The sequence below is a fragment of the Dipodomys merriami genome, unplaced genomic scaffold, assembly GCF_024711535.1.
Source record: "Dipodomys merriami isolate MVZ:Mamm:240054 unplaced genomic scaffold, mDipMer1.0.p SCAF_7, whole genome shotgun sequence".
In the NCBI taxonomy this organism is placed as follows: domain Eukaryota; kingdom Metazoa; phylum Chordata; class Mammalia; order Rodentia; family Heteromyidae; genus Dipodomys; species Dipodomys merriami.
In genome coordinates, this window is record NW_027206290.1 from 59,180,173 (window position 1) to 59,324,351 (window position 144,179).

At 38.5% G+C, this 144,179-nt stretch overlaps 3 protein-coding genes and 1 pseudogene across 12 annotated transcripts in view; 3 read left to right on the top strand and 1 right to left on the bottom strand.

Moving 5' to 3' along the window:
• Positions 1–16,529: 16,529 nt before the first annotated feature.
• Positions 16,530–37,757, bottom strand: Ndufaf5 (NADH:ubiquinone oxidoreductase complex assembly factor 5). 6 transcript variants are annotated; one of them, XM_070006724.1, is made up of 11 exons: positions 37,521–37,757; positions 35,015–35,055; positions 33,241–33,304; positions 32,533–32,580; positions 30,323–30,426; positions 28,359–28,398; positions 24,919–25,116; positions 21,183–21,243; positions 17,213–17,296; positions 16,803–16,885; positions 16,530–16,641 (listed from the first exon to the last, which is right to left on the bottom strand). In XM_070006724.1, the coding sequence occupies exons 1-11, from the start codon at positions 37,740–37,742 to the stop codon at positions 16,549–16,551; spliced, it is 1,038 nt and encodes a 345-aa protein (XP_069862825.1). In that variant the 5' UTR covers positions 37,743–37,757; the 3' UTR covers positions 16,530–16,548. The 6 variants fall into 6 exon arrangements, 4 of the variants coding, with proteins under 4 accessions (XP_069862825.1, XP_069862828.1, XP_069862826.1 ...); XM_070006727.1 differs by lacking the exon at positions 37,521–37,757 and having other exon boundaries at positions 24,919–25,094; positions 35,015–35,057; XM_070006725.1 differs by lacking the exon at positions 16,530–16,641 and having other exon boundaries at positions 16,835–16,911.
• LOC138816770 (large ribosomal subunit protein eL8 pseudogene) lies at positions 30,474–32,245 on the top strand (annotated as a pseudogene).
• A 101-nt stretch (positions 37,758–37,858) lies between the features above and the next one.
• Positions 37,859–98,874, top strand: Esf1 (ESF1 nucleolar pre-rRNA processing protein homolog). Of its 3 annotated transcripts, none has more exons than XR_011368720.1 (15): positions 37,859–37,947; positions 40,708–41,372; positions 41,818–42,149; positions 43,365–43,478; positions 46,214–46,314; positions 47,604–47,756; positions 49,537–49,651; positions 51,956–52,100; positions 58,166–58,321; positions 78,403–78,524; positions 80,433–80,520; positions 90,432–90,508; positions 91,092–91,238; positions 92,015–93,097; positions 97,068–98,874. XR_011368720.1 is itself a non-coding variant. In XM_070006729.1 (14 exons), the coding sequence occupies exons 2-14, from the start codon at positions 40,736–40,738 to the stop codon at positions 92,306–92,308; spliced, it is 2,481 nt and encodes an 826-aa protein (XP_069862830.1). In that variant the 5' UTR covers positions 37,859–37,947; positions 40,708–40,735; the 3' UTR covers positions 92,309–96,305. The 3 variants fall into 3 exon arrangements, 1 of the variants encoding a protein (XP_069862830.1); XR_011368721.1 differs by having other exon boundaries at positions 92,015–92,493; XM_070006729.1 differs by lacking the exon at positions 97,068–98,874 and having other exon boundaries at positions 92,015–96,305.
• A 42,282-nt stretch (positions 98,875–141,156) lies between these two features.
• Tasp1 (taspase 1) overlaps positions 141,157–144,179 on the top strand; it is a 199,189-nt gene continuing 196,166 nt past the window's right edge. For all 3 annotated transcript variants that reach the window (XM_070006733.1, XM_070006734.1, XM_070006735.1), the window contains exon 1: positions 141,157–141,204. The gene's annotated coding sequence lies outside the window, so the exon portion shown is untranslated. The remainder of the gene's footprint in view (positions 141,205–144,179) is intronic.

Consider the following 144,179-nt stretch of genomic DNA (forward strand, 5'->3'; position numbering starts at 1 on the left):
CATGTGGGAGAGGATGTGAACTGGTTACCCAAGACGTGGGTACAGACTTGTCCTAGTCAGGACTTGGAGATAAAGACCACTATTTCTATATTATACAAGGTGGCATCCTCAGAAAAGTGCCCTCTCCTTTCAAGAAAGCAGCTGGGTTTCTTGTCTCCTACAGATATACCAAGGTGAAAAAAGGAATGAGTTTGGAGAAGGTAGGAATATAGATACCTCAGAAGTTATTAAGACAAAGGTTTCAGACCTTGCACAAACAGACCTTCAGCAATGATCCTGTGAGCCACTGAAATGCTAATGAACAAACAGCACCTTATAACAAGCAGTGCCTAGAAAAGAAGGAGTTGGAGCCATTGAAGGAGATGACATCATCTTTCTAGGCAAAAGTGAAAAGGTCAGATTCTATGGCCAGGCTTGGGGGGAAAAGTAGGATGGGTGGGTAAGGAGAGTATGAGGCTGTGACTCGTGAAGGTCAGGCTTAAATCCCAGCACCCCAACTTTCTAGCTATTAGACCTCTCTAGTCTCAAGTTTCTGACCTGCCACATGCAAAGAATAATACCTATTTTAGAAAGCAAGTCCTGACATCTAGAAGAAGACTCTTAAATAGTTGCTTTTACTATCTTTTAAAAACTCAGTGGCTCAAGTCTATAATCCTGGCTACTTGGAGGTGCAGATCAGATATAGATCAGAGCTTGAGATCATCCCAGGCATAAAAGTTCACGAGAGCCCATCTTAACCAATGACACATGTGCAAGCCCTTTATCCCAATGTATAAGGGAAGCACAATGGTCAGGTGCACTAATGAAGGGACACACAAACAGGAGGGCTGCAGTCTAAACCAGCCAGGTCATAAAGCAAGGTTTTATTCTGAAAATAACCAATGGAAAAAAGTGAGACTGGTAGGATGGTTCAACTGGTAGAGCACCTGCTTAAGGCCTTTGAATTCAAACCTCAGTACTACAGAAAAGAAAAATAAATTTAAAAAATCAGAAATCAATCTATGTCCTGTATCTATTCTCTAGCCAAAACATGGAATGCTTTGATAGCAAAGCAATTCTCTTTGCCTACTTAAAAAAAAAATCCAACTTAGGGACAAGAAGAGTTCATTTGTAAATAATGGGGTGTAGTACAAGATGGTCAGAGAACTTGGAAGAACAGGAAGAACAGGTTTTGAAAAAAGGAGTAGTTTAGTCACTAAAACATCCATTTCTAGGCCTCTTCTTCAATGCGACCACTGAAGCACTTCCTCCCACCCTGGGGACAGCTTCAAGATGACTAACAAGAGTGTTAAGAGCTTCTGCCTGTAAGCCACCTTATTTTCCAGTTATGGCAAAATACCATCTTGTACTGTTCTCCATGTCATTGAACGAACAGAGCACACTGACCCAATGCAAATATACAGAGAATCTTCCAGAATTCATTCCTGAAAGAACTAAAGGAAAAGTTAACATCATTCAGTTGTAATCTTCCCACTAGTCTGCAAATCAAACTAGGATAATGATTCCTTAGCAAGAAAACATGAAGGATTTCTGCTCCTGTAGTTATGGCTAGGTCTAGAAACAGCCCACTAAAGGAGATGGCAGGCAGCACAGAGGCAGCTGTGGCTTGGCAGAGTTCAGAATGAAAGTGAATTAGGCCAAATAATTTACAGATTACATGAAGATCTGAAACCAATCAGGAAGAGGGATGAATACTATGAGAAAAGGGCCTTGCTTTAGAGAGCTTCACATGTCACTTACAAATCTGAGCCAGGAAATTCTCTTACTATAGGTTTCCCTAGAATCTAACTATGAGTTAGGGATTTGTGTGTAAGTAGTTTAGGAGCTGGGTGTGGTGGCACGTTCCAGTAATCTCAGCTACTCTGGAGGCAGAGGTAGGAGACCAGCCTGGGCAAAATCATACATCTCTAGCCAAAAACAAACAAACAAAAAAAGGAGCAAAAGAAGTAGAGGCATGACTCAAGTGGTAAAGTTTTAGAAAGCTCAAGGCCCTGTGCTCAATCCCCAGTACTGCCAAAATATACATCTATTCATCCCCTCATCCACCTGTCCACCCATTCAGCATCCATCTGTATGTATAAACATGCATGCGTGTGTGTGTGTGTGTGTGTGTGTGTGTGTGTGTGTGTTTGTGTGGTAAGAAAGCCAATAAAGGGTCTAGGAAGGTGGCTCAGTGGTAGAGTGCTTGCCTTGCATGCATGAGGCCCTGAGTTCGATGCTTCAGCACCACATAAGCAGAAAAAAATGCAAGTGGAGCTGTGGCTCAAGTGGTAGAGCGCTAACCTTGAACTGAAAAGCTAAGGAACAGTGCCCAGGCCCAGAGTTCAGGCCCCACGACCAACAAAAAAAAAAAAAAAAAAGAAAGAAAGAAAAAAGAAAATAAAAGCCAGTAAAGGACTGTTATCAAGGTATCAAGAAAATTATCACTGTTGAGTCACTAGAGCTAGCCACCTTGGGCAGAACACATACTTCATAATTATCCTATCCAAGGGCGACAAAGCCAGATATTTAGTCACAACTCCCAGCATTCATTGGTGACGGGTGCTTTCAGGAGGCCCTAATTCTCTGCACTCCAATTTAGAGAAAGCACATGGGTAAACAGATGCAGGTGCTGGCATTTAGCAGCTTTGCTTGCCAACAATGGAAAGTCCTGATGGGGCAGCATCACCTAAAATGATGGAGGGTGGTATTCTAGAACCTCTCCACTCTTCCAGTCAGTAGTCCACTGAGTGCCTACTGTGTCCCAAGCACTCTGCTAATATCTGGGGGAATAAAATTGAGCACTCTGTCATCCCTGTCCTCAGGAAGCTTGCAGTAGAGGAGCCCATTGTTGGGTCATCCACCAGTTATCAGGAAATTTTCTTGAGATAGCTTGCTTCATTCTGCAAAGATATTGTGAAGTAGGATTCTATTTTATAGACATGTAAGTCAATGATCAATTACTTCTTCAGAGAGTATTATCACTAGCAGTACTTAAAAGCATAATTAAAGTACCATGATGCCAATTAATGAACAAATTTGCCTCTAAGTGACTAGAACAAATGTGTTGACAATTTTAAGTATTGTGTCTAAAGGAATGAAGGCAGTTTCCCTGCTTAAAACTAGAACCCTGATAAAAGAGGATGAAAATGTAGTAAATTGTTCTGTCCTGCTTCTTCTTGTTTTCCCATCTTATTTGCCCTTGACTCTTCCATGGTTGAAGTGGGTAATGGTTGGGAAGGTGTTTAAAGAACAGGAGGTACTCTGCTAAATTGGCACAGAAGCCATACTATGAACGTGCCTTTGAGCTTGGACATTTGCCATGTTGACCCCTATACAGCATATGTGGCTTTCCCAAGGATACTCTGCTGGGAACCTTCTGTCTTTGTTTAGCATTTCCCAAAAGTAGAGACTGACAAAAAGCTACCAACCCCCCCCCAAAAAAAACCATGTCTATCATTGAAATCACTGCTGTAGGCAACATGGTGCGGGGGGTGGAGTGGGGTAGACTTGAAAAGTTAACAAAATACCCCCCTGGATTGTTTGACCAAAAGAAGAGAGGCTCAGGCCTCCATTCTATTCTGCACTGAGATTATTCCTACAGTGTACGTATCATCCCTTGTACCTTTTCTAGGCTGCTTATGAGAAGGTTTAAGGAAAGTCTCCCAAGCAGAGGGGAAAAAAAAATGTCTTCTCTTGGTGTTAGGCACAGCTAGTAGGACACTGAATTTTCAGGGAAGGAGCCATTACAAGTGTAGCTAAAACTCAGAGGTGAGATGTGTGTCTGCTTCTTTAGGGAGATTTCCTGAGTTCCAAGGCTCTGATCATTCATTCATTCATCCAACAGACTTTCTCTGCTGTAGCTGTCAAAAGGAGTTATTCAGGATTTTAAAGATGAGGAAATTGTCTTGGATTGTCTGGGTTGGGCTTCCATGTAATAAAAAAGTGTTGTTATAAGAGGCAGAGAGATATCTGACAGAGACAAACAGAAGCCAGGTGACCATAAAGGTAGAGAGAGAAGCAAAGTAGCCCAAACCAAAGAACACCAGCAGCCACCAGAAGCTGGATGAGGCAATGGACATTTTGTTTTTCAAACAATAACATCCTAATTAGTGACAAAGAAAGAACAGGGATTATAAAAGAGGTCTATAAACTAAGGAAAATAAATTCTGTTTTCCTTTACTCTCACAGAACACTCCTGACAGAAAATGTGTGGGAGGTTTTCCCATAGCAACAAATTCCTCACCTCTCACTAACCAGGTGTCCTGTGATTCAGTTCAATTCTGACACTAGCTGAAGTTAACTTTAAATTCTATAAGGCAAAGAGCTCAGTTCTACCAGCTTGCCCCTCATTTCTGATGCCAGTCACATCAATTAATCCTCATATTACTGATATCTCTGCCCAAATTGGCTATAAATCAGGGGTATGCATAAGCCCTTCTAAAGTATATCATTAAATGATTGTCCAAAAGAAGGGGTACACAGAACTTCTGCCTCCACAAACTTAGTTTGCTACCCTCCCTCTTGTAAGGAAACTCAGTCATGACAGAGAAGCCATCAGTTAAGAGGCCAAATTGTGAGTCTTTATTGGAGAACCATAAGATTTTTGTTTCAAAGACCCAGCATGAGCAGGTGTTGAAAAGATCTTTGAACCCAGACTGGTGCTGGTGGCTCATACCTATAATCTTAGCTACCTAGGAGGCTGAGATCTGAGGATTGTGGTTCAGACAGTATGGGCAGGAAAGTCCATGAGATTCTTGTCTCCAGTTAACCACCAGAAAACTGCAAGTGGTGCTCTGGCTCAAAGAGGTAGAGGGCTAGCCTTGAGCAAAAGAGTTTAGTGATAGTTCCCAGCCCCATGACCAAATGAATAAATACATAAATCTGTGTGTGTGTGCGCGCGCGCACGCATGTGCGCATGTGTACGCACTGGTGCGCGTGTATGCATCAGAGCCTGGGTGCTGCCCTTGTATTTTTTTTCTCAAGGCTAGCTCTCTACTACTTGAGTCACATCTACTTCCAGCTTTTTGCTGGTTCATTCAAGTTAAGAATCACAGACTTTCTTGACTGGGCTGGCTTTGAACTGTGATCCTCAGACCTCAACCTCCTGAGTAGTTAGACATGAGCCACAGGGCCAACTTCTTTTTTTATTAAAAGAAAATTTTAGTGGGAGATTCACCACATTAGTGTGCTGATTATTATCTCAACCTCTAGTCCTTTCTTTCCTGGAAGATGGAGGAGGGGATAAAAGTTCCCAGTTCATTATTATGTCCTGGGCTTTCAGGTGACCACCCTAAAAGCTACCCAGAACTACAGCAGGCATCATCTCACTGGGGGTGGGGTACAAGACACTCCCTCCTGTAATTTTCTTTCAGGAAATTCCAAGGAATTTAAAGCCCTCATGTCAGGAACCAAAACTAAGCTCAAAGACCAAATATTTAAGAAAAGATGCTTCTTGCCCCATAACCACTTAGGACATTACACAGGTTTTAGGAGTCAAAGGTTTAAATGTAGCCAAATGATCCTCTACTCTTCAGACGACCCAGCCTCAGGTATTTTTTTATATCAACAAGAAATGGACTAGGAAAACATTCTTAATAAAAAATACCAATGATAGCTCTAAAATGGTGCGACAGAAGCACACTCTAGACTCAGAAGTAAGAGCAGCTAGAAAACAACTTCTCATCAGAAAGAACAACACTGCCCAATTTGTTAGGAAATGGAAAGACTTGGAAAAGGTCATATTAAGTGAAGTTGCCCAGTCTCAAAGAAATTTAGGTCCCATGGTTTCCCTTATTTACAATAATTAGTATCCATATAGGATAATCTTATCAGATGAGCTATAAAGCTCAAAAACCATATACAAATGACCATATAAGTGCATGCTAAGTGAAATGAACCCCAAGATATGGACACAAGAGGTCTGTCTTTATTGTTACTGTTTTAAATGTACCATGTGATTTTATTTTTGTTGTTGTTGTTTCCTTTGTCTGTTCCTTCCCCTACGGCGTATCCCCCGTTATCACTGTACTCGATTTTGGTACCCTGCATCTTGTATATACATATGTCTAAGCTGGGGAGAGGAAGGGGAATAACAAAACACTGAAACAAGGACACAGGATGACCCATTGCAATAAAGAGACCTCCTGGACAGTATATTGGAAACGAACTTTACAACTTCAGGCAGTGTGGGGAAGGGGGTATAGAAGTATGGGAACTGGGGGAGGGAAGGGATAGTGAGACAACAAGGAAGGGAAGGGGTGACAATGATCGACAAGTAATGTACTCATTGCCTTACTCATGTAACTGTAACCCCTCGGTACAACATCTTAATAAAATAAAAAAAAATTAAAAAGAACAAGAAAACAGCTTCTCAGAGAGGTTTGTAAGTTCCAAAGCAGAGAGCTGGGCTGCACAGGAAAGGACTAGCACAAATTACCATGATCCTCCAGGTCTCCAGGTGCCCAAGATCCAATCTGAAGGAAGCCAATCTGGGAAGAGCCAGGAAAAAGACCAACAGAGGAACTCTGGGTGTCAAAAGACAGAACCTTGATGGCTGGAGCATCTTAGCATGGGTTGGATGAACAACTATTAAAAAAAAATTTTTTAAGCCGGGTGTCAGTGGCTCATACCTGTAATTCTAGCTACACAGGAGACTGAGATCTGAGGATGGCGGTTCAAAGCCAGCCCGGGCAGGAAAGTCCGTAAGTCTCTTATCTCCAATAAACCACTCAGAAAACTGGAAGTGGCAACTGCTCAAGTGGTAGAGCACTTGCCTTGAGCTGAAGAGCTGAAGGACAGCACACAGGCCCAAAGTGCAAGCCCCACAGCCGACAAAAAGTTTTTAAAGAGATTGACAGAAAAGTGTCCACAATATGTGAAAAAGACAGTATGACAACAGTAAACATGATTTGGCTTTTATTATCTAGGTAGGTGCTAGTAAAATACTGAAGACATACTGAGATTTAATAGAGATGGGACAGGATTGCAGGGTTTATATCCAATAAAATACTGTAACAATGGGCTTTGAAGGTGGGGGGGGGGGGTTAGGAAACTTCTTTTAAAAAAGTCTTAGTCATCTTCCATGAGATAACCTACTGGAAAAGCCCTCGTAGGACATTAATTTCTCACTAAACACATTCTCCCTAGATAGTTTCATTCAGCATTTCTCACCTGCTCTCCAACCTTCAAACCAATTAATGATGGAATTGTAACACCCTCCAATTCAATCCACACCCTCTCTCCTCATCTCCATCCAGCTACCTCCACTTCTCACCTGGGATCTTGTTAGCCTAAATATTCTATCTCCTCTGTTTCATTTTTCACACTGTATCCAGAGTGATTTGGGGGGGGGGGTCCAGTCGTGAGGCTTGAACTCTGGGCCTGGGCGCTGTCCCTCAGCTTTTCTGCTCAAGGCTAGCGCTCTACCACTTGAGCCACAGCGCCACTTCCGGCTTTTTGATTTTTGCTTATGTGGTGCTGAGGATTTGAACCCACAGCCTCATGCATGCAAGGCAAGCACTCTTCCACTGAGCCACCTTCCCAGCCCCCCAGAGTGATCTTTTAAAAATAGAAATTGCATGCCACTCAATTAAAATTTCTTAGTGATTGTATATGGACTTCAAAATAAAGCTCAAGTTCTCTGCATTCGTTTCCCCTGCTAAAGCAGACCCTGGGACAAGTTGGATGTAGGGCATTTACTTGGGAAGTGATGTTAGCACAAAGCATCAGTGAGCTCTGGAGGGACTGTAGCACGACCAATAAAGCAATGTAGGCAAGGTCTTAGTCCTCAAATCCCGTGCTTGCTTGTCTTCCCAAGGTTTATGTGCTGTAAAAAGGAGTCTTCCTTTTCAGAGAAATTACCCAAATTTACTGTAGGCAAGAGTCACTGAGAGGTTTTTTTTTTTCCTTAACAAATGTTAAAACAAAAATTCACAAGCTACCTCTGTTCAATCCCCTTAAGTCCTTACTCCAGTCAGTCTGTGGAATTGACTCCCTTTTCCTCACTCCAAATGAGGAAATGAAGCCACTGTAAGAATACACTCACATGATAAAGGCAGGTGAACTGTGTGGACATTTAATGTTTAACTAAAAATCTGCATTTTCTGGGTTCTGAGTGGTTGCTTCATTAGTCAAGTTGTAAAAAACAAAAATCCCTGGGTCTTCAAAGTAGAAGCCCCCAAGACCACAGAAGAGTGCTTTGAGGATATTGTTTGCATCAAAATCACCCATATTCTGGCCCTCCTCACTCAGGTCCTATGTGCTGTCATACCTAGTCATTTTCTTCTGATCAGGGAGGAAGCTTAAGTCTTTTTGGCTTCCTTGGACTTTCTTCCTCCTCCTCCTGAAGTTGGGCATTGGCTCTACTATGCCAAGCTCAATGGTGCAGAAATGCTTCTGATATTTATTACTTTTTTTTTTTTTTTTTGTCAGTTATGTGTCTTGAACTCTGGGCTTGGGAACTGTCCCTGAGCTCTTCAGCTCAAGGCTAATTTCTACCACTTGAATCACAGCGCTACTTCTGGTTTTCTGGTAGTTAATTGGAGATAAGAGTCTCATGGACATTCCTGCCCCAGCTGGCTTTGAACCACAATCCTCAGATCTCAGTCTCCTGAGTAGCTAGGATTACAGGCCTGAGCCACCAGTGCCCGGCTCTGACATTTATTTTTTAATCCCATCCTCAGCAGCATTCTTGTCTACCCACAGAATCTGGTGGTAGTCTTTACTCTTACTCTTCTTCAGTTCTATGTGTACATTTTGTTTTAGGAGCTGTTGATACTGTCTTCTCTGATACTTTTTCATAGTTCATAGTCCCACATTGCTTCATATTGCTCTGTGTCTATGTAACACTAAGCTCTTCTCAGGTAGGCTTAAAAAAATTGTGCCAGCAGCCAGGTGCCTGTGGCTCATACCTGTAATCCTAGCTACTCAGTAGGCTGACATCTGAGAACTGAGGTTCAAAGCCAGACCAGGCAGGAAAGTCCATGAGACTCTTATCTCCAATTAACCACCAGAAGACCTGAAGTGGCACTGTGGCTCAAGTTCTTGAGCTGAAGAGCTCAGGGACAGTGGTCAGGGCCAGAATTCAAGTCCCATGATCAACAAAGAAAAAAAAAAAAAAGAAAGAAAAAAGAAAAAAATTGTGCCAATATTAAGCTTGAATTCAGTTTGACTTTTCCCCTCAAAGATGGCACTGTATCACTTGAGCCACAACTCTACTTCCCACAGATTCTACTTGTATTTCCTAGGGTCAGGCCCTAATCTATCTCCCAGTCACAGCAACTGTATTTGTGCCTAATTGTCCATCTCCAACCGTTTCCCTTCGTACTCAGATTCCCAATCCCAGATGACCCTTGATATTTGCTGACTCTCTTGCTCATCTCTTATTTGCTGGTCCCACTTTCCTCCATGTGGGATTTCTCTGTGGTTATTGGAATTCTGGTTGCAGCAGCACTCACGCTCAAGGAGCCAAACTTTAAGTCGAAGAGCCAGAACTTACTGACAGGAAACGTGATGGTATGGTACAAGGAAAATAAAGCTGATATATCTGGATGACTGAACTTCAGTGGAAGGTACCCAGAATATGGAAAGCAAGTAGGTATGAAGAGATGACAGTGGTTCTGGAACAAGGTTGAGCATGTGTGAGACACAATGATGGAATTAACTCACTGGTTCTCATGTTGGTGGTTGGGGGTGTACAATTGTATGTTAGCTGCTAAAACAAAAAACTGGAGAGAACTAACAAGGAAGATTTTGGCTCACAACTGGGGCCAGTTGATGGCTTCACTGTTCTATTACCCTTGGGCCAGTGGAAAGGAGGTACCATATGACAAGAGAAAGTGGTCAAGGAAATAATGGTTGGAAAGCAGAGAAAGGCAGGAAGGGACTGAGGGCCCACGTATACTTTTTAAAAATTGTATGCCCGATAATCTAACTTCCTTTCAAGAGGCCTCAGCTTCTGAAGACACTACCATTTCCCAAAAGCACAATGGACCATGACCAAATATCAATGTATACTACCTTTGGGGGTTCATTCAAAATGCAAATTATAGCAGATGAAGACATGAGAAAGCTGGAAGCTCACAGGTTTTCTCTTCTGAAAGTAGGCAAGATAATCAAATTGTTTTTTCTCTCCAGTGGTGGTATTCCAACCCCAGGCACTAACTCACACCTGGCAGGCAAGTAGTGTTCTACCCTTGAGCTATACCCCTATTCCTTAATGTGTGATTTGTTTTAGCTTTGTTACAGAATGAAATACTGGTTCTGTCATTTATAGACCCTGGAGAGTCACAACCTGTGTAAATTTGGTCCATCATTTGAAATATAGGCCAATGGTACTAGTATCGAATCCAAAGAAAACTGTGAAGATAAAAACTGTGATGAAGGTCAAAGGTTTAACATACTGTATGTTAAGAATGCTGAATACAGAATTTTAAACCCAGGACTTTTTAAGCCTAGCGCAGCCTTGTAAAAGTTAAATGAAGCTACATTTGTTAAGATATGTGAATACTGATCTGACTTACCATGAAATCATGCAACCTGCCTTGATTGGAGATCAGTGTAGTTACTTCTCTAAAGTGCTGTCACTTGAAGCCTAAGCACTTTGTGTTCTAGAGTGTGACCTGGCACTAACCACTTCACCATTTGGATAAGTGAGGGAACTGTTTGTAAAGTTTGGGGCCACTTCCTGTATGCTGAGTATATATGGTTCCAGAAGGGAGGATTCCTTCCTTTGTGGCTCAGATAGTTAAAAATGCATTCTCCAGACTAGACAATCTAAAGTAAATCACAATGTATTTTCTTTTCACTCAGTTAACTTTAAAGGGAAAAATGCCAAGTCAATAGGTTCATTTGAGACACTGTAAAGTTGGGAAGGTAATCCTCGTCATTCTCTTGGGACCTATCAGATCACACTGTTCAGCGCCCCTCCCACTCCCCCTCTACCCCCGCCCCCCAGCCCATTTTCCAACTACAGTGATAGGGAAGTCCCTGAAGCCATGATTCTCAACCAAGGGGAGAAAGATGAAAAGGCTTGAAAAAGTCACTCAAGAACTTGAAAGGCCAGCAGCCCCTTCTGAGACTGGTACCAAAGCTGTAGTTTTATAGATGAAAATTCTGAGGTCAGATAGATGAAATTCAAGTTTAAGAAATAAACAGGGCTAGGATTGAATCTAGGCCTGACTGAATCCTGAACCTAACTCCCAGGTCTGCTTTCTCCTGCTTCTAGTCTAGTAAAGGCTAGTTGTAAACACTTCTATTGTAAAGACTAGCAAGTTCTGGGGCTGGGAAGGTGGCTCAGTGGTAGAGCGCTTGCCTTGAATGCCTGCGGCCCTGGGTTCGATTCCTCAGCACCACATAAGCAAAAACAAAAAAGCTGGAAGTGGCGCTGTGGCTCAAGTGGTAGAGCACTAGCCTTGAGCTGAAGAACTGAGGGACAGCGCCCAGGCCCAGAGTTCAGGCCCCACGACTGGACCCCCCCCCCAAAAAAAAAGACTAGCAAGTTCTCTTGGGGAATTTTCCTGTTTGTAATCCCCCATTCTTAAGTAGTCCTAATGATTCTGCCAGGATGGCTCTGAGAAACTAGCAAGTGGCAACCAAACACAGGTGTGAAATTCCTATACTACTAGTACCCTGGCTATGTTGAAAGGACAGTTAACCTTCACTAGCAATGGCTGAGAAGACTGTTGGCTTTTAAAAAGACATGTGATTTCAATAGCGCTGTGCTCATTTAAGAGCCTGAAAACAAGTACACAGTCTCAACAGGCCATCCAAATAAATAAGCTGTCAGCAACTTAACAGCTAATGCAGAAGGGAACCAACTGTGGAATTCACATATAGCTACATATCTCAGTGAATTCTCAAGGTCTGTCTTTCCAAATTCTCCAGCATCATTTTGGAATTAGTTCCATCACACTTAAAAAACTGATCTTAAGGGGCTGGGAAGGTGGCTAAGTAGTAGAGTGCTTGCCTTGCATGCATGAGGCCCTGGGTTCGATTCCTCAGCACCACATAAGCAAAAAGAAAAAAGCCGGAAGTGGTGCTGTGGCTCAAGTGGTAGAGCGCTAGCCTTGAGCTGAAGAGCTGAGGGACAGCGCCCAGGCCCAGAGTTCAGGCCCCATGACTGGACCCCAAAAACAAACAAACATCTTAAATAGTCCTGGGAAATAAAATGAGTCCTAATAAATGTAACTGAGGAGGATAGTTCTTTTTTGAGATGCCAGGGAATTGAACATCTGGGAAAGAATACCTCAGGCCTGGTATTATTCACTAAGCTAACAGGCTAGTTAATTTCCTTCATTCTAAATAAGCAGGGTGTTTAATCATAAAGTAAAAACTCAGCATATTCTGAGCACTCAACTTTTCCCAGTGTATTAGTTATCCACTGCTATGGAACAATGACAATAAAGCATACATAGTGGCTTAAACAACTGTAAAAATCTTTTTGGCAGTACTGGGGCTTGAACTCAGAGCCTCATATTTGCACATTACTATGTGAACCACTGTGCTAGCCTCTTGTTAGTGTGAAGTTGGTTATTTTAGTAGCACTAGGTTTGAACTCAGGGCCCTATGCTTGCTCTGCTTGGTTGGCTGGTTTACACTATACCACTTGAGCCATGTCTCTAGCCAGTGGTTCCCCCACCTCTCTCTTTCTGATTTTAGAAATGGGTATCTGCAGACTGATTTCTGCTAGGCTGTCTGTGAACTGAAGATACTTCAATCATGTCAGCCTCAAGTAGTTACAATTACAGGGATGAGCCCTTGGTAGCCAGCTTTAATATTGTGTGTGTGTGTGTGTGTGTGTGTGTGTGTGTGTGTGTGTGTGTGTGTGTGTGTGTGTGTGTGTGTGTGTGTGTGTGTGTGTGTGTGTGTGTGTGTGTGTGTGTACACACATGCACATATGCATGCAAATGCTGGGGTTGATCACAGGGCTTGATCTCTGCCCCTCAGCTTCTATTACTCAAGGCTGGCACAGCTACCAATGTAAGCCACAACTCCATTTCCAGCTTTTTGGTGGTTAGCTGAAGACAATCACATGGGTTTTCCTGCCCAGTTGGCTCTGAACTGTGATCCTCAGATCTCAGCCTCTTGAGTACCTAGGATTATAGGCTTGAAACACCATATTCAGCAAACAACAAATCTTTGACTTGTTTCTGTGGTTAAGAAATTTGAGTGTAGTTTTGCTGGGTGGTTATCTCAGAGGCTCTCATGAGGTTGGGGTAAAGATATTAGTTGGGACTATAGTCATCTAAAATGTCCTTTGGACTGAAGGATTTGCTTCAAAGATTGCTCCTTCAGGTGGCACTTGGCAGAAGCCTTCTGCTCCTCACCCTAGAACCTCTACACTGAGCTGTTTGGATGGCTTTACAATATGGCAGCTAAACAGAAAGGGACTTGCTCTCCAAAGTGAGTGATCCAAGAGACAGCTGGGGGAAGCAATGACTTTTACTACCAGGACTTGGAAGAAGCACACATTAGTTCTGCTTGTTAGATGGAGTCACTAGATTCTCTGTACTAAGGAGAGCAAAGTTCCACGTTTGAAAAACAAAAAACTTCTCAAAGTGTGGATAAAAACCACCAGATAGTAAAGTATTACTACCTTATCTGTTGATATCTATTCTACCTATTCTCAAATTAGTGGGTTTTTATTTAAACCAGCAAGATATCTGTCAAGTATCCATGTAGATGATTACAATATTACCAGTATCTGAAACTATACTTTTTATTAGCAACAAAAATCACTCCTTGCTCCTTCAAAAAAGTTCAGAAAATTTCTTCATAAGACAGGCTGCTGATCATTAATGAAAAATTAAAATGATAATACTACATCAACTATCTTTTCTCTAGATATCTTTCAAAAGAGCCCATGCTGTAGTTATGTGGATGAAAATGTTACAAAAGCGTTTGAAATACAAAACAAAAAACAGGGCTGGGAATGTGGCTTAGTGGTAGAGTGCTTGCCTAGCATGCATGAAGCCCTGAGTTCGATTCCTCAGTACCACATAAACAGAGAAAGCTAGAAATGATGCTGTGGCTTAAGTGGTAAGAGTACTAGCCTTGAGCAAAAGAAGTTCAGGGACAGTGCCCAGGTCCTGAGTTCAAGCCCCAGGACTGGCAAAAAACAAAAAACTTGTTACTTCTGTAACTATTTTTTTGATTGAAATTACTTTAATAATTTTTCTTCAGATATTCATCCATTTGCTGTTTTTTTTACAATTATTTCTTTCATTGGTACTATGGTTTAAACTCAGGGCTTCAGGCTGGCTTGGTAGGTACTCTTACCTATGCTTAACATATAGCTAGGATGACATATTTAAACTACCCTCCAGTTTGTTTGTTGAGATAAAGTCTCAATAACTTTTTGCCCAGGCTGGCCTCAAACTTTTGATCTTCCTGATTTCCACCTCCGGAGAAGTTGGGACTGAAGGTATGAAACAACACACCTGGGCCCAACAATCTCTTATAATCAAATCACATACTTTATACTAGCTATCTGAAGATCTGTATTTTAAGTCAACCTGGGTATACAAACCCTCATGTTATCTCCAATTAGACATCAAACAAACCAGAAGAGGAGACATGGCTCAAGTGGTAGCATGCCATCTGTGAACAAAAATGCTGAATGAGAAGTCAATGCTTCCAGTACAAAAGTGTGGAAAAGAAAGACTATAGAATTCTCAGCATTCTTGGAGCCAGTCAATAGGAAACAAGCAATACAATATAAATGGAGTTGATGAGTTAACCATGGTTATCAATAAGAAGTTACTTTCCACATGCCATTTATATATTAACAACTTTTAGAAAAAATTTTGATCAGATATTTTTTGAAGTTTTTTGCTTGACAGGATAAACTCTTAATCATTTGGAAAACATGGCTATTCAGAAAAAAACAATTTTCTGAGTATTCAAAACAATTAAAGCTTGATAAGAATACACTTCAAGTAGACATTAATTAAAAAATAATTTACCAGTGTCACTCATACTAAAATAATTTTCATCACTGTCACATTAATCGAGGGTCATCCTCATTAGGCCTATTCATTTTTCAGATTTTTTTTTAAACCAATGAAGCTTATTTTGAGATGATTCCAGTTTCATGTCATTACCAAGTACGCTTTATGTAGGATTAAGACAAAGCCCTTACTGATAAGACTGGTGTTTTTTGGTAAAGAAGAGTAGGGAAGTAGAAGAGAAAGAGATGTTGTAATATTTTACCTTAGGCTGAGGAGGAGACCAGAGCTATGTCAAGGTTAAATGAAACAGCAACTATCTTATCACTGACTAGAGAAAATACATATGAAGTTGAACTCTTCCTTGCTTCCCACCTGCTTCCTTACTTTCTATCACCAACTTCTTCCCATTGATTCTAAGCTGTCTGAGCTTGACTGCTTCCAAATAAATGAGCCCTGGATGAAAATGGAACAATGAACTTGGATTAGGGTGATAGTAACAGTCTGAAAGTAACAAAGGAAAACCTGCTAATGCAAATAACATGGTTAATTGCTGTGTGGACTTTTACATGTGATTTTGTCTCTGTAATTCTTTAAAATGTTTTCTTCTCTTCTACAGTAGGATGGAATATAAAACTATGATGGTTCCATCTGGGTATGGTGGTACATATCTGTAATGCTAGCATATGAGAAGTGGCAATTGGAATGTTTTAGGCCAGTCTGGTATATGGACAAGATCTTGTCTTAGCCAGGTATGTGACAGCTCACACCTATAACCCTACCTTTTCAGAAGGCTGAGATCCAGAGGATCCACATTTGAAGCCAGCCACAGCAGAAAAGTCCATGAGATTCCATTTCTAAAAAAGCCAGGCTGAATGCATGACTAAAGTGGTAGAGTGCCAGATGAGAAAGCAACAAGAGAATATGAGGTCCTGAGTTCAAACCCTGGCACTGGGAAAAACAAACAAAAACCAAAATTCTATCTCAAAAAAGAGGGGCAGAAAAAGAGGACAAGAAGGGGATTCAATGAAGATTCATATGCTTTCAAAGTCTAAAACTACAGAGGAGCTTTGGAGAAAGAGTCCTCTGCTCCTCTTCAAGACAAAGACAACAACACTGAGATAAATAATTTTGGCTTACGTGCCTTACTACAGTTATTCTAAATGAGTCAGAACTCTAAGGAACCTATCAATTTGTTTCTCTCCTAATGTGCACGGCTGTGCTCCTCCCACAGAAATAACAAAAGACCAGAACAGGGAAAAAGTACAAAATGTCAGCATAAGCACTGTTTTTCTATCTACATGGGAACATATATTTGTGAGCCTTCAGGAAAATATTTTCTTTGCTTTTAGGCTGGATTTGCAAAAAAATAAAGACATCCACATCATTAGATAGCAGCATCCTTATGAAAATAAAAATAACATGAATGTGAAATGGTTACTAAATATAAATGTAGTACTAGGTTATTCTAATCACTTAAAAGTTTGCTACTTATTTTCACAATAAGAAAAAAGTTTGCTACTAAATAACTTACAGATAGCTTCAGGCTCTAATATTTCATTTGTGAGAGCTACTCTTTTCTGATGAAAATTCTGGAATACATAAACATTGCATAAAATATTTATTGTGACTTTTTCCCCTGTGACATGAGATTATTTAGTTTTCCTAGCTCTCCAAACGACACAGTTGCAGAACCTCTTTCAGCTGGTCTTGCCTGGAAATAACAATAAAGATGAAAATTATTAGAAAATAGATTATTACAGCTCTGTTTAACTCTATTTAGTCTTGTTGAATATAATAAAAATCTTAAGTAAACAATGAAAAATAAACAAAAACGTAAACTCATAAAGAAAAGTGATGCCTTAATAATGTTACCTGAGAGTCATGGTATTTCCATCCTATCATGTGATAGATCTGGTATGTGGCAGGTACCGAGCCATCCTCATTTCCGTACATTTCTATAGAGGCAAATAATGATTCAAGTCTGAAAAAATCCATGAGGAAAAAAATCATCTACTCAATCTACTTCTTCCAAGAGAAATGGGTTACTTGGATAACTTTAAGATTCTGAGAATACCTCACATGAAAAATTCTTAATACTGATATGCTGAACAGTAAGGAAATAAAGTGTGCATGTAAAAAAGATAAAAACCTATAGGAAGGACATGATATCTGATGGCACATAAACAGGCAAAGAAAAAGCACTGGTAATGTTAAGGGAGTTAACATGGCAGAGCCTGAGGTCCTCAGTGATGCCTGGATGGAAGGAGGGGCAGTCTCCTTACCTCTGTAAACGGCTGCAGCTGCCAGCATTGTGTCTCGATGCAGCAAGGCTTTTCTATTCCAAGAACAGTTACTTTCACCCATACCTAAAAATACACTACAGGCAATTTGAGAGAATACAACAAATGCCCCAAGGAGCTCAATAACAGAGTTAATAGATCTCAATATATCCATCTACAGTATCTTCATGTAACCTAAGAAATCTCATTCAGCTAGCATTGTTAGTGATTCTGAAACAAAACTACTTGAAGCATCTCAAAGGGAATTACGACAGGCAAAGAAGTCACATTTTAGAAGGGAAGCTGCATCATGTTTTGCTTGGTAGCATCAATTTAAAGCAAGCCAGGTTGGGGCTGGGAAGGTGGATCCGTGGTAGAGTGCTTGCCTTGCATGCCTGAGGCCCAGGGTTCGATTCCTCAGCACCACATAAACAAAAAGAAAAAAGCTGGAAGTGGCGCTGTGGCTCAAGTGGTAGAGCGCTAACCTTGAGCTGAAGAGCTGAGGGACAGCGCCTAGGCCCAGAGTTCAGGCCCCACGACCGGACCCCAAAAAATAAATAAATAAAAGCAAGCCAGGTAGTCAAATGCAATATGACTGATCCCTAGGTGAGTCATCAGTATTGACAGTGCCTTTTTATATACATAGGTGCCACATTTAATACCTTTTAGTTGTAGGTTTTTATTATTATTACGCGTGTGTGTGTGTGTGTGTGTGTGTGTGTGTGTGTGTGTGTGTGTGTGTGTGTGTGTGTGTGTGTGTGTGTGTGTGTGTGTGTGTGTGTGTGTGTAAGAATACTGGGGCTTGAGCTAAGGGTTTTCTGTTCTTGCTCAGCTTCTTTTTGCTCACAGCTGGCACTACCAGTCTGGCATTTTATTGTTTAGAGATAAAGTCTCATGGACTTTTCTGGCTGAGTTGGCTTTGAATCATGATGCTTAGATCTTAGGCTCCTGAGTAGGTTAAGAGTATAGCGATGAGCCACTGGTACCCAGCTTAGTTATGTTCTTTAAGGGATGACAGGACAGTGACAAAGTGCCTAACTCCTAAGCCATAAATGTAATACATAAAGCCATGAATGTATACATGTGAAATTTGGAAGACTCATTAGACAGTATTCTTTATATTAAACTTTATTACAGGATTGCCATTTTCTTCCTTTGTATTTCTACTTTCACAATCAAGAATAAACTCTACAGTATCCATTCAATGGGTTAAAAATAATACTCTACCAAGTTTTTAATAGTTTTATAAAGTCAATGAATTAGCTTCAACAACTCACCCTGTTCCTTTTCTCCAACTTGAAAGATTCTTATTATTCTCTAAAATAGTACATCTCTAATTTTGAACTCAATTTTCTGTACCTTGTGAGTTTAATATCTGAATTAATAACATATACATGAAGAAAATTGTGGAGTTTATTCTTTATATCATGAATAAATTGGTCAACTCGATCAAGCACTTTGGATCTTGAAGGTGTCCAAAATTAAATGACTCCTAAAGGTTTCTGGTGCTAATACTTCAGACCATCCTATAATTTACTTTTTAAACATTCTCCTTTATAGCATAAATTTCATAATGCCTCAAAGTAAACAGGGACTAACACTGGAAGAGTCTACTGTTGATGATGGATGTGATGTTTTAGTTTCTGCTCAACTTCTTACTGCTTGGGCCCACTTACTCATTAGATAAACATCACTGATAAAAACCAGACTGGAAAGGTGGCTCAGTGGTAGAGCACTTGCCTTGCATGCATGAGGCCCTGGGTTCAATTCCCCAGCACCACATAAGCAAAAAAAAAAAAAAAGAGAAAAAAACAGACTTAATTTTTTAAAAAATGTACAAGTTGGGTATCAGTGGCTCATGCCTGTAATCCTAGATACTCAACAGGATGAGTTCTGAGGACCATGGCTGAAAAACAGCTCAGGCAAAGAAGTCCATGACACTTTGATCTCCAATTAGTTACCCAGCCACAAGTAGAGCTGTGGCTGGAATGGTAGAACACTAGCCTTGTGCAAAAAAACAAGAAACAAAAAATTCTTGGACAGCACCTAGGCCTTGAGTTCAAGCTTGCACGTGCGCACGCGCCCATACACACACACACACACACACACACACACACACACACACACACACACACAAATATACACACACAAATATACACACACACACAGAGTGAATATGTGATAAAGAAGAGACTTTAAAATTCCTTTAAAGCATCAGTATTTAGACAGACATGTTAATTAGGGTAGTTACACATACACTATCTGCAGGTATAACTCTCAGCTCATAGAGAAATTCAAGAGCATGGCTATAAGCACAGGCAGTAACTGCTTCTAGAGTCTACTCTTCTAGTGAAAAGAATCTAGACTTTGGGATTACAATCTTATGTAGCCTGGGACAAAGTGATTTAATCCCCATTAACCTGTTACCTGTTTTTCCATCTTTAAAATGGAATCAAACTTCATAGTATATCATGGTGAAACCTCATTGAGAATGACTTACAAAAAAAAAAATTGTAAAGCCTGTAATCCTAGCTATTCAGAAGGGTGAGATCTGAGGACTTTTGTTCAAAGCCAGCTCTAAATTCCATGAGACTGTTAATCACAGAAAAAACCAGAAGTGGTGCCATAGCTCAAGAAGTAGAATGCTAGCCTTGAGCAAAAGCAGCTTAGGGACAGTGCCCAGGCCCAGAGGTCAAGGCTCAGGACCAGGGGGAAAAAAAAATTTGTGATTTCTGGTTCAACCTGGGCTTGGGATAACAGAAAAATCCAGCCAGCAGGTAACAAGACTGTCACAGTGGTTTTAAGGTAAAGTTCAATGGCTTATTAAAAACAAAATCAAGAGCTTATTAGGGTTTACTAGTGGAACAATACTGAGTATTGCCTTAAAAAAATGTAACTGAACTTACCTTAAAACTACTGTGAAAGCCTCGAAAATTTCTCATGCATTCATCAGATGATATGTAACTTGTTTTGTAAAATTAGGTCAACATTCTGGACTTTTTTATTCTGCGAATTAATAATAATGGCAACTTAAATGAGACATACTACAAACAGGGAGAGAAAAGGTATTACTCAAATGTAAAATACCAAAAATCAATCAGAAGTGATATCATTTTCCAGTCAGCAAAGCAACCCACCTGAAAGTCTCCCAAACTCTGACTTTCTCTATTAGAGATTTCAGGACATGAATTAGGTTGCTTGCCCAGATTAACATTTTGGCTATATCAATTCCATAATCTTAGGTAGGTTACTTCTGTTTGTTCTGAAGGCTAATTACTCCCTGCTCTGTAGAGGTTTTAGCATCTGGCTTATGCTACTTTTGCATTTCAAGTCCTCCTCTGGCTCTGAAACTTCTTTTTCTCTTGGTTCAGGTAATTCGACACTTCCCTAGTGTTTCTGCTAAACACCTTGCTAAAATGCTCTTCTTTCCAATCTTGCCGTGTTCTTTCTTATTAAGGGTCTTTGCATAGGCTGCTTTTGCATAGGGCTCACTTCCCTGCCTTTTCTGCACAGGTAACTTATCTTTGTTTCTTTAGAACACAGCTTAGTCCCAACTTCTTCAAACAAGATTTCTTTGGAAAGGTTTCTTAGATCAGAATCTATCCTATTGACTAAACTTACCCAACTATTTTTTTATGCCTCAAAGTGAGATGTCAAGCATTGCTAGATGAAGTTATTGCTAGATGAAGTTACCAAAGTGTTCTTCCATCTTCAACTGTATCCTTTAGGAAAGTCCTGCCAACCTTTGAGAAACTTTTATAAATATGTGCCTATACTTCATGGCCTGACCACAATTCTAAGTTAATAGTTCGTGATAGCTGCCTAATGTTCTGCCTTCTCTACTGTATATCATAAGCTTTGTGAAGACAGTCTCCTTTCTCATGAATGGGTCCCCAGTGCTCACCCTGGTGCTCACCAGAGTGGACTCAAATGTCCCTTAAATGGAATTTAAAAATCCTTTAAAATGCCTTACCTTGTAAGTCTTCCATTAATTCATACATTCCAGGATAATTAACTTGAATTTCATCAGTGTCCTATTTAAAAAGAAAGATAATATTCATTTGACATTCATCACAAAAATTCAAATTTAAAAAGGGCCTGGATTGGCAATCTCCCATGAAAACCAAGAAATTTTTGTTTTGTTTTCCTTCCCTCCTGTCTGTCTTCTTCCCCTAACTCTCTAGCCCCTCTTTTCCAGTTAAGTAGGGCCTTTCATTTTCTAGGCAAGCAATCTAAAACTGAACTATACTTCAAGCTCTAGAATTTTTGAAAAACAATTTTTTGTGCCCATTCTGGGCTTGAACTCAGGGTCCTTAGCATTCTTGGTCAAGGCTGGCACTCTACCACTTGAGTCACGTCTCTAAGTCCAGCTTTTAGGGTGGTTAATTGAAGATAACAGTGTCACAAACTTAACGTATAGTGCTGGCTTCAAACCTCAACACTCAGATTTCAGCCTCCTGAGTAGCTAGCTGGTGAGCGACCAGTAGCTGGCAGTTTTTTGTTTTTAAATTATATTCTTCATAATCTCCATACTGGGAGAAAAATCTCCCTAAAATTCTATCAACTGGCTCAAGTTCTACCCATGGAACAACACAGTATACCTCTATTCTGTATCCTATGAACTATCACCCTCTTGGTCAAATCTTTGAAAATTCTGATCTTTACATGTCATAACTACATTTCCCTGGACACAGTGATTTGATAAAATTTTACGGGCTACATGCTAAGATATAAAAATTTGTCTATATTGGAGATTGGTCCTAAATAAATCTAAATGTCATTATTAAAAGGTTGATTGAACAAAGAACATCTATTTGGCCTGGTGCCAGTGGCTCATGTGTATAACCCTAGCTACTCAGTAAACAGATCTGAAGGATTGCAGAACAGTCTTTGAAATTCCATCTCCAAAATATCCAGCATAATGCTTGGCTAGAGATATGGCTCAAGTAGTAAAGCATCAGCTGAGACAACAACAACCAAAAAAAGTGTCTAGTCAAGAAAAAATCATATATTTATTTAAAAAAATTTTTTTCAAGAATGAGGTAGCTAGAAGTGGCGCTGGGGCTCAAGTGGTAGAGCGCTCGCCTTCAGCTGAAGAGCTCAGGACAGCACCCACAACCAACCAAAAAAAAATAGTAGTTCAAGGGGTAGAGTGTCAGGCTTGAAATCTAAAAGAATGAGGGAGCTATGTCTACAGATCTCTATGATACATATGAAAAAAGAAAACACACATTTAGAAACTGTCATATTATTATGTTTCAATAACATTACTGTATGCTGGTCTATTGGGACTATTTTGAATAAAAATATAAAATAATAAACACTGTGAGAGAAGGACAAAGTGTCAGAAGTCAGGAAGAGGTTTCTTTTTACTTTAGACCTTGCTCTATCTCATTCTTTCTCTATACAGACAGTTTACAGCATTCTTTTCTTGTCTTGGTCATACACATAGGCCAGGTTATATATATGCTTTTTAATGAAAACCATTTCTCAGCTAGGTACCAGTAGCTCATGTCTATCATCACTGCTCCTCAGAAGGCTAAGATCTGATGATCATGGTTCAAAGCCAGCCCAGTCAGGAAAACCTGTGAGAATCTTATTTTCAATTAACACTAAAAAGCCCAAAGTAGAGCTGTAGATCAAGTGGTAGAGCACAGGCTTTGCTCAAATAAGCTCACAGACAGCACCAAGGCCTTGAGTCCAAGCCCTAGGTCTGATACATATACACAAAATAAAAATAAATAATTTCTCTAGTAATGGACATTTCTTAAAATGGACCTTAACCAAGACCATTTCATTTATACGCTATACACTATTATACATTAACAAACTGTTTTCAAAAGTTCTTGGTAAGGAACACACACAGACACACACAGACACACACACACACAGACACAGACACAGACACAGACACACACACACACAGACACACACACACACACACACACACACACACACACACACACACACGAGAAATCTTAAGATTAAAAATAAAATCTCTTCTAGAAATTAGCAAGATATTTTAGATACAGTTCTTCAAAAAAATATCACCATCTCCACCAAAAATTATCACAATAAATTTGTCAAAAGCCTTATTTAAATTAAGATGAACCACCTCCACAGCTTTCTATTAATGTAATAGTCTGGAAGTTTTATTCTAAAAGAAAATGAACTTAATTTAGACCACCAGCTAATTAAGAGGGTCACATTAGTATAAAACCAACTATACATTAATTTAGTTTGCTTCACTTCAAAAAATTGCAGTGTAAACAACACATACAACATAAACCTATATGCTTAATTAAATGTAAGTTTTGGGATAATTTTTATTTTATTTTTTAAATTCGTTAGTTGTAAAAGAGGGGTTCTCTCTCTCTCTCTTTTTTTGTCATCAGCCCTAAGGCTTGAACTCAGTCAGGGCCTGGGTGCTGTCCCTGAGTTCTTTTGCTCAAGGCTAGTGGTCTACCACTTTGAGCCATAGTGCTACTTCCAGTTTTTGAGTGGTTAACTGGAGATAAGAGCCTCACAGGGACTTTTCTGCCCAGGCTGGCTTAGAACCATGATCCCACCTCCTGAGTTGCTAAGATTACAGGTGTGAGCCACGGGAGCACAGCAAGATGGATTCATTTAACAAGTCCATTTATGTGTAAAATACATCTTAATCATAATCACCTCCATCATTATGGAAAGGAATTTTTAGAAAATAAATTAGGACACATTAATATAGTACTTCAGAAAAAGTATATATATTTCACAGAATAAATTTAATGGTCAAGGACTGGGAATGTGGTTTAGTGGTAGAGTGCTTGCTGGCACGGATTCCTCAGTACTACATAAACAGAAAGAGCCAGAAGTGGCACTGTGGCTCAAGTGGTACAGCAATAGACTTGAGCACAGAGAGGTTTAGGGACAGAGCCCAGGCCCTGAGTTCAAGCCCCAGGACCACCCCCCCCACCAAAAAAAAAAAAAAAGAATGGGGAAAAGAAAGAAACAGAAGCTATTATGACGGAACATATACCATAGTCCAGGTACTTTGTACTCTTTATCGCACTTAACATAAACAGCCACCTGAGGTTAGATATATTTGCATTTTAAAAAGAAACATGCTTAGGAAGGTGAAGTATACCAAATGAATTCCTTTAGTTGGTCAAAGGGCAGGAAGAGGATTCAAGCTTTACCCACAGCACACCTATCCCATCACTGTACCAAATGCTTCTTTTGCACTATGTCCTGACAATATTCTTTTTGGAACCTTCTTGTCCTAGTGAAGTACAAAACTACCACTAGGCACAGAGAATGCATGTGGTACTACTTCAGCTTAGGGGTGCTGGTGGTGGGAAGTAGTACTATAAATGCCCTTGTAGATAACCAGTTTTTACCATCATCTGCAATGCTCTAGCTATATTATACTAACCCTTATTTTGGAAAACAGTATCCAATTATAATACTTTTTTTTTTGAGCTGCTTACTCTAGTACCGAATAATAAAAATTTTACATTCCTGTCTGAAGTCAATCGAGTTGTATTTATGTATACTAAACCTGGTCAATAAAAGCTTGTCTGGAATAAGAAAAAAAAAAAAAAAAAGGAGAGCACTAGCAAGAGAAAATGCCCCACATGTCTAATATGTATAGTTTTCTACCTTTAAAATGAAAAGTTGCTTCTGAACAGTGTGATTAAAATGGATTACTTGATTCTCTTGATAGTTACCACAGTTAGCGTATTGAAGCCAGCTCTCCCAAGCAGATGTCCTAGGTCATTAACAGCAGTGAAAGGAGAAATATGTGGAGAAAACCCTCCTTCCCTCTCGGTCTCTGCCAACTGTAGTGAACACCGAAGTTCATAGAGCGTGTCGCCTCCAAACATTGCACCAACAAACACTCCATCTGGTTTTAAAACATAATGAATCTGCAATAAATACAAAATAGTACTATTCAAAATTTTATATATTAAAAATATCAAAAGAACATAATCATACCTAAGTTGATACTTTGACTATCAATCTTATTTTGCCAAAATAATCAGATAACCTAATATGTAATATCTCAAAGTCATTGCTGTAGGATGTAGTTGTAATAGACAGGCAATACACTCACCAGTAGCAGCTATAAGAATGTTACATTATGTTTTTTTTTTTTAATGGTGAATGGTAACCACTTTGTATAACCACATAAAGACAATGAAAAAAATATATATATATATATTTAAAAAGATTTAAAAAGACAAAAATTAACGTGTGACAGACTGTAAAACCCCCAATCTGATCCTTGTTTCTGACCTGTGAAATGTCATTATCATTTTGTTACAACTCTTACCAAGTGATGGGAGTTTATTTCCCTTCTCCTCGGAGTTTGGAACAGTCTCATGATTGACTTTGGCCCAAAGAGTAAGTACAAGTGAGAGTATCAGTTTCAATCTAATTTTCAAATGGCCTTGCATGCTTTCACCTGCTCTCTTAGAGCCCTGCTCAGCTACCATGCTGTGCAGAAGCCTAAGCTAGCTGGCAGAGGTTATCAGGCACATGAAGCAATTTCAGAAATTGGCCAGTTGTCTCAGCTGAAGCCAAGGTAAACCAGCCAGCACCCAATCTGGCAATTGACAACAGACTTAGGAGTGAGCCAAGCCAGATCCAAAAGAATTTCCTAATTCCAGCCCACAAAATTGTGAGCTTAACAAGTATTGTGTTAAACCATTACACTTGCTTGTCTTGTGCAAAAAAGAATCCACAGAGAAACCATTATGAGTCCCAGCATTTACTTAGTAACACATAAATTTTCTTTAAGAAAAATGTTTTCCAGCTTTGAAACAAACAAAAACCTAAATAACTTGGCAAACTTGTGGCCAGATTAAATTCCAGAATCACAAATTTTTACTCAGCAATATTCTTAGACTACAATGTATAACTAGTGAAGATGAAGGTGGAATTGTAAAGTTAATCAGAACTCAAATCAAGTTTTATTTTTTTAACTTGGGGGTGGTTTTAGGGGACCTTTTTTTGGTTGCTGGTACCAAGACTTAAACTCAGGCCCTTGAGCTTGCTCAGCTTTACTTGGCACTCTAACCATTTGACCAGCATTTCTAAGAAAGCACTGTCTTCAATTTGTATTTAATATATTCTAAAGCAATTACAAAGCAAACCACTAAAATCTTTGGCTTCTTCCCTTATGCCTCTTTAGTTTTATTTCCTTCTCTGGTCATCAAACTCTATTTTTATTATTATACCAAGTGCCTAAGATTTAGCTTTCTGGTGATTAAATTGGAGATAAGAGTCTCACTCTTTTTCCTGCTAGGGCTGGCTTTGAAATGCAATTCTCAATATACAAATCTCCTGAGTAGCTAGGATTACAGGTGTAAGCCACTACAGCATGCAGGGAATTAAGCTTTTTAATCTTATCACTTTATCTTGAAGTTCTCCAACAGCTCTGAATGGCATCAAGAATAAATTTCTTGATCTGGTAACCAAGCCCTCCTATACATGTTTCCAATAAATCTTGACTTCTAACTTAATGAAGCCCCTCAATAGATTTCCTCTTTTTATCTTTATGCTACTGAGGCTCTTGAACTCTTCCTCACCTATGCTGTAAATTTTTCTTCCTAGAATGCCTTTTCCCCAATCCAGGCTTGGTTTAAGTAATTCCTTCATCTTAAAAAAGTTTTCCTAAGCAACTCCAAGCCACAGTCATCTTTGCTTTTTTTGACCACATGTGTTCAGTGATAAATGTCAATTAACAAACATTTATCTACTATTGGAAATGAGTATACTGAGTACAATGTAAATTATCCTATTATAAATTAGTTACCTAACACTAAATTGTTGTAAATATAAAGAATGGGGAAGATATAAATATAAATAGCTTCCAAGCCAGGCACAGGTGGTTCATGCTTAAAATTCTAAGCAACTCAGGAGGCTGAGATCTGAGGATCATAGTTCAAAGCCAGTCCCGGCAGGAAAGCCTATGAGACTCTTACCTCCAGTGAAGTATCAAAAAATTCAGAAACAGAGCTGTAGCTCAAGTAGTAGACCACTAGTCTTGAGCAACAAAGCTCAGGAACAGCACCCAGCCTTGAGTCCATGCCCCAGGACTGACACATACAAAAAAAGCTTCCAGTTAGTTACTGGTGGCTCATACCTGTAATGTTCATTAACTTGTAGACTGAGAATAGGACTGAAGTTTAGGCCAGTTCTTGCAGAAAAGCTGAGAAAAAACTCTCTTAACTGATAGCTGGGCACAGTGGTAAGAGACTAATTCTAAGCTGTATGGGAGGCTGAGGATCATGGTTCAGGGTTAGCCAGGGCAGAAAAGTGATCAAGATGTTATCTTCACAGAGCGAAGTTGGACAAGGCAATCTGAGTCTATGATCTAAGCAAAGACATGATCACAGCAAAAGACAGGGAGCCTAGGTAGGTGGATCATGGCTCAGGCGTGTGCTAATGCAGGAAGTAAGAATCTATCCTGGAAATAACCAGTGGAAAAGTAGTGTTGGAGGCATGGCTTGCGGGCCTATAAAGTGAAAGCCCCTAAATTCAAAGCTAAGTAGTACCTAAAAACAAAACAAGTATAGACAATTTATAGGCAATTATGATTCAAAATAATCCATATAGAACATGCCTTATATCAGTATTATTTGGCACATGAATTAAATTTTCTCATAAATACATTCAAAAATCATAAATACATTTAAAAATTCTTTTTTTTTTTGCCAGTCCTGGGGCTTGAACTCAGGGCCTGGGTACTGTCCCTGAGCTTCTTTTGCTCAAGGCTAGTACTTTACCACTCAGCCACATTCCCAACCCCCAAACTTACTTCTTTTAAGAGATTTCTTAAGATTCTTAAGAGGAGAGTCTCACCCAATGTACATCTTTGCATGTTAAAGGTTGGCAAGTATATCCAACCTATAAAAAATAATATTTAATCTTTCTCGAATTGTCAGTCTTTTAAGTAAATAGTTCCTTATTTTTTTTTTTAGACAAGGTCTTACTATGTATCTGAGGCTGGCCAATAACTGTCCATGTACCATAGGCTGGCCTTGAATTCATAATCTTATTGCTTCAGCCTCCTGCCTGCTGGGATTACAGGGTATGTATTACCACACTCAGCTGTCGGCTTATAATAATAATAGAACAGTAGAATCAAAAGATGAATTCTCACCTGCTCAAGTGCTCTTGGAAGGTCATTTACCCAGTGCAAACTAAAATACAGAAACATGTATTTGCTTTAGATTAGAATTAACTAGTATGAAAATCTACAAAACTGAAAGTAATAGAATTAGCTACTTGCAAATAGAAAACAGATAAATTTACAGTTGAAACTCAAGTTCTGATTCTCTGCCCAGAGGTCTTTCCCTTAGATCAAGATTCTGTGTTTTCAGCCAGGCATGGTGGTGCATAGCTATAACCTCAACACTAAGTAGGCTGGGGATGATGACTGCAAATCCAAAGATAGCCTGGGCTGCATAGTGAGAACCTGACCCAAAGCAACCAACCAAACAAAAAAGAACCATGTTTTCCATTTTACAATAGAATGTTGACTACTTTTCTAAACTTTATCAGAAGTATACAAATTAGGGAAGAAATTACAAACTCAAAAAAGAAATTATAAACAAGGAAAGAGAGTAACCCATTCTTTTAAGTTTGTCTAGGACTGAAGAATTTTCTGAAACACTGGATTTTTCAGTGCTAAAACCAGCAAAGCTCAGGGTTATTGTGATGTTTGGCCATCCCAAATTAAATATCCAAAGGATTGGGACAGCTGGGAGTGGTGACTCAAGACTATAATCCTAGCTACCTGGAGGTGACTAGGGGATAGAGGTCTAGGCCATCTGGGGCTTAAAAGTTTATGAGATCCCATCTCAATCATTGGCTGGGTTGCAGTACATGCACCTGTCATACCAACTATAGTAGAAGCACAATGGCTGAGCACAGTGGCACATGCCCATTACCTCAGCAACAAGTGGAAACACAAGTAGAAAGATCACAGTACCAAGTCCAGCCTGTACATAAAGTAAGATCATACCCCAAAAAGTGACTGGAGGTCTACCAGGTGCTTAGCAAGCCCTAAAAGGTTTTTGGAGGGAGGTCTCAGTAGCAGCAAAAACTAGCCAACCAAACAACAAAAAAAAAAAAAAAAAGAAAAAAAAACAGGTTATGAAGGACATGGAGAGCATGAAGTACCTTTGGAAGAAAATCTACTTGACTGTAAGAAGGCAAGAGAAATAAGATAGTAAAGAATGTCTTCTCTATTAGATTAAGAGTTCTCTGAGGACAGGATCCCTGTCTGAATTCATGTTTGTATTTTTCCAAGTCTTCTTGCTCTGTTTCTCCTATATTTGCCCCCTACTCAATAGATCCATAGCACATGTTCACATAATAAACGTAAAAGAACATAGAAACAAAATACAAAAGTTAAAAATAGCTTTGCAAAACAGGCCATGGTGGCTCACACCTGTAATCCTAGCTACTCAGAAGGCTGATCGTGGTTTGGAGCCAGGAAACTCCATGAGACTCTTATCTCCAATAAACTACTCAAAAAAGCCAGTAGTGGCACTGTGGCTCACATAGTAGAGTGCAGGCCTTGAGCAACAGAAGCTCAGAGACAGTGCTCAGGCCCAGAGTTCAAGCCTAGGACTGGCAAAAGAAGAAGAAGAAAAAAAAGTAACTTTGAGGACAATGTTTTTATGTAGAAGAATAAAGAAAAAGGAAATACAAGCTTTTCCTTACCTACCAAATGGCTTTAGATGAGGAGGCTAACATTTGAATGGTAGAGTCAGAATACTATTTCAAACTCCTGCCCCCATCAAGATCAATTCCAAAATGCTAAGTTATACAGGGGGAAAAAATCTTCTATCACCAATGAGTTTTAGCAAGTGGTAGAAAGTTGAAGATGAAAAAAAGTTGAGGTAGCACATCATATTATCTCTACTAGGATCTTTAATTCTTCACCAGAGAAATCTTAACAGTTTATAAACTAAAAGTAACTGTAATTTTTTAAAACGCTTAAAAAGTTACTCAAAAAATATTTACTGTATTATCTATTTTCTCTATCTGATGAGATTTTATACCATAAATTTCCTATTTATAATATATAATTTTTAAAAGTACAAATAGATTACCAACCTTAAACTGCTAACCACCAGGTCAAATGTATTTTCTTGAAAGGGAAGGAATTCTTCATCAGCTAGAACACTGACAGTAGGAATATCTGTTCCTAAGGAATTTTTCTAATGACAAAGAAATTAAATATCAAAAACTTGCCTAAGTAGACTCAATGGCTATTAAACTGAAATTAATGGTCTACTTATTTGTCAGTTTGTATACAGAAAATATAAGGTACTCAAAAAATCTTACATAATACAGAAGATCAGTCAGAAAACACTGGCCAGATATTTGTACAAAACAAAACAGAATATCCATCAAAACTGAGAACTTCAGTAGAATAATTAAAACTACAAGTATTAGATGAAAATGTGGGTGAATACTTTTATACTTAGATTTTTAAAAGCCTAGATAAAACAACTCAAAGATATAAATAATAAAAAGATAAGATATATTTTAAGATAAAATAAAAATTTCCAAAAGGCACTGATATAAACACAAATTGTGGGAAATATTTACAATGTATATGATGAAGGACTGATATCGCTAAAACACAAGTTGAAGGCAAAAGACATAGAAGGATATAGTACAGGCTTGTTACAAAACAGCTTACAAAACTCAGAAGAAATACCAATGGCCAAAAACCAATAGTGAAAAGACATTAACAGATATTTGATCTAATAATGAAAGAAACTTGCACAAAATGAAGCTATTTCTAATTTTTGCCTAGTAAATTGACAAACACAGAAGTGATTTATCCAGCGTTACAAAAAACAAGGAGAAAAAGACAAACCACTTTCAAATAATTCAATTTTTCTACAGACTATCCAAAGATGTATATTGGAAGTATAATATACTTGAATCCACAAATCCTATAACAAGAATTCATTCCCAAGTAGAAAAAAGATCACACATAGTTGCATCACAAAGAAATTTTCATCCTGTTGTTTTTTAAGAAAATTATACATATATAGTCAAATATAATTCAGCTAAATAATTCATGGGATATCCACATACTAGAAGATATTGTAACCATCTGAAAAGTCACTGTGTACATTCATACACAGTGTTCACTAACAGAAAAGTATGAAATTTTCTGCAATACAAGGAACATTAGCACAATATTATTTTTTTTAATGGGAGATAAGCTTGTTCCAGACACCCAAGATGCCAAAAGAAGGTCAAGGGGAAGAAGGTGGTCCCGGCCCCTGCTGTCATGAAAAAGCAGGAGGCCAAGAAGGTAGTAAATCCTGTTTGAAAAAAGGCCTAAGAACTTTGGCATTGGACAGGACTTCCAGCCTAAAAGGGACCTTTTGTCAAATGGCCCCGCTACATCTAGCTGCAGTGGCAAAGGGCAATCCTCTACAAGTGGCTGAAAGTGCCTCCGCAATTAACCAGTTTTCCCAGGCCTTGAACCGCCAGACAACCAGCTACACAGCTACTTAAGCTGGCCCATTAAGTACAGGCCAGAGATGGAGCAGCAGACTGTTGGCCTGAGTTGAAAAGAAAGCTGCTGGCAAGGGAGACATCCCCACTAAAAGACCTCCAGTCCTTTGAGCAGGGGCTAAGACTGTTACTACCTTAGTAGAGAACAAGAAGGCTCAGCTTGTGGTGATTGCACATGACATGGACCCCATCAAGCTGGTTGTATTCCTGCCTGCCCTGTGCCGCAAGATGGGTGCTCCCTACTACATCAAGGGGAAGGCCAGGCTGGGGTGCTTCATCCACAGGAAAACATACACCACCGTTGCTTTCACTCAGGTTAACTTGGAAGACAAAGGACCTCTGGCAAAGCTGGTGGAGGTTATCAGGACCAATTATAATGACAGATATGATGGGATCCTTTGTCACTGGGGAGGCAATGTCCTGGGTCCAAAATCTGTGGCCTGAATGGCCAAGTTGGAAAAGGTGAAGGCTAAGGAGCTGGCCACTAAGCTAGGCTAAGCGTACAATGTTGATTTCTCTGTACATGAAGATAATAAAACTGTCCTTCTGGGAGAGAGAGGGTTGGGAGAAAAAGATAAAGATGTCTGCAAAGATGTAAACCAAATGTCACTAGTAGCTGCCTCTGAGTGGTAGGTCTAGAGGTATTTTTCTTTTTGATCATTCTGTTTAATTTTTCATGTGTATTATATTTATAATCAGACTGAAAATAAAACTATGTTCATTTTGAAGAAATAGAAAACAAACTGGGAGATCAGAAACCAATGGTGTGTTAAAAAGCTACCTACCAACGCATTTTCTGCAATGTCTGTTTGGAAAAACCTTCCAACAGTTTCCTGCAATGGAATAATTAAAGCTGATCAGATTGTACAAAGACAAAGAAACCTATAAATGCAGCAACAAATGAAACAATTACTAAAATTTCTAAAGGAAAAGGTGTTAATCATAGATTGATTTTCCAGCTTTGTAATAGTGCTTTCTGGCATAATACTGATATGGTACACAAATATCTTACCTATATGTAAAATACAACTAAGCATGATAACCTTTACAGTGCTCAATGCATTAACATACAAACTGACTAAAGGAGAGTACACTTGGGGGAGGAATCCAAAGGCTGAACTAGGCAACTAAACAAGGCTTACCTATACAACTAAAGTACACTTTATCAAAATGAATACCATGAAGTAGAAACATCTTTTGCCTTTTTCTTGGGGGAAGGGGGTAAGTAGGGCAAAGGAATGGAGAAAGGTGAACAAATGCAGTCATTATATTCAATGTACACCATTTAAAAAATAAATTGTGTAACTTGTGGGAAGGATGGGAGGCAGAAATAGGGGAGAATGAAGAAAGAGGTGACATTGTCAAGAAGCATTGTACTCAGAAATTGATTTATGGATCTGCAACCCCTTACTATGACTATTTAATAATTAACAATAAAAAAAGGAGCTAATTTTATGTCACAAAGTAAAAATTAAGTCACTGAGTAAATATACCTTATTCAAATGCTGTGCTATATAACCTCTTCCACAACCAACATCCAAAGCAAGGGGGAAATTTCTAAAAAAAAAAAAAAAAAAAAAGAAAATCAAAGAATTTACTGTTTTTCTGTAATACAGCTTATTAAACAATTAAGAGATGATTTTTCTTAGATTAAAAATAATTTAAGTCAAGACATTGTTCAGAAAGTTACACCATCTGCCTTTGCTGCCTGGTCTAATAAGCTACACCTATCAGAAGTCTATAGTGATCTGTTTGATCCATTCAAATAGCACCTTATATAGAACAAGCTTTAGTGTTCATGTTGTACCACAGTGAGGCCCCTAGTACTGCAAACAAAACAAAACAGTTTATACAAAGTGGCTCATGATATAGATTTAAAGGACAGACTTAATGAGGTTATTTTAATTCAATAAAACATGTAAATTAATCTGAGAAAACTGGCATACTTATCAAAACTTAGTAATTATCCCTATTTCTTAAATTAGTTGAGTCAGAACACTTAGATATGTTCACCTGAAATATGTTAAATTTGAACTCTCAAAGACTCAGTGACAGAGCACTTGCCTAACCATATAATGTCTTGGATTTGGTCCTCTGTGTCAAGGGGGAATAAAAGGTTAAAACTTACAAAACAAAACAAAAACCAACAAGCCAAACACCAAAATAACAGATAAATTTTACTAAAAACTGAGTGTTCAATATGTCAACTCAAGTATTTCAACCAACAGGAAACAATTAATATGATAAATTGAGTCAGAACAATTATCTTCCATATTATACTATCTCCTCTAAATATATCACTCCATACTAAATCAGTATAGAAATGTAGTTTTAGGCCATAGGTATAAAGTCATTTATGACAGAAAAGTTAACAGTTTATCTACTAGTAAAATTTTTCTCCTAAAAAACTGGAAGAAAAAGTCTGTTCAACTCTTTTTAAAAATGTACATCAAAATTACAGAACACCAACAGATAGATGGAAGAAACTTGGTCACAGCCATTTTTTTAAACCTAATGCCCCATACTGATTATAAACATACACAGTATAGTACTGTTATAAGTACTATAAGTATATAAGGTTTTGGAATGAGAAAGGCATGAGTTCAAATTTTAGGCCTACAAGTTATTAGTCCTATGACCTTATGTAGGTGATTTAAACTTGTTGGTTCTTCAGTGTCCTTATATACAAAATGGAAAAGCTAACTATGTCTCTCAGAGTTGGTGATAATTACATGAAATAGTACATGTAAAATATTTAGCACAGGATAACTGTTCAATAAAGTTAGTTGCTATTATCACTGACTATAATATTAAGTGGGCCTCAAATCTCACAAATAAGACATTTCAAAATCAGTTTTTAAAGCTAACAGTGTTGACAAAGTAAACGACTCTTTTTTTCTGTTTGTGTCTCCTTACAATCAAGAGATGAAGACATGCATATTCTAGGCAAGTGTTGTATTGTTGGCTGGGTTTTATCTCCAGGTCTATAACTTTCTAATAGGACATTAATGCAAGGATATTTTAAACTGGCATCTCTAATAGTTTAATCTCAAACACTTCATGTTTATAACATCCTTTTAGCCACTATCACGGAAACTTGACTGCATTCTGCCCAGAGATATAGCAAAAAAAGTTCATAAAATTAAAACTAATTTGCAAAATTTAATGTTTCTTTTATTAAAGCACACATGATATATGTTTTTAATTGTAAACCATATGTCATTGTTTTTGGATCTTGCATGTCTTTATTGTGATACCAATATTTACCTGGCTATGTCATATATACGGTCTGCAATCCGACTTCCAACCTGAAAGATTACAAAAAGCAATGGCATCAATAAACTGAGAAGAACAAGAAGTAACACTTTTTTTCCCCAGTATGCAACAAAGATTTAATATAAGTATTTCCTTTTATCCCTTTTTCTATTTTCCACAGCAACTTACTTTATAAATAAATATAAACATAATAAAATATACCAGAAAATAATCTGAAGCAAATTACTTAATTAAGCAGTTAATTAATGAAGCAAATTATTTAATAAAGACTGGATAAGTATATACATATGCCTATACACATATACAAATTTCACCTAGATAAGTTTATGTGATATAAGATCATAAATATGGAAAAAAAAAAAACAGTGTCTCACACTTGTAACCCTAGCTACTCAGGTGGCTGTGATTTGAGGATCTAATTTCGAAGCTAGCAGGGGCAGGAAAAGTCCATGAGACTTTTATCACTGATTAACCACAAAAAAGCTAGAAGTGGACCTGTGATAGAGGGCTAGCTATGAGCAAAAGAAGCTCAGGGACAGAGCTAAGGCCCTGAGTTCAAGCCCCAGGACCTGCACAAAAGCGAAAGAACGAATGAAAGAGGAAAAGAGAGAAAGAAAGAGAAAGAGAGAAGAAGAAGGAAGGGAGTGAGGAAGAAAGAGAGAGAAAAGAGGAGAGAGGGAGAGGGAGAGGAAGGAAGGAAAGAAGGGAAAGAAAAGTTAACAGGAACATAATAAGTACATTAGTGCTCACATATATTAATTTAAGACATGTTAAAGGAAAAACATCTTAGTTAGCTAAGGTTTACTACAGATCAATACAAAAATGGTCAGTTAATAAAAATTCACTCACAAATTTTGTGAAACTCCTATTTTTCCTAAAATACAAATCAGATCACCTTACAACTTACAGCCACTCAAAAGTCTCTCATATTTTTCTAGGTACTCATGGTGCTTGCTATCCAAAATCAGTGAACACTATGAGAAATTTTTTTAATTTAATACAATATTTTTAGAGGAAAACAGGGAAATTAATCTTAAAATATATTCATTTTTCTTTTTCTTTTTTGAGAAAATGTTTCACTGTGTACTTAGCTGGTCTCAAATTCACAATCCTGCTCCTGTCTCCTGAGAGCTAGGAGCACAGGCAGGTGCCACTACAAGTGGCCTGAATGAACAGCTTTTTCGAGTGGTACTTGCAAATTAGAAGAAACTAAACCCAAGTCCACCATTACCCAAATTCTATCCCAGTCTAAAAGAGATCACAATGCAAAACCTCCTTTTACTGGACTAGCTTCATCAACAAAGATGTGGGCATCTAATATCCCCCATATTCTACTCATTCTACTCATCACAGAGTTGCCACTGGGACCTGTCAGTTCAGAACTCTGCCTTTACTTCTGGTAAGAAAGGAGGTAAAATAGTACTTTCTCAGAGGTGATGGTCACTCTGCAATCATTCCTATACCAGTAACTTTTGTTTATTAAAAGAAGATCGCACAGAATCGTATCTCATCTATCATAATTCTGCACATTGGCAAGGCTTCAGTCAAGTTGTAATCCGAATGTTTTTTTTGTGGGGTGGGAGAAGAGTGGCGCCAGGAAGGAAATCTCCTTAAGTAGGTGACATCATGAACTTTGCAGAAGGAAACCAGCAACTGGTAGGATCAGAATAGTGTGTACAGTGTGTTGCCGATGGGATACCCACAATGTATAAAGTTGACTTTCTATCTTTGCCATAGACTTTATCAGCTTCTTAGTTGTTTGAAGGTAAGGATTCCTGAGGTCTGACACACTGTCAGTTGTCATCAGGCTACTGACTTGTTCAAAGTAGCAGCTCAAAAACATTAGCTCCATTAGCTCGGAAAATGTTATTATACTTGACTTCAGTTTTGCTGTTCCCCTGAAGAAATATCCACCGGGATTTGAGTTCTGCACTGCAGTTTCGCTCAGGCCCCTACAAACAAGGTCCTCTGGGTCTCTGGGACTTTGTCCTGGTCTTTCCTTGTTCTTAGGAAGGCTCCCGCCACCTTTCATCTCGGCTTGGCTAGTTGTCTCACCACGCCGCCCGGGCATCACCGTCACTAATAATATCCCTTCATTTCCCCTCACCTTCCTATGCTTGAGCTGAAATGACATTTCCCTGATTATGTCAGTCTCCTATGTCCTCCTCCGACTTCCTGAAAGCCTTTAAGGGTAAGGGTCAAGCGAGAACCCGGCTATACCATGAACTCAAGCTATGTTTGCTAAGTTGGATGAATGAATGAATGAATGAATGAATGAATGAATGAATAGCATGTCAGCCTTCCAGCGATAACTGTCGAAGGCCACGGAGGCAAAGCTTCAGCTCCAGGCCACGCAGACAGGTGAAGCCGGCGGGGCGCCGCAGGAGCTCCCGGGCCGGAAGTGGGGTCCCGGCGCCCGCCCCGCCGGAGGCCCCCGCCCCGCCGGAGACCCCCGCCCCAGGCCCCCGCCCCGCCCCAGGCCCCCGCCCCGCCTCACCTCCTCCTTCAAGTAGTCAAACTTCATCGGCTCGGGCAGCCGGGCCGCCCAGTTCTTCTGCTTCCTCTTCAGGTCCCGGTCGAAGATATTGAGGGCTCTAAACACGGTCCCACCGGAGGGAGGGACACCAGAAGTGACCTGCCGACGGCCGCCATCCCCAGAGGAGATCTCAGGCGTCCCAAGCAGCCGCCAGAAGCGGCGAATCCCAACTCTCCTCAACATCTCCCGCCGCCGAGCAAGCCGCGCAAGCGCGCGGTCGTGCGCAGGCGCCGGAACGCGTACGGCAAGCGCAAGGCTACGAAGAGCATTCTGCGAGAGGGAGGACGCTGGAGGTCGTTTGGCCCCGTTCGCGTGCCGTTCTGGCGAAGCGTCTCGCGGAGGATTGTGGGTGCGTGTCCACGTGAGTCTGCGCGAGGAGTCGGCTGGGGTGAGTAGCGGGGAAGAGAGCTCAGGGAGGGGAGCTCGGGGGCGAGTTCGCCTCTGAGAAAGGCTCTCCGAGACTGCTGAGGGGGTGGCCCTCCTTCTCCTTCGCTTTGTTGGCCTTATTCAGACTTCCTCAGGGCTTTCCCAGGGTCCGAAGTGGGTGGATTTCCGGGGGGAGGGAACGCGTGCTGCGGCGTCTCCGCTGCTCTCAGTCACAGCTTTACCTCTGATCAGTACGTCGTGAGGCTTTGACTGTGTGTGTGTGTGTGTGTGTGTGTGTGTGCTCTCAGTCACAGCTTTACCTCTGATCAGTACGTCGTGAGGCTTTGACTCTGGTGTGTGTGTGTGTGTGTGTGTGTGTGTGTGTGTGTGCGCGCGCGCTCTCAGTCACAGCTATACCTCTGATCAGTACGTCGTGAGGCTTTGACTGTGTGTGTGTGTGTGTGCGTGCGTGTGCGTGTGTGTTCTCACAGTCACAGCTTTACCTCTGATCAGTACGTCGTGAGGCTTTGACTCTGGTGTGTGTGTGTGTGTGTGTGTGTTCGTGTGTTCTCACAGTCACAGCTTTACCTCTGATCAGTACGTCGTGAGGCTTTGACTCTGGTGTGTGTGTGTGTGTGTGTTCATGTGTTCTCACAGTCACAGCTTTACCTCTGATCAGTACGTCGTGAGGCTTTGACTGTGTGTGTGTGTGTGTGTGTGTGTGTGTGTGTGCTCACAGTCACAGCTTTACCTCTGATCAGTACATCAGTGAGGCTTTGACTCTGGTGACTGTGTGTGTGTGTGTGTGTGTGTGTGTGTGGTGTTCTCACAGTCACAGCTTTACCTCTGATCAGTACATCAGTGAAGCATTTGACTCTGGTGACTGTGTGTGTGTGTGTGTGTGTATTCTCAGTCACAGGCTTTACCTCTGCGTTCTGATCAGTACATCAGTGAAGCATTTGACTCTGGTGACTCTGTGTGTCCGTGTGTCCGTGTGTGTGTGTGTGTGTGTGTGTGTGTCATAGTCACAGCTTTACCTCTGATCAGTACATCAGTGAGGCATTTGACTCTGGTGACTGTGTGTGTGTGTGTGTGTGTGTGTGTGTGTGTGTGTGTCTGTCTTCTCTCACAGTTACAGGTTTTACCTCTGCGTGCTGATCAGTACATCAGTGAGGCTTTGACTCTGGTGTGTGTGTGTGTGTGTGTGTGTGTGTGTGTGTGTGTGTGTGTGTGTGTGTGTGCGCGCGCGCGGGCACGCGCCAATGTACGAACCTTGGCCACTGGGCTACGTGGTGAGGCTGGCTCCCCTCCCCCTCCACATAAATAAAGCAGTTCTGTCCAGCTGGGTCAGTCTCTTTGGGGCTTGCTTTATTTTATTTTTGTTTTAGTTTGTTTTTATTCTCGAGTTTGCTAGGCAAGCTCTTTTACCTCTGATCCACTATGATGCCAGCCCTGTTTTTGTTTTTGTTTGTGTTTTTTTTCTCTAAAAAAAAATCTTGGCTAATCGTTTTTGACATAGGGGGAAGGAGAGGAGGTGTTCCCCTTTTTTGTGCTCCAGGTATCTGCTATCATCCGGTGTTAGATTGTCTGCTGTCGTGAGGTTAACACGCGGGTTGGCTTTTAAAATCAGATTTTAGGCTTTTGGCAACATTCAAATCCCATGGAAGCCAAACCATCAGAGACTCTTTAGAAGGGCATGATATTAATACACATAAACCTATATAGTTTTGTAGGATCGGGTCTTTGATGCCTTATTACTTATAGAATAGCTAATTCTTTAAAAGGGGGAAGGGCGATATGTGTTAAGTGGAATGAGTCTTTAGTTAGTTCTTGACCGATCGGAAGATTTAAAGAAGGAACTTTTTGAAATAAGTCTGGTTTGATTTTGGTCTCTGGTTAGGAGACTAACTTTGTAGGACTTGTGTTAGGAGTAGTAGGAGGTAAAGAGCATTCCGAAACAAATTATATAAACTGAGGTTTGGTGTATTTTTCTTTTCTTCTTTTTTTTCTTTTTTTTTTTTTGGTCAGTCGTGGGGCTTGAACTCTGCGCCTGAGCTCTGACCCTCAGCTCTTCAGCTCAAGGCTAGCACTCTTACCACTTGAGCCACCAGGCCACTTCCGGTTTTCTGAGTGGTTTATTGGAGATAAGAGTCTCATGGACTTTCCTGGACTTTCCTGCTTGGGCTGGCTTTGAACCATGATCCTCAGATCTCAGCCTCCTGAGTAGCTACAATTACAGGTGTGAGCCACCAGTGCCTGGCTTTTTTTTTTTTTTTTTTTTTTTTTGGCAGAGTGTTGAGGCAGGGTATCACTAAATAGTCCAGGCTAACCTGTGATTCATTCTATCTGTTGCCTACACTGGTGTGCAACTCACTATCCTGCTTTTGTATTATGAATGCTAGGATTGCATGCGTGGACCTCCATCCTTGGTTTTTGGTAGTGCTTTTAAAATGCATTTGCTTTTAACTTACAGCACTACAGAAATATAGATAGGCATATAGAAATTCTAAGAGAGTTTAATAGGCTACTAAGCCATATCCATAAAACCCTGGGGTTCTGCTTGATATGCCTTAAATTTATTTCTCCAAACAGAAGAGAGGACAGTTTGCTGTTTTTGCTTTTTTGCATGTGACCCAGAATAAGTTGGGGAGATGAAGTTGAACTTCACTTCCCTTTATTTTACATACATTTTACACATAATGTATTGTGAGTTAATATACTTTTAAAATCACCTAATTATGTTACTAATTGTTCATTGTCCTAACATTGTTTTATTTTTTAGTATTTGGTTACTTCAGTAAGATTTCAAAATGTCATCCAAACAAGAAATAATGAATGACCAGCGCTTTAGGCGGGTTTCAAAGGATCCTAGATTTTGGGAAATGCCTGAAAAGGATCGAAAAGTCAAGATTGACAAGAGATTTCGAGCCATGTTTCATGACAAAAAATTTAAATTGAACTATGCTGTTGACAAAAGAGGGCGGCCCATCAACCATAGCACTACAGAAGACTTAAAACGTTTCTATGACCTATCAGATTCTGATTCTGATCTCTCTGATGAAGAAGGCAAAGTATTGAACCAAAAGAAAATAAAGAAGAAAACTCAAACCAGTAAAGAAATTAGTTCAAAGAATTTGACTGAAGAACAAAAGAAAGAAATTAAGAAAGTGGACCAAAAGGATTCTGTAAATAAAAATGATTTAGATAATTCTAAAAAATATCAGAAAATGAAAAACTTATGTAAATCGAAGAAGATAGATTCAGAAATAAGTCCCAAGAAGAATAGTGGTGAATTTACACAAAAAAGCACAAAAGAGAAAAGAAATATTGAACATAGCACAGACACCTTTCCCAAAGGAAAACTAAGGACAGCAGACTTGAGCAGCTCTGAAATTGTGAAATGTCCTACGATCAGTAGTAACAAGACAAAAAGAGAAAAACAATCAGGTTGGTTGAAAATAATGATTCTTTGGTGTTATGGTATTTTTAAACTAGTGCTAAAAAGAACAAAAGGTATAATAATTATTTTCATAGTATCTTGGGATGGCCAAATGCTTATTTGGAAATACTATAGGAGGAAAAATATACAGTGATTATTTTTGATTTGGCACTGAAGGACATAAAAAATGGAATCTAAATGATTTTAACTTGCAATGCACTTTAGTGAGAGCTATATTCTCTAACCAGATAAAGTTTTATATATTGTCATCACATGATAAGAAATGTCTGAAGAAGTTAAGTAGAATTGGGTACTCATTCGTTAGTTCATTTAGCTCTTCAGTAACTAAATATATACTAGTACATATTTAATATAATTAAATTAATAAATAGTACATATTTTCTTCTTCCCCCTGCCCGTAACATTTTGTATTGGTTCAATTTGTAATGGCAGGAAACAGTAATGGAAAGATGTTTGATGAAGATTCTGTGGAGGAAGATTCAGACAGCATGAGTGAAATAGGAAGTGATGAGGAATCTGAAAATGAAATCACAGGTGGTGGTGGAGCTTCAGCTGATGATGATGAAAGTGAAGTTGATGAAGAGGAAGAAGAAGACAGTGAAGATGATGATGAAAGTGACAGTGGCCCTGATCTTGCAAGGGGGAAAGGAAATATTGAAACTAGTTCTGAAGATGAAGATGATTGGGCTGATATATTTCCTGAAGAACCTGGCTTTGAGCATGCTTGGAGAGAATTAGATAAAGATGCTCCTCGGGCTGATGAGGTAACCTTTTGGATAGATTATTTATGAATAACATAGTACCATTAGTTATAACAGATGGTAGGATTTTGATGTCATTAAATAAATGGGAAGAGACTAGTAGTGTTGCTTAGTGGGCGAATATTTACCTAGCATGTATAAGGCCCTGGATTTGATCCCTAGCACCCCCCTACCCCCCGCCAAAAAAAAAAAAGCATGAAAATTATTAATAAAATATTGGTTAGGGGCCAGGAAGGTGGCTCAGTGGTAGAGTGATTGCCTTGCATGCATGAGGCCCTGGGTTCAATTCCTCAGCACCACATAAAGCAGAAAAAGCTGGAAGTGGTGCTGTGGCTCAAGTGGTAGAGTGTTAGCCTTGAGCTGAAGAGCTGAAGGATAGTGTCCAAGTCCAGAGTTAAGGCCCCATGACTGGCAAAAAAAAAAAAAAAAATACACACACACACACACAGACGTGTATATATATTTTGGTGATCACTGAGTCACATTCTCCAGCCTCTGGTAATAATGTGTTTGATGATTCTGATTTAAACTTACTGATAATGAGGAGGGAAAATATATATATACATAAAAATGTTTGACTTTATATATATGTACACCTATAATGTAATATACTTTAACTCAAAGTCACATGAAATTTTTAGCTGGTAGTTTACATTTCTGTTTCTGTGAACCTTGCTTCTCATGCATGGGTGGCAGAATAGCTAAGCAAAGGCAGAATAGCTAAGCAAAAGTCACCTCATACTGGGTGCTGGAGGCTCATGCCTGTAATCCTAACTACTCAGGAAGCTGAGATCTGAGGATCATGGTTTGAAGCTAGCCCTGGTGGGAAAGTCCCTGGGACTCTTTATCTTCAATAAAAAACTCAGAAAAAAACAACTTAATAAAAAACTCAGAAGTGGCACTGTCACTGAAGTGGTAGAGCACTAGCCTTGAGCATAAAGCTCGCAGACAGAGCTCAGGCCTTGAGTTGAAGACCCAGGACCCGCACAAAAAAAAAGTCACCTTGTGATAATAGTCTTAACCAAGATCTAAGAGAAAGTATTTATCTATATGGTTTTATTATTATTGGGCTCATTTGAAGTTCTCCTGTATGTGAAATTTTTACATAATATACTAGTAAACTTTATACTTTGGGGAAAAATTACATTTTTTAATCTTTAATTTTCAAAGCACTGAAATGGCATAAATACATAGTATTTAATATTCTTCCTTTCTCAGATAACGCGTCGATTAGCAGTTTGCAACATGGACTGGGATAGATTAAAAGCAAAAGATTTATTAGCTCTGTTCAATTCATTTAAACCGAAAGGAGGTGTTGTATTTTCTGTAAAGGTAAGAATTGATTTCATTTGGAGATAAATATTTCTAGACATTTAATCTAAATCTAACTTTTAAAAATATCTTAAAACAGCCAGGCACCAGTGGCTCACAACTGTAATGCTAGCTATCAGGAGGCTGAGATCTGAGGATTGCAGTTCAAAACCATTCTGGGCAAGAAATGTGAGACTCTTATCTCCAATGAACCGCCAGGAAACTGGAAGTGGCACTGTGGCTCAAAGGGGTAGAGTATTAGCCTTGAGTGCAAAAGCTCAGGGATAGGGCCTGAGTTCCAAGCCCCACAACTGAAAAAAAAAATCTTAAAACTATAACTTTGTTTTTAAAGAAAGTAATTAATTTTGGGATGGTCTAATACATGTGGGCATGAAATAGGTATAAGTATTAGAAATGGAGAGGTAGATTATTATTGGTAGGTCATACGTTTGTGAACATACTTTGACATTGCAAAGAAAGCCAAGTGTGGTGATCCATACCTGTAGTACCAGCACTTGACTAGAATATAGAGATCATGAATTTGAGGCCAGCTGGGGTTCAAATCTAAGCTGTCTTAAACAAAAGCAAACAACCCTAAAATGACAAAGTACAGTAAAAAATAAGTTGCATTTTTTATTACTAACATTAACCAATTAAGAAATGATTCAATACATTAGCAAGAGAAATACGGAATTTTAGGGAATTATTGTAGCGTATGTACGAACATGAAATAAACTATCATTCTTACAAGGTACAAGCCAGTATAATGATTAAGAATTTAGGCTTTGCATTATGACAGACTTAAGTTTTATGTTGATTTTCATAAATGTTGTATAATCTTGGCTACTTTATTCATTTCTTAAGTGGTTTTTAATTGACAAATAGATGTAGCAGTAGTACTTCCTATGGTGTCTATGAGAATTAAATGAAAAGGAACTCATATTTAGGTATATATTTAGCAGAGTCCTTGAAATAGTTCTCAATTATTATTCTGTATAAATATTTTTAAATGTTCTATAATTGTTTTTGTCCAAGACCAGGACTTGAACTCAATAGCTAATGCTTGCTTTTGCTCATTGACTGGTGCTGTATGACTTGAGGCTTGCCTCCAACCCCCACTTCTGTGATTTATTGCAGTTCTTAGTAAAATTCCAATTAAAATGAAGGTTAAGAAAAAGGATACCAGTATACATCTAAAAAAATAAGCAAAATTAGTAAATCTTTATGAAATGCCTGTGAAAAAGGACCCACTTCCACCAAAAAAAGGAAATGTCTCACCTGTGTATAAACATTTTATGATCCTATGAGAATTCAAAGGTTTGGAAGGAAATGGCATAAATTCATGGAGTAGAATAAGTAAGTTCACATGATAATTTAGACAAAAATAAAGCTCTTAAATATGTGTTGTTGGGACAAATGGATATGATATTATGTAGATACCTTAGTTCAGGTAATGACCAAATACGCCCCATGATAAACTTCAGAATGAAGCAAACCACAGAAACAGGATAATCAAAGGAAATGTATTTTGTTAATCAGGAGATGAATAAGCACTTCTACATCAGAAAAAAAAATTATGATCAACATAGGACAACATATATACTTGAAACTTCTGTATCAACCTATTATAAAACTCAACTATTGGAGTTTGGAGTGTGGTTTAGTGGTAGAGTGCTTGCCTAGCATGCATGAAGCCCTGAGTTCAATTCCTCAGTGTTACATAAACAGAAAAGGCCACCTTGGCTCAAGTGATAGAATAAAAGAAGGGATAGTGCCCAGGCCCTGAGTTCAAGCCCCATGACTGGCAAAAACAAAAAACAAAAACCTCAAATATTCCTGCTAGGTGCCAGTGGCTCTATTCCAGTGGCTGAGATCTGAGGATTGCAGTTCAAAGCCAGCCCAGGCAAGAAAGGAAGTCCATGAGATTCTTATTCCCAGTTAATCATCAAAAAGCTGGAAGTAGCACTGTGGCTTAAGTGTGAGAGCACTAGTTTTGGCACAGAAATTCAGAGACAGTGCAAAGTGGCTGAGTTCAAGCCACAGGACTGGCACAGAAACAACAACAAAAGACAAACCTCAAATACTCTTGATAAATTACATATTCAGACAACTGGAAAATATATTAATGAATATATATTTAAGCTCATCAGTATCAAAGTGTTAATGTAATTGCTTTTTTTTCCTCTGAAAGTAGATACCATAAAAAATGCCAAGCCCACTGAAAGTGATTCATTTTTTAAAATATCTATATGGTAAGATTGTCATCAGTTTTGTTTCTTATTATGTGGAGAATTTCTATTAAAACTAGTTGAGAAATACTGTGATGTAGACATAAAATTGGGTATTATAAAATTGGTTTTGTTATGTTTTATGTATTTCTTTAAGTGGATTTCGTGTAAATCATTTAAACAAGTCATTTTTTTCCCTTATATTTATAGTTTCTTAAACTTTAAATCTTGTTTGGCTTTTCTTAATTTTTCCTTTGGATACCGGAACCATCTCATTCTGGTTAGTACGTGAAGGAAACAATTTTTGTTCATAAGTCCCACATCTGTTACTCTCTAGCCAAAATGACTTATTTTAAAGGAAATTCCTCAAGATTCTTTAGCTTCCTGAGTTTAGAAGTGAGTTTTACTTTCCTGAAGTGAGTTATCTTCATTGAGTCAGGTTTTTGACCCTTGGCCTGATCTTCACAAGTCTGCCTATTGTGTGAAAAGAATGTACATATCATGTCAATGTTATCTTTTTGTGTTTAGATATATCCTTCTGAGTTTGGAAAAGAGAGGATGAAGGAAGAGCAAGTTCAAGGACCAGTAGAATTACTAAGTATTCCTGAAGATGCCCCTGAAAAGGACTGGTATTGAATTACTATAGAACATAAGTTGAAACCTTATGAGTTCATGTCATAATTTAGATTTCTGGTTACCTGAATAGAATTAAGCTTGCATTTATACCATTTATGATCCAACTAGTTCATAAAACATTAGTATGTCAAAGTGGCACTTTGAACAACATTTATATATTCTTCAAATGTATATATTCTTGAAAATATTTGTTGAAGTTTTTGAAGTATTTCAGAATTAAAGAAATTTAAATTTTTCTCATGTTCAGTTCCCTGATTTTTATTGAATTTTTTTCTTATTTGAGGATTAAATAGCAAAATGGCAGAATCAAAAGGTTCTTTTATCATCATAGTACAGTATAGAAAAAAAATTTAAAGATACTTTTTGAACCACTAGGTGGAGCTCTGTGTACACTTAGTGAAAATTATGATCAAGTTTGTGGTAGGGGAAGCAAATGATTCTGGAGCAAATATTTTGTAAGATTAAGAATTTCTTTGTGGATAGAGCTATTCCTTCCAGGTGTATGTTATAATACAATGTTTGGTCTACAGGTTTTACTTGAAAATGCTGTATGTGATAGCAAAGCAAACAAAAAATAAAATAACTTCTAAGAAATAGGGTAAAAGGTTAGGTATATGGAATTCTCACTTTCCTTTTGTAGATAACTTAATTCCAGTCCAAACACTAAAAATCTACACCTGTTAGAGTTAAAAAAAAAAAAAAAAAAAAAAAAAAGACCAGAGTTCAAGCCCCACGACCAACAAAAACAAAACAAAACAAAACAAAAAAAAATGAGGTTGGCTATTTTATGGTTATAAGGCAAAACCCTGAAGGGAAGCAAGATGTCTTGAAGGCCAGCTTGTAGTAATAATAATAATATAAAAATATGCATAGATATATATTTTTATTGTATTTTATTTTAAGTTTTTATATTTAAGTACTAACGTCTTTTTTTTTTTTTCTGTCGGTGGTGGAACCTAAACCCTGGGCCTGGCTGGGAACTGTTTCTCAGCAATTCAGCTCAAGGCTAGTACTCTACCACTTGAGCCACAGCACCACTTCCGGCTTTGTCTGCCTATGTGGTGCTGAGGAATCAAACCCAGGGCCTCATGTATGCTAGGCAAGCACTCTACCACTGAACCACCTTCCCAGCCTAATATTACATATTTTAAAGAAGTACTTTTTGTTTTTTCATGCTAGGGATTCAATGTAGAACTTAATACGTTATTTTTATTTTTTTTAAATGGGAGGTAGATTTCTCTGTTCCTATATAAGTTAAGTTTAATGAGTTCTTCTTCCATAGGGCCTCTAGAGAAAAGCTGAGAGATTATCAATTCAAACGTCTGAAGTATTATTATGCAGTAGTAGACTGTGATTCACCTGAAACAGCAAGTAAAATTTATGAGGACTGTGATGGTCTGGAATTTGAAAGCAGTTGTTCTTTTCTAGATCTAAGGTAATCCAGTTGTTACTAGCTGAATCTTATAATGATTGTTAAGAATTAAAATATTTGCATAGTGCTCTATATTGATTTTTATTCTGAAATAATCATTTGCTTTCTAAGAAGAAAAATAAGAAAATGTAAATTATGCATAATTTATTACCGTAGTTATGATCTTTTAAACGTGTCTGTATTTTTTAAGGTGATGTGTTATATGCAATATATATTTACAACTATCTTAGACTTAGGTACTAGAAGAAATAATTTGACAGAAGCCTTAAAGTAGGGGGAAAGGCATTTGCTAGTCACTGGTATTTCAAGATCTGTGCTGTCCAAAACGATAGCCACTGGTCAAAATTGTTTTCAGCAAGTGCTCAGTCTTCACTGACCCAGAGCTGAAGAGCCTTAGATGGCTGTGAATTTCAATTCTAAGGAAACAGGAAACTGAACTGCTGTACCATTTTATCATCACAAGTAGTCCTTTAGAATCCTTAAACCATCCCACTGTGATGTGGAATAGGAAGCATTATTTAGATGTAGATCTGTGAGAGGCTTTGTTCTCAAAATGAAATACTTCAGGGAGAAAAAAAATGCATCATTTCATAGTTGCTTTAAAGATATTCAGACTGTAGAAAAATTACCAAAAAGTATTATAATTTGGTATAAGATTTTATTAGTATGCTTAAATTTATTGCAAGAATGGCATGATCTCATCAGACAAGCTGTTCTCTTTTCAGTTAAAAATGTCAATAGAGGGTTTTTGTTTTGATTGTTTAAATCTGTTAGAATGTCTTTTCTCTTTGGGTATTATAAATTGATGCTGACTTGTTTTTAGGACTGTTTTGTTCTGTTTCCTTCTGGAGACGTTTCCATCTAGTGTTAAAGTAAGCTCTTGGGTACCTTGATCATGGGAAAAAGTTCCCTTCTCTGTTACATTTTGTTGTACATAATAGTACAAGGACAAAAAGAAAGAAACTGAATTTTCTGCTGCTATTTATCTGTAGAAACTTTTTTTTGTTTTTCTAAAAATATGTATAAAAGCAAATATAGCATTAAAAAATAGATCTCAGATATTTTCTTCTACTATGTCTGTGCAAAAGTGTATCTATAGAAGGATTTACACATCCCTGTTAACACTAAAACAATATTTTATAAAATTATATTATTTTCATGTATGTGTAAAGTCTCTTACATAAATTATAAACCTAAATATAATAATTGTGTGTTGGGTTTTTTTTCTATTCCCTAGCCTGATGACTGAAAATTGTGAGATACTATGACTAATTTACACTGAAAAGCTACTTATTTGTGAAATAAATTATAAGGTTATATTAAGACTGTGGTGTCTTAAATAAACCTTGAGCTTTTATTTTCAATGACATTTCATGTACATATGCTTTGTGTTCAAAATACTTAATTATTAAATCACTTTGATCTTCAGAGTGTCATAAAGCAAGCCAGTGAATGCACCATTAGGAATCTGGATGTTTTTTGAGACATGGTAGATCTTGTGTGCTTGCACTTGACTTATACTGTCTCCTAATACAAGGATTCTATCTATGTATTGTTCTCTTGAATTTAGTGGAATTTCAGACTCATAATTTATGAATTTTAGAAAAAAATTTTACCAAGATTATTTCTAATGCTGTTTGCCTCTCTACATGTGTGTTCTGTAGAAACTTATATGGTGTGTATGGATGTATTTGTAAACCATAACTAATTAGTAAAGAATATAAACTCTTGTTTATCACTGCAGCATATGTTTAAATAAATATATATTTTCTTTATGTCTTAGGTTTATACCAGATGATATTACTTTTGATGATGAGCCCAAGGATATAGCTTCAGAAGTGGATTTAACAGCATATAAACCAAAATACTTCACATCTGCTGCAATGGGAACATCAACGGTACTTTTTAGCTTTTAAACATGTGGAGCTGTTTCTGTTGCTTTAAGAAGAGATGTGTGCATTATTTATTTACAGGATCTTTAAAGATGGACAGTATTTAAAAATTTAATGCACAAATGGAAATGATACAAATATACATATGTTATTTACCACAGATGTTAAAGTTGACTTCCAGATTCTTATGCCATTAAGCCTGACTTGTTGTCTATTAATATTTCTTTTTTCTTTCCTGTCTTGCCCACACAGTATTCAACTAGATCCCTTGAGGATGAGATAATTTTAGTGGTAGAGCACTTGCCTAAAATGTGGATGTCCAGTGTTTGATTTCCCAGCCCCACAAAAGAAAGAATACCAAACCACCCTAAACAATTGTATTCTTTAATAAGTTATTAATATCTTTGGACATAAGGAAAAGAAGTAACAGGTTCCTTCAGTTGTCAGTTAAACAAAACTAGTGAAAATTTAGAAAAGCACACATTTTTCAACAGATAGGATAAAAAAATTAAACTATAGAAGTAGACTTAATTCAGGATTATTAGTTTTCATAATCTTAACCAAGTACCTAGAAGGTTTCTTTGTTTTGAAATAATTTGTTACTTAGCAGACTGGCTTCTGTCTTCTTTACCTTAAACTACTACCCACAGCTGTACTCCGCACATTGGCTTTCCCTAGCCTTTTTTCAGTTGACAGACCTCTGCTCTTCTGAGATGAGGGGGGGTCAAGAAACTCTGCTTCTTTAGTGTGGTAGGTCCAGTGTAGTAGTGATTCATTAATGAGTGTAGTACAAAACCCTATTTTTATGCAATAAGTCAATTCTAAAAGATTCAGATATATAAAATGTAAGATCATGGTACTTTCTATACTGAAGTACTCACTAGCCAGGCAAGTCTTGAGTTTCTGAGTCCTGGCTGTGTCCTCAAACCTGTTCTGCTTCTAGCAGCAATTTAGTGGATATTAGTTACCAGAATAGGAACAATTGTAGATCCTGTAACTAGCTGGAATGTCTAAGACAGTGGTAATAATTTTAAGAATCTCTTGGTTAATTAGTACCTATTCATTGTCCTTATCTGGGGAAGTTGGTATTAGGAGAAAAACGGAGACTAGAGACCCACCCTTTGGTGAATCTAAAATCTTTAGCAGGCTGGTACTGTGATTCAAACCTGTAATTTTAGCTACTTGGGAGGTGGAGATAGGATTGCAGTTAGAGGGAACATACACATAAAAGTTTGTAAGACTATCAACTAGTGACTGGGCATGATGGTGCATATCTGTTATCCCAGTTGAGGGAGCGAGAGAAAAGGCTAAATGCAACGGCTTGTGCCTCTCTTCTCCAGTGACATGGCCAAGCACACAGAGGAGGATCATAGCCCGGACCAGTCCTGCCATAAAGTGAGATCTTACCTGGAAAATAATCAATGGAAAAAGGGAAAAGAGATGTAGCTCAAGTGGTAGAGTATCTGTCTGGCAAGCTCAAGTCCCTGAGTTCAATCTCCTGTAACACAAGGGGAAAAGTAGGAAATAGAAAAACCTGAATGGAGGACAGGAGCCATGTTATGCATGAATTTGACTATCGTGGGGGTTTATTGTACTTCTGTCCAATGGATATCTTTCTTATTTATGGCTCTTAATCTTTTTTGTAAAATTAAACTCACTGAAATTGAAATGTTGTTTCACCGACCTATTTCATAGTTTGTGAATCACCTGTAGAACTCAAGATAAAAGCATGTTTTTCTGGTTGATAATAATTTAACTTTTTCAACAGTACATTTTCCTATTTTTTTCCAGCACAATTAATCTACATACTCTATTATGACCAATGATGGAATATTAAGAGGAAAAGAAAGATACAAGTTAATAAAAATGTTTCCTTTTCCATAAATAGGATACTGCTTATTAGCTGTATTATTCATTTTTGTTTCGGGCTGTGTTAACTTTTTTTTGTGTTTTTTTTTTTTGTTGTTTTTTTTTTGCTAGTGTGGGGCTTGAACTCTGGGCCTGGGCACTGTCCTTGGGTTCCTTTTGCTCAAGGCTCATTCAGTTGACCCACAGTGTCATTTCTGGCTTTTTCTTTGACAAATCAAAGAGTCTCAGGGACTTTCTTGACTGGTCCGGCTTCAAACCTCCAATCATGGCTGCTTGAGAAGCTAGGATTACAGGCATGAGCCACTGGCGCCTGGCTTGTTTTCACTTTCTAAAGTTACCGTTAAGTATCCAAGTTAACAGTAGGTATTCTTTAATAGGCATCAGTTGTTGACATTTCTGGGTCATTTTTGTGTGTCTGTTTCCTTCATTCAATGGTAAAAGGTGGAGATCACTTGGGATGAGACTGACCATGAAAGAATCACAACACTTAACAGAAAGTTTAAAAAAGAAGAGCTTTTGGACATGGATTTTCAAGCCTACTTAGCTTCCTCTAGTGAGGAGGAAGAGGAGATAGAAGAGCTACCAGGTATTTGTTAATCTTTTAGTGACTTATTAATGCAAATATGTCTTTGTCAGTAAGTTAAGAGAAGAACCAAATGAATTCTTAAGAGGTCTGCCAAGTATAATTTGTATACATAGACATGCTTGAAAAAAATTTTAAGCCATGGGTTATACCATGGGGGAAGGACATACAAAGCAACATAGAAATCATCTTATATGTGTTAGAAACAATTGCATGAAAGGAAAAAAAAAAAAAACATTGGAATACTTACCTTGGGGTTCATTCCCCTAACATCAACTTATCTGACCATGCTTTCGTTGTATTTGATATTGGTATAATTTGTGGAGGGGAAGGGAAAAAACAAATCATTTAACTAGGGATACAGGTGGACCCATTGCAACAATGAGATGTACAAGTCGTTATGTCGAAAAACTTTACAACTTTGGTGGGGGGGCGGGGCTGGGAAGGGATAGGAAGGGGAAACAAAGAGGAGGCGGCAATGCTCGATAAGAAATGAACTCATTATCTTGCCCATGTAATTGTAATTCCTCTGTATGGTATTCTCACAATTAAAAAAAAAATTAAGTCAATCTATCCCCCATGGCTGGTGTTCTACCATTTGAGCTATACCTCTACTTCTGGCTTTTTGCCATTTATCTCCAATTAACAGCCAAAATAGAGGCATGGCCAGAGGGATAGAGTGCTAGCCTTGAGTAAAAAAGCCAAATAAGCCATTTGCTGGTGGCACACACCTGTAATGTTAGCTACTCAAGAGGCTGAGATCTGAGGATCATGGTTCAAAGATTTGAGACTCTTATCTCCAGAAAACAGGACGCTGGAGCTGTGGCTCAAGTACTCAGCCTTAAAAAGAGCTCATGGGCCGGGCGCCGGTGGCTCACGCCTGTAATCCTAGCTACTCAGGAGGCTGAGATCTGAGGATTGCGGTTCAAAGCCGGCCTGGGCAGGAGAGACCGTGAGACTCCTATCTCCAATAAACCACCAGAAAACCGGAAGTGGCGCTGTAGCTCAAGTGGTAGAGCGCTCGCCTTGAGCTGAAGAGCTGAGGGACAGCGCCCAGGCCCAGAGTTCAAGCCCCACGACCGACCAAAAAAAAAAAAAAGAGCTCATGGATAGCTCCCAGGCCTTGAGTTCAAGCCCCACGACTGACAAAAAAAAATAAGTCAAATAAGAAACATGGATCCCTGAGTTCACACCTTCTATCTTGCACATGTAAAAGCTTAGAAGAAAGTAAGAATAGGAAGAAAATGTTTGGATGCAGCTTACTGAGAGATGCTTGTCTAGCATGTAGGACACCTTGAGTTCAATCTTCAGCAGAACACACACACAAGTAGGAAGAAAGAAAAGGATTGAAAGGTAGTTAATATGCTATATGCTATTTTTTAATTAATTTTACTTCCATATGAAAACACCTACAAAAAACAATGCATTTGACTTGTTAATCATATGTACTCAAAATTTCAGAACTACTCTCAAGATCTCACACAGAAAAAGAAATTGTTTCTGTGTATTTTAACTCTTACTTGAAGGTCAGAACCACCCAAAAGTATACTAGGTAACAGTCAATCCAGCATGTAAACCTGCTATTAAGAGATTCTGTGACTCCTGCAATCTGAAGGGAAAGGTCCAAGTATGTAACTTCCTAGCTGGATGTGTTATTCTTCCAGAACTTGCTCAGTTTCCTCAAGAAAAGTGAAAAATTCTTATTAAATACAACTTTGCCATGTTCCTACTTTGTACTAGGCACTTTACAAAGACTTTCAAATTCAAATAGCCCATTAATGCACGTACTATTCTATTTAAAGAGAAAATGAGCCTTGACATATACCTTGACATATACTTGGAACACTTGGAATATAAAAGTTCAACTCATTTGCCAGGGTATAGGCCCAACTCTTACGCTCCAAGCTTTCTGAGGACCATGATGATGATAGGATTTACCTGAGCACTTTCCTCCATCACTTGGCCTCATTCTTTTCTATCAGCTTCCCCTTCTACCAGCTTCTTCAGACTTCCCTGGAGCAATTCTTCAATAAATCACTTGGAGAAGATTCTCATTAATGGGAGAACTGGCTTAGGACACGAGCCACATTCTTATCAGTTACAAGACTAAAGAAAGGACAGTGATCCAACTTGTTCAAAAACACTAGATCATTAAGAATAAGAATCCACATTGAAACTGATCTGGATCCTTTTCAAAGTCATGCAAGTTAGAAATAAAACATAAGCAAATGTGAAAATACAAAGTCATATGCATCAATACGTAATGAAATTGTCTAATGTATACACAGGGATGTGTTTTCATGAGACCTCTTTGAACATTTAACAGTTTGACAGAACGAATATTAGGAAGCTGAAACATGTCTGATAGGGATGGGTGTTAAGATGATAGGGGCGAATAAACAAGAGCAATGATGGGTGAATACATTTATAATACATAATACAGATGTAAAAATACAACTAAGAACAATAAATGAGTGGAGAAGGGATAGATGGGGAGGGAGTAGGGAGTATGGTAAAAGGGATGACTCATTAAGATGCTCTATACTTATAAACTGATTTCTTGAATGGAAACCCATTTGTACAACTACTTAAAAAAATTAAAAGATGCACATTCTTTTTTTGTTTTATGGCCTCCAGGAAAGTTAAATAAATCCAAATTACTTCTTTAGTATTGACATAGGGCTGTTGAACCTTAACTTAGTTAGTTCCTATGAGTCTGTCACTATTTTAGACTGCTGCAAAAGGTTCTGCTTTTTTTTTCCCCCCAGGGTTTTTTTTTTTTTTTTGGTTGTTTTTGTAAAATACCACAGGGAACAGTGTTCCATACATGCACGGAAAATCATGGTTAATGATTCTAGTTTATTTGTTCAGATGTCGCATTTAATAAAACCACACAATTGCTTAAGGACTTAATAGACTGAAAATGTATAATTTGTAATGATAGTTATGTTGGGTACAAAAGACTTCACATTTTCAAGGGCTAACTAGATGGTTGGGTTTTTTTTGTCATTTGAGTGAACATTTTATTTGAACATTTAGTCTTTCTCAAATACCTTTTATGTTCTTTCCCCCATAAATAGATAAATTTATATGTCTGCATAGATATTTAGCACTTTCCTGAAAATAAATCATTTTCCTTTAATACTAGCCCTGCAATAAAGTGAGAAAAAAAATATACCATATACTATAGCTATTTAGCACTTTTCTGAAAATTGTATACCATTTTTACTATCAGCTCTGAAATTAAGGAAAAAAAAGTTAATTCATGAACACTTATGAAGATTGCTTCCAAGTTTTTCAAATAGGCTGCAAAAACAATTTTGATTTGAAGAAACCGAAATAAATTTTTGGCATTATGAATAAGTTAGCACTAGTTTGTCAATATATTCTTGTTAAGATTTTGGACTCTGCTTATTTGAAATTCTGACTTAACTACATAAGAAAAATAATGTGCATCAAGTTTTCTAGGCATTCTGTTCCTTTCTGCTGTAGCTAGTAAATGAGGATCATGATAGTCCCTGGCTCATGGCTGGAAAGATTGAAATGATGTTCATAAGGTATTTAGGTTATATTTTGTGTCTTTTTATTTCTTAAGACCCTAAAAATTAATGCCTTTTTGTTGAACTGTACTACTCACTTTTTTTTTTAAACAGGCCTTTTTCTTTAGTATTTTAACTGATTGCAAGCTTACTTTAATCTGTAATTTAGTACCTTTGATAATTAGTATATTTGAAGGCTTTGGATTTACTGGATATTCCTTGATTATTGTTTATAAGGGGAGCTTACTGTTTGAAAAAAAAAGATTTAATTCTTATTCACATTAAAACGTTTACAAAGTATTGTCCTTGAATTGAGAGGAGAACAGACCTACATGAGTTATCCCACATTTTAGAGCTTCAGAAAGTAAAATGTTAGTACTGGAAAAAATCAATTTAAAGTAAGCCATCAGAGACTTACCACTAAAATTTCAACCTGGAAGGAGCTTGCTTCTAATTATGTTTTGAGAAGTAAGCTTTTAATAGAAAGAAATACATTGCCATTTTCTTAATGTGTTCCTGATGTTTTATCCATTGAATTACAGGATCCATGACAGAATTCCATCCAACATTATTATTGTGGCACAAAGCACAAACAAGGAAAAAATCAACTTCAGCTGTTTCAGTGAAAAATGTAAAAGTGTGATAGGATGGAAAGAATGCCCTCAACCATTTTTTGTTAATTTAGACAAAAATAAATAAAAATACTAACTTTTTTTCCATGTCACTTTTGTGTTTGTATGTATGCTGATCCTGGGATTTGAACTCAGGGCTTGGTGCTGTCGCTGAACTTTTGTTCTCAAGGCTAGCACTTTACTACCTCAGCAACAGCCCTACTTCCAAGTTTTTGGTAGTTAGTTGGAGAAAAGAATTTCATGGATTTTCTTGCCTAGGCTGGCTTTGAACTGCAGTCCTCAGATCTCAGCAGGTATGAGCCACTGGCAACTGACAATTTTTTTTTAAAGTAAAGACAGTACATAAACACTTATATCTCATAGTTTCATGTTTAATAGTGACATTTTTGGTGGCTACTTAGTTATATGTTATAAAGGGGAAGGACTTCATTATGTTGTCTCTAAATTTTTCTATATTGAGATCATTTAGTCAGTCAGTCTGTGTTTTACATCAAAATATAGGTTACTATACATACACACATAATTTTGTGGAATATATATGTATATATATATGTATACTGTTTTCAATATTGGGGTTTGAACTCAGGGCCTCACACACTGAGCCATTCCCTAATTTGTGTTTTGGACTTGGTGAGTTAGAATAAAAATGTACAGCAAAGAAGCTTTGTATATTAATTTTCTCTGGCATTTGATACTCATGAATGTTATACTGTTTCTTTGTATTCTAGTTACTTTTTGTATAACTGGAAAATAGAAATGTGAATATTTTTTCATACTGAAATTAATTCTTTATTTTGATCAGTGATAGATTAATAAGATCTCTGAAGTATGTTCACAGTCAAATGGAAAAGATTTGGTATTGCATTTAAGCAGCTTCTTTTATCTCTTCTTTAATCTGAAATTTTTAAATCTTGTTCTAAATTCACGTCAACCGCATTCTGTCTCCTTTTATTGAATAGAACATTATTAAAGCCCCTATTCTAGATAGCAAAGGGCAAAAAAGGTGCTAATACCATCCTTAATATCCTGTAGCTGGTAAGATAGAGAATCACAAGGGTATTATGTAATTGGCAAATTACTTTGCTGCACATTTTTTTCCCCGAGTACTAGAGATTTGAAATCTTAGCTTTGTGCTTGCTAAGCAAGTGTTCTACCATCAAGACACACTTCCAGCTCAGCAAATTATTTTGAAATAATGACTTAATAAAAACACTAATTCTGAAATATAGTACCTTGACAGTACTAACTTACTACAACTGATTTTTATTTGGTTAGTCATTGAGCCTGAACTCTGGGCCTGGGCGCTGTCCCTCAGCTCGTCAGCTCAAGGCAAGTGCTCTACCACTTGAGCCACAGAGCCACTTCCATTTTTTTGTTTTGGTTTGGTTTTTTTTTTGCTTATGTGGCACTGAGGAGTTGAACCCAGGGCCCCATGCATGCAAGGCAAGCACTCTACCACTGAGCCACCTTCCCAGCCCTACAACTGATTTTTATTATATACAAGACTTAGATTCTTTATTTAATTATGGTATTCTGTGTTTGTAGTATGTCTCTGACAACTTGTTTTGTTTTGTTTTGTCAGTAATGGGACTTGAACTCTGGGCCTGAGTACTGTCCCTCAGCTTTTCAGCTCAAGGCTAGCACCCTACCACTTGAGCCACGGCACCACTTCTGGTTTTCTGGTGGTTTATTGGAGATCAGCGTTTCACGGCTTTTCCTGCCCAGGCTGGCTTTGAACCACGATTCTTAGATCTCAGCCTCCTGAATAGCTAGAATTACAGGCATGAGCCACTATGACAATGTTTTTTAGTAAGCTGCTGAAATGACTGAAATCTAAACACAAGTTAGAAATGGATTGTTTCCGTGTATTAAATTACACTTTTTTAAAAAAATTTAGATGATGGAGTCATTGTAGAAGATGGGAAAACAAAGAAAACTCAGAAGGATGATGAAGAACAAATTGCTAAATACAGGCAGCTCTTGCAGGTTATTCAAGACAAAGAAAAGAAAGGCAAAGAAAATGATATGGAAATGGAAATTAAGTGGGTTCCAGGTAAGAAACATTTAAAGAAATGTTTACTTGTTGATGTTGAAGATATTTTTTATATAAAGGTAAAAAATTAAGGTTGCTTTGGATATATAAATTTATTTTTCTTTTTCAGAAATGTTTTGGTTAAATTATCATAGTACTTCATTCACTTCACAGGTGGTGTGTTAGACTCTTGGCAATTTACTATTTTTTTAGTTCAAATTTTTAATTAAATGATCCAATAATAAATAGAATTTGTTTGCCTTAATTATAGTAATACTGTGCCATATAAAGAGAGAGAAAGATTTCTCAAAATGTTGTGTGAAACAACGGAAGGACTCTAAGAATACTTTTCACCCATCTGGTCCCATAATCACTGTATTACTCTTTTCCCAATATTTTCTTTCTTTGCAATGCTTGTTTCATTTAATCCAGCTTACTCTTGATTAGCTAGCAACTACAAATATTCTATCCACTTATGAAAGTAGATCTTTCCTGGATTTAATTCCTGAATTCTTAGAAGAGAGAGAGTTGAATCCAGGCACAGTGTGTTTCTTTACTCCCATAGTTTCTTCTTGTTTTTAATTCATGAGATTTCACTAATACAAACAAAATATGAATTATATGGTCTTCCATCTCAGTTTTGCTGTAAATAGTCAAAGAAATGTGGTATAGTACTTAGAAAAAGGTTAATTAAAAAAGTGTCAAAGATTAACAAAGAGTAAATATATAGAAATTGTTTTAAGGCATACACAATAATTTTTCCAACAGTCCTTGGCAAATCAGCATATGCTTTAATAAACAGTACTGTTTCTGAAGATTATTGCTCTTTACATCCAGTTGTCCCTTTCTATCCTTGGGGAATTGGTTCTGGGAACCCTCCTACTTCCTCTGTATACCAAAACAGACACTTGAATGCTTTAAACAAAGTGGCTTTCTTTTTGCATATAACTTATATGCCTCCTCTTATATAATTGAAATCATCTGTAGATTACTTCTAATATCTTCTACAATGTAAAGGCTGTGCACATAGTGGTCATAACTGTATTGTTTAAAGTCTAAGGATAAAGAGCAAAGTCTGCATATTGAATACAGGTGTAAGGTGGTATTTTGTTTATTTCTTTTTTTAAAAAATTTATTATTAGAAAGTTGATGCACAGAGAGGTTACAGTTACATAAGTCAGATAAAAGGTACATTTCTTTTTGGACATTGTCATCCCAGGGTAGTTTTTCATTCTGTGTGTTAATCCACAGTTTGTAGCATCTGTGGATATTGAATCCTTGGATACAAATTTTTGTTCCTGTGTTAGTGAGGAGTTTTGATCTGTAGTTTTATTGTAATGTTCTAACTATTATGACATGGAGTGAATTGGAAATTGTTCTTTCTATTTAACAGGACATTCTGTCTTAACTTTTTTTTGTTCTTTGTTTAGGGTTTCTTGTTAGTTGTTAATATGAGGTTTGAACACAGCCTTATGCTTGAGCCTTGCCTCCAGCCCTTTTTTGCTCTATCTATTTTTTGAAAATAGACTCAACCAGGTGCCGATAATTCACAACTGTTAATCCTAGTTATTCAAGAGGCTGAAATCTGAAGAGCATGGTTCAAAGCCAGCCTGGGCGAGAAAGTCCAATTATATTTAATTACCACCACAAAAGCCAGAAGTGGAGCTGTCACTTATGTCATAGAGCACTGGCACTGAGTACCCAAGCTCTTAAGTTCAAACACCAGGACCCACACAAGAAAAAAAAAGTCCTGAGTTTTAGCCCAGGGTTGGCCTCAGGTTGCAGTCCTCTTACCTATTACTTCCCTTGGAGCTGGGGTGACAGGTGTATGCCAAGATAGGGATCCTACTCACTTTTTGCACAGGCTGACCTTAAATTCTAATCCTTCCAATCTCCCATTTCCTAAGTAGCTAGGATTATAGGGTAATCCATCATGCTCAGCATCTTATTTTGACTTTTTAACTTGTGGTTGTAATGTTACTATTACATATAATATTTTGAAATGAAAAATTATCACTTGTAATTTCACTATTTATGTTCTACCACTGCTTTGGTAGATTGTGGTTTTATTTGCCATTTCTCTATTGTTGAATATTTAACCATATTTTAGTCTTTACTACAGTAGATTCATGGCATTAAAAACAAATAGTTTCCAAACCCACAAATATCAGTCCTTCCTTAGATCTGTTCACTTTTATCCTTAGCCAAGTAATTGGCTGGCTTTTGGGGGGCCTTTTAACTTAAACTATTTTTGAACAAAAATGTCCTCCCATTTTAAAAGTACTTTTATGTACGTGAGGACTAGTAGAGCGCAACCATGCCACAGGGAGCAGCAGAAAGATACATGGCAGTCAGGACTACTACTATTATGTAACTTTCTCACAAAGTAACCTCATATATGCAGTGGTTCAACCTGTGATTTGTACATCAGTTAAAAACCATCAGTGTCCCTGGGTACTAGTGGCTCACACCTATAATCCTAGCTACTGAGGAGGCTGAGATATGTAGATGGCAGTTCAAAGCTAGACATGAAAGTCCATGAGACTCTTATCTCCAGTTACCAACCAGAAAACTGAAAGTGAAACTGTGGAGCACTAGCCTGGAGCAAAAAGACTTCAGCAATAGTGCCCAGGCTATTGAACTCATAACCCAGGCTATGAGTTCAAGCCCCAGGACCAAAAAAACAAATAACAGTGTCAACAACTCAGTTGTTAAATCTCACATGACAAGTGTCTCAGATACTATAAATAAGTGCCTAGGATGCATTTTCTATGTCTTGAGTTATTTTTATAGGATACCTTTCCAGAAATAGAAATACTAAGAAAAGGCATGAATACTTTTCAACTTAATGATGTCTTTAGTAGTTACCACTTTGCAAAATTATCATCACTATTGGTATATTTTTTTTACTTTTTGAATTAAGTTTTGTGAAAATACTGTACAAAGGAATTACAGTTATCAGAGCAAGGTAATGAGTATATTTCTTATCCAGCTTTGTTGCCTCCTCCTTTGTTTTTCCCCTACCATCCCTTCCCTCCCACTATTTTTTACTTTTTATTAAGTGGAGAAAAATTTGCTTTCTCAATAGAGAGGTGAACACCTCAATTTAAAATTACGTTTTGAACATCCTAAACTGGCCTGTTTTTGAAGGCCCCTAATGGGGCCTGTGAACTCGTTATGTATGTGCACATATCTCCATGTGAATGATATTCTATATGTTAGATGACTAAGATAATTTTTCTGAATATCAGCTTACTCATTTCGAAAGTGAGATTAATAATACCTTTCTGCAGTTAGTTTGAGATATATGTAAAGATGTCTTATAAATTGCAATATTATTCATGTCATGTGTATGTTGTAGTAGATTTATGTCTTAAGAAATGTGTTTTCAGTAGCAATTACCCTGAACCGCTGAACTTTTCTGATGTTATACTTCAATAAACCACAGAGGGTCAGTATGGGTTCATATTATATATCAGTCATTGGTTCTTCTATTACTTGAATCTCCAAAACTTTTCAGAAAAGCAAGGCCACTAAAATCACTCATACTTTGTTTTTTTTGTTGTTGTTGGTTTTCGTTCTTGGGGCTTGAACCCTGGGCTTGGGCACTGTCCTTGTGCTCTTCAGCTCAAGGAGAGCGCTCTACCGCTTGAGCCACAGCACCACTTCCACTCATACTTTCTTGAATATGGTTTGGTTTGATTTTTTTTAGAAGGACTTTTAATTTGTACTATTTAAGCTTTTCTTTTTCATTAGATTTTATACTATAATAGCATTGGAGTTAAATCCTTTAAGTGTAAAGTACTAAGAGAGGTAGATAACAAATAAACAATGGTGTACACATGTAATAACTGAAATAATATGCCTTCTATTGATGTTTATTTCCCACAAAATTGTTAAGTAGGATAATAAATAACTATAAGTATTAATTATAAGATCTTAAAATATAATGCTGGTTTTGGTTTTGTTGTTTGTTTTTTCTAATGCTGGTACAGAGGTTTGAACTCAGGGCCTGGGCACTGGTTTGTTCAAGGCTAGATAGTGCTCTACCAATTCAGTCACAGCTCCAGCTCCAGCTTTTTGGTGGCTAATTGGAGATCAGAGTTTCATGGGTTTTCCTGCCTAGGCTAGCTTCAAATCACAATCCTCAGATCTCTTCCTCCTGAGTAGCTAGAATTACAGGTATGAGCCACCTGGGCCCGGCTTCATATATAAGTTCGATATTATAGGTATGTTGCTAGTTATTCTTCCTGACTCATTCTGATTAGTAAACAGGGTGATGCATATAATTAGTATATTAGGTTTTTGTGAATAAAATGTGTCTTGTGAGGGTATTTGTAATATACACGGAGGTGAGGAATTAACAGTTCCTTATATTGTAATACAACGAATTATGTACAATACATCAGTCTTTCTCCTACCAAGGATACAAGGAAGGTAGTGTCCCAAAGGAAGTCCAGGTTTTGTGAGAGTCAATAGGCAAGAAGATAAATGACTTTTGTTAATGACCTATTTATGGCTGATTGTGACTCCTAATGAGTAGAAAGGATTCATTTGGGCCGGGCGCTGGTGGCTCACGCCTGTAATCCTAGCTACTCAGGAGGCTGAGATCTGAGGATTGCAGTTCAAAGCCAGCCCGGGCAGGAGAGACCATGAGACTCCTATCTCTAGTAAACCACCAGAAAACCGGAAGTGGCACTGTAGCTCAAGTGGTAGAGCACTCACCTTGAGCTGAAGAGCTAAGGGACAGCGCCCAGGCCCAGAATTCAAGCCCCACGACCAACCAAAAAAAAAAAAAAGAAAGAAAGGATTCATTTGTTGGGGAACAATGGGAATTGGAAATGATTTGGGATCTAGAATTTTCTTTTAGTAAACAATTTAAATATGAATAAAGGTCATATGATTTTGGTTCTGGTGATCTTAAAGCTGTAATAGTGGTAAGGCCAAGAATGTATGAGAGATTTTTGTCAGAAACAGTGATCTAAATACCTTATTCGTGGGATGGAGGTATGGAATCCAGAAGCACAGAGTCTTCTGTTTCATCCAGCAAGACCATGGAGCAAAGATGCAAACTCCACCTTTGTTGTTTTTTTTCTTTCCTCCACTCTTCACATTTGTAATCCTATTTTTATTTTGGTAACTGCTCTTTATAAAGCTGTTTTTTTCCTTCTCTTCTTTTCATCTTGACTCTTCAGTCTTCATTTAGGAAGTTTACATGCACAGACATCAGTTGACAAATAAATATAGCAATTGGTTTATCTGTTATTTTTATTTTTTATTCAGAAACACTGTTTTAAATCACTTGTGCATTCATTTTGTTAGACAGTCCCATTCCAGACATGTAATTTTCAGACATCTCAAACCTGTTCACTATTTACTTTTGGCTATATCTCTATTTCCATTTATTGCCAATGTGCTCACTATTTTAAATATATTCACAAAAATGCTTTTTTGGTCGGAACTTTTAAAATAACCAGATGTTTGAAATCTTGACTTGACTTGAGAGGATTAAATGGAACAACCTAAACTTAAAAATACGCTAAAAGAATTTTGAGCTTGCTTCCTAGTTTGGAGCTGAGGAGGATATCAAGTCACAATTTGTACAAAGCCACACTAGACACTTCTTAAGTGTCTAGAAGTTTAAAACTTAAGTATGTTCTTCCTTGAATCATCAACAGGTTGGCTGTGAAGGCTTTATAAGGTAATAAGCTGTAACTTCATACTATAAAAAAATTTGAATGATGTGTGGAATGTGTCATAAAAATGAGGAGCTGCTAGGGCTATCTGGAAGTATTGCTAGCACATTTTCTCTTTATTGTTGGTAGAAAATGTCTCTTTCTGGATTATTGAAAGATTTTTTTTTTATTTCTTGATGACTTTAAGATTTTTAAAAATAAAACATTTCCCAAAAAGCTCTTGAAAAGAATTTAAAGCAAAAGCTAGAGATAATTTTACACTAGTTGCTTTAGAAGGTAGTAAAATATTTTAAGGAGTTTCAAGTTAATTGTGTACCTCTCTCTTTTTTTCTCTCTCTCTGTTTCTCCCTCCCTTCTATATGACCCTAACTAAGTTAGTAAAGTCCTTTATTTTTCAAGGATCTAGAGTGAGTCTTCCAATGCAGTCCTCTGCACATGTATCATAACACCAGATTTATCTGTAGCCATCACTTCCAAGTATAGGACTTTTCTTTGACTTTGCCTTAGAGTTGCAATCTGCTCAAAGTCAGCTCAAAGAGGGAGCTTGCTACATAGGTTGTTTTCCCACAACCCACAGCTCTGTTGATTTGTTTGAAGTTGTGAATTCTTTGGTCTTTATAGCAGAATTTTTGCCTATTTTATTTGTGGTTATACCACATCATCATTCTGTCTATATATACTGACTGCCTGGATAGCAGACTATCATTTTTCTTCACACATGTTCCATATGTTTTTTTTTGACAGAATTCACTCAGACTACTTGCTTTTAACAGGTTTGTTATTGCTGTCCTTTTTTTTTCTAAAATTGAAGAGTCATATAACCTATAAATTTTACTAATTTAATGCATCCATTTTTATAGTATCTTACACAAATATACATAGTTGATTATATCTTATTTTGCTTTCTTATTTCACTTATTTTTTATGTTTCTAAGTAAACTATAATCATAAGGTCTTTCTCACATTTTATTGTGTTTTTGTTTGCTAAATTATAAATAATTCCTGTTATACTTTGGATACTTTACAGTGTTTTACTGGTAAGAATAACATAATAAACCTTCACTGAATTTTCTTTGAGATAAATTCCTAAGAGTAGAATATCTCATGATTTTTTTTAAGTAGTGACTTTTGAAAGGATTCTATTAGTTTGCGATACTAACTGGGCAGTTTTTTAAATTTTTTTTCAAGAATCAGAAATATTGATAAAATTAAACATAAAACCAATCTAATTTCAACAGTAGGTTTAGGTTTTGAATTGACAGAAAGGCTAGGGCATAAATACATTTTTTATAGATCTTTGATTTGATACAAAACATAATTTTACTCTAGGACTATATGCTACATTCTTGTGCACTGGGAAAATGCTGGCCTTTCTCAGTGTTTTTATGGGTAGACCATTGTAGACAATTACTCACTGGCTATAGTGCAGTGATGATTTTCAATTTTGAGATCCAAAGTAAAGCTGGTAAAAGTTATGTGGCTTGAACTGGTGGCTAGGCCAGTTTTAATTTGCTGATTTCTTATGGGAGAGACCCTGTCTTACTCTTTATACATTGACATTTGCCAGATGTAATCTACTGGGGGAAAGGAGTGTAAGAGTATTTTCCTTTCTCACTTTAATCTTTGTCAAGAGTGAGTAGAATAACTCTTACCAAATGAACATTAAAAGACATTTCCTCATTTGATATAGCCTTAGTTCCATCAGCATGGAAAACTTTTATCTGTAAAATTATTTGGCAAGAACTTGAAAATCTAATGTTATATGTGCCTAAAGATAAGTATCACTAATTTGACTTGGATGAGTTCCCTTTGATTTGGAATGATGTGCCTTGATAGTGAATTGAAGCATGTAGTTGGAAAGTATAAGCTTCCTTAGGAATGGGCTTACATAATAAGGAAAGCCTTTCTGTGCCTTAATCAAACTTTCCTAAGCATTGTCACTTTAGATTTGTTTTAAAACATATTTTCAGTTGAAACTCCTATTAGGCGATTAAAATGCTTGTTAAGTAATTTATTTAGGTATATAATTTCAATTCAGAAGAATTAACATTTTAAGATACCCTATTGAGAAGGGAGAATTAATGTACTTTTATGCTAGTGATGTGTCAGGAACTGTGTTAGATTCTCGATAAGCAATATTACACTAAATTCTTCCAAGTGGTTAGTCCTTGTTTTGCAGAGGAGAAAACTGAGGCACATATTTTCTCAGGATCAAAAAGCTGGGAGAGAGAACAATAATTCAAACCTCAATCTATCTGAAAACACTAAAATATTTTAAAGAATATTCCTCCATGCTCATAATTAAATCTGGGCCATGACCTCTTAGTTTAGTTCAGCTCAATCTACATGTATTTACTTTTGTGTACACAGATATAAGACCCTCAAGAAATTTGACTTGGGAATTTAGGGTATTTTTTTTCCAACTAATAAGTGCTTATCTGAGATAAAACCTTGTGCTATTATAAGGTTCTTAAGGTTGAAAAGAAATTTTGATCTGCTACAGAGATCACGTGTTTGGTAATGTGTGAGAAACCTAGTTTCTAATTAATTAGTTGTTTTGAAGTTTTAATAAAAGGCCAAAGGGAGATTTTACATCTTTGCTGTCAGGCATGTAGGCATGTGTTAATAGTTTTTATTTTAAGAGTATAATAGCTTTTTGGATCCAAGCATGCTTAACCTATCATAGTTATCCTTAGTAGATAATAAATATTACCAGAGAATTTATCAAAATAGAAACAGTGCTTACTTATAAGAAAAAACATGAAAATACTGAAATCTTTTTTTTTCTTTTTTTCTTTTTGCCACTATAAGAGTTCTTTGGATTTAGGACATTGTGCTTGCTAAGCAAGAACACTACTACTTAAAACATGCCCCTAACCCTGAAGACCTAAATGTTAAATTTATTATAATAATAATTTATTTTTAAATTGTTCTCATTCTTATATTGTACAATGTTGTATAGAAGACATTGCCAAAGAAATAAACAGAATTAAATACATAGAAAAGTGGAAATGACTCTTTATCTAAGTTATGTAAATGTAACTCTTCTGTATATCACCTTTATAATATAAAAAATTTAAAAAAGGAAAAGTGGAAATGAGTTAATCTTAATTCATTATGCTATTTCAAAGATTGCCAGCCAACATTCCACCAGTGGATGACAAATTTGCCAAAATATTCGCTCTTTTCCTTTACACAGCTAGAGCCCTCAGTTGTTTCCTTCCTTTGTCGCCTCATTTGTTCCTGTATGCTACCCAAATATTATTTTCTGTGTAGATTATAATAAGAAAGTAATTGGGAAGGCACTGCTTTTTTGTAATTACTTTATTTGGAAAACCATTTTAGAAGTATGGCTTCTTCTCAACTGTAGTTTTACTTTCTGCAGTTTCAGTTTCCTACCATCAACCACAGACCAAAAGTATTAAGTGGAAAATTCTAGAAGTCAAAGCGTATAGGTCTAAATTGCATGTCATTCTGACTATCATGATAAGCATGGAATCTCATCCATGTACATTCTTAATATGCTACTGATCCACTAGCATTTAATATCCATCTCAGTTATCAGATTAAATGTCTCAATAGCAGTAACAATAGCAATAGTAGGGTTTGGTACCATATGGGTTGCAGCATCCACACTGAGAACCTTCCATGAATAAGACAGGTTCCCTGTCATTAAAATATATGGTTAATTTGTACATTTCCAACATAGTGTCTAGTGAATATCACTGTTGCATTGTTTCACTCTTTGTCCCACCTGTTTCTATGATTCCCTTACCCTTTTGCAGATCATATAAACTTATATACAAGACAAAGGGTAAAAAAAATCAAAAGCAGTGACAACAGGGCATAAACCAAAGGGGAAAAAATAGAAAGAAAAAAGAAATAACTGTGAATAGGACATCTGGCTATTGAGCTGTTCTGATCCTCTACTGAGAATATCATAGACATACACTAGTTATTACAAATGAGGGAAACCATGCAAGCCTGGCTTGTTTTGCTACAGTGTCTCTGCAATGCAAAGGATATAGCTAGCAAGAAAGCCTACAGATTGGAAGAAGATCTTTACTAGCTATACAACAGACAAAGGCCTCATATCTAAAATATACCTAGAACTCAAAAAATTAAACCCCCCTAGAACAAATCCTCAGAGTAACAACTGTCCCATTAAAAAGTGGGCTAAAGACATAAAGAGAGACTTCTCTGAAGAAGAAAAGAGAATGGCCAATACACACATGAAGAAATGTTCAGCATCTCTGGCCATAAAAGAAATATAAATCAAGACAACATTGAAATTCCACCTCACCCCAGTTGGAATGGCCATTATGAAGAAAACTAATAATAACAGATGCTGGAGGGGATGTGGCCAAAAGGCAATGCTACTACACTGTTAATGGGAGTGTAAACTTGTTCAACCACTTTGGAAAGCAGTATGGAGGTTCTAAATGTAGAGCTCCCCTATGACCCAGCAATCCCACTCCTGGGCATTTACCCAAATGACCATAGATAAAACCACACTAAAGCTACCAGTGCATCCATGTTCTTTGCAGCATTGTTGGCCATAGCTAAGGTATAGAACCAACCCAGATGCCCCTCAGTAGATGAATAGATCAAGAAAATATGGTATATATTCATGAAGCCTCAGGTTCAATTCCTCAGTACCACTAAACAGAAAAAGTGGCTCAACTGGTAGAGTGCTAGCCTTGAGCAAAAGAAACTCAAGGACAGTGCCAAGTTCAGTGCTGAGTTCAAGCCCCTGGACTGCAAAAAAAAAAAAAAAAGAAAGTAAAAGAAAATGTGGTATATATACACAATGGAATTCTATGCTTCCGTCAAAAAAATGACATTGCCCCATTCATAAGGAAATGGAAAGACTTGGAGAAAATTACTTATAAACTCTTGATGAAGAAAATGTGTCAATTGTAGCCAGAGAAATATTGTTTGAATTTAGATAGAACTATTATAAAGGTTGTAAAATGTTAGACTGGTAGGGAAGTTGAAGTGTGTTTCATTTCCTTTTACTTTTATGACAAGGAAATTTTTAAATCAACTTAAGAGATGTCATTTTGATTATACCAGCTTCATCATATTCTTACATATTCATAGTTTCTGTGATCAGAAGCTCTCCCAGTAGGAAATCATTTAGACATCCCTGAGTTTCAAACCAGCAACTTACTAGTGACCTTCACAAATACAGTGTACAGCTTGGGACCTAGTAAGCGCAAAATTGGGATAGCAATAAAAGTTTAATGTGATAATGAAAAGGGCCTTGAGGGCTTACAATCAAATAACCTGGATTTTCCTTATCATTTTTGGTGAGAAGGAAATGACTAAAGTCAGCTTAACACAAAAAGTAAACATTCACTGACTTATCTTTAAAATTTTATAATTTATTGTGCAAGAATCATAGATTTCTCAATTGAAAAAAATGCTGAAGCAGTCATCTGTGTATTCAGATTTCATCAGTGTTTATAGTTCCTTATTAACTCCCAATAATACTTCCCTACCTTTTGTGTTCATCATTCCATTTCTTCTTTAAAGTTTTATCACAAACACATGTCTCCCTAAATAGTCAGTATTTGTTTTTTGTTAGTCCTGAGCCTTATAAAAGCCTATCTGTATATTCTTCTGACATTCACTTTTGCTATTTAAAGGTTCTGTTTTTGAGAATAAGCTATATACATACCTTCAAATATAATTTATTTCATTTATACATAGGATTTTATTTTATCATTGTCACAATATCTATGCCAAAGTCTATTGTCAATTTTTTTTTTTTTTGGGTCCCGTCGTGGGGCCTGAACTCTGGGCCTGGGCGCTGTCCCTCAGCTCTTCAGTTCAAGGCTAGCGCTCTACCACTTGAGCCACAGCGCCACTTCTGGCTTTTTTCTTTGTGCTTATGTGGTGCTGAGGAATTGAACCCAGGGCCTCGAGCATGCAAGGCAAGCGCTCTACCACTGAGCCACCTTCCCAGCCCTCTATTGTGAATTTTTGTAGCATATTACTATTATAATAAACAGTACTTCAGACCATTTTTGTGAGTATGTCATATGTATATATGTAAAATTTCTTTGTGTGTGTGTGTGTGTGTGTATATATATATATATATAGAGAGAGAGAGAGAGAGAGGGAGAGAGAGAGAGTTACTTGATAGTATGCTCATAATTACCTGTAAAAGGTTATAACCATTTTTCTTTTCCAAAAGCTTGTACTATCTTGCATTCTCCCTAGTAGAGGGAAATCTAATAACTGTTCATCTTCACCCTTAATATCACTGGGCTTTTAAATTTTTACCAGTTGAGTATGTGTGTAATGATACTTTATACTTTTTTAGTTTGTAGGCACACAAATATTTGAGTTCCTACTATATACCAGACTGTTCTTGTTACTAGAAATAATAGCACTGAACAGAATAAACGCATGTCCAAGCTTTCATAGGGCCATATGTTTTAGTGTGGGAATTGTGGGAGGAAAGAAAGGGATTTATAAACAAGTAAACAATAAATATATCTATTTCAGGTGCATAAGGACTATGGAAATAAAGCATAAACCCAGATGGAGAATAGGAAATTTGTGAAGAGTGGCACTGTGTAGCAATTTAAATAGGGTAGTCAGGAGATACTTCATTGAGAAAGTGACACTTGAAAAGAGAATGAAGGGAAATAAGGTTGCAACACCATGTATTATCTTAGGCAAGAACATTTCAGGCAGAGGAAATAACAAGTTCAAAGGCCTCAAGGTTGAACCATTTTTTAATTTGTGTGTCCAGTGATAATGATGTGACAGACATCTTTAGAGGATATGCCAGGTTTTTGGAGAGTAGAGTATAATAAACTCAGAGAGATGGCCAAATCATGAGTATTTGTAGATCGCTAAATGAACTTTAGCTTTCACTCTAAATGAGGTAGGAAATGGAAGTGTTTAAAGGATTATTTGGTCATTTATTTTATTGTTAATGAGGAAGAATATTACTTCATGTTTTCTCATCCATGTGGTGGTCTTCTGTTTTATTGACCCAGAAGAGGTCTTCATATATTTCAAGCTGGTCTTTTGTTAGCCATGTATTCTACAAGTAACTTTCCTAATTTATGACCTGTCTTTTTACCCTTTTTATATTGTGTTTTAAAGAACAAAAATAATATAGTCAAGTTTATTAATGTCTTTATTGTATATATCTTCAATGTATATAATTAATCATAGTTCTTGAATTAAGACAGTCTCATCATTTGTTCAGCATGGCCTCTTCATTCATTTCTAATAGTTAATGAGTATTTTTCCCACCAAAAAAGCTTGAACCTGCTAACATGTACCTATTTGTCCTGCTCATTTTTCCATACCTGGGGTATCACATTTCATTATCTAGACAAGTATTTATTATTTTGTTTTCCATTATGTGTAGTTTAAAAGATAATCGAAAACCAAAGATTGAATATGTTTAAGACGTACAGTATGAGGATCTGAAAAACATACATATTGTGTAATGATTACTACAACCTAGTTCACACATCCAGTATCATCCATGTTTTCCATTAAATCCTTAGAATTCATCTCAAACCAAAAGTTTCTATTCTTTGATCAACATTTCCTGTACCTTGCCCATCAGTCTGTGGTAACCACCATTTTATTCTCTTTTTATGGATTCCATTTACACTATTTGTCTTCCCATAGCTTATTTTATTAAGAATAACATCCTCCATGTCATCCATATTGTCAAAAAATGGCAGATTTCCTTCTTTCTGGCAGAATAATATTTCATGTTATGTGAGTGTGTGTATGGACTGCAGTTTCTTTTGTCTGTTGATGGACGAAAGTGTTTTCAACAAAGGTCATACAAATTTATGCCCTCCACTCCCAACAGTGTCCAAGTATTTTCTCTACTCCCCCACATATACTTGTTACCTTGCCTTTTTCATAATAGTGGTCCAAACAAGTCTGGGTGATACTTCATTGTCATTTTTATTTGCATTTCCTTGATAGTTATTATTGTTGAATGACTTTTGTATATCCTTTTTGTAATGTTATATGAAGTTTTATCATAGAAAAATATCTCTGAAAAATAAAGAATACAAAGTAAAGAATCAAGTATTGATGGATGCTATAATATATATGCACTTTGCAACTACTTTGCTAAATGAAAGAAATCAAAAGGTGACATTTTATATGAAATATCCAGTACAGAGAAATGTGTAGAGACAGGAAGTTGAGTATGGTTACTAGAGAAGCAGTAAAGTTATAGGATTTCTTTGAGGAGATGAAAGTTGTGCATATTTGTGGAGATACTAAAAGCTTTTAGTATGTTCATCTTTTTCTACTCATGACTGTCAATTCTACCCTTTGTTTTCTACCTCCAGTTTCAGCGTTTTTTTTTTGTTTTGTTTTTGGTTGGTCGTGGGGCTTGAACTCTGGGCTTGGGTGATGTCCTGATTCAGCTCTTCATCTCCAGGCTAGCACTCTACTACTTGAGCGACAGTGCCACTTCTGGTTTTCTGGTGGTTTCTTGGAGAAAAAGAATCTCACGGACTTTCCTGCTGACTTTCCTGCCCAAGCTAGCTTTGAACTGTGATCCTTATATCTTAGCTTCCTAAGTAGCTAGGATTACAAGCCACCAGTGCCCAGCAAGTTTCAGCTTTTTACTAAAGATAAGATAGCTCTTACTGCCCTGGCTGGCTTTAAGCCTTCATTTTCACATCAGAGTAGCTAGGATTATAGGCATGAACCACCAGTACCCACCCCATTTTCACTTAAGTTTGTTTTATTTCATCTTCTCTGTTTTCTTTTTAAGGAAGCCCTGTATAAGTATGCTACTCTCTCACGCTGTATTTGACAACTCATGTTTTCCATACTTTTGAGTCTACATGGTTTATTGAATAATTTCTGTACTTCTTTATTCTTTCTTTACATCTGTTTACTATGCTGTTTAACTTAGCCATTAACTTAATAATTTCAATTATGTTTTGTTTTGTTTGTCTGTGTTGTAGTAGTGTGGTTTGAACTCAGCCTGATGCTTGCTAGGCAGGCACTTTACTGCTGAACCATACCTCCAGTCCTCAATTAATGCTTTTTATTTCATGAAGAGGTTTTTCCTTGAGCCTTTTTCTTTTTGCAATTATTTTTAAATACTCTGATCTTTTAATATCTTCTCTTTTCTTTTTAAATTTTGGTTAGTTGGGAGCTTGAACTTGGGGCTTGAGTGCTGTCCTTGAGCTTTTCTTTGCCCAAGGCTAGTGTTCTACAGCACTCTAGCCACAGCTCTACTTCCAGGTTTTTGATATTTTAGTGGCGATAAGAGTCTCACAGACTTGCCTGCCCAGGCTGGCTTTGAACTGCAGTCCTCAGATCTCAGCCCCTGAGTAGCTAGAATTACAGGCATGAGCCAGTGCCCAGCTAACAGTGTTTCTTTAAGAGAGTAGTTGCCAGGTGTTTAAGGACATTTCTAATCCAAGATCTATTGAAACTGAGTTTTTGAATTGGAATATTTAGGACCACACATGTAGTGTGAATTCAGCCACAAGTCCATGGATTTATGGGCTTGTGGTTATAAATACTCTGGGGTAAAGTGTATTTTTACGTTATTTATTCCATATCCAGACCCTAAATGGGAATGTATTTTCCCTGACTGATAGGGGGAAGGATGTGTGCTGAGGGCACACTTAAGGGTTCTGACTTTATGTAGTGGTCTCTGATGGGACCTCCCACCATGATCAGATGCCAAACTTTGTCTGCCGCCCCTTGGCTAGCAGCCCATAACAATCCCAAGATCCATAGTGGACTATATTAGATTAGTTTGTATCCCCAAGGAAAACCCAAGCTTCTGAATTTCTGTTTGAGCTTTCTTGTTAAAACTGGACTTTGGATTTCCCTTTGTTTTCTTATATCTTAGTCATTTATCTAATAGTTTTCATAAATTTTCTAACTTGTCTATAAGCATGTGTAAAAATAAGTAGCACAAATAGTTCTTCAGTCTTCTTTGTCATAAATTCATTAGCAGAATGGCTTCACAACCTTGGTCAAAACTTTAGTCTGTCAGTAGTAGGACAGTTTTTGTCACAAGCTGCTTGAAAAGCAAGGAAAACATACAAATAAATTGCAGGCAAATACAGGAAACAATAGCTCCTTAATGAGGCCCAAATGTCTTGTATTTGAAGTCAGCTTTTTAAGAACATTTGATTCTAAGCGGCAGGGACATTTTGATTTGCAATAAATGGAATGTACTTGTGAATGGAAGCCACCATTTTAAGAGAAGGTAAAAGGAAACTTGGGGAAAAAAAGTAGAATTCAAGATAAACTTAAATTCCAGACAGTTATAAGGAAGTGTCTACCCTGTGAAGAAGCTTTTAAGCAATCAACAGCAGAAAGTGTTTACATTTGTTCATTCAGCAAATAGGTTGAGGGTATCTTTTGTGGATACTTTAAATGTTTTGGGAGATACAAAATTAACAACTACATGATAAACAGTTCCTGCAAAGAATATTTTATCAAAACTTCTTAACTTTATAGTCCTCATTTTACCTGTCTTGTTTTCATGTGGTAGAAGAAAGTTAGTTTCAGTCTGTATCAGAAAGCTTACAGCATGCATTTTGTCTTTATAAACAAAGCCTGTTACAGTACCTAGTTGAGTTATTTTAAGTTATTTTTGTCCTGTCCTTTGAAGACTTCAGTATTTCATATGAGCAAGGTCAGATGGAATGCCTACTCTTTTATTTTAGCAGATCTTGAAAGGGTGGATATTTATGAGTGTTTTTATATGCACTCAAACTGCCAAAATAATTCTGAATGGATTGCACTGAAATTAGTACTATTGTCATACTGAGTCATCTGCATTCATCATTTGCTTTGAAAGAGGCTTTTGCTCCTTTTTTCTGGGATAATTGTTGCTATCTTTACCTAATTCAGGATTCCTTGGATATGCTTAAAATTTTTTTAATGAATTTATGCAAAGTTAAAAGCAGTTATAAATGGTGGAGAACTTTTTCAGCTGTATAGTGGCTTTTCTCACTAAGGCTGACTCTAAAGAATGTCCTTGTGCATTTGCCAACAGATTTCTGGGATGGGCATACTTTTAAGAACTTAGAACATAAACAACTGTGATCTGTGGCAAGAATTAAATGACCTCATGATGACAATGAGAACAAAGCATTTTTGGGTTATCATAGTGGTGTGTTAATTCATTGCAAAGTGTTTGTCATTCTACTATTTTGGTTCATTTAAGTGAGAGACAGGACAAAAAAAAATACAGGCTGTATTTAACTCAGGCTACTATTTCTTTCTGATAATAAACGAATTAAGTTCCAGGAAATATTCTTTCCTAAGAATAAATACTTCTTGAATTACTCTAGAGCAAGAAGTCTTCTTTAAAAAAAAAAACAAAACCACACAAACTATTTAGGGATAAAGACCATTTATTTAGACTTTTAAGTTTTGATTCATTTTCTGTTGGAGAGAATACATTCCAAACATGAAAGATCAAACACTTGGCTTGAAATAAGAATTTTCCTTCAAGACAGAGCAATTAAGTGTTTATTAAGTATTTACTGTATGTTTGGCAGTATACTAAATATTATAGAATACAAAAAGGTGACTTTAAGCTGTTTTTGGTCTAGTTTTTAAAGAGCGGGCATATGCAGATGAAACTTAACAAATGGAAAGACATTATATAACCAAGTATCAAGTAATGCACAGCATCACTTATGTGGTACAAATAATTCCATAGTGTATCTTTTCAGAAATTACCTTGGATCATTGTCTACAACAGTGGTATTCAACTAGGAGTAATACTTACTCTGCTACAGGAGTTTGGCAGTGTCTAGAGACATTTTTGCCTTCACAGTTGAGTTACTAGCATTGCCAGAGATACTGCTAAATATTTTCCAATGCACATGGTATCTCTTCACATCAAAATATCAATAGAGCTGGCAATGTGGCACGCATCTATAATTCCAGTGCTCAGGAGATGGAAGCAGAAAATTATAAGTTTGAGTTCAGTCTGTTCCCCTCCCCCCAAAAAAGAAGTCAAGGTCAGTAGAATCTACAAATGTCAGTGCTGATAGTTTTTGAAGTTGTGAGAGTTGTACTTTCCTCTTTCCCAAAACCTTTTCAGCCAGTGTTATTTGAGTGTTCTTTGACTATAGCCCTTGAATCTTAACACAGAGATGGTCACTGGATGCCTGGAAGTTGTCTTTAGTTTTCTTTTTTTCTTTTTTTTTTTTTTTTTTTTCCTTTTTTTCTTTTGGGTCTGGTTGTGGGGCCTGAACTCTGGGCCTGGGCGCTGTCCCTCAGCTCAAAGCTCAAAGCTAGCACTCTACCACTTGAGCCACAGTGCCACTTCCGGCTTTTTTCTTTTTGCTTATGTGGTACTGAGGAATTGAACCCAGGGGCTCAAGCATGCAAGGCAAGCACTCTACCACTGAGCCGCCTTCCCAGCCCTAGCTTTAGTTTTCTACAGGTATTAACCAATTTTGCCAGCATCCTAGGTGCTGTTTATCTATAGAATCATTCAGAGATCTGGACATGACTTCATAATGTACACATTTCTTCTGATTAGTATTTTGTAAAGTGAATTATGTTGTTCCTCATTAGAAATATTTTTAATTAAAAGCTGTGTTTCTCACTTACATCCAGTAAATCAGAGATCCTACCAGCAGTATGTAATAGAAACAAATCTACGTAACCTTGTGTATGTAATTTAATACTTTCCTAAGCCCCAGAAGTCTGCAGATTAAGTGTTAGCTTAAAGCCAGGGAAGGGACCTTAGACCTTAGAGGTCATCTATTCCAGCTGTTTCAAACTTCTCTTTGGGACCCATGGTCCCAAAGCACTCCTGTTAGTTGTTTCATATGCATGGAGTTCTACCCGATATTTTAAAGCAGAAGTAAAGCACATGGCGGGTGGGGGAGGGGAGAGGTGCGGGTAACATACTTCTGATCTATACCAGGTTCAATTTTTATATATTAAGGAAACTTAGTCCCATACTAGAGAACGTAAAAGGGAGGAAGGGGGGAGTCCTAAGGCTGACCAGTACTTGTGCCAAAGTAAAGGGAAATGTAAATGCTATGCTATTCCTTTCGATGATGACTATGTGGACATATTTTGGTAGAATTTTTGGAGAACATGATGAGGACTTCCAATATGTAGATGATGAAAAGTATTTTAAAAAATAACAAATGGAATCATTTGAAATGTCTTCTTAAAAGCATGTTAATAGAGGTCACCTCTTATTCTAAATATTATGAAAGTAAAAATAATCCCAAGGATTTTATAATTCTCATTTTAATGATTAGTACACAGAGTCTGAGAACAGTTAATAACTTGCCTAAGAGCACACAACTTAGAAGGCACACAGATGGAATTTGAACTCCTGATTATCCTCTATACTATTGCTAGATAGAATCACAATGTTAATTGGCCTACAAAATGCAGAAATAGATAAGTCACCTAGGAACACGAATCAGTAACAGCAGAAGATCTCTAGATATAAAGAGCTTATAAGAGTCTTGAAAGAACTAAGCTAGACAGAGTAGAATGTAAAGCTGCTTGTCCTCTTGATCTTTACCTTGTGTTCTTACAGAGCAATGAGAATTCTTTCTTACGGGTATTTCAGTGGGGATTGTCATGCCAATTAATTGTTGTTCACCACTTATAGTTTCTAGAGAACTCAGGCTTTCACTTGGGTAGCAGAAGCAACAGCAGTCATTTTAATTAGCACTCATATCCTGACTGCTAATTGCTCCAGAATTTTTCTTAGACACTCAAAATAATTAAGTTTAGAAAAATTACATTTGAACCTGAAAAAGGAATTTTGTGTTAGATACCATTTCACTATGAGGATCAAGCTGGCCTTGAATTCATGATCCTCCTGCCTCACTATGTGCTGGTGGTTTACACATGGGTCATCATCCCTGGTTAACAAAGAGGTTTTCTTTAGTGGCTTCATCCTGTATCTAGTTGCTGGATTCATTTGTTGATTGCTTTTAATTTCATCTGTTGAAGTTTATTAGTGGTTGTTAGTAGGAAATAGGTTTTATAGGAATTCACTGTCCTTGTGTGATCTTGGGGTACTACAATCATTCATGTTAACTTATTATCTTGTAAGGATTACATTTGGCCAGGCACTGGTGGTTCAACACTTATAATCCTAGCTATTTAGGTGGCTAAGATCTGAGGATCAAAGTTCAAAACCAGCCTATACAGGAAAATCCATGAGACTCTTATCTCCAACTAACCACTAAAAAGCCAAACTATAGCTGTGGCTCAGGTGGTAGAGTGCTAGCCTTGAGCAAAAAAACTCAGGAACAGCACCCTGGCCCTAAGTTCAAGCCCCATGACTAGCACAAAAAAAAAAATTATAAACTTTTAACTGCTAGAAGATATAGCATTTTCAGCTAACCTGGTTGTGTTTTTATTTTTCTATAGGTCTCAAAGAAAGTGCAGAAGAGATGGTCAAAAACAAATTGGAAGGAAAGGATAAACTGACACCTTGGGAGCAATTTTTAGAGAAGAAGAAAGAGAAAAAAAAACTGAAAAAGAAACAGAAGGTAAAAATGATAGTTATGACCAGATATTTATTGCATACCAAATATGTATGAGGTTCTCTTTATCTATTATCTCAGAATATAGCCACTAATAGAATAGACCTTATTGTCATACCATAAGAAAAAAGTAAGTTAAATTTTTTCTTCAGGACCATAGAGTAGTATGTAATCTTAGTAAGAGCTGAGAGCCACTTTCCCCATGTGTTATAATGTTGTATGTGCCACCTGAATGAAGGACACTGGTAGTCAGTGTATAGCTGTAAATAGAATGATTCCATTTTGTGTTGTTTTGTTTTGTCAGTCATGGGGCTTGAACTCTGGGCATGAGTGCTGTCCCTCAGTTTTCAGCTCAAGGCAAGCGCTCTACCACTTGAGTTACAGCGCCACTTCTGGTTTTTCTAGTGGTTTATTGGAGATAAGAATTTCACAGACTTTCCTGCCCACGCTGGCTTTGAACCATGATCCTCATCTCAGCCTTCTGAGTAGCTAGGATTACAGGCGTGAGCCACTAGAGCCTGGCTCCATTCTGTGTGTTTTTGAAAAAAGAGAATTACATAAAAACTTTTGTACTTAATATATTTGTAAAAAAAAAAAAAAAAAAAAAAAAAAAAAGCTTTTGTTTCCATCTTTAAGATAAGGTTTCAAGGGATTGTAAGCATGGCTGAGTTGGTAGAGTGCTAGCCAGTGATGGAAAGCATCAAGTACTGAGTTCAAGTACAAGTCTTGTACCACCACCCCCATCCCCCACCCCCATCAAAAAAAAAAAGGAGACAAGAAATAACACTTCACTTTCAAGCCCAAACTGGTCTCAAACTCATAATCTTCCTACCTCAGGCTTTGAGCACTGGGATTACAGGTATACAGCATCTTCATCTGCCTGTGTAGAAGTTTTTGACTTGAGATTATACTATATACCTGTGTTTTTCACTGTTCACTATTGTATGGCTGTTAGTTGCTGTTGTCATCAATCTATTGATGAGGAATGCTTTCTCTGCACTAATATCGAGTTCCTATGGATAGTATGAGTTGACTGCCATCATTCAAATAATAATACCTTTTCCAGAGTTGTAACAACAGAGGCAGTGTAGAGTTTTGTCACTAAAAACCTTGTCACTGACATGTCATTGCTTTATGGATGTTACCATTCATAAATAGTTTTACAACTTGGGAATCTTAAATGATTCTGTCTAGTGCCACACAGTTATTTTATAGTTGTAGGAAATCAAATGATTTGTCTGGGGTTATTTCACTGCTTATAAATGCCTAAGATGAAACCAGAGTCTATGGTCGCTCAGCCTAGTGTTCTACTGTACTGTATTGTTTCTGTCTATACTATGTGAATTTATAGCACTTTTGCTGCAACTGTTGCCTTTAGTGCCGTAAAAGGCCACACGTTGGATACATCAAAGTATGATGCAATGGAGTCTTTTTTGTTTTATAGGTGTTTTTCTTTAATTGTTCTTTGTGTTCTGCTATACCAGAGCTTGAACTCAGTACCTTGTGCCAGCTGGGCAAGTGCTGTATCATTTGATCCACATCCCCAGTTATCTTTGGTTTGGTTACTTTTCAGCTATGATCTGTCACTTTGTACCTACGCTGGCCTCAGTAGTCCTCCTGTTTGTACCACCTGCACAGCTAGGATTATAGGTATACACCTGGTTGGTTGTTGAGAAGGGATCTTACTTTGTGCTCAAGCTAACCTTGAACCATGCCCTCCTTGTTTCTGCCTTCCAGATAGCTGAGATTACTGGTATGTCCTACCATTCCTAGGTCATGTTTTGTTTTATGTTTTAATATTTGAGACAAGGTCTCACTGTTACTCCCAAAAGATGTGCATGAAGAAGATGACACACACATATACACATTAAAGTCCTTATAAAAAATAAAACTGTTTTTGCATTCAACTTTAAGGCTCTTGCTGAAGAAGCCAGCGATGATGAACTTCCTTCGGATGTTGATTTGAATGACCCATACTTTGCCGAAGAGGTTAAAAAAATAGGTAAGCAAGGTTGCATTTGAATTTTCAATTGGAATCTAAAGGAAAAGATGACATGGGTAGAAAAAAACAAAAACAGAAAAACAAAACAAAAAGTAGTTACTCTTTAAAAATTACTAAACTTGAAGCTGGTAGAGTGCTTGCCTAGCATGCATGAAACCCAGGGTTTCATTCTTCAGTACCACATAAATGGGAAAAGCCAGATGTGGTGCTATGGCTCAAGTGATAGAGTGCTAGCCTCAAGCAAAAGAAGCTCAGGGACAGTGCCTAGGCCCTGAGTTCAAGCCCCAGGACTGGCGAAAAAGAAATTACTAAACTTTACTAGCTACTCAGGTGGCTGAGATCTAAGGATTATGGGTGGCAATCTCCAGTTAACCACCAAGTTGCGGAAGTAGAGGTGTGGCTCAAGTGGTAGAGTACAAGCCTTAAAGAAAGAAAGACAAGATAGAGCATGAGGCCCTGAGTTCAAGCCCCAGTATTCACACACACACTCACTCACTCACAAATTTACTAAAATTTAGGTAACTCCATTAGTGGTTTATGAGCATGTCTGGCCCATCCATTGATTATATCTGGGAAGGACCAGCATGCCTCTGTATATAACAAAGAATAAATTTATCATAGAAGACTTTTGGTAACATGGTCAGTTTAACAGTTTACTGGGAAACTATTCAAATGATGCCCAGAAAAGGATGAGAGGAAATGGAGAGACTGGTTACCTTTTGTCCTATGCTTTGATATTTCTCTGTAATACTCAGATCTCTCCCTCTCTTTCTCTTTCTCCCCTGCCCCTCTTTCTGTCTCTGTCTTTCTCTCTGAAGAGATTATGGGGAAGTCAAAATGAGGTGAATTTGTATCGACATGCATATTTTTGAATTTATAGATGAAATTCTGCTCAAATATTCAAAAGCACCTATGTTCGTCTAGTCCTTTTTACATTTATCCTGTTTAGTTTTAACTAACAGCTAGTTTTTCTCTTACTCTCCCTTTTCTGAGTCCCTAAACTATTTGGTTTCTCATTTCCTGGATTCAGGAAACAGCCTTGTTTCCATTGTATATGTACCACTTATTCTTTCTGGAATGCTTTTATTCTTACCTTTTTGGTCTATGTAAATGTGTTTGGGAAGGTTTTGGCCATAGTTGGAAAAAATCAGTACAGAGACCACTGTAAGCATTTTTCCTTTCCCCTGATATTTATACCATACCCATGAACCCCAAAGACTTGCTCTTGGAGTGACTCCAAGCTAGCATTGTAAAGAGAGGGATTTTATGAAGTTTCCCGGCTTCTTGTCCCTCCAGACTAGTGGGCCAGAATAGTTCTCAACAGGAAAGTCAAAATTGCTTAAAATTATTTCCTGGTTGTTACAGCCATTTAGCACTGACATTTTATTGATGAAATGAATAAAGTCTATTATAGGATGTGAGATTCTTGGGAATTGGAAAGAGAAATGGAAACTTAGCATATTCTGCTTTTTATCATACCTGTGTAGTCATTTCTAGAAGATGATGGATTTTAGCCTTATCCTCTGGCTAAACCAAAGTTCATAATGGAGAAATTATAGTTTCCTTGTTCTCTGTCCAATGTGCCTCATTTGGCATGTGAATGGTCAGATTACAGAACTCAGAATAGGATTCAAAGAGTAAGTTAAATGGTTCCATGGCATAGAGAAGCCAGTTTCTTGGAATCAGCATATTTAAATTGTGTATTAGCATTCTCTAAAGTTAGTATCCCAAGTTCCAAGTGAGAGGTATAAGTACAGTTTGCTTGCTTTTGGTACACTTTTGATTCTAGACTATTTCTGAGGAAGAATTTTTTCTATCTGGTCTTAAGTAATAAGAGTTTTGTTCATTTATTTTAAAGAATAGAAAGGCACTTTTCCCCCCCAATATTGGGGATGGAACTCAAGATCTTGAGCTTGCTAGACAGGCATTCTAACACTTGAGCCCCCAGCACTCTTTTACTTTAGATTTTTTGTGTGTGTGATTGTTTTTTAAACATAAGGTGTCACATTTTTGCCCTTGCCAGACTCAGACTACAATTCTTCTGTCTATGGCCTCCTGTGTGCTAGAATGGCAAGTGTACTCCTGAGTTTCACTGAAATGGAGTCTTGCTAACTTTCTGCATGGGTTAACTTCAAACTGTGATCCTTCTGATTACCTTCCAAATGGCTAGGATTATAGGCATAAACCATTGCTCCTAGCCTCTGTACTGAGAATTTTATACATAAAATTTACTACTAAAAACATAGTGTCTTGCCATGTTTGTTTATCAGTAAGGATTTTGATTGTCTTATCACTTGCTAGGCACTCTGCTCAATTGGAGAGATGAGGTAATAATGCAAACAAAATTGCATCCCTCTAGAAGTGTGGTTTTAAGGAAGATGTGTTCACAGACAAAGAAGATTGCGAAAGTATGGTAAATGTTTTTTTAAAAAAAGAATAGGTAAGATAGAGGATAACTAGGAGGACAAAGGGAATGGGAAGATTTTTATATATGGTAAGCAAAGAATGCTTCCTTAAGGTGATGGAAGATATTGGAACTGAAACCCCTCCCCACCCCAAAAAAGAAGTACATAAAAGAGAGATGTAGTTGAATTATGAGTTATGTCAGGCAGACACAAAAATATCCCCCAGAAACTTGGTGAGCTACAGAGATCATTGGGTAAGGTAATCTTACATCTAGTTTCAATAATTTAGTGTGAGTTAAATGAGAAATAAGGAAATCAATATTGGGGCTAGAACTCAGGTCCTGGGCACTGTCTCTTAGCTTTTTCACTTCAGGCTGATGCTTTTCCACTTGAGCCACAGCTTCATTTCTAGCTTTTTAGTGGTTAATTGGAGATAAGGGCCTAACAGACTTCCCTAACCCAACTGGATTCAAACTGTAATCCTCAGACTTCAGCCCCCTGAGTAGCTAAGATTACAGATGTGAGCCACTGGCACCCTGATTTATTTGTTTGTTTTAATTTACTGTTTTTGTGGGTCGTTTTTTGGTGGTACTGAAATTTGGGGCCCTCATATTTGCTAGGCAAATGTTCTGCCAATTGAAACATAGCCCATTTTGCTTTAATTATATTTTAGATAAGGTCTCACATTTTTTGGCTTGGGCTAGACTGGACTTCAGTGCTCCTTACCTATGCCTCCCATAAAGGTGGGATTACAGGGCTGGGAAGGTGGCTCAGTGGTAGAGCGCTTGCCTTGCATGCATGAGGCCCTGGGTTCGATTCCCCAGCACCAGATAAGCAAAAAGAAAAAAAGCTGGAAGTGGCGCTGTGGCTCAAGTGGTAGAGCGCTAGCCTTGAGTGAAGAGCTGAGGGACAGCGCCCCGGCCCAGAGCTCAGGCCCCACGACCAGACCTAAATAAAAAAAAGCTAGGATTACAGATGTATACCATTGTGCCCAGCTATTTTCTGTTGTGATATAAAGCATAAACATTGATTTAATATTTTATACTCATGTTCCAACAGGACAATTAAGATATAAGCATGCTATAGCTCTAGGGAACATTTATTTAGAAGTATATGGTGGTGGTGGGGGGGGGGGCAGTAAGGCTTTATTAGTTGGATTTTAGTTCAAGTTGTGAGGGTTTTTCTTTAACCAAATAGCTCCAGTGATGTAAGTTGTATCAGCACAGTATTGCCTTCATTATTTGTCAAAATAAATAATTGTAGAACATTACAATATTGTCATTATGTAGGATTGTGAACTGGCTTCCAAAAATATTTAAGATAACAAATTTGACTTTTTAGCATTTGGAAAAATGTGTAGTTCAAGTTCTGCCATTAAACAAGACAAAGACATTGTAAAATAGGTGGACTGTGTACATTTATAACATATGCACCCTAGTAGTGGGCTTGCATTGTGACAAATACAAAGCTAAAAGTAAGCCCAGCCAAAAAGTAACATAGTAGAAGATTTATTACCTGTAGCAAGTAGACAGAACATGGGAGTTATTTCTAAATCAGTGCCTTTCTTTAACAAAGAAACAGGGATTTTTATTTGGAGAGATAATACAAAGCCCTTTAGAGATGGGCCATTCCTGAGCATGCTCAGTTTGAGGTCATAGTTCAAGGACAGATGACAGACATATTTGTGTACATTCTTAGTACAGTCATGGAGCATATGTTCAAAAAGTTAAAAGCCAGAATAGAACACTTTTGAGCTTGTTCAGCTAGCATCATAAAGATGGCAGACAGGAACACTTCTGGGCATGCTGTTAACTATAAAACATCTGACATGAAGTCTTGATTGGTATTTGACCTTTGAGCTATTAAAATCCATCTATGTATACTTTTTAATAGCATTTCCAGAAGGATGTAAGGTTTTTGTGTATGTGTGCCAATAGTGAGGTTTGTACTCTGGGCCTGGGCACTGTCCCTGAGTTTTTTTGGTCAAGACTAATATTTAATTACTAAAGCCACATCTCCACTCCAGATTGTTCATTGGAGATAAGAATCTTGGATTTGTTTGCCCAGGCTGCCTTTGAATTCAGCCTCCTGAATAGTAGGATTTACAGATACAAATACTTTTGTATTTTTGTGGCTCAGACTGATCTGAAACTCAAGATCCTCTTGTCTCAGCCTGCTAAATTCTGGGATTGCAGGCATATGCTACCATGTCCAGTTTAGGGGATACTGTTTCTTACTGTTCTTACTTATACTTTAATATTTTAGAACAGGAATTCCATTTCCCTGGTACTGTACATGTAATTTAAGTCTGAAAACTTTCCAGAGGGATGATACACTTTTTTAAAAAGTAGATGTACCCCTTTAATATTATCTTGTTAACAGTTCAGAAAGGATCTCTATACATTATTAATCTTTTGACTAAATAGTTCAGCATAGCAGATAATAAATTTTTGTGAGAAAAGAAATTTTTATCATGCTAAAATTGGGTATCCCTTTTAGTCTTGACAATCTTGGAGATTTCTTTTTTCTCCCTGCTGTAGTCAGCCTTTCATGTTATTTTTATGACTTTTCACCAGGTTGTTATAAAATCTGGAGCAGTTCATTGTGGGCTCTTTGAAATTATGTTCCACAGCTGTATGTGAGAATCTTTATCTCCTTTGTGCATTAATCATATGCAGCCTGGTGTTTCCCTTGCCACACAGTGATCCTTTGCATATGGCCTTTGTCCACTTCCTGCAGGGGGCTGCTTGAGAGCACAGTAGCAGAGGGTATAGAGTTGAGACATAGCTCTAAAACTTGGAACCTTGTTACCTACCTATAAAAATACATAACCTAGACAGAAACTTACAGTTTCAAGAAAGACGCATCATTCCCTAAAAACATTTTAGATAAGACTAAAGATTTTCACTTTGCAGAGAAGGGATGCCTTCCATAAATATTCTTTAAATGCCATGGAAGCACTGAGCATTGTGCTGGCAGCACACAGTGTTCAATCCACTGTGCATATTCTCTCACCAGTCTGCATGATCACAACAGGAACATGTGAAGCAGTCTCAAAAGCTTCTATTGACTTTGGTTCCTGCTTTCCTTATTATACGCCCTTACCTGCTGTGTTTGAACCATGATTGCATGTTTTGCATCTTTAATTTTGTTACTTTACAATCAAGTGTGTTCTAAGCTGAAAAGGCCATTACTGGGAGAATGACATTTGATTATGGTGGAAGGGGTGTGTGTTTTTAGGAGTGTCATTAGCGAGCCTGAGCCATAATGGTTGGGTGTGAACCATGATTCCCTCACTAAAATGGGACACAAGTACCAATCTGTGCTTTAATTTCTTCATCTGCAAAAATTAGAGTGACAGTAAATAATAAATCCATCACATAGCATTAAAGATGAATTGATACAATTAATTACAATTAACTTACATAATAGCACTGCTATATGGCACATAAAGAAAGTTACCTTATTATTGTGCATTAACTGCTCTCCTTATTTGCTAATCCATTAACCCATCATGATCCTAAAAGGTAGCTGTCATCATTTAAATCCCCATTTTACAGATAAGGGCACCAGCTCAAACTGCTACAACTAAAATATAGTAGGCTCAGCATTTAAACCAAGCCAACTGCTCCAGAGTTAAGTGCCCTTAGCTGCTGCACACTGTCTCTTGTTAGGGGCAAGGGCATCTCATCTAACAGCCTGCGTGCTTCACAAGTCCCTACATGTTCAGAAGTCCCTGCATCATTTATAGTAACACTCACTTGCAGCAAATTGTCCATATCTGTTTTACTTCTGGATAGGTAATCCCTAGTTGAGGTAATCTATTTAATAATGCTAAATGGATTTCTAGAAATACATTTTTATTCTGTGAGCAAAAGAAATCTCAAGAGGCAGTTGGAATTTAAGTTTGGATTTAAAAGGAGTTATAGCTAGAAATAAAAAAACAAACAGCATAGAAGTGTCTCAAGCCTTAAGCTGGATGAACAAACCTTAGATAGAACAATATCCAAGGACTGAGCCCTAAGAATGTGCAACCTTTACAAGGGAAGAAGGGAGGGAAGAACCAGCAAAGCAACAACAAGGGCCTGGTAAGGGAGGAGGAAGAGGGAGGTGGCCCACTAACTTGGTGGGAAAAAAAATGTGTCAAGACACATTTTGTTTGGTCATTTGGGTATTTGGGGTAGTTGTTGATGGTGGTGGTTTTTGTTTGGTTGGCTTTTGGTGGTACTGGGGTTTGAGATTTGAATGCAATGACCTTGCTGGGCAGGTGCTCTACCACTTCAGCCACTTCCCTAGGCTTTTGGCTTTAGTTATTTTTCAAAAACAGTCCAACTTTTTCTCTAGGCCCAGTCTTAGACTGTGATCCTACTTATCCTTCTTGGGTAGCTGAGATTACAGGCATGAACCACTGCACCTGGCTGGTTAGTTGTTTTTTAATTGGGAGATTCATGATTTCTATGTGCTGATGTAAGTATAGTAGAGTAGAAAAGGAAAATAAATGATGCAAGGGAAAAAGGGAATAATTACTAGAATAGTATATGAGAGGTAATAAGAGAGGTAAGACCCATAATTCAAATGATAGAACTGGTTTACATCATGCATGCAAGTAATAATCAGAGTAACAACCCATATTTAAATATTGCTTATTGTGTAGCAAGCACTGTTCTAAGCACTCACCTTTTTTAGTTTATTTAATACAGAAACCTTAGAGTGCACTCTGTCACTGAGAAGTTAAATTAATTAGACCTCTAGTTAAGGCCCAGCTTTATACTGGGTTTATACTGGGTTTCAAATCCATTTTCCTGTACAACAGAGAATACTTGTTGTGGAATCTTTTAAAGCTCACTTTTGATTGCATTTGTTTTCTTAACAAATAAGAAGTGATGTGGTCAGCTGAGATCAGGGTGCAGGTGACATGAATTTTAGGTGCTAACTTCCCTATCACTCTGACCACTTTTCCTTTTCCTGTCTCTGCTGAGTCTCAAGGCCTGCCTGCTACAAATTTACCATTCTTTCATGAAACATAATAGACATTCAGTTAACATTTGTGAGAATGATAAAAATCATTGAGTTTTTTAATCTCTGTTGTTTTGTTTTTTTTGGGGGGTCCAGTCGTGGGGCCTGAACTCTGGGCCTGGGCGCTGTCCCTCAGCTCTTCAGCTCAAGGCTAGCGCTCTATCACTTGAGCCACAGCGCCACTTCCGGCTTTTTGCTTATGTGGTGCTGAGGAATCGAACCCAGGGCCTCATGCATGCAAGGCAAGCACTCTACCATTGAGCCATCGTACCAGCCCTAATCTCTGTTTCTGTTACCTTTTTTTTTTTTTTTTTGAGACTCTTTGGTTGATTTTCTTTGGTGTAGGGCCTTTGACTTGGTAGATAAGCTCTCTACAACTGAGCTATACCCCCTAAGTCCTTAACTGTTAATATTATTAATGGGTGACATAAGATCTTTAAATAGGAAAGTCAGGTAGTTTATAATAGTAGCAGCCATTTTTTTTTGTTACTGTTTTGTCGGCCCTGAGGCTTGAACTGGGGGCCTGGGTGCTACCTGAGCTTTGATGCTTTACCACTTTGAGCCACAGCTCCATTTCTGGTTTTTCTGGTAGTTAATTGGAGACAAGAATCTCATGGCCTTTACTGCCCCAGCTGGCTTTGAACCATGATCCTCAGGTCTCAGCCTTCTGAGTCACCAGCACCCAGCCAACTATTTGTTTGTAATGTGAAAATCCATAAATTTTCAGAAATTGGGGAAAATGACACTACACCTATGTTCAGCAGTTATTACCATTTGCCATTTGTATTATCTGTGTTCTTCAGTATTTGAATAGTCACAGTTATTCAGGGAGTTTTATAGCATTGTATGTACATACAGTACTCTCTCTCTCTCTCTCTCTCTCTCTCTCTCTCTCTCTCTCTCTCTCTCTCTCTCTTAGATTCAGTCAAGGCTTACACAATCATGTTATCTTCGGTACATTCTAATGTACAAGACTATATACTTTTTTTCCTTTATAAACCATTGCCTTTTCCAGAGCCCATGTTAGTGGGCTAATGTTTCATATTCTACTTTGTAGTAGTTTTTTGTCCCTCCCTCTGCCCCTGTATTTGTGATAAGCTTGAATTTAGAATAGCATAGTCATTCACCCCAAATCATACTGAATATTTTTTGAAAGGATATTTCATAAGTCAATGCTATATTTTTTGTATTATATTACATATCACTTAAGGTCAGATTGTCCAAATAACTGCTTAATTAAAGTAGTGCCCAGGAGAGGATTTTAGGGTCTACTAAGGCACTTGCAGGCTTATACTTGGAGTTAAAGGGATACATGCCTAGAAGTACAATAAGACAGCCTGGTTGTTTTTCTGTACTGTGAGGCCTCATAGCAATCTGCTCAGTGAGATAGCTCAGATGTAAGGAGACCAGTAGTCCCTGTTGCCTGAGATTCCCATGTCCCAAATAGGAACGGATATCATTCTAGTGGCTCCTCCACAGAGCTTTCAGAGCTCTTTATGCCACACTTCATACCACTGACAAGAGTCACTGCTTCAAGGGAAAACCAAAGTTATGAGTGTTTAAAGTCTTCAATCAGAAGCCACATCACCATAAGTAGTTTCCTGATCATACAGCCAGAAAGTTAGCTGAAGATCAAATTTTTCTTGGAGAGCTACCTCACCAGTGGCTCACGCCTGTAATCCTAGCTACTCAGGAGGCTGAAATCTGAGGATTGTGGTTCAAAGCCAGCCTGGGCAGGAAGTCTGTGACACTTTTATCTCCAATTAAGCACCCAAAAGCCAGAAGTGGAGCTATCTGTGGTTTGAGTGGTAGAGCCCTAACTTTGAGCAGAAAAGTTTAGGGACAGTGTCCAGGTCTTGAGTTCAAGCCCTAGGACTGGTGCACACACTCCTGTGTATGTGGGCGCGTGTGCACACACACACACACACAGAGATAAAAATGGTCTTGGAGAACTTATACTTTCAGGTGGTTACTATCAAGTTATTTTTGTAAAGGTGAGTTCTAACATCCAGTATTTTCTTCATCTTCTTTTCTGTCATGTCTAAGAGGTAATTTTCCAGAATGGAACAAGATGCCTAGTGTAAGTTTTTGAGTAATCTCATCTTACTTCACTATAAAAGTATTAAGCCATTGTTTTCTGCTGTTTGTGTGTAGCATAGTGACTTGTTGGTTATTTTAATTGGTTTGGTTTTGAGATAGGGTCTCAATGTGTAGCCCAGACTGGCCTTGAACTTGTAGTCCTCTTCCCTCGGCCTCCTGAATGCTAAAATTAAAAAAGGCATTGGCCATCATGCCTTTCAGACTTTTCTTCTTGATACTATTCAGCCATGCCATCTAAAAGTACTGTATTAATTATTCACACTCCAGCCTTCTTTTGGTACTATGATTTTTCTTCCTTTAGTTTTGACACATAAGATTATTCCTAGATATAATGTGAACAGATTGTTGTCCTATGATTTTTAACCCTCTCATGTTGATTTGTTATGTCAGGTATGAAGAAAAAATCAATGAAATCTTCAAAAGATAGCCCATCTCCTGAGGAAGAAGCTGAATTAGAAAAGCAAAAGGTAGAACATGGTCATTGTTACATACATAATAGATAATCAGTACATGCAGTTAAATGAAATTGTGCACAAGAATTTTTATTGTCTTCAATTTCAAGAATAACCCATATCAGCAATGAGATTAATAATACATAACTAAATATCTTAGTAACATAGTGTTTAATATTACATTTTATCAAGCATTATGGCAAAAAGCAAAAGAAAATCTGGTTATTAAAATACACATCTGGAAAATATAATTTGCATCACAAAATAAATCTAGTGTCATATGCTGGGTTGAATGTTATTATTGTAAAAGAACAAGGTAAAAAAATTTATATTGAACAGAGTTGGGAACTCTTATTCCTGTAGTATATTAATTGGCTACAATAAGTGAATTGAAGTCTGGTTTTTAAGTAAAAGCTGTCATCTCTCTCATATTCCTGATTCTAATACATCACTTTCTGTGAGTGAACCTGGCTAGCTACTTGTACTTGCAGCTTAATGGCTCTTTCTATTCACTATTCATCATATATAAATAATACTTTTAAAGTAACAGTGGGGAAAAAACTCAGTTATACATCCCAACTTTTTTCCCTCTCTGCAGGCTGAAATGGCTTTACTTGTGATGGATGAGGAAGAAGATGGTAAGAAACACTTCAATTACAGCAAGATTGTGGAGCACCAGAATCTGAGCAAAAAGAAGAAAAAACAGCTTATGAAAAAGAAAGAATTAATAGAGGATGACTTTGAGGTAACCAAGAATATAAGTCATTAGCCTCTAAAGAGAGTTGAGGTGCTGCTTGGTGGTAGTGCACTTGCCTAGCCTGTGCAAGATCTGGGTTCAGTCCCCAGCATCATTATACAGTTTCACATTTGCTTCAGTTATACTGAAGTTTGTTGATGTATTGATTTCCTTACGGAAAAAAAAGCAAAATATCTTTATCTAAGTCACTCTTGGTCACTACTTATTTTTTGCACCAAGGTTAAAGTTTCTTGAAATGTACTAAGAATGCAGTAACTTTACATAAAACGGCAGCAGGAGTATGTTTCCATTGCTTATTTATATATTCCAGGAATTAATTTTGTACTATAAGCAAGGGAAACCTTCCTTTAGGAATCACCCCTACCAGTTCAAAGTAGTCATTGTCATTGTAGGCTGTAACATACACACACACACACATACATAAGTACATAGCACATGTGCTCACACTACTCTAGATCCCTTTCAAATAAGTGGTTGCCATTTGATGACAGCAGCACACACTGCATATCATACAATGTGGAATTCCAGGGGTTCGACTTAAAATTCCACAAACTTTAATTTGTGGAATTGGGGAGAATAATGGAAGGGGTGGCATCGCTCAAGATGCATTGTACTCACAATCTGACTTTAACTGAAATGCCTGTATACAACTACTTAACTTTTTTAGTGTGGAAAAACATTTCTAATACATGAGGACAAACTGCTGATCTTCTATCTTATGACCAACACCTCACCACCTTTATTTACTCCTTTTAAATTTTCAGGTAAATGTTAGTGATGCACGGTTTCAAGCAATGTACACTTCCCACTTGTTCAATGTGGATCCCTCAGATCCTAACTTCAAGAAAACAAAAGCAATGGAAAAGATCCTGGAGGAGAAAGCTCGCCAAAGAGAACTAAAAGAACAAAAACTTATTCAGACAATAAAGAAAAAGGAGAGTGAGATTGAAAATGCACCACAGAAGAAGTCCATTGATCCTGCCTTGTCAATCCTGATCAAATCTGTAAAAAACAAAACAGAACAATTTCAAGCAAGAAAAAAACAGAGAGTCAAATAACCTGATATTGTTTCTTTGGACTGAGAATGGATTCTCCTAAATTGTGCAGAAAAAGCAGAGGGACTATCAGGACTGTGAACAAGTTATAAAGTTTGTTCCCATACCAGCCTGTTGTACCTAATTAGGGATACACTGACTTTAATACACGTTTTCACAGATTAACCACAAGTTTCCAGAATTATAAGGTATATAGGATTTATATAATTTAGAAGTTAATTTTTTGCTAGTAGAAAATTACTCTAAATTACCTGGACTGGTTTTTGTTGTTATATTGGCAGTGAGGCTTGAACTCAAGGCTTGAGCTTTTTCACTCAAGACTGGTGCTCTAGCACTTGATCCACAGCAGTTCTACTTCCAAATTTTGGGTGGTTAATTGGAGAAGAGTCTTACAGACCTTATTGCCCTGGCTGGCTTCAAACCATGATCCTTAGATTAAGAAGACTGGTTTTTACAACCTATGTAAAATTAGAGCAACACCTATTCTTAATTCTGTAGAAAATATGTCATGTAATACATTAACTTCTCCAGAAATAATGTAGATTTATAAAGCTACCAAGATAATTTATTTTTCTATCTATAAAACTCAGAAGCTAAAAACTTTTTCTTGCCATGTTTTATATTTAGTAGTTTTGTTTATGGATTTAATTTATGAAATTTATAAAACCACAAAGTGCTATTTGGCATAGAACTACTTTGTTTCATTTTATGAACTTGGAGTAAACTAGTCTCTGGAAAAATACCTGAAATGTGATACTGAGGATGACTCCACTCCATAAAAAGTAGCTCCAGGTTTGTATGGCTTACAGTGCTTGAAATGTTCATGAGCTCTGCAGTGGTCTTGCTGTTTGTAGCCGCAGAACAATTCTGTCCTTCAGATTTTTTTTTAATTGTGAAAATACTGTACAGAGGGCAAAATACTGTACATGGGCAAGATAATGAGTACATTTCTTATCAAGCATTATAGCCTCCTCCTTTGTTTCCCCTTCCCATCCATTCCCATCCTCCCCCAGTTCCCCAATCCTCCCTCCTCCCTCCCCCCCCCCCCCGCACCAAAGTTGTAAAGTTCGTTTTCGACATAACGACTTGTACATGTCATTGTTACAATGGATCCACCTGTATCCCTACTTAAACCATTTGTTTTTTCCCTTCCCCTGTCCTTCAGATTTTTAGAATGCTCTAAAAGGGTATCAACCCTCAAGAAAATGTTAATTCTTTTTAAAAATTAAAATGTACCTTCCAGGCCTTAACACCCTTGGATCTCATCTGGTCTAGACTTTATGAACTATTAATTGACCACTTGGTCAGGAAAATTAGATGTACTATACACAAGTAAACATAAAACCCAAAAAGATTGGTACAAACTACAAATAAAGTACCTTCTGAAAGGCAGTACATGTTTCTAGGTTTATAGTTACTAGTAAAGTTGATACTGATAATAAAAATTCAGTCTTAGCCAGGCACCTGTGGCTCACGCCTGTAATCCTAGCTACTGAAGAGGCTGAGATCTGAGGATCACGGTTCAAAGCCAGCCAGGCAGGAAAGTCCGTAAAACTCTTATCTCCAATAAACCACCAGAAAACCGGAAGTAGCACAGTGGCTCAATCGGTAGAGCACTCACCTTGAGCTGAAGAGTACAGGGACAGCACCTAAACCCAGAGTTCAAGCCCCACGACTGACAAAATAAATAAATAAATAAAAATTCGGTCTTACCAATGTAGCATATTTTTAAGAGATGTAAAACTAGGAATAATAATAAGGAAGTATAAATAGTTTCTAAATGGGGAAGCATAAAAAATACATTTAAATGTCTTGTTATACTAGGTAGAAAAATGTGGTAGAAAAATATAGAGTAACCAACAGAATCATATCTTTAGAAAGAACTGGTATTGTTAAGTTATCACTGCTACTGGTGTGCACATATATACACACAAACTCTGTACATCAGCGATTAGGCCATAGTACAAATCATTGAAGAGATCAGAGCAGCAGGAGAGCATTTGTGTACATGGTTCTCGGAACTGTGTATACATGAAATAGTGGCTGTTCTCTAGTATTTTTTGTCTCCATCTTCCATATTTAATAGAACCATTTACTTGAGTATTAAGTTTTTTCATAAAAATTTACCCATTCTGTTTTGGAGCTTGTAGAAATCTTTGTCAGCACTCTAGTAAAATGTATCTAAATGCAATAACTAGAGCTTGAGCAGCCATCTTGGATCTTTAAAACAAAAGTATTTTAGTACCAGGGATAAAGTAAGGAGTAGTAAATTGGAAGGAGTTGGATCACTGAGGGATTTGTAGAGCTTAACCACCATTTCAGCCATGGGCTGTCTTTTTTCAAAACTTTTGTGGGTTAGAAAGGTTAAATTCTGCCCTGTTTAAGCCCCTGTCAACTTACTGTCCCATCTACGTCTCTGAATACAATAACAAAATAACAGCGGTGCCTGGCTATAATCTACCCTGTCCTATTTTGTGCCTCTTTTCCGATAATTTCTTCTCACACACTCATCCTGAGCTCCTGGGCACTGTTCCTTAGCTTTTTTGCTCAAGACTTTACCACTTGAGCCACATCTCCACTTCTAGATTTTTTTGGTGTTTAATTGGAGATAAGATCATCAGATCTCAGCCTCCTTAGTAGCTAGGATCACAGGTATGAGCCACCAGGGATTGGCTTCTCATTCTTAAAGGAAGTTTCTTCTCTTGCTTTGTGGTCAGACTCTTTGCAACTTGAAATAATTAGAATAGGATGCTCAATATTGTAAGATTCCCAGATTTTTGGATGTGGACCTGAGTCAAAAGAAATGAGACTAGCTCCCTTCAAAAGCAGCTGGGACACTTTGTTCTACAAGCACTACTGGCATTAGAGTCATTAACTATTTTCAGCATTTCTGGGTTCACATTATCACCTTCCTCTAAAAGTTTATAAAGGAGCAGTTGCCAAAAGCAAGCAAGAATCAGGCACATGAGAAAATGTAAAAGTGGGAGTCTGTGCCCAACCTTAACTGCAGGTTCTACATTACCCAAGTTTTGCCAAAATGAGGAGGTAAAATCTTCACTGTTCCACTGTAAGTCAGGGCCAAAACAAATAGACTGACCAATTCTGTTGTGTCAGGAAAAATTGGGAGAGATGCCTGCATGGGCCTTACAAGTTGTTTCTGTCAACTTTTAAAAATTACAGTCATTTGAACAAGTGTTGGTCAGGATGAGGGGGAGGGGGAACTAACCCTATTGCACTGTTAATGGGAATGTAAACTAATACAACCATTTTGGACAGCAGTCCAGAGGATCCTCAGGAAAACTGAACATGGGATCTTCCCGACAATCCAGCCATACCACTCCAGGGCAGATGCCCAGACATCACAAGCCAGGGTATCATAAAGACACTTGCACATCCATGTTCATTGCTGCACTAACCACAATAGCCAAGTTAGGGAAACAGTCTAGATGCCCTACACTAGATGAGTGGGTCCCAAAAATTGTGCAATCTATACACAATGGAATTTTACACAGCCATTAGAAAGAATAATATGTTGTCTGCAGGGGAATGGATGGACCTAGAACAAATCGGAGCTCAGAGAAACAAACAGTGCATGTTTTCTCACATGTGGAATCTATATCTAAAATTCCTGGAGGTATGACAAATTATATAAGACTCTGGGCACTCACATACAGACCAAGGGAAAATACTGTTAGGGGAGGAGCACAAAGGCACAATGACTGCATCTGACTGTACAAAATAATATTTATCGGGCTGGGAAGATGGCTCAGTGGTAGAGCGATTGCCTTGCATGCCTGAGGCCCTGGGTTCGATTCCTCAGCACCACATAAGCAAAAAGAAAAAAGCCGGAAGTGGCGCTATGGCTCAAGTGGTAGAGCGCTAGCCTTGAGCTGAAGAGCTGAGGGACAGCGCCCAGGCCCAGAGTTCAGGCCCCACGACCGGACCCCAAAAAAAAAACAAAAAAAAAAAAAAAAAAAAAAAAAAAAAAAAAACAAAATAATATTTATCAAAATGAACTTCAGGAAATGGAAACAAGGGGGTTTTGTTATGTTTGTTTTCTTTTTGTCTTGTTCATTTGTTTATCTGTCTTTGGGATGGCAAGAGGGTACCAGGAATGGAGGAACAAAGGGTAAACAAATGCAACAGTGGTGTCACTAGACACTTGAACTATATAACTTGTGGGTGGGGACAGGAGGGAAAAACTGGGAGAGAGTGAGGGAAGGGATGACACTGTCCAAAAGGAAATGTACTCATTACCTGACTTACATAACTAACCCCTCTGTACATTAAACATACCAGAAAAAAAAATCCATCTTAATTATCAATATATTTTATCTTGGAGCAAAAAGTTAATGTAACTTTGAAGTATGCTTCAAAAAGGTTTTATAATGAGCAAAGGCTAAAGTGATCAGTAAAAATCCATATTATCAGACTATACTAACAATTAGAAAGACATTTTAGTTACAATTAGAAAAACTAAAAGATGGTATAGGTTGGTTTTTCTTCCTCCTTTCTTCTCCTGGAGATGGAGTCTTGCTTTTGTTTTAAGGAACCAAAATGGCTGCTAGAGGTGTAGCTACTACATTTGAGTTCCAGGCAATAGAGGAAGAAGGGAAGACAATAGAAGACAAATTTTAGTAGTGTATTGACTTCAAAGATTCTTAGAAATTGTCATTTGCTTCCACATAAAGTTGCAAAGGAAAATTAGTAACATACCTCCCACCTCCCTCTCTTCTTTCTTCCTTTTTTTCTTTTCTCTTAGTGTCAACAACTGAAAATGCCCTTTTGTGTATATGTGTGAAGCAAGAAAAGCATTGGTGATTAGAAATGTCATCCTGCTCTTCAGTAAACCTCACCAAAGCTGTATTTAATCATCAGTACTAACTCAGGACAGCAATATGACCAGAGGTACTCAAGAAAACGGGTAAATCCAGGAAAAACAAAATGAACAAACAGCAGAGCTGAGGCACTGAAGCAGATAGATCAATGATCTACACAGTGAGCCAAGACCTGTGGCAGCCCTATCCTGTTGTTCTAAATCAGTATCATTAGGAATCAGTATGAAAAATGTAAGTCAGACATGAAGAGGTATAAGGTTACAGTTGTGCTGTAGTTTGCATGTGACTTGTTCCCCAAATGTTGGAAGCTTGGTCTTTGTGCCAGTATGGAGAAGTGACAGACTTTATGAGCGGGGACCCAGTGTGAGAGAATAATGCAGGTATGTGTCACCATGTTCTTGTCTTTTCATGTAATTCTGTATGCGCTCTTGTGCTGACTCTTCCGTGAGAACTTCATCTGAGACTAACATAGCAGGCTTCCCAAGCTTGGACTGTGGGCCTCTGAGACTGAACTAAATAAAACTTTGTCGTAAGATACAATACCCAGCTGGATGCCAGTGGTTCATGCTTGCAATTGTAACTACTCAGGCAGCTCAGTGCCTAGGACCTGAGTTCAAGCCCCAGGACCAGCACAAAAATAAAAAGTAAGCCTTACGTATTTTTTGCTATAGCAACAGGCAACAGTCTTAAGATAGGTTGAAAACACCACAAGGACTGACTTCTAAAATAACTCAGAGATGAGATAAGCAGAAATGATTAGGTCTGCGACTCTGTGCACTGTCCTTGAGCTAGTTTTGTTAAAAGCTAGCACTCTACCACTTAAGTCAGATTTGGATTTTCAAGCTTTCTGGTGGATAATTGGAGTCAAGAGCTTCACAGACTTGGTTGCCCAGGCAGTCTCTGAATCATGATCTTCAGGTCTTAGCCTCCTAAGTAGGATTACAGGTGTGAACTATCAGCATCTGGCCTGATTTCTGTTTGTTTAACTTCTCAAATATTTGAATGACTTCCAGTGGCTTATGACATTTTGTTTCTCTTATATATTTTGAACTTCTAAAAATAATCCCAAATGTCACATTGATGCATAGACACTAAGGTGGTTAAAAGAACAAAGCAATGGATACGCTGGTGGTTTTTAGAGTTGTTTTGGACGTTTCTTCTTGTACTGAAGCCACAGGATGGATGCTATTCTTCTACATCTTTGGCAAGGAGAGATGAATAAACGGGGAAGGAGGGGTGGGTGGAGGGCAGATGGCAAATGAAATAGCTTTGTCAGATGTAGATACAACAGAGGTTCCAGGCTCCCCTGGAGTCAGAGGTGCTCATTAAATCTCCAGGTAAAGTGTGGAGTAAGTGCTGAATTTGTATTAGTGTGAGAAAAACAAAGCAAAGCAAAGGAGATGGCTTTCTGTCAATTTTGTGAGAATTGATTTTCTGAAGTCATTGGTTTGGCCATGTAGTTCGGCCCTTTTTGATTACATTTTAGTACATCCTTCTGCTTCACTTTAATCAAGCCATCCTATTAGAAATTCCTTGAGTTTTAGTTACATTTGTTGATGAAGCCACATCCTTTTCCAGATTGTGAACCTGAGCTCAACCAATCTGAGCAGAGCAGCAAGGGCCTGCTGACTTAGGGCTAAAACGGGACCGCCTGGCTTCTCCGTGCGCTTACTTGCCAGATTTTTTGGTCAATGGCGTACTCTTCTGCAGAAATAAACTTTGCCTTGCTGAGTTCCTTTTGAGTTGGTGTCCTTATTCCTACATGACATCCCAACATACAGAGCCATTTCTAACAGTTAGTCAAGGTCCTGCAGGAAGCAAATCGCCACAGAGTGTTCAATGAGGATGGTGCAGTGCAAAGATTACCCGCAAAATGACAGTGCAGCAAAGATCAGCAGCAGTAGAGAAGGCTGTGACCTCTCCAATGCTGGAGGGCTTTGGGGAGAGCTCCAGTGAGCTGCCACTATGGAGCCAAGTCATCGTGAGTGAGCCTGCTCCTAACACTTGTGGAACCTAGGCAGTGTGTGCAGGTAAGTTATTAAATTACAGCCATGCAGGAGAAAAAAGAAAGTCCCGATTGGTGGTGCTCAACAATTTCCCTGGTGTATGTAATTTCCTTCTGTCATGCTGATTTTAAACTACAACCAGGGGCTGGGAATGTGGCTTAGTGGTAGAGTGCTTGTCTAGCATGCATGAAGCCCTGGGTTAAATTCCTCAGTACCACATAAACAGAAAAAGCCAGAAGTGGCACTGTGGCTCAAGTAGTAGAATGCTAGTCTTGAGCAAAAGAAGCTCAGGGACAGTGCCCACGCCCTGAGTTCAAGCCCTAGGTCTGGCAAAAAAAAAAACTATAAACAGGAGTCATGACTTAAAAAGAAGTAGAATGACCAGCCAGGAATGAAAGACCAGCCAGGAATGAAAAAGCCAAGAAAGAGCATGAGGCTCTGAGTTCCAGTACTGCTCCACCCCCCCCCCCACCCCCCCACACAAACATTATGAGCTGGCTCCAGCACATCACTGGACTGGGACAAGTGCACAAATGGAGACTGGCATGTCATACATCTAAAAATAGGAAAATCACAAAGCAGATGGGTGCTGATAGCTCACACCTATAATCCTAGCTCCCGAGGAGGCTGACAGCCCAAGCAGTCAAATTGAGAGACTTTCATCTCCAATTTAACCAGCAAAAAGCCAGAACTAGAGGCACATGGCAGAGCAACAGCTATAAAGGAAAAAGCTGAATGAGACCTCCAGACCTACAGCTAAATTCCCAGTACCAGCACAAATAATTAACTAAACAAACAAAGCAATGCATTATCCCTGTTAGTAAGTTTCAGTAAACCTTACATCTCACCCACCACTTCTGTATGTTTTCTTCAGGCTTTCAGTGAACCTACCAAACCAAACTGCCTAGTGTAGTTGAGTTGGCCATGAGTGCTCCACCACTTGAACCACAAATCCACTGCCAGTGTTTGGATGGTTAATTGGAGATAAGAGTCTCATGGCTTTCCTGCCTACACTGGCTTTGAAATGCGATCATCAGATCTCAGCTTCCTGGGTAGCTAAGATTACAAATGAGAGCCAGCAGTGCCCAGCCTTCCTTCTTTGAAGGAGAGAAAAAGAATTAGTATTTATTGACTGTCTACCAATGATAGTTAGTAATTCATTTTTATTGCCTACCAAACAAACTAGTATATATTGGCTATCTACAAAGTATCTGTGCTAGATTAGAAGCTCATTATTATGGTTAAGATCTTAAAAATTGCCCTCTTAAAAATGGCCATATAGTAGAGGCCATGCTCAGCTAAGTTACTATTAGAAGGGTGGTGTAAACTTTAGGAGGTTGTTAAAGGGAACATTTAGACTTTTTCATTTCTTTGCTTTCCAGCCTCCAAGAGGTGAACAGCCTCGTCTACCACATGTTCCCTTGCCATCATAGCCCCAAAGCAGTGAGACCAAGAAATTATGCAATGAGACCTTTGAAGCTATGATCCAAAATAAACCTTTGCTCTTCTACATTGGGTATCTCAGTATTTTTGTCATAATAATTAACATCCATAATAGCAAAAGCCATCATGTAGAGCTGACAATGACATACTGGCTAACAAGCTAGTAGTCAGGCAAGAAACAAGAGAGTGAGCAGACATACAGAAAATGCAGAAGTGAGCTAATAAATCTAGAGATGGAGAGAAAGTGACTTCCTAGTTTTATTTCCTGCCACTGAGATCCTGAGGCTCCCTAGGATCCTGACATAAATACCTCTTAGGTTAGTTGGCAGATATTTCTGTTCCTTCCCACCTTTTCATCCTGAGACCATCAAATGATATCCGTCATTAATGACTTTTGCAGGTAATTTTACCAATGTGGGATATGAATCTACTGAAAACACAGCTTTCCTCAAGAAAATCTTGTGACATTCTAGGAACAAAAGTTTCTCTTTAAACTGAATTTTTAGTTAAGTTCTTTGTGTTCTGTACATGTAATCTAATTTCCTACAGTCTTCAGATATTAAATAATAGTGCATAGAGTTAAATACCTACCTTTAGGGCAATTTCAAATGGTTTAGGCTAAATAGTCTTGTTTCTGCTGTGTGCTGGAGTCAGTAGAAGTATATTTAATAGCCATGTCCCTTGGCATGATGGAAATGGAGGAGGAACAATTCCTTAAGAGGGAGAAGTTATTATTTTGGGGATTTGGATTTTTTTTTCTTGAAGACAAGGCTGGCCACACACTTGCGATCTTCCTGCCTTAGTATATGAAGTACTAGGATACAGACATGAGCCAGCATGCCTGATGTCTATTACACTCTTGGGAGAGTCACATGACTACCCAAAGACAGAATTAGACTAATGTGGAGAAGATATACCTTTTTAATTTTTAAATTGTAAAGCAGATTGTAAAGAAACAGTGATTCCATAACCTAAACTGAGCTTTGCCTGGAACACCCTAAACTTCATTGTAATCGAGTGAACATTGTAAGATTCATATTCACTACAAGCAAGTTTTACCATATTTACTATATTTTTTGCTATATCATTCTAGAGAGGGCTGTACTTTTGTATTTGCTTTTATTTTAACATCCAAGAGGACATAGGCAGGATAAATGATCCACTGAACATCTCTGGAGGCACTGAAAATTTTTTCCATTTGAATATTTTTTCCTTCTGTATATCATTCATTCTGGCCTCAAAGATGTCAAGAAGCTGCCTCAGAGAGCACAGGCCACATAGTGAAATAACTTTGAAAACATGTAGGATAAGCATTTTTCCTCCCATTTTACCAGTGGTGAAACCTGAGGTTCAGAAACATTATGTAACTTTCCCAAGACTGTACAAATAGTTTACAGCAGAAGGGTATTCAATGTTACAGCTCCTCTCTGTGTTCACTAACCACCATGAATGCCCCAAACAACATTCAAGATTATTTCTCTAAACATAGCCATTTATCACATCATACTTATCTTATAAGCTCTATGTGCAAATATTTACATTAACAATTGGTCAATGCATAAAAACTGTCAATGCATGGACATAGTAATGATTCCACTAATCAGCTTTCTTAGCTTCTTGGGAGTAGTGGTGGTGATAGTTGTCTGTCTAAATTTGATAGAATCTTACCTTATCAACAAAACTACCCTCAAATTCCTTTGGAAAAAAAAACATTCCTGGACAGTTATCTTTGAAGTTTTCCAGAAACATGCTGCATTAGGAATGACATACTTGGTAAGGCCTGCTTGGCCAGCTCTTCCTCCAATCACTTCTGCTCCTTTTGTTGAATACCAGTGACAGAGGCTGCTATATGATACGTGAACTAGAATCATATAGTTGGCAAGAACAAAGACTTGGCTGAATAAAGATTGCACTGAGAGAAGAGTTGCTGCCATCTGCCATCTCAGATGGTGAGCAGAATGGTAGGTAGTGTCACCAGCAATTTGAACTGTTTCTGTTCTTTTATATAAACTGTGTGTACAAGGCATACACACCCGCCGTGTCAACTTCTCCCTGAGACTTTCACGCTGATATTTTTTCACTATTCTAATGGGACATCTTAGTCAATACTCTTTAGCTCTAAGTACCAGATGTTTAAATAAAAGAGGATATTAAGATATAGTCCATTGGAGAGAGTCTGAGGAGGTTCCTCCTGACCCTCATAAGTCCTTGTCTTTTCAATGCAGAAAAGAATGTCAGACCATGATTTAAGGTATAATGAGAGACTCACCAAAATTTGTCTAGCAAAGCAAAAGGAAAAGAAATACATATTCTAAAAGATAAGGAAATAGTTCAGGGTGTTCTATTAAACATCCAGTAAGAAGCATTTCACTGTTACATTATTTGATATTATCAGCTTGGCCTGGAGACATAAGCCTAGATATGTTATTTTGTATCTATCTATCTATCTATCTATCTATCTATCTATCTATTTATCTATCTGAGTCATTGTTGTATAGATTTGTGGTTTTTTTTTTTCCTTTGAAAGCATTTCTTTGATCAAATGAGTCATTTCACCAAAAGTTTTTCTCGATTTAAATATTGATGCTTAATTCCTGGCTCTTTCCCTAACCTATCCTGCTTCAGTTATGAGGGTGTCTGGTGACACTGGAAGACAATGATGATAAATAAGCATTGGTTCCCTTCTCAGTATACACTTTTCTTACCAATAGTTCAGTGTTTCTTCTTGGAGACATAGGTAGATAAAGAGGTTATAATTGTATTTCTTTCTTTTTTTTTTTTTTTTTTTTTGGGTCCGTTCGTGGGGCCTGAACTCTGGGCCTGGGCGCTGTCCCTCAGCTCTTCAGCTCAAGGCTAGCGCGCTACCACTTGAGCCACAGCGCCACTTCCGGCTTTTTTTTCTTTTTGCTTATGTGGTGCTGAGGAATCGAACCCAGGGCCTTGAGCATGCAAAGCAAGCGCTCTACCACTGAGCCACCTTCCCAGCCCTATAATTGTATTTCTAACTCTGGGGATGAACCATGTGATCTTGTCCAGTCAACATAATCTACTCCATGATCATGTGACTGACACCAAGACTGGCGTGAAACCTATATAAGTCCATTCAAGGTCACATGCTACTCATAAATGGTGGAGAATTTGAATCTCCTCCTCCTCCTCCTCCTCCTCCTCCTCCTCCTCCTCCTCCTCCTCCTCCTCCTCCTCCTCCTCCTCCTCCTCCTCCTCCTCCTCCTCCTCCTCCTCCTCCTCCTCCTCCTCCTCCTCCTCCTCCTCCTCCTCCTCCTCCTCCTCCTCCTCCTCCCCCCCTCCCCCTCCCCCTCCCCCCTCCCCCTCCCCCTCCCCCTCCCCCTCCCCCCTCCCCCTCCCCCTCCCCCTCCCCCTCCCCCCGGTTGTGGGGCTTGAACTCTGGGCCTGGGTGATGTTCCTGAGCTCTTAAGTTCAAGGTGAGTGCTCTACCACTTGAGCAACAGTGCCACCTCTGGTTTACTGGTGGTTAATTGGAGATAAGAACTTCACTTCCTTGCCTGGGCTGGCTTTAAACCGCGATCCTCAGATCTCAGCCTCCTGAGTAGCTAGGATTACAAGCATGAGCCACTGGCACCCTGCTTTGCTCTCTCTATCTCTCTCTTTCTGTTTCCCTTTTCCCCCTTCTTCCTTGTCTGCTCCTCTCCTTTTACTGTTTAGATCATGTTCAGTGACCAACTAGACAAAATTGGTTCCCAAAATGACTGACAGTTCCTAAACTCACCCCAGTTTAAGATTTGAATAGAATGTCTTAACCCAAACATCACATTTCTGGAGGAAATAATTGTCTGGTCCACAAAAAATAAAAGATTGCAAAGATTAAAGACAGAAAAGGATATAAATTCCATTACTGACCAGTTACATGGAGGGAAGCTGAAGAGATATCATATTAAATTTGTTTCCTTACTAACTAGGTAAGTAAGACTAAATGAAATTAAGGTGATGAAATTTTTTGTTTTGTTTTTTGTTTTTTGAGTTTTAGGGCCTGGGCACTGTACCTGACCATTTTTGTTCAAAGCTAGCTCTCTACCACTTTGAGCCACAGCACCACTTCTGGTTTTCTGGTGAAATTAAAGTCTCACAGACTTTGAACTGTGATCCTCAGATCTCAGCCTCCTGAGTAGTTAGAATTATAGCCACCAGTGCCTAGCATGACTTTTTGTGTGTGTGAGTAAAAGACTGGTTGTCAGTAGACAAATTCTCTTATTTCTTGGTTTTTCTTCAAATAGAAATAAGAAGAAGCAATGTCTTTTGAAGAAGTGTGTGTGGTGCAGGATTTTGCTAAGTAAACCAAAGGCAATTCCTAGAAGCTTTTGAAAAGAAAATATTAAAATTCCTATGACCACAAGAGATGAAAGATAGATGACAGGAAGTAAATGCTGAAGGAAGAAATAAAAAAAACAGCATGAGTAGTTGGGGACTTCTGTTCAGATGAGTTGCTAAAAAATGATTACCTGCTGATTGAGAAAAGATCTAATGGTAAAGTTAAAATAATTTCAAATGAAAGTGTTGTTTCTTTTAATTCTGGCACCCACAAAAAAGCTTCTGGTTCATGACTGTATTATGATTATCCCGTTGTGGCTGTAGACACAGTTCAGGAATGTTCTCTCTTAGCTGAGCTCATTCTTCTAGTTCAGAAATGTTTCAAATTCTTATTCATTCCAAGTTTCCTTGGGGACAGAAGAGCTTTGAACTTCAGAAAATTTTATTTGGTCTTATTTCAAAAAGGTATTCTAAATGAGAAGATTTTTCCCCCATAGATTCCAAAGACCACAATTTGAAATATATTTAAAAATTTTTGTAGTAGTCGGGCTTCTTGCAATTTGAGAGAAACTCAGTCCAACTGAGCTTAAACATGACAATCTCTACTTGTGTATTTAGACATGTAAGCTTGAGTATATTTCAGGAGTAAATACATACACACACACACACACACACACACACACACACACACACACACATATATCTTAGATTATCAACAGACATTAACAAACACCATGAGTTCATGTGTTCGAATGCATATACACATATTTATAGTAGCATTATTCCAATAACTAAAATGGAAACCATTGGACATGTATCAACACATAAGTAGATAAACTTGTATAACCATATAACGGAATTTTTTGGCTATAAATAGTAGTACTAGGTTAACTGCCTGCTACTCAGGAGGCTGAGATCTGAGAAGCATGGTTTGAAGCCAGCCTGGGCAGGAAAGTCTGTGACTCTTATCTCCAATTAACCATCAAATAAACAGAGTGACACTCAAAGAAGTGGCTTAAAGTGGTGGAGTGCTGGCCTTGAGCAAAAGAACTCAGAGGCAGTGACCAGGCCCTGAGTTCAAGCCCCACGGCCCGCCCCCTGACACACACACACACACACACACACACACCAGTAGTACTGATATATGTCACAACATAAATGAACCTTGAAAACAGACTGAGCTAAACCAAAAAAGTAAAGATACTGAATAATTTTTATTTATATGAAATACCAAATCTACAAATATGTGTCAGTCTCTATGACACAGATTTGAGAAGGTGAGAAAATGAATGGAACTGCTTAGTAAGGTTTCCTTCAGGGCTTATATAAATTTGGAACTAGATAGAAATGGAGGAAGCTAACATTGTTAAAATACTACATGCCACTGAAATATCCACTTTGAAATGGTTAATTTTAAGTTTGTAAATCTCTCTTCAATAAAAATTTAAACAGGGCTGGGAAGGTGGCTCAGTGGTAGAGTGCTTGCCTTGCATGCATGAGGCCCTGGGTTCGATTCCTCATGCACCACATAAGCAAAAAGAAAAAGCCGGAAGTAACCCTGTGGCTCAAGTGGTAGAGCGCTAGCCTTGAGCTGAAGAGCTGAGGGACAGCGCCCAGGCCCAGAGTTCAGGCCCCACGACCGGACCCCCCCAAAAATTTAAACAAAACATTTTTATTCTCTCTCTCTCATTCCCTCTCGTTCTCTTTTTTCCTCTTTCTCTTTTGACATGTCTCACTCATAGCCCAGGCTAGCCTCAAAATCATTATCCACATGTCTTAGCTTCCTAAGTATTGAAATTGCAAGTGTATGTGCAATACCACTCCTCGCTGATTTACTTCTTTATTTTTAATTTAGAAACAATCTCCAACTTATGGCAAGGCAGCAAACATAATAGAATTTCCATATGTTCTTTACCCATATTCTTCAATTGCTAAAGTTTCATGTTTCTTTGATTATTTCCTCTCTCCCTCACTCTTGTGTATGTGTATGTGTATGTGTATGTGTATGTGTGGGTTATATATGATAAGGACAGAACCCAATGACCCATTGTCATGCACATATTACCTTGTGTTGTACCACTGAGCTACACCCTTAGTGTCCCTCCCTCCCTCCCTTCCTTCCTTCCTCCCTCCCTCCCTCCCTTCCTCCGTTCCTCCCTCCCTCCCTCCCTTCCTTCCTTCCTTCCTTCCTTCCTATCTTCCTTCCTTCCTTCCTTCTCTCCTTCCTTCCTTCCTTCTTTCCCTCCTTCCTTCCTTCCTTCCTTCCCTCCTTCCTTCCTTCCTTTGTTCTCTAGCATTGATTGGTCATTGGATGTGGGCTATCCTGAGAAAGGTTCATGAATTTGTTTCACATTGTTATAAAAAAAACACACAAAGCCTTGTGCTTTATAAAGAAAAATCTATCTATTTAGCTCAGAGTTTTGGGGAGCTGAAAGTTCAGGACCACGTAAGAACATGTGAGAATGAAAGATTGCCATCGTGAGTCAGAAAGTTAGAATGCAAACCTGGAGAGGGCCATGCTCACATTCATAACATTTCCTCTGCTGGGAACTGAGGATCCCAGGAGGCTTGGTTTAGTCTTTCCAAAGGTAGCAACCTCCAGTAAACTAACTCCCATGACATCCCATCTCTTAAATGGTCCTAACATTATCCAACATTATCGCAGTGGGAACTGGACTTCTAACAACAAAAAAAAAATTAGGGTAAGAAAAAACCCACATCCAAGCAGGAGATGACCTTGAATGCGACAGCTTTTTCTAGTTGAAGCAATCCCTATGGTATAAATGACTCCATGGAATATCTTCCAATCTGCAAACTTCAACTTGACATATCTGCCAGTTCAACAGAGGTGAAGAGATTGAGAACTAGGAGTAAGACAGTGGTGGCTGTGGAAAGATCATAGATGACAGAGACTTGGAGATCAAAGACTGCATCACTTCCTTCCCAATTTTGCCAAATGCTGGTCCTTGTGTACACAGCTCTCTCAAGAGTCACTCTATATCCCCTAGCAGTGCTGAGGATCTCTTTCCCAGTAGAGGGCTCCTCACATTTCACACAGTTGGTAGATGTTTCTTCCTTTTACTTTGAAAGTTGATTTTCCTCTTCCTCTTTTATTACATAGTTCAGTGTTTATGAAAAGGCCTTTAGGAATTAATACAAGATGAATGTAATTTATAGACCTTAGAGCCAAAAGACTTTGTTTCAGGCCTTGGAAGCATAGATGGCAGCCAATGGATTGAACTATTGAGAGTTTCTGGGCAGGAAAACTCCGGAATCCTGGAATGAAATTTTGTCCTCTCTCTCCTTCCTCTGTCTACAAATTGTTCCATAGGTCAGATACTGAAATGCAGGAGACATGAAATTTGATCTCCTCAGCTACAATTTATTTCCAAAAATTTAACAGAAGGAAAAACAAAGAGAATAACATCAGAAGAGTAGAATTGTACATTTGGGGTGTTTGAAAAAATGCAGGTTTGGAAGCCAAGCCTTTCTAGTCTCAGCTCTGCCACTAAAAGTAGCTGTGTGACCTTGAACAAGGAACTGACATTTTCTTGGCATATTCTATCAAAGGAAGGCGTCTGAGCCTGCATGTCTTTAAGACTTCCCTCCCTCTCCCTCCCCTCCACACCACCACCTTCTTCTTTTAAACCTGCAAAGCCTAATTCTCCATCATCCCTTTGTGAGTTTACTCCGTGGAACTGAAGTGCATACAGCTTCCATGAGACTATGTGCCATCCTGGTTGTTACCTCAGGCCACCGAGAGAGCCCATCTTGGAATGGAACCACTTTAGCAGATCAAGTGAATGTAGAAAGGCTTGAGGATATTGGTCAACATTGCCTAAAGTTAAACCAGTGTTTATTTTTATGTTTTTTTTTTACAAAATAATTATTTGCATTGTTTGATTGCTTCTTTGAAAATTACGGGTTCCAGGCTCAACCATACAGGCACCATGAGATTACATGCATGAGGTTTTATTACTTTTTTCAGGATGTTCTTAAACTGGGGAAGAAATATTTATTTGACATAATTTCATCATGTCCATCCCTAACATACAGATGTTCCAAATGGAGAACCTTAATAAGTTTCCTGAGGTTAAAGACTTTTAATAACAGATTTCCCAGATTTGGCTCTCTTGGCTCACATCTACAATCTCAGCTGCTCAGGAGACTGAATTCTAATGATTGTGATTCAAAGCCATAAGACTCCTATCTCCAATTAGCCACCCAAAAGTCTGAAGTAAGAGCTAAGGGACAAGCTCTCAGGCCTTGTGTTCAAGCCCTGATACTGTCAAAGTGGGGGTGGGGAAAAATAAAGTTCACGAATTAAGAGATCCTCTACAAAATAAATGACTTCAAATAACTGACCATTTAAGTATCAAGGTCAGGAAAAATAAATGAGAATTAAGTGATTGTCCCAAATTAAAGGAGGCCAAGGAAATATGAAAACCGAATATAGTATGTGACCTTGGACCTCAAAAAAAGTTAGTGGGATGGCCAGTGAAATTTGAGTGAAGAGGGTTGAATCACCTTAATTTCTTGAGTTTGATAACTAATCTTTGGGTTGTATGAGGTGATAATCTTTGGGAAAGCTACATGAAGAATATACAAGCACACTATTTTTTACAATGTTTGCAATTTTGAGTTTATTTAAAATAGAAAGTTGAACATTTTGGGTTTCAAAATAGAATATAAGACTGGAAACATGGCTCGGTGGGAGAGTACTCACCTAGTAAGGAAGAGTGAGATGTCTGGGGTTCAAATCTCAGCACCATCAAAATGTGAGGAAAGTATATATATTTGAAGTGTCTCTTGGCTAGTATATTGGTTAAAATATTTCTTGTCATCCTATTTCACAAATTTCTGAGAGAGTGTGGGTCTCCCAAACTTATCTTGCTTATCCATTGTCTTGCAAGATTTTAAACTCACAGTTCTATGCAGGAAGATACCAAGCTGCAGGCAGAACAATTTTTTTCATGCTGTCTTATTAAATGTATCTGACCTCGTCTTGGTAGAATGGAGAAAACAGTTTGGTTTGAGATTAAGACAGATGTCAATCCAGCAAAATTTAAAAAGAAGGCAACTGTTCAAATGAAACTTTAGTCTCAGATTGGATAGCAAAAGAAACGGACAGAGAAATGCAGAAGAGACTCATCTGGGAGGGTTGTCTTGGCACTCACAAGTGCAGTCTAAGCCAACAGTTAGATGGGTGAGCCTGGAAAATAGATTTGTTGGGGGGGGGGGGAAGGATGATTCACTCACCAAAATAATAATGATAAATACTGCTGACAAGGAATTTTTAATTAGAAAATGGAAAATAAATCTCAGGCATACATGCTAAGTCCTTTGGAAGTGAGATCAGAACAAATTCTCTTTAAAAAACAAGAACATTTGCAGTAGCTCCTGGCCCTGGAATCCATTGATTTGTTTTGTTTTGTTTCTTGTGATGTGGGAGATATGTTCTACTCTCTTTCAGAGGAAATCTAATTACTTTCCCACTGTGTTAACAAGAAGATTACTCTGAAATGAATCAGAAAAGTACCTCCCAGTATATTTATTTCATTCTCCCAGTATAAAGAACCATATTAAGTTTTATGCTTCAGAATTGTTCACTCTGTTGATGATTCATATTCTGCAATTGGAAAAAGGAGGTCAGGTCTAAATTCTGGGAAGTGAGCTCAATCAAAAGCCTTAATTTGGAAGCTTGTTTAGAGGACTTCCTATCCTAGAAATGAGGTGTTAACTGTGATTGAGAATGTCAGTCTCACCGTATGAAGGAGAAGGGTTAAAGTTTTGTGTACCATATGTTGAATTTCATGTAAAGAGCAGACCACCATGTGTTTAATAGGATCATTTCTGGCCACCTTTTTCTAATATCTGAAAATTCTCCAAATTTCTTCTCTTTGGTCTTCTCATTCTTTCTTTTCTCTTCTTTTGCCTTACCATGTATTCTTAAGTCCATAATCATAAACTCCTTTGCTCCCAGTTCTTTGCAAAATTAAATGTGGAGTTTCATACTGTGAGATTCTCAGGAGTAGGATGTTGATCCTACAAGTAGCACCAAAAGTGTTCCTCCTTTGAGGTTTTCTAGATCTTCCAGCTCCAGCTATAAGTCCTACTAAGGACTTATGTCCACACTCCACCTACCAATCTCCTTTATCCTTCTTTAATACACTGGGGAATCTGAGATGATTGGATTATTGTTTCCAATTCCGTGCTCATAACAGGATTTATATGTGGATACTTTAATGGAGTGGCTTTCCAAAGTCTCTAAGTAAAACAGATGAAGATATTTGGGTAATGGTCTGTCATGTAAAGAACACATCACATTATTGTAACAATAGTTCAAAATTTGAATCAATAAAAAAGGTGAACAAGTCTTAGATAAATGAGATCAGAATCTCAGGATATAGCTCAATGGTAGATCATGTGCCTATCATCATGCATGAATGCTTTGGCTCTATCTAAGGAACAGAAGCAAGGGGGTAAGAAAAGAAGCAAAGGAGGGAAGCAGTTGGGCGAGGGAGGGACAGAGTGCGGGAAATAATGACAGAATTTTCCCTCCATTAATGACAAGAATCTGGTGACACACACGTGACTGGATTCTAAAGAGAGAAAGAAATGAAGAGAACCAAAATAACCCACAAAGGAAGTTGCACAGAAGCAGAAAACTATAGAGCAACAAACCTAGCAGAAGAGAAGTATTAAGGAGTTCTAAGTTGGTCCCTGGTTCCCTGATTGCGGTAGGGGGAATTTGAGGACTCCATTACAAGGCAAAACAGACTGTCCTATAGTCAGACTTCACACACAGCAAGTTTTAATCCAAGTATAGGGATTTGTGAGGCAGCAACTACTCCAGTGTGGGAAGCCAGCCTTAGTGAAGAAAGACATTTTCCTCATCCCTTACCTTGGAGTGCAAAAATAAGTCTTCATCTTAAGAGAGTGTCTATTCTTAGAGATTGAGTTATTCTGGAGGCCTGGAACAATTATGGCTCAAGGAGTCACAGGACACAACAGCTGCCTTTCAGTATTTATATTTTCTTCCCTTTCTGCATTTATATACTTCCTTTCTATCTACAAGTAGAACTATTCTCTTACACATATTTTCTTGGAAACTTGCCCTTGCATGTGTGTGTGTGTGTGTGTGTGTGTGTGTGTGTGTGTGTGTGTGTGTGTGTATGTCTGTGTGTCTGCGTCTGAGTGTAAGGCCCTTTTCCTGTGGGTTTGTGCTCAAGTCTAGCACTCTACCACTTGAGCTACACCTCTACTTTCAATTTTTTGATGGTTAATTAGAGGTAAAAGTCTCAGATTTTCTTTCCTGGGCTGGCTTTAGAACTGTGGTCTTCAGATCTCAGCTTCCTAAGTAGCTAGGATTATAGGCCTGAGTCACTGGATCTTGGACATTTTTCTTATTAATATTAGCTACTTCTTTCTCTCTTTCCTTCCCTCCCTGCCTCCCTTCTTTCCTTCCTTCCTTCTTTCCTTCCTTCCTTCCTTCCTCCCTCCCTTCCTTTCTTCCTCCCTCCCTCCCTCCCTTCTTCCCTTCTTTCCTCCCTCTCCTTCCCTCCCTCTCTTCCTTCCCTTCCTTCTTCCTTCCTTCCTTCCTTCCTTCCTTCCTTCCTTCCTTCCTTCCTACCTTCCGCTTTCCCTCCCTCCTTCCTTCTATTAATTCCTTCTATTATTCCTTCTTTCTTTTTGGTGGTTCTGGGGTTTGAAATCAAGTTTTTGCATTTCCTAGATAAGCAACACCTCTAGCGCTTCATTTTTCTTATTCTTTCTTTCTTTTTACTTTGTTTTGTTTTCTTTTCTTTTGTGGTACTAAGGTTTGAACTTAAGATTTTTAAGCAAATGTTTTACTGCTTGAATCATACCTATATCCCTTTTTGCTCTGTTTATTTTTGAGATAGGGTCTTGCTTTTAGCCCAGGCTGGCTTATTTCTGCAGCTAACATCATGTCCAGCTTTTCTGTTTAGTTGGAGTTTCATGATTTATTCATTTTTCTTTTTCCCCTTGTTGATTCAGAACTGTTGTCTTCCTGATCTCAGTATTGCCAGGATCTAGGACTAAAGGAATGAGCCATTGGAACATGGTCTCTCTTCTCTCTTGCTTTTTTTTGTTGTTGTTGTTGGTGGTGGTGGTGCTGGTTCTGGGGCTTGAACTCTAGGTGTGGGCACTGGTCCTGAGCTTTCTGCACTCATGGCTAGCACCCTACAACTTGAGCCACAGTTCCACTTTTTTTGGAGGTTAATTGGAGATAAGAGTCTCCAGGACTTTCTTGCTGGGGCTGGCTTTAAACTTCAAAGCTCACATCTCAGCCTCTTGAGTAGCCAGGATTACATGCAGGAGGCACTGGCCCCTGGCTTCTTTTCTTATAACAGTTTGTTCCAAATAACATTGGCAGGAATCTATTTGATAATGTATAAGTACATGGTATGATACACTGTTGTAAGGGATGGGAGGGAAGAATTATGAATATTTTATTATTATAAAGCACTTGTATTACTTGTGAAACAGTAAAATGTTATTTGGATTAGTTATAAATATATTTTGCAAACACTAGGGTAAACATTAAAAACTATTTAAGAAAAGTATGACTAATGATAGGCAAGTTAGTGTACACATATAGTCTCAGAACTGGGAGGCAAATATAGGCAGATTATTATGTTTTATTTCAAAAGAAACAAATACTGCACACAGATAAAAGGTAATATGCTAAAGAGATACTATAATTTGTAATGTGTACTTATCTAATATTAATCAAATGTGTGAAGCAAAAGCTGATAGGATATCAAAGAAATAGATGAAACCATAATTATAGTTGAAGACTTCAACACCCCTCTGCCAGTAATGGATAGATCCAGAAGAAAAAGAAATGAATAAAGACATAGTTAAATATCAGTCACCTGGATATAGTTGACATCTAGAGGTTACTTTATCCAACAATAGAAAATTATACATTCTACTTAAGTTCAAATGAAATACCCACGAAGACAGATCCCATTATAAGCCACAAAATACATCTAAACAAATTTAAAAGAATAGAAACCACATAACTATTCTCAAACCATAATATAATTAAACCAGAAATCAATAACACAAAGCTAGCAAGAAATTGCGAACATACTTGGAGATTAAACAACACACTTCTAAACAACACAAGACAAAGCCGGGCACCGATGGCTCAGGCCTGTAATTCTAGCCACTCAGGAGGCTGAGATCTGAGGATCATGGTTCAAAGCCAGCCCTGGCAGGAAAGTCCTTGAAACTCTTATCTCCAACTAACCACCAGAAAACCAGAAGTGGTGCTGTGGCTCAAGTGGTAGAGAGCTGGCCTTGAGCTGAAGAGCTCAGGGACAATGCCCAGGCCCTGAGTTCAAGCTCCACGACTGACAAAAATAAAAGAACACAAGACTAGGGATAAACTTCAAGAAATTTTTTTTGTCTTTGGGGATTGAACCCAGGACGTTGCACTTGCTAGGCAAGCACTTTGTCACTGAACTACATCCCAGCCCGACTTCAAGAAATTTTTAACAAAATATTTTAAAGTAAGTTAAAATGAAAATGCAATGTATAAAAATATGTGTGATAGAGTGAAAGTGGAACTTAGAGGAAAGTAACATAGCAAATAGTAAATAAATATATTAGCAAAGAAATAATTTAAAATCACTCATCTCAGCTTTTTTTTTTTTTTAATTGTCGGTCATGGGGCCTGAACTCTATGCCTGGGTGCTGTCCCTCAGCTCTTCAACTAAGGCTAGCACTCTACCACTTGAGCCACAGTGCCACTTCCAGCTTTTTCTGCTCATGTGGTGCTGAGGAATCGAACCCAGGGCCTGATGCATGCAAGGCAAGCGCTCTACCACTGAGCCACCTTCCCAGCCCTCATCTCAGCTCTTACCTCAGGAAATTAGAAAAAGAAGAGCAAGTTAGGTCTAAGTAATCAGCAGAGGAGACATACACTCCATCTCAGTGTTTTGAGTTTGGTCGTGTAATTTGCCTTGAACAATGAAATGTTAGCAGGTGTTACATAAGCAAAATTTTAAAATTATCTTGTGGTTTGGCTTTGGCCTCTTGTGTCTTTGCCCCCCCAATGACTGTGCCCCATGGAGCTGGCATATGTAGAATGAAGATATCTGTGGAGTAGTCCTGAACTTAACCTCTAGTCTAGAGCCAACCCCTGCCAATTCCAACCTACAGTAGAACTTCCTCAGACCTAAAATTTAAGAACTTCCTACAGAATTAAGTTCAGGAAGAATAAATCTTAATGACATCTGTTTATTCTGTTGCATGGCATTACCACTGACTGATACATGGGGACCTTTTGTTTTTAAGTACTGAGTATTGAACACTTTTTTTTTGTCCATTTATGGGGCTTGAACTCTTGGCCTGGGTGCTGTCCCTGAGCTTTTCAGTTCAAGGTTAGCACTCTTCCTCTTGAGCCACAGAACCACTTCTGGTTTTCTGGTGGTTAATTGGAGATAAGAGTCTCATGGACTTTCCGGCTCAGGATCCTCATCTCAGCCTCCTGAGTAGCTAGCATTACAGGCCTGAGCCACCAGCACCTGGTTTTATTTATTTTTATTTTTTTGGTCAGTCATAAGGCTTGAACTTAAGATCTGGGTGCTATCCATGAGCTCTTTTACTCAAGGCTAGTGCTCTACCGCTTTGAGCCACAGCTACATTTCCAGTTTTAGGGTGGTTAATTGGAGATAAGAGTCTCATGGGGACTTTTCTGCCTGCGCTGGCTTTGAACCACAATCCTCAGATCTCAGTCTCCTGAGTAGCTAGGATTACAGGCATGAGCCATTATGGCACCCAGCTTGAACACTTTTTTCACAATATTTTATCTTTAAAAATTTTTGCAGGGAGGTAAGTTCTGGCTAATCACTCCTTAACCAATAGCAACAACTCACATAATAGGACATGACCATTAAAATACAGTTTCTCCTCAGCAGCGCAAATCTAGAGAAAGTGTTACAGGTTAAAAGAGATTAGAAAATTTTCTTTTCTCCTCTTCCACTTCCTCTTCCTCCTCCTCCTCCTCTTTCTTCCTTCCTTTATTTATTTTTGGTGCTGGTACTGGGATTTGAACTCAGGGCCTAGAGCTCATATTTGGCTTGGCTTTTATTTGTTCTAGACTGGCACTCTCCCACTTGAGCCACAGCCTCACATCTGGCTTTTTGCTGGTTAATTGGTGATAAGAGACTTTTGGGATTTGTCTTCCCAGGCTGGCTTCAAACCACAATTCTCAGACCTCAGTCTCCTGAATAGCTATGATTACAAGCATGAACCACCAGCGCCCAGCTTGAGTTAATTTTCCTTGTGGTGGCAAAGATTATCCAATGGGAGTAACATAACAAAGCTCTTCTGTCAATAAAAATTTTGGTTGCAATTTTGCAAGCATCAACTCCTTTGGTTGTTGCCCATTTTCCATCCTTCCAATCAAATCTGTGAGCAGTCATCTAATTTCTGACTAATTTCTTTTCTGCATTAGATAGCCACAGTCCATTTCTGTTATTGGCAACCAAGAATCCTGTCCAGTACAAATGGCTCATCTGAGAAGCAATTATTTAAGAAAATAAAATTTATTTCTAAGACTAAAATCTCTGGAGACCAGTGAGCTTATTTTTCTTCACTGAAATATTTACTAAACATTTATATAAGAGAATCCAGTTCTATCAATAAAGTGTTAATCAGATTCATAATCTTGGGTAAAAAAAAATCTTTCTTCCTTTAGACCTACAGTAAGCATTATCTTTCTAGAAGGAACAAGATGTTTGAACAGAAGAAGTCTGGAAATGCCTGTTTTTCTTTTCTTTTCTTTTTCCATCAGAAGCCAATAGTCCACAAGAGAAACAGTAAGAGGAAAAGAAGGAAAGAAGGAAGGAAATGAAAGAAGGCTGGGAGGGAGGGAGGAAGGGACAGAGTAAATTATAGGAGTCTTCTTTTTGGTGAATTGGAGCTAAAGATGTTATCTTTTTGTCAGTAAAACTCTCTCTAAAGACCATGAAATAGGTTATTATTCTGATGTGGTAAACTATGCCATTCTGGATGACAGAAATTGTGTCTCCATATCACATGCAGCAAATTTAGCATAGCTAGAATAAAGACTAGCTTAGGATAGCTTGGTAGAGGATATTTCATTTTTTGCAGGACTTTAGAATAAGGGGAATGAACATTGGAAATACAAAAGGATTCAACATCATATGCTATTAAGGAATTACAAATTAAAATAGTGAGCTACCAGTACATATCTCATATGGCTGAAATTGAAATACTAAAAACAACAAATACCGACATGAATGTCAAAGCAGCAAAGAAAATCTCAGTGTTGATGGGAATGCAAAGTGGTACAGCCATTTTGGAAATGAGTTTGACAGTTTTCACAGAACTAAGTATCACCCTATGATCTAGCAATCACATTCCTTTTTGTTTACCCAGACGTGGTGCAAACTTAAGTGCATACAAAATTTGCAAAGGTTGGGCATTGGTGGCTCACATCTCTAATCTTAGCCATTCAAAAGGTTGAGATCTAAGAATTGTGGTTCAAAGCTAGCCCAGGTAAGAAAGTCCATGAGACCGGGCTGGGAAGTTGGCTCAGTGGTAGAGCGCTTGCCTTGCATGCCTGAGGCCCTGGGTTCGATTCCTTAGCACCACATAAGAAAAAAGAAAAAAGCCGGAAGTGGCGCTGTGGCTCAAATGGTAGAGCGCTAGCCTTGAGCTGAAGAGCTGAGGGACAGTGCTCAGGCCCAGAGTTCAGGCCCCATGACCAGACCCCCCCCCCAAAAAAAAAAAAAACCATGACCGACCAAACAAAACAAAATGAAACAAAAACTCATCAATAATATTGGGGGGGGGGTAGTGGGGAGGATTGGGTGGGGGGGCGGGAGGGGGGAGGATGGGAAGGGATGGGAAGGGGAAACAAAAGAGGAGGCTACAATACTTAATAAGAAATGTCCTCATTATCTTGCCCATGTAATTGTAACCCCTCTGTACAGTATTTTCACAATTTAAAAAAAAAGAAATGTACTCATTATCTTGCCCATGTAATTGTAACCCCTCTGTACAGTATTTTCACAATTAAAAAAAAAAGAAAAGAAAAAGAAAGAAAGTCCATGAGACTCTTATGTAATTGAACACCAAAAAGTCAGATATGGAGCTGTGGCTCAGTGGTAAAGCACCAGTCTTGAGGAGAAAACCATAGGGACTGTGCCTAGGACCTGAATTCAAGTCTCAGGACTAGCGCGTGCGGGCACGCGTGCGCGCGCGCGCGCACACACACACACACACACACACACACACACACACACACACACACACACACACACACACACACACACACACACACACACACACACACACACACACACACACACACACACCCCAAACCAGAAACCTGTATATAGATTTTTTTTTTTTTTGTCGGTCGTAGGGCTTGAACTCTGGGCCTGGGCGCTGTCCCTCAGCTCTTCAGCTCAAGGCGAGCGCTCTACCACTTGAGCTACAACGCCACTTCCGGTTTTCTGGTGGTTTATTGGAGATAGGAGTCTCACGGTCTTTCCTGCCCGGGCTGGCTTTGAACCGCGATCCTCAGATCTCAGCCTCCTGAGTAGCTAGGATTACAGGCGTGAGCCACCAGCGCCCGGCTTCTGTATATAGCTATTTATAGTAACAATATTTAAAGTGAGCAAAAACTTGGAAGCAACCAAGATATCCTTCTGTGATAAACAAATTGTACATCCATGCATAAAATACTCGGCAGCAATGATAATACATAAGCTATCTTCATGAAAAGACAGGGAAGAAAAATTAAATGTATGTTAGTAAGTGGAAGAAGTCAGTTTTAAGAGACTATAAACAATGATTTCAAGCTTGTAACATTCTGAAAGAATATAAGGATATAAGGATAGTAAAAAGATCAATGGTTGGCAGGGTTAGGAAAGTAGGAGGGAGTATTGAATAAGGGGTCTCATGTCAGAGAAAATGCCACATATTGTGTTACATGAATGATGCATTATTATATATTGCCCAAACCCATAAAATTGCAACACAGAGTGAATTCTAACTAAGCTATGGCTTTTATAAGAATGAATCAAGTTTACTTCATTAGAAAAAGATGAAAATGATATGAAAAACTATGTGAGAGAAAGAAGAGGTGTATTGGAACCCTCTCTATTTTTTTTTTATCTATTTGCAAGATTCTGATTTTCTCTAAACCTCAAATCTTAAGAAAGTATATTTTAGAAAATAAAATCATAGAGTTCACCCTCCTCTAGTCATTCTTTCAAAGTACATGTAGGAATCCAGTTCATGTAACCCAGAATCCATTAGTAAAGTACAGAAATGGGGCAAAATCTAAAAGAGATAAGATACAAAAACATTCCTTAAGAGTGCTGTATTAATATATGCACAGAGAAGGAAAGGATGCTTACCCTTAATGTGTTCAACACATGCTAAAAAAAAAAAGGCAGAAGGACTTGGAAGATCTCTTCTGAGCAGCATATGACAACACGGATTTGGAATTCAGAAAGGACCTGGAAATTTGTATCCAAAGATTCTGGGTCCTGGTTACACTAGGTTTGGTATAACAAGTCAAATTGCTTACTCTTTGAGCTTCAGTTTCCCCATGTAAACAGTGGATATGATAAATTGACTATGAAAAGGCTTTTAAGCTCTAAACATCTATCTATGTATCTATGTATCTATGTATCTTTGTATCTATGTATCTATCTATGTATCTATCTATCTATTATTGTTGCTACTGTATCCTTAATATATATATACATATATATATATATTTCTGTACCCATGTCCTCAATGAGGAAGAAAAGTTTTTGGAAAGATAGATTGCCAGTGACTGGAAAGAGATGAACATCGCCATAAAAATAACAACAGGGCTGGGAATGTGGCTCAGTGGTAGAGCGCTTGCCTTGCATGCCTGAGGCCCTGGGTTTGATTCCTCAGCACCACATAAGCAAAAAGAAAAAAAGCCGGAAGTGGCGCTGTGGCTCAGGTGGTAGAGCACTAGCCTTGAGCTGAAGAGCTGAGGGACAGTGCCCAGGCCCAGAGTTCAGGCCCCACGACCGGACCCCCCCAAAAATAACAACAACAAAATGTGAGGCTCAGGCTTCTTGGGGTTTTGGGCTCCACTAATCACAACTCCAAATGCTGGCTGGCAAAACAACCCTGTTATATTCAGTCAGGCTCTTTTGTGATGTTAGGGAAAAGGCCCTGGAAAGAGTAGTCCTGGGGTGTCATATATGTGGGACTTCCAAGAAAGCTGTGGCCAAGGCTCAGCCAGGAGAGACCACTGAGGCTCTCCAGGCATGTAAAGGGAGTGATTATGGAAACCAAGCTTTCCTACTTGGCTGGACATCAGAAAAATGGCCCAGTTAATAGGAGGTGAATGTAGGGTGCCTGCAAAATCAGACTTCTCTTCAGTGACTTCTTATCAGAAGCACTGCCAAGTTCTTGATGAGTCGTGTATCCAAATATGGGGACTTTGTTATATGTTTTTGTCGTCTCCACTATATCTTTCCAAAATAAATACTCATGGGTTGCTCTGTACTTTAATAAGGGATGAAGTGCTGTTTAAAGCTAGTACTCCCCTTTCTTATATACAATGGTTCCCATAGTGTGATCTCTAAACCAGCAATGTTAACACTACCTAAAAGTATATTAGAAATGCAGGTTCCATCTGGGACACAATAAATCTAATACAGTACATAAACAGAATCAAAGACAAGACTTGTGTGATGATCTTGATGCAGAGAAAACCTTTGGCAAAATTCAACATATTTTTATGATAAAGATTTTGATGAAATGAAAAGTAGAAGGAAATTACATCAACATAATAAAGGATATATGATATATAAAGGATATATATATAAATTATATATAATTAGCATACACTAATACCAACAAATGACAGAAATGTATAGCAGGTTGGGGGTTTACCCTAGTGAAAGTGGAGAGGATGAATGCTTCAGTGAAGGAGGGAAAATATGGTTAGAATTCTTTATGTACATGTGTGAAAATGGAACAAAGACGCTTGTAGAGATTTGTTTAGGAAAGAGTTAAGCAATGAGGGAGAGTGACGGAGGGAATGAGTCTGATCAAGGAACATTGTATGCATATCTGGAGATGTGAAAATGAAAGCTCTCTGTGCATCTAGTTTCAAATAATAAAAATATAAAAAAAATCTTAAAAAATGGCACTTTTCCAATCACCATGGCTGATGAACATGTAGTTATTTTTCATAATTTTGTTTACGACAGTGCACATGTCCAGTCTCTCAGTAAATCATGTTAGCTTTAGCTTCAGAATGTAACCAGAATCTGATCACTTCTAATCAGTCAATTATACCCTAGCGCCATCAGCTCTCAACTATACTGAATGATGTCCTTTACTCTTTTCGTCACTTCTCTATAATAGATGATCATCGGTTAGGATGATCCATTTAAAACATTAATTTTTAAAAATCATATATCAAACCCAAAGTTCTCCCCCTCAGTTGCCTCTCTATCTTACCTGTTGTCCTTCTTCTCTAGATCTTACCCTGGTTATGCCAGCCTTTCTGCTCTTCGAACCCTCTAGTCTTGCTCATGCCTCATGGCCATTGGGCTGCTGACTTTTGCTATCTGAAATAATTTCATTCCCTGACTTTTTCAAAAGAAGTCTTTCCTGAAATGTTAGTTCATTTATATATTAAAATTTTAAATTGGTATTATAAAGGTGATATACAGAGAGTTACAGTTATGTAAGTCAGTTAAAGAGTATATTTCTTGGGGCTGGTAATGTGGCTTAGTGGTAGAGTGCTTGCATAGCATTCATAAAACGCCAGGTTCAATTCCTCAGTACCGTATAAGCAGAAAAAGTTGGAAGTGGCACTGCGGCTCAAATAGTAGAGTGCTAGCCTTGAGCAAAAGAAGCTCAAAGTCAGTACCCAGGCCCCAAGTTCAAGCCCCAGAACTGGCAAAAAAAAAAAAAGTACATTTCTTTTCTTTTTTTCCGTTTTTTGTTGTTGTTGTGGGGCTTGAATTCAGCGCCTGGGCACTGTCTCTGCACTTTTTCACTCAAGGATAGCACTCTATCACTTTTAGCAACTTGGTTTTCTGGTGGCTAATTGGAGATAAGGGTCTCACAGACTTTCCTGCCCCAGATGACTTTAAACCATGATCCTTAGATCTCAACCTCCTAAATAGCTAGGACTACAGTTGTGAGCCACTAGTGTCCAAGAAGAGCACATGTCTTTTTGGACAACGTTACCCCTTTCCTCACTCTCTACCAGTTTTTCCCTCCCTTCCCCACCCCCAAGTTACTTAGTTCATTTTCAACATAGTGTCTAGTGAGTACCACTGCTGCATATGTTAGCTCTTTATCCCTCCATTTCTGTGCCACCTCTTACCCTCCTAAAGACAGATAAATGAACAAGCAAGACAAAAAGCAAACAAAACAGAAAAAACCTTTTGTTTCCATTTTCTGGAGTTCATTTTTATATGTTTTTTTATTGTCAAAATACTGTACAGAGGGGTTACAGTTACATGAGTAAGGTAATGAGTACACTTCCTATCGAGCACTGTTACCTCCTCCTTTGTTTTTCCCCTACTATCCCTTCCCTCCCCACTTCCCCAACTCCTCCCCCACACAAAGTTGTAAAGTTCATTTTCAACATAGTGACTTGTACATCTCATTGTTACAATGGGTCAGCCTGTATCCTTATTTAAACATGTTGTTTTTTTTCTTCTCCTCCCTGATTGAGTTCATTTTGATAAATATTATTTTATACAATCAGAGGCTTTGTGTTTATTTTATATGATCATTGAGGCTTTGTGTTTCTTCCATAAGAATATCTTCCTTAATGGAAAGATTTGGAAAAAATTATATTAAGTGAAGTAAGCCAGGCCCAAAGAAACATAGGTTCCATGGTTTCCCTTATTTGCAATAACTAGTATGTGTCTGAGACAAGCAGAAACAGTGAGATAAGTTGATGTTAGGCGAAATGAACCCCAAGATAAGGTCTCAAATGTTTTTTTCCTTCTTGCTATTGTTTCTAACATATTTATAAGATGATTTCTTTGCATGTCACTCCCCCACGGTATAACCCCTGCTCTCACTCTATTTGATGTTGGAATACTTTGTGGTGGGGAAGGGCAAAAACAAATCATTTAAATAGAGATACAGGTGGACCTATTGCAACAATGAGATGTACAAGTCGTTGTGTTGAAAAACGAACTTTACAACTTTGGCCAGGGAGTGGGGTGGGTGGGTGGAAGATGGGAAGGGATCGGAAGGGGAAACAAAGGAGGAGGCAACAATGCTTGATAAGAAATGTACTCATTACCTTGTCCATGTAATTGTTACCCCTCTGTATGGTGTTCTCTCTCTCTCTCTCTCTCTCTCTCTCTCTCTCTCTCTCTCTCTCTCTCTCTCTCTCACACACACACACACACACACACACACACACACACACACACACACACAAAGAATATCTTCCTTTGGTCTCAGTGTGTGTGAATGCCTAGAGTCCTGTGTAATTTATCATGTCCCAGTGTATTTTAGCTCTAGCTTTGGCATATGAGAGAAAACATGTGCTGTTTGTGTCTCTGAGTTTGTCTTACCTCATTTAACATGATGTGTTCTGGGTCCATTCATTGTTCTATGAATGACATAACATTAAAATGCCACTTTTAAAATGAGACATCTCTTGTCAATAAATATGTTACAACTTGTTGCATTCCTATTCCTTTTCATATATCTTGCTCTTTTCAACTTATTGCACTATCATCTTCAACCTATTGCATTATCTACCTATGGTCTTAGTCTATTCCTATTGCTATAACAAAATACCCAAGATTGGGAAATGTATAGGAAATTTGTTTTTCACAATTCTGGAGGCTGGGAAGTCCAAAGTCAAGGTACTGGTGGGTTCAGGGTCTGCTGAGGGCTGTCTCTGCTTCCAAAGGGTGTTTTGTTACATCATCCTTCCATGATAAAAGACAGAAGGCAAAAAGACCAAAGGGCCATGGAGTTCTCTAAAATCTCTTTTGGATGTGTATTAATTCCATTCCCTTGGGCAGAGACTTCGTGACTTAATCACTTGCTAGAAAGACACCCATCTCTTTAACACTCAACCTTGGGGTTAAGTTCTAACATGACATATGAAGGGATATACACATTCAAAACATAGCACCTACCTAGTTTATCATCTGCCTCCTCTAGCCAGAGTATGTATCACAAGAACAGAGATCTTTGTTACAGATGAATCCCGGCAACTAGTGCAGTTCCTGGCACACAACCAACACTCAACAAGTACTTGTTAATGTTAAATCAAATGAACAAATGAATAAGTTAGCACATGAATAAATGCATGTGGAGATGTTGGAGGCCTTGGTGATAGTGATGTCATCACTCTGTGGCTTTGATCTTAATGTGTCTTGTCCAGATGCATTGGTAAATTTCCTCTAGTTGTGATAAGCTCATCTGGATTTCATTTTTCATTGCTATCACCACTGAAAATCTATCTTCAGGGCTGGGAATGTGGCGTAGTAGTAGAGTGCTTGTCTAGCATGCATGAAGCCCTGGGTTCCACATAAACAGAAAAAGCTGGAAGTAGTGCTGTGGCTAAAGTGGTAGAGTACTAGCCTTGAGCAAAAGAAGCTCAAGGACAGTGCCGAGGTCCTGAGTTCAAGTGCCAGGACAGGCAAAAAAAAAAGGAAGTGAACATCATATCTTTGAAGTCTCAAATTCAACAGAATATAAAAATGGAAGAAGCCCAGAAGGAAGCCAAACACACCAAAGTGTCACTTGCAAGAGGAACTAGTACTATTAGACTTGAATATATTCACTATTATGGGTGACTATTTCATACTGGTACCAGAAGGAAGTAAAGGGCTCTTGAAACTTTGATTGGCATCAAGGTCAAATACCCAAGACCTTGGTGACAGCCAAATAGAAAGGTAGGAATGAGTTAATAACAAATAGCTCTGCCAGTAACACGTGAGATTTTGAATTTCTTCAGGTAAATCAATGAACCTCAACAGTGGATAGAATATCAGATCAGTTATTTTCCCATTGTTGTTTGTAACAAATTGCAATGAACTTAATGGCTATGGGTAACGTTGAATTATAATTAAGATGTTGGCAGGGCTCCATTTGTTTGTAGAGTCTTTTGTGGTGGCTAGAGAGGAGAGTCTATTTCCTCATCTTTTCTAACTTCTGGAGGCTGATTTCATTCCTTGGCTTATGAGCGCTTCCACGTTTAGAGACAGAATAGCCATTTAAGCCTTCCTCATATCCCATTACTCTGAAACTGGTATTTCTTGTCTTCTTCATATTTAAGGACCCTTCTGTTTACATTGTGTTTGCCTCAGCTATTTAGGAAAATATATCTAAGATCATCTAATTAGTGGCCTTAATTTCACTCATAACTTTAATTACCTTTGGCCATTGCTATAATTTGGATCTTAAGCATTCCCTGAAAAGTGTTTGGAAAAGGCTTGTTCCTCTGGTACTATTGGGAAGTAATGGAACTTATGGGCAAGAGGTGGGTTGTGGGTTGTATAGCGAGTGGTCTTTAGGCACTGGGGACGTGCACTCAAAGAAGATAGTAAAACACCAGCTTCTTCCTTTTCCTGTATGTTGTACCATGTAAATAAATAGTTTTTGTTGTTGTTGTTGGTTGTGGGCTTGAACTAAGGGCCTTCTATCATTTTCAGCCACCACTATACTTCTGTTTTTTGTTTGTTTTTGTCAGTTGTGCCTGGGTGCTGTCCCTGATCCTCTTTGTGCTCAAGGCTAGTGCTCTACCACTTGAGCCACAGCCCCACTTCCAGGTTTTGAGTGATTAATTGGAATTAAGAGTCTCACTGGGACTTTTCTGCCCAGCACTGGCTTTGAACCATGATCCTCAGATCTCAGCTTCCTGAGTAGCTAGGATTTACAGATATGAGCCACTGGCAACCTGGCTGAATAAAGTAGTTTTGTTCTACCACATGCCCCTGCCATGGTGTGCTGACTCATCACAGGCCTAAAAACACCAATGCTAACCAATTATGGACTGAAACCTAAATGTGGCTTAGTGGTAGAGTGCTTCCCTAGCATGCATGAAGCCCTGGGTTTGGTTCCTCAGTACCACATAAACATAAACAGTTCAAGTGGTAGAGCACCAGCCTTGAGCAAAAGAAGCTCAGAGACAGTGCTCAGGCCCTGAGTTCAAGCTCCAGGACTTGCAAAACAAAACAAAACAAAACCCACTGTGGGTCAAAATAAAGCTTTCTTCTTTATGGGATGATTATCTAAGATATTTGTTATAGTGATGGAAAGCTGACTGCACAGCTTTGTAAAATGACATGCTCATAGGTTCTAATGATTAGGACATGGGAATCTTTGGGAGATCATTGCTTTGCTGACCATATATAGATACTATTTTGCTTTTTCAAAGAAAGAGATTCTAGAAGACTCACTTCATGCTTGTTTGAGCTAAGTGCTGCTCACCAAGGGGTGCACTAAAAAGATACCACCTACTGATTAGAAGCTAGACAGTTTCGCTGGCTGACATTCAGTGAATGGCTATGGGTTCAGGGATCCAAAATAGAATAGGAATAGAGATGCTTTTATTGTTTAGGATTTCTTCATGAAAATAAAAAAAAACTTACAGTTTTGTATTTCTCATTTTTGTACTAACAAGCTTTAGAGATAAATAATGAAAACAAACAGAAAATATTACCAACCAATAATGTGCAAATTTCTCAGGGAATTCTGTTGAACCCAGGAAAATTTTTCTACTGGCTTACTTTCATTGGTTCTAATTGAAATTTATCTTTCTAGCTTCCATGTGTATTGACTAATAATGTCTGGATGAACACAAATGAACACAGAAATTCACATGATTGTCATTGATAATACTTTCTCCTGGTTGGTCAAATTGTGTGTAAGTAATATGCAAAAAAAAAAAAAAAAAAGGACTAAGGAGCTAAGTGCCAGTGGTTTAGACCTATAATCCTAGCTATCAAGAAAGCAGGGCTGGGAAGGTGGCTCAGTGGTAGAGTGCTTGCCTTGAATGCTTGAGGCCCTGGGTTCGATTCCTCAGCACCACATAAGCAGAAAAAAAAAGCTGGAAGTGGCATTGTGGCTCAAGTGGTAGAGTGCTAACCTTGAGCCGAAGAGCTGAGGGACAGCACCCAGGCCCAGAGTTCAGGCCCCACGACTGGACCAAAAGAAGAAGGCAGAGGTCTGAGGATGGCGGTTCAAAGCTAGCCTGGACATTAAAATCCATAAGAATCTTAAATTAACCAGCAGAAAACTGGAAGTGGCACTGTGGCTTAAAGTGGTAGAGCACTAACTTTGAGTGAAAAGCCCAGCAGAAGTTCCAAGGCACTGAGTTAAAAAAAAAATGGACTTAAGGAAAAACCAGTCAGTGAGTGGGAAACAGCACAGGGAAGAGCAAGACCAGCAAGAGAGCCATTTCATGCAGTATCTCTGCCTTTGATAGAGCTCATAGAGATGCCCTATAGTCTAACTTATGCTTCCAAGTTTCACCTTCTTGAGAGTAGAGAGCTGAAAACACGTTTGTCACAGATTGGCTAAGGCCATACTAGAGGGCTGTGAACTGCTAGATGCTTCCAGTTTTTAGAAAAGAGGGGGAAATGGCTCTGGAAGAATCATGTGTTTTTTGTTGAAAAACAAAAATACAGAAGCCAAGGGAGGGACATAGAAATTACTGCAGTTTGGATCTTCAATGCCCCTCCAGGGCCCATGTATCTGAGGTTTGGTCCCCAGCTTGTAGTGCTGTTGCGGTAGCACCTCCAGGAGGTGAGGCTTAGTGAAAGAAGGTAGTTCCTTAGGGCTGTGCCCTGGAAGGGGATTGTGAGACCCTGGTGTTTCCTTTTCTTTCGCATCTAGCCACTAGGGGAATGGTTTCCTCCGCTGTGTGCTCCTGCCATGCCATGATGTATTGTTTCACAACAGGTCTAAAGCAATGAGTATAATTGGACATGAACTGAAACCTCTAAACCAAAAGCCAAGACCAACACTTCCTTTCTTTTTTCTCTAAAGTTGATTTATCTCACGAATTAGTTACCATAACAAGAACACAAACACAGAAATGCTCATAGGGGCCCAGAGGAATCTCTGGAGTCCTGACAGTAGTTTCTACAAATGTAGAACTGCTACTGTAAAAAAAGCAAATCAATGATTTCTTAAGTGTGTGTCGGTAATGAATCTTGAACTCAGGACCTAAACACTAGCTTTTTGCTCAAGGCTAGCACTCTACCACTTGAGCCACAGCTCTACTTTTGGCTTTTTGGGGGTTAATTGGAGATAAGAGTCTCAGAGACTTGTCTTCTCTGGCTGATTTTGAATTGTGATCTCAACTTTTTGTCTAGGTAGTATTACAGGTATGAGCCCCAAAACCTGGACATGTATCAATGTTTCTATTGGCCAAAGTAAATATTTTGAGACTTCTGAAACATCCTTGAACTTGAGATACATTTATTTTTTAATAAATGTGGATTTGCTCCTGAGAAATAATTGTTTTTCAGTGATAAATATGGCTTTATATAATCATATTATATATTATTTCTGCTGTTAAAAATTTCATTTAGTTGCTTCTAGGAATAGTTCAGGCTTTCATAGCCCAATTCAACTATACTTGTAGAAGTGGACTAGAAAAAAATACAGTGACCATAGACTAGATCCAAACATACCCTTGATCTGTTATGGTATTAATTTGGTTTAATATTGACTTTTGGACATTATTCATAGCATGGTGAAAAAAAACATAAAAATAAAACTTGAAGCATATGCTCCTTAGTACATTTCTGAACAAATATTGCAACTGAAAGTAAAAGAAGAGGCCTATTTCATGATCTTGGAACCATTGAGGGCAAAATAGTCTCTCAGAAGATTAAGACATTTCACTCATAAAGCTTTAAGTTAATCTGGTTTCCACTGAGGGAAGGTCAAAAAGGCACTTGAAAGCAATGCAAAGTGTTGGTTTTGGATCATTTTAATGCTAAAACACATATTTAAACCATTTACACAAGATAAACTAACATTTTTTTGGCCAACAGCCTCCAATTATGATGTGAAAAGAGAAGCTTAAGAAATCATGAGTTGTTTGGGATGTAACCTGAGCCAGTTCTTTGGACTAACAAAATTTGCAAAAGAACAACATGTTCTTATTTGGGACCAACTTGTTTCTGTAGACCTATGGGCTTCTGTGTATCCAAACTACTCTCAGAGCTGTTTATCTTTGTCCAGAGATAAATTGGCAGGATTACTGAGTTTATCATTTGGCCCACAGAGTTACAAGTGAGATATAATAACTGAATTCACCTGGAGATTTCAATGACTGATTATGAAATATTCATTAAGTTCTTCCCACTGTAACGAGACTATTGATGATGGTGATGTTGATCTTGATGAGGAAGAGAAGATGGAAGATACTTTGCTAAGTAACTTTCTTTTACTAAAAGCTTCTGTGGCCTTTATATTTGCTTTTTCTTTGACTAGAATCAGCTCCTACTACTGATGCTTTTCTCCATTGAGATATAATTCAAAAGTCACTTTTTTTTTTAATGAGACCACCTCTGTCCTGATCTCATACTTATGCTTTTACTGATATACATATATACTCCATGGCATCACTCTGATTTATTTTCTTCCTAACCCTCATGACTAACAAAAATGATCTCACCCACTTGTTTAACTTATCTACAGTGGGCCTCCACTAGGACTAGGCTTATCAACATCATTTAGAAAAGATTGCCCACTTCTGTTTCTATTTCTGACTATATTCCATATCACGAAGGACGGCTGTGCCTACCTAGGCTTTCTTTACCCACATACCAATAAGCCTATGAAGGCTGAGGAGGTATAGTGTAACAGAGGAGATCTGGTCATAATTTACTTTAAGAAACTAGGTTTATGACTGAAAAGAGTAGTTAAATGGATAGATATGTGACAAAGTGAGTGGTAGTTGAAATTTGTCCTGCAAAGTTCATTTACTAGTAGTTCAAAAATGAGTAATTCCAGAAACACTGCTGAGAGGAAGACCCCTTAGAGTGATTAGGTCATGACAACCATTTTTATTTTATTGTACTTTATGCCAGTCGTAGTGCTTGAACTAGACCTGGGCACTGTGTCTGAGACTTTTTTTGCTCAAGGCTATTGCTCTATCACTTGAGTCACAAGCTGTACTTCTGGATTTTTTGGTGGTTAACTGAAGATAAGAGTCTCATAGGCTTTCCTTCCCTGGATGGCTCTGAACCAAGATCCTCAGATCTCAGCTTCCTGAGTAGCTAGAATTACAAGCATGAGCCACTGGCACTAGGCCATGGTGACTGTCTCAAGGCTGTTATTCTGAGAATGATTTAGTCATCGTAGGAATAGATCCCCTCCCCTTCTCCTTTATCTGTGTGTTGATGAACATCTGCTCTGCTCTTTTGCTATGGATGACCCAATAAGAAGGTCCTTGCTAGATGTGGCCCCTTGATCTTGGACTTCTTAGGCTCTACTATTGTGACCTAAATATATCTTTTGCTCACTATGAATTACCCAGTCTGAAGTATTCTTTAATAGCAACACAAGATTGACTAAAACCGTGTTTGCTTTTTTTTTTTTTAACTTTTTTTTTTTTTGTCAGTCTTGGGGCTTGAACTCTGGGCCTGGGCACTGTCCCTCAGCTCTTCAGCTCAAGGCTAGTTTTACCACTTGAGCCACAATGCCACTTCTGGCTTTTTCTGCTTATGTGGTGCTGAGGAATCGAATCCAGGGCTTCATGCATGCAAGACAAGCATTCCACCACTGAGCCACCTTCCCAGCCCTTTCCTTTTTAACTTTTAAGTTGCCTGTCTTTTTGAAAAATGTTCCACAGTGTGAAATTAGTAGAAGCATGACAATAATGGAACTAGTTAGGAAATCTATCACTGGGTCCCAGCTCTGCTGCTGGCTAAATATGCAACTTTGGGCAAATTTCACATGCAGGGAGAATCAATTCCCTTATACTTAAAAAAGTGGTTTATTTATTAATCAAGAACTTGATTAAAAGTTATAGACAGGTAACTTCTTAAAGTAGGAGAGAGAGATTAGCATACATAATTAGGACACTGGGAAGGTAGAGGCTATTTGAAATTTCTTCCCATCTTGTTTTTTATTTTTATGTCTTTTTCTTAGCTTTTCCAACTTCACATGGACTTCCCCCCCAAAATAGGATAAAGCAATGGTTTTAGGTATTTTTTTAACCAACTTAGTAACCTTATCTGTAAAAGAGAACTCTCTTTCTAAAACCTCTTGCATAAGATTTCAAAGAACAATTTAAATTGTCCTGGTATGAGGCAAGATATCTAGTCCAGGTTTTGGTATGTGATAAGTTAGGCTGAGATCATCTGCTTATACCAAAGCTGGGCTATGAGGGTGCTCCGACTGGAAGATCCATAAAAGACACATAAAATGGAAATGGGATTGATTACAATGGTCCAAGAGAAAGTTGTTACCAGGGAAAAAATAGAAGCCAATGTTGTGTACCATTAGACAGATGCCTTCTACAGTTAAGGCTCTCCAAGGAATGTTCTAGTACTGACCAGGTCATAATTCTATCTATAGAAAATATTTGTTGAAGGAAAATATGTATAAAATCCATAAGATTTAAAAATACTTAAAATACTAGTTACAGGAAAGTTCATTAAGATCATCTAAATGTACTTCTTCATTTTATCGGTCAAGAAACTCAGACATCCAGACATACCAACCCTACCCAAAGTGTTCCTGTTTCAAACAGATTCCTTTTGCCCCTAGCTCTCAAGGTGAGTTATCAGGTGATATTACCAAAGGCATCTTGACGGCAAAGAAAGTAGAAAGTAGAAGCTAATTTGAAATAATGATACAGAGTCTAACTTTTTCTTTTTTTTGGGGGGGGGGTGGTCAGTTGTGGGGCTTGAACTCTGGGCCTGGGCGCTGTCCCTCAGCTCTTCAGCTCAAGGTGAGCGCTCTACCACATGAGCCACAGCGCCACTTTTTTTTCCTTTCATGCGATTGTTTCTAACACATTTATAAGATTATTTCTTTGTTGCTTTGTATGTCCCTCCTCCACAGTATAACCCCTGCTTTCACTGTATTTGATGTTGGTATAATTTGTGGAGGGGAAGGGGAAAAACAAATAGTTTAAATAGTGATACAGGTGGACCACTGCAACAATGAGATGTACAAGTCGTTATGTCGAAAACAAACTTCACAACTTTGGTGCGGGGGAGGAGGGGGCAGGGAGGATTGGGTGGGGGGGTGGAGGGAGGATGGGAAGGGATGGGAAGGGGAAACAAAGGAGGAGGCTACAATGCTTGATAAGAAATGTACTCATTATCTTGCCCATGTAATTGTAACCCCTCTGTACAGTATTTTCACAATAAAAAAACAAAAACAAACAAACAAACAAAAGAAATAATGATACAGGTTGGCCCATTGTAACAATGAGATGTACAAGACACTATGTTTAAAACTAACTTTACAACTTTGGCAGGGGAGGAAATGGGTGGTAGGGGGAAAACAAAGGAGGGGGTAACAATGCTGGATAGGAAATGTACTCATTTTCTTACTCATGTAACTGTAACCCCTAACAATAAAAATATATATTAAAAATAAAAAGAGAAAATAGAAGCTAAAAATTACCAAGGAAAGGAAGAGAAGGAAAAAAAATCCACCTTTGTTTAATTATTATTCTAATGAGTTAAACCTTGGAATCAGCCAGGCTCTCCTAATAGAAAAGAAGACAGATCTGCTGGCTGCTTCTAGAGTTCAGCTTGGAAATAAAAAGGCTGTTTATACAGCTGGATCTTTACAGAAGGAACCAGGGCTGAAAACCTTCGGTGAGCTGGCTGATGTCCGAGGACAGCTGGGGGCATCTGTTTCACATTAGAGACACTAGGCAATGATAGTGCTGTCCTCTGATCTCTGGGTTCCAGGTTTGTGGGGGCCTGGGTGTGTTCCTAGGTGTTAAGGTGCTGACAGCAACCAACTACATCCTTAAGGGTACGCAAGGTTGGGAAATAAAGTTTGGCATTCAGATTGGGTAAGTGGAAGTTATGTTCTTCTCCTAAAGCACCATTCAATTTTGTAGTGAAAACTTATCAGAAAGAAAAATTTCCTCTATTTCCTTCTCCTCTCTCCCTTCTGCCCTTCTTCCCTCCTCTCTCTTTTGTTTTTTCCTTTCCTCCTTTTTAAGTTAAGCAATTAAACCAAAACTTCTGTTTTTTGTGTGTCAGTTGTGGGGCTTGAATTCAGGGCCAGGATGCTGTCCCTGAGTTCTTCTGCTCAAGGCTAGCACTCTACCACTTTGAGCTACAGTGCCACTACCCCTTTTTGAGGTTAATTGGTTAATTGGAGATAAGAGTCTCACAGGGACTTTTCTGCCCAAGCTGGTTTTCAACCATGATCCTCAGATCTGAGCTTCTTGAGTAGCTAGGATTACAGGCATGAGCTACCTGTGCCCAGCTAAAACCAAACTCTCTGATGTAAGAGGGTTTATTAAATCATGATAAATAATAACCAGAAAAAGGTCTAGGTCTGAGGCCAAGCTTCCACAAACTGTCATAGGAAGGATAGATGGCAATTGGAAAGATATCCACTGGACTAGAACTAAGAGGTTTTTTTTTTTTTTTTTTTTCTTAATTGGCTTATGTCACTTATGGGTGGTTTTCATTGTTTTATCTTCACACATTTATACTGTATTCCAATCAATTTCACCCCCTCTATCACATTCTCTTTCTTCTAAGAAATAGCATCCCTGGGAAAGAGTGAGGGAAGAGGTGACATTGTCTAAAAAGAAACATACTCATTATCTGATTTATGTAGGTATAATTCCCTTATGATATAATTATCTTTATGATAACACTTAAAAGAAACAGCATCGCTAACAGGTTTCCTTGTTCTGTTTTTACAGTTACAAATAGTCTAGTTGAACAGTATCCAGTCTTCTTTATCCTTCCCCCAGCAACCCTCTTCCAGATAGTCCCACCTGCCCAAAGTCTATTTCTCTTCCACAACCTTCCCCTCTCAATTATGAGCTTTGATTGAGTTAGTTTATATTGTAAAAGAATTACAAAGAAAAAGTGGGGAGGAAAGATATGAGCCATTTAGGTTGAACCTACCTTGGTAAGTGATAACTTGTAAAAGCTTTGGGGTTAAAAGGAAATCAATAAGGAGATGTATTTGTTCCTTTGCTTCCCTATTGGTTGGGTTCAACACTCCAAAAAGTGTATGTATAAACAGGGTGAGGCAGTGTTGTGGACAGGACTTAAGTTGAGGTTTTAATGTATGAATAGCCTTTCCTTCTTCCTTCCTTACCTCCCTTATTCTCACCCCCCCCTTTTTTTTCTTACAGTGCTGAGAATAAAACTCAGGGTTCTCATATACAAGGTCAGCACTTTACATTGAGCAATACCCCTAGCCCCAAGACAAAAGCCTTTTTTTCTACAGAGGGGTTACAGTTATATAAGGTAGATAATGAGTACAATTCTTCTTTTTTTTTTTTTTTTTTTTTTTCTTTTTTTGTCGGTCGTGGGGCTTGAACTCTGGGCCTTGGCGCTGTCCCTCAGCTCTTCAGCTCAAGGCGAGCACTCTACCACTTGAGCTACAGCACCACTTCCGGTTTTCTGGTGGTTTATTGGAGATAGGAGTCTCACAGTCTTTCCTGCCCGGGCTGGCTTTGAACTTTGATCCTCAGATCTCAGCCTCCTGAGTAGCTAGGATTACAGGCGTGAGCCACCAGCGCCCGGCTGAGTACAATTCTTCTTGAACAGTGTCACCCCTCCCTCATTTTCTCCGTTTTCTTCCTCTTGAGCACCCTACTCCACAAGTTGTATAATTCATTTCCAGCATAGTATCTAGTGACTATCACTGCTGAGTTAGCTCACCCTTTGTCCCATCATTTCTGTGCTTCCCTTCCACTCCCCAAATGAGATAAACTTACACACAAGACAGAAGATACAGAAATAAAAAAAAGTGACAGAAGGGGGAAAAAAAAACAGAAGAAAAAAAGAACCACAAGGCTGGGAAGGTGGCTCAGTGGTAGAGCGCTTGCCTTGCATGCATGAGGCCCTGGGTTCGATTCCTCAGCACCACATAAGCAGAAAAAGCCAGAAGTGGGGGTAGAGGGCTAGTCGACAGCTGAAGAGCTGAGAGACAGTGCCCAGGTCGAGTTCAGACCCCACGACCGACCAAAAAAAAAAAAAAAGAATCACAAACAGTGCAACAATAATAGTAATAATAATAATAATAATACACTCTTATTTCCAATTCTTGGAGTTCACTTCAGTAAGCACCATTTTATATGACCATATTCGTATCAGTGGATGAATGGATAAAGAAAATGTGATACACACACACACACACACACACACACACACAATGGAATTTTATGTTTCCATCAGAAAGAATGACATTGCCCTATTTGTAAGTAAATAGAAAGACTTGGGGAAAACTGCATTAAGTGAAGTAAGCCAGACCCAAAAAAGCATAGGTTGCATGGTTTCCCTCATTTGTAATAACTAGAATGTGCCTATAAATCTACAAGCAAACTCAATGGATAGTAAAATACAAAAGAAATTACACTTGGGCATGATTAATTAAACAGCTCAACAATTCACACAGTGAGATCAAAGGAGGATATTCTTAGGAATGTAGTCATTTTTATAGAAAAGAGGAACAAGCATGCTCCCAGAGTTTCTATAACAGTCAGTTCTATCAACCAGCATCTTGAAAAATGTCCTGAGTTCTGTCTATGCAATGAGCTTCATATAAATGAACATTCAATTTTGATGGTAACCAAAAGCTGTGGCTGGATAAAAGATGCTAATTTTAGTTTGGGCCACTCTGTTGCAGACCTTGAGACAGGAATTTTGGTGTAAGGAAATTTTGAGAGGAGGTGGGTTTTAGGAAACAAATGTTAGAAGTTAGGAAGAAGAAGGCAAGGAGGAAGGCAAATCCAATGGAAAGATGCTGCACTGATTATTCAGGACTCAATACCCAGAGAACTCAGAACTTTACAGTTGTCTTTTAGAATGAGTCTGATGGACAGAGAAACATTTGGAGGAAATGTTAATGTCCAAAGATTTCTGAGCTGTGTTTAGGCACCAAGGCTGAGTAAGCCACTGTGTTTGAACATGGCTCTGGGCCAAGAACCAGAAAGCCAGGAAAGCTGACGTTGCAAGCTGGAACAGCCTGCCAGGCTCCAGACCAAAGTCAGCCAGGATGTGATCTGGGTACCAGAAGCTTCTGCTAACAGAGTGTGTGAGGTGGGAGTAAGACCAGATAAACTACAGATGAACTGGCAATTAGAACATAGAGTTCCATCAGAATACTCTCTACTTTCTCCAAAAATTTCCATAATCAAAGGATTAAAAACAGTTTAATCTGGTGGACTCTATGGCTCATTCGTGTAATTCAAGGTACATGAGAGGTTGAGATCTAAGGATTGCAGTTCAAAGCCAGTCCATGAGAAAGTCCATGAGACTATTATCTCCAATGCACCACCCAAACCAAAATGAAACAAAACGACAACAACAACAAACACCAAACTGGGAATGGAGCTGTAGCTCAAGTGGCAGAGTACTAGCTTTGAGCAGAAATGCTCAGGGACAGCTCCCAGGCACTGCATTCAATTCCTAAGACTGGCACAAAAACAAAACAAAAGAAAAAAACCCAGGTTAATATACAAATTATCTCCCTTTAAGATCATCCTCAAAATTAATAGAAACATTAGAATAAAAGCTAGATATTTTTTCCTACTTTCTTTGCACTCTTCCTTGTAAATCTTATAAAAGATGAAATATTATTAGCTATATAATTCTGAACTAGGGATACATATACATATACTGGCAGTATTGGTGTTTTGAACTTAGGGCCTGGCACTTCCTAGGCAAGACCTCTACCACTTGATTTATAGAATCTGCACCTTTAGCTTTAGCTGTTTTTAAGATAGGGTTTTGCAATTTGCCTCGGACCATCAGCCTAGCTATGTAGACCATCATCCTTCTTTGTAGCTGAGAGTACAGACATGAACAACTACACTTGGCATATTGGTTGAGATAGAGACACATTAACTTTTTGCCTGGGTTGGCCTCAAAACAGGATCCACTGCCCAAATAGCTGGGATTATAGGCATGAGAAACTGTACCTGGACCAAAGAATATGTTTAATGTTTTCTGAAAGTGTACTGAATTTGAAGAAATAGACAACATACCATAGGTAGATATTAAGAAAACTGTAAAGATGGCTGGAGCTCTAATTTAGGCAAAGTCACAACCCATTCTGAAAAAATGTGTACTTGGTAGTTTTGCAGCCTAGTATCCATGTCCCTCCTCTTGGGAACAATTTCTCAATTACCTACCTCATTTTATCAGTTGCACTTGGGATTATAAATTCAAAGTTCTTGTTTTCTTTTGAATAAATTCATGATATAACTTACGTTGCAAAAGGTCTTCACCCTGGAATTTGATTTCTGAGCAGAGAGACAAGTACTAGAAACACACTGGAGTTGATTCATTCTATGGTTGGGTTCATTCATCTTATTGAACACAGTGCTTCATGCATCCCAGACAAAACTTCTGTCACTTGATCCATGCTCCTAGCTCTTTTATTTAGATTTTGTTTTTGAGTTGGTGTCTCATTAATATTGCCTGTGTGGCTTTGCCTCCTCAGAAGTTGAGGTTATGGCTACATACATACACTACCACCCTTGACTTCTGACTCTGATCTTTTCTGAGAGTTTTACTTTTGATTCCATAAGCCATTTTCATCTGTTTGCTTCTTTTTCTTTTTTCTTTTTTGTCAGTTGTGAGGCTTGAACTCTGGGCCTGGGCACTGTCCCTGAGCTCTTCAGCTCAAGGCTAGTGCTCTACCACTTGAGCCACAGTGCCACTTCTGGTTTTCTGAGTGGTTTATTGGAGACAGCCTCCTGAGTAGCTAGGATTGCAGGCGTGAGCCACTGATGCCTGGCACGTAAGATTATTTAAAGTAGTTTGAATGAGAAAAAAGAATTAGCTCACACTAGTGTTTTTCATGATAATCAAATGTAATTTATGATCCTGGTTCCTAGATGGGAGATAATATCATATAAAAAATTATTGAGCGCTGGGAAAGTGGCTCAGTGGTAGAGTGCTTGCCTTGCATGCTTGAGGCCCTGGGTTGGATTCCTCAGTACCACATAAGCAGAAAAAAAAAAAAAAGCCGGGAATGGCGCTGTGGCTCAAGTGGTAGAGTGTTAGCCTTGAGCTGAAGAGCTGAGTGCCTAGGCCCAGATTTCAGGCCCCATGACCGGACCAAAAAAAAAAAACAAATATTGAGGGCTGGGAAAGTGGCTCAGTGGTAGAGTGCTTGCCTTGCATGCATGAGGCCCTGGGTTCAATTCCTCAGCACCATAGAAGCAGGAAAAGCTGAAGCGGCGCTGTGGCTCAAGTGGTAGAGTGCTATCCTTGAGCTGAAGAGCTGAGGGACAGCGCACAGGCCCAGAGTTCAGGCCCCACAACTCACACACACACACACAAAATATTGAAATGCATGGTATGATTTCCATAGGGACTGCATATTAAAAAGAGCAGCCAGGTGCTGGTGGCTCAGGCCTGTAATCCTAGCTACTCAGGAGACTGAGATCTGAGATCATGGTTCAAAGCCAGCTCGGGCAGGGAAGTCTGTGAGACTCTTATCTCCAAATAACCACCAGAAAACTAGAAGTGGTGCTGCAGCTCAAGTGGTAGAGCTCAGTGACAGTGCCTAGGCTGAGAGTTCAAGCCCCATGACCAACAAAAGAAAAAAAAAAGGGGGGGGGGAGCAGTAGATCAATGTTAAAATACCTGATTTGGGTGAGTATATAGTGCTCATTTGTAAGAATATCCTTTTCCTTTACAAATATATCTGAAGAATGTATAAGGGAAAAGATAGCTATAATAAACATTGAAATGGCTACCTATTTTAAGAGAAAAAAAAGCAAATGTACAATTAACAATGAATAAATTGAAGGTTATATGGGAATTTTTAGTGGCCTTGAAACTTTTTCTTTCTTTTTTTTGGGGGGGGGGTCCGGTCATGGGGTCTGAACTCTGGGCCTGGGCGCTGTCCCTCAGCTCTTCAGCTAAAGGCTAGCACTCTACCATTTGGGCCATAGTGCCACTTCCGGCTTTTTTCTTTTTGCTTATGTGGTGCTAAGGAATCGAACCCAGTGCCTAAGCCATGCAAGGCAAGCGCTCTACCACTTAGCCACCTTCCCAGCCCCCTTGAGACTTTTTCTATAATGGCATCTTATTAAAAATAAAAATGGGGACTGGGGTTGTAGCTCCATGGTAAAGCTCATATGTAGCCTTTATAAGCCCAGGATTGCATCCCCAATGCCACAAAAATAATAAATACATATAAAACACAAATTATTAAAGGTGTGTCCTGAGACCAGAAAAGTTAAAGAAGCAATGTTACAATTATCATAAATGTAACTTGTATAAAAAAACACAGTAATTTGCCTGAGTGCCTATCATTTATTATGTAACTTCTGGCTTTAGGTCTGTTTTATTCCTACCATTAAATTGTGAGAAAAGGAAACTTGTTACCTAGTAGTGATAGCTCAATAACAGTATCTTCAAGGGATTTTGTTACCTGCAAGTGGAATGAATGTAACAATATAACAATAAAAGTATAGCATGTAGCTTTGGTTTTGAAAGTTTTGACAAGCAAGGAAGGGTAAAAGGAGAACCTAAGGTCTGATGCAGGTGGCTCATACTTCTCATCCTAGCTACTCAGGGGGCTAAGTTCTGAAGATCTTGGTTCAAAGGCAGCCCGGGCAGGAAAGTCTGTGAGACTCTTATCTCCAATAAACCACCAGAAAACCGGAAGTGGCGTTATGGCTCAAGTGGTAGAGAGCTCGCCTTGAGCTGAAGAGCACAGGGACTGGGCCCAAGCCCAAAGTTCAAGCCCCACGACCGACTAAAATAAAATAAAATAAATAATCCTACATATCTCAATTCTAAAATTTAAAATAAATTTCATAGCTTTTTTACCCTTTTTTTTCTTATGGAGAAAAATATTAAAAGAAAATATTGCACTATACAAAAATTATTAAATATGTATTCAGGGTACCAACAGTTGAAAAAATACAAAATTCATATATATATATTTTAATTTAGTGTCTTCCACATTTAAATTCTAAGTGGGACCTTCCCACGGCTAGAAGACACACTTAGCAAGTGCTTCTTATACATAGTAAACTAAGTGTGATTTTATCTTCACATAGAAAACTTAAACATAAAGAAAATCTCCAGTAAATTCTAAGTGGGAATTTCTGTGGGAGCACTGTAAGGTCCGCTCCTGGATGGCGAGCAGACTCCACCCTCCTCGCAGCCAAGTCTCTGCCCAGTACCTGAGTTACCTAGGCACCTGGCACACCTGGAAGAGGTCACATCTGATTCGATGTGGCCACACCTTTCCCCCCGCCCTTACCCTAGGCTAGCCGCCCCTCTTTCCCAGGTCTCTCCCCCGGCCGCATGGAGGGCCAACAATCACCTTTCTGTTCTTGTGGACTTGGTGGCTATCTAGATAAGAATGAAGGGAAATGAAGACATCCTGAAATAAAGTGAAAAGGATACACTACAGATGATTACACATGGAAAAGATAGAGGATATTATATGTAGTGAGTGTGTGTTACTCCATAGATAGAAGGGTTAGGGAGAGAGATTTGAAATGCTGCTCATCCTGGACGGACATGCTTTCCCTCCTCCCTGGCGCCTGGCTGACTCCCTCCTCCCTCCTCTTTCATAGATGTCAGGCAGGAACCTAGTGTTCCTTACAGTTAGGAGACAGAGGACTGCCGAAAGCACGCAAATAGCACATCCACCGACGATGTATCCTTTACAATTGCTTATTTCACAGAACAGGCTCGTCAGCCATGCCCAGGGTTCAGGTGCAGGCCCGCCCAGCCAGCCGGCTATCCCGGGCGGCGGGGATGGCGGGGTGGAGTGTGTGTGTGAAGAGACAGGTTGATGGCGCCTTCCCAGCTGAAAACACTCGAATACAAACTCCAGAGAAGACCTCCACACAAAAACAGGAAAAACAACCTCCAGCATCCTCCCCACCCCCACCTCTCACCCCTCCCACGAAAGAGTCAAGGCGAGCACACCTGTGCGGGCCGGGCTGAACCGTGGCGGGTCCGGAGGGCTGCATCACAGCAGCCCGCTTCCGGCCACGTGGGGCTCGCCCCGGCCAATCAAAGCGCATTGCGTCACGCCCGCTTCCTCACCCTGGCAACGGGCGGGTGACTCCTTCCGGTGCCGTGTGTGCTCGGGGCTGAGGCGGGTGAGTGTCCTCTCTTCCTCACGCTGTCGGCACCGCTGCCGCGGCCACGCCGCGGTCTCTGCGCCCCTCGGGCTGGCTGGGACATCCTCTCCCGGGTCGCCAGGGGCCAGCGCGCAGGAAGCTCTCCCCAGTCTAGGATGCCCCTGCTGCTCAGTCTTGGTCGCGCGTGGGGCCCATGCCACCCCTCTCCCCCTTCTTCCTTGCCGGGTCTTCGGCGTGGAGGCCTCGGAGGGCTGCGTGGCCGCCGTGCTGCCACCCGATTTGCAGTCGCTGGGGCGCGGGAAGATGTCCTGGGGAGGGGGGGTGGAGAGGAGGGTGTCCCTGAGGTTCGTAGAGATCGGAGAGGACACACCCCAGTCAGTCCTGACTGTCTCGGTGGGGGTGAGCAGGGGGTGCCCAGACACCCCAGCGTGGCGGTCCTAGCGGCCTGGTGACAGTCCCGCTGGGCTTGATGAGCATTGACTGGCGAGGAAGAGGAAAAGGACGGGAGATGAAGCAGCTGGGAAGTGTGTGTGTGTGTGTGTGTGTGTGTGTGTGTGTGAAAAGCTGAAGCTGGGGTGCAGGGTGGGGGAGGGGTGGGGGACAGCTGGGGGGTGCTCTGGCATTTGAGGGCATCATGTTTCCGGAAGGAAGTGGTTCCCCTTGACTTGCCTTCTGCTTGGGAGAGGAAGGAACGTCTATTGGTGGATCATGTGACTCAGATCTTCGCATAACAAGCTGAGGAATTTTTACTTATACACCGAAGAGTTTAATCATTTCTAAATAATGCTCCTCACATCACGTACATACATACACACACACACACACACACACACACACACACACACAGCAGAGGTTCTTTGAGCATATCTGGGAAATACAGAAATACTGAAAAAGAGAGCCACAACATAGATCTTTTTTGAGCCATCTGTTGCAGTAGCTTAAGGGGTAGCTTTTCTGTACAAATATTTCCTTGGTAAGATGGAAGGATTGTATGTCTTCCCTCTTTCAACTCGTGAAAGACTACACAAAACTAGAATGAGGAGGGAAAAAAAAAGTACCATACTTTTAAGACACATGGTCTTTCCTAAATGTTAAAAAAAAGAATGTGCATGTGCAAACAAAGAATCATTCAAAAGACAGGACATCCAAGATTTAGAACTTACCTTAATGCCTTCGAGGTTCCTAGAGTAAACTGGTTTATTATGAGCCTCCTAGCCTTGATGATCCAGTTAATTGTTAATTAATATTCACTTTGGTCTTAGAAATGGCCAATTTAGATAGTCTTTTTCATTAGATTGTACCTAGTAATAGAAATTTAGGATAAATAGAATTCCCTTTTATTTTATTTTATTTATTTATTTTTTTTTGCCAGTCCTGGAGCTTGAACCAGGGTCTAGCTTTTGCTCAAACTAGCACTCTACCACTAGAGCTTTTGCTCAAACTAGCACTCTACCACTGGAGCCACAGGGACACTTCCAGCATTTTCTGTTTATGTGGTACTGATGAATGGAACCCATGGCTTCATGCATGCTAGGCAAGGACTCTACCAGAAGCCACATTCCCAGCCTGCCCTTTTATTCTTTTCCTCACTTTCTCCATTTTTCTTAGAAGTATCCAAGATACTGTTAACTTGTGTCATTGATTCATGGAGTATTTCTGGATAGATAATATATACACTATTATACGCTTTGAGGCTCTTGTTACTTACTTACAAAACCCTTTTCAAAGTGGTTGCATTCATTTATGGCACCAATATGGAGCTAGATACTTTGAATACTCTTTGTTTCACATTGGATACTTGTTTCACAGATTCCTCTTTTATTTATTGTCTGTTCATTTCGCGTGGCGTAGTATTTATTTTGATTGGAGCTATGTTTTATGAGACTTATTTTGGCAGTCTTTTGTAGCTGGTTGCTTTATGATAGCTTGGATTTGGGGAGAAAAGTTAGGATGCTGTTGCAACAGGCTAAGGGAATTTGGGCTAAACAAGAATAGAGAAAAAGGAAGTTAAAATCCAAGGTATAATATGGGAATAATTAGATTTTGGGGGCATTGGGGTGAGCTTGTTTTGGGTAGACTGAGAGTGAGGAAGATGTTCTCCAGGAGGGAAAAATAGTGTGTAGAGCCCAACCCTGAAGGTAAAGAGTTGGGAAACATCTGATTTGCTGATAGGATGATTTTGAAGGTTGCCAAGTTGACTGAATTTCTGAAGGAGACATTTGAGAGTAGGGTCAGAGGGATCATGAAGAACTAGAGTAGTAGATATACATGCTTGCCAAGAAAAGCTGGTGATCCTAGGAATTAAAGGTTCCAAGTGGAAGATTAAGAAAGGCCAATGGATTTAGTATCTTGCAAAATATGCCACTTGTTGGAAACAAGACTTTTTTTTTCTTACTCTATATTCATAGAGATGGACAGCCATCATCACCCTGATCAGTATTTAGAGCATTGGTCATATGGGCATTGTATTGTACTTTGATGATATGCATAATATTATGTATCTGTAGGTTCCTGACAAATCTTTTCAGGAATTGCTACCACAAAAGGAAACTTTGCTACTACTATCAGTTACTTGCCATTTCTTCTTGATCCCTAAGTAACCACTCATTTATTTTCTTGTGTCTTTAAATTCACCTCTTCTGGATGTTTCCTATAAATGGGATTGTAAAATAAGTGGCCTTTTTTATCTGGCTTGTTTCATTGTTTCCAATGTTCATTTACACATTTACACATGTATTATGGCTGAGTGATGTTTCATTGTCTGAATATGACACATTTTTATTTTTAAGTCCACTTTTATTAGATGGATATTTGGATCGTTTCCACCTTTTGATTGTTTTGAATAATTTTCTAAATGTCTGGCTATAAATATTTTTATTATTTTTGAATTAGAATACATCTCTCATATAAGATGGTTTCATTGTGATATATCTATATGTGCACAAAGTGTACTTTGAACAAATTCCTTCCTTATACCATATTTCTCTTCATTA

Excerpts from the sequence above, each read along its gene's own strand:
- Ndufaf5 (XM_070006724.1), bottom strand. The coding sequence starts at position 37,742 with ATGTTGAGGAGAGTTGGGATTCGCCGCTTCTGGCGGCTGCTTGGGACG. Across the intron at positions 21,244-24,918 it reads GCTTCAATACGCTAACTGTG|GACACTGATGAAATTCAAGT; the intron begins GTAACTATCAAG and ends CTTTTTAAATAG. Across the intron at positions 16,886-17,212 it reads AGCTGCAGCCGTTTACAGAG|AAATGTACGGAAATGAGGAT; the intron begins GTAAGGAGACTG and ends TTGCCTCTATAG.
- Esf1 (XM_070006729.1), top strand. The coding sequence starts at position 40,736 with ATGTCATCCAAACAAGAAATAATGAATGACCAGCGCTTTAGGCGGGTT. Across the intron at positions 41,373-41,817 it reads AAAAAGAGAAAAACAATCAG|GAAACAGTAATGGAAAGATG; the intron begins GTTGGTTGAAAA and ends TTGTAATGGCAG. Across the intron at positions 80,521-90,431 it reads CGAAGAGGTTAAAAAAATAG|GTATGAAGAAAAAATCAATG; the intron begins GTAAGCAAGGTT and ends TTGTTATGTCAG.